Source organism: Triturus cristatus, chromosome 4_2 (assembly GCF_964204655.1).
Source record: "Triturus cristatus chromosome 4_2, aTriCri1.1, whole genome shotgun sequence".
In the NCBI taxonomy this organism is placed as follows: domain Eukaryota; kingdom Metazoa; phylum Chordata; class Amphibia; order Caudata; family Salamandridae; genus Triturus; species Triturus cristatus.
The window spans coordinates 135,971,241-136,115,419 of record NC_140586.1 but is presented as its reverse complement, the minus strand read 5'-3'; the positions used below and the strand labels follow the sequence as shown (position 1 = coordinate 136,115,419).

Genomic DNA, 144,179 nt, shown 5'->3' with positions numbered 1-144,179 from the left:
CCAAATTCCTGCCAAATCAATTTGACAAGAAAGACCAGGAAGTATATTGTTTAACGTTTCAAATAATGCACTATGAGGCCTTGACATACGAAATAATAGATTGAGCAATGTCTCACAACCAAGGGCATAGCTTGGCCAGTAAGAAATGGGGGGTTTCGGGCGTGTGGAGGGAAGAAGGGGAGGAGCTTCAGATTTCCCGACAATCACGCTGTCATATAATGTTAAAATACATTATAGGACAAGCAGGCTGCATGAGATGGGGATATGGGTCAGAGGAAAGGGAGAGGATTGCTGATTGGTATGAGTGCTAAGTGAGAGAAACATAATATTTTGTAAAATCAAAATTTTTTAGGACTTCCAAAACATAGATGAGAGAGAGTGTGTTGTGTTTTTGTCAGTGTGTGCATGAAAAAATCCCAGGTGAAATCCAACAGACACCTCACCGCACCCGACTGAAAGCACTCACCTTAATGCTGCTTACATTCCCTCCGCTCTACGCTGTAATCTCCGGATTTTTTTTAAAGAAGTAAATTGTCTTTCAAAACTAGCGTGCGCGCTCCATAGATAGCAATATTATTCCATGTATGTTAAAGACGAGTCGGTAAAAACACTGTACGGGGAATGCTGTAGATGAAAACGTTCCCCGCGCTTCCCATACGCATGCAACTTTCTGCATTCCTGGAATGGGAAAGAGGTTGGCAGATGTTGGCCTGCAGCAGCTCCAAGAGTTGACACTACGGCCCACATTTGCATAGTTTTGCACGAGCGCCCACAGGGCTTTAAAGCATATAGTCGACGACAGCACCCGTTTGCACTGCTTTTCTTCAAAGAACGCCTACGCAAAACCTTAGTACATTTGGGCCCAGGAGAGAGAGTGTAGTCTTACGGGTGTGTACTGTTTATTTTTTTATATTCATTCTTTATAGGAAGCCGCTACCGAGTAGTAGGATGAGATTAGAGTTCTAGGCAAGGGTGTCCAAAGTGGTTTCAGGAGGGACGTTTCAGCGTGATTTTTCAGAATAACCCATGAACATGTTGATCAAGTCCACTGAGGTTCGTTGTATGCAGATGCGTGTTAAGTTGGGCAGCCTTGATGCAGAGCAGCGGTTACAAGCATCATTTTCATGGAGAGCAGCGAGTGAGCTGGATGGGCCTCCGAGTGGTGGGGCAGCCGTGCCTGGGACGCACTGAGTGCTGAGAAATACCCTTGTCCATGACAGTTCAAAGTTCGCGTGCATGTGATCTACTGTGCGTGTAGTTGGAGACGGCTCATTTGGGTGTAAAGGTGATGCGCTGAGATAGCGAGAGCAGTGGAGGCCACCTTGGTCACTCAACATATCTCAAATGTTCAGGTACCTGGTGTGTCTTATCTAGGGACTGCCCACACTGCTCTTAAGCAACGGTTTACAATGGGAATGGTTGCTTGGTTCATGGACATCTTAAGGGATTTGGCGGCCTTGTGTCAAACATATTTTACTCTTAGAGCTGAGATTTCCATGAGTCTTATAGTCTGAATTCAGCACCTGAGCATACTAGGACAGAATGTATGAAGCTCTGTGGTAATACTGAATAAGCAGCTACCTATGTTATGCCATCTATTAATGTAATAACTGCACTTTCACAATTGCTTTATTAACCTTCCTGCTTTCTCAAATTTGCTTGAAAATGCACGATTTTTCTTCTTTTTTTTCAAAATTTTCTTGGGGGGGGTAATCCCCACAAACCCCCCTGTTAGGGTTCGGGCTCGCTCGCTGCGCTCACTCGCTACGGTGCAGGATGCTAATTCGTTTGCGCCCCACCACTTGAAAATCTCACCCACCGCCCCTGCCTAGGTTTTAGGATGTGCCATGATACTACTAAGTGTGGGTGACATTATACTGTTTGCGAGAAACTGTCATTCATAATCGTTGAATATCACTCATAATTACACTGACATTATGAAAATGTCACACAAAAGCATCTGAATTTTTGCAGCTATGCTTCAGTCAATAATGATACATGAGCCAGTCATTCACTGGTAGAGTCACATCACATGAATCTGGAACTCTGCCTCCCGCCTTCCGCCTAACCAGGGCACAAGTCCTAAAAAAAGAAGTGGGGGGACACTCCAAGTTAGGTGGTGTCACCGGAAGTGACCTCACGGCAGGAAGTGACGTCACGAGATGTAGTCCCCATTAATTAACAAAGGTTAGAAGGCGATGGGGGCAGGTTCAAAGGGCAAAGGAGAATGTTTACGTTGGAATTAGTCACCGTATTGACACTCAAAGGAGCGGGGAAATTAAAGCTGCGCTTGTTCGGTGCGTATTTATTGCCCACAGTAAATTTGCCGGTCTCCGTCTGAAATGCATGAATACATACTGACCTTTTCTAATATACGGCCACGAGCGCCGTCTATCATACTGAACGACTCCATCAACGTAAAACAACTTAAAGAGCTCTGTTCGCCCTTTCTCGACAATAGAAGGTGGGGTTTGGTGAGTGCTGAGCGCGCGCGCAGGTGCAGGCTCGGGTACCGGCTCCATCTTTTGGGCAGGGTGGACGGCGTCCACCCGGTAAAAACCCGGTAAAATAAGTGGGGGGACGCCGTCCACCCACGTGGTACCCCGACTCGAGCCCTGCGCCTAACCAACTGCCTAGCTACCTTAAACAAGCATTGGCATAGCCAATAGGTCTCGCCTTTGGGACCTTATAAGATAAATTAAAGGCATTGTCTTTTTAAATAAATAAAATGAATAAACCTCGATTATCCATTAATCTGAAAAAATGTCCTGCATACTAAGCTTTATGACTTTGCAGTGTGGTAAATGACATCCACGAGCGTGCATACACACGCGCTATCACGCACACATAGTGCGACAGCTGATATAATATACTGTTCCATAAGTGAGCGCGAGGTGGCGTCCTATTGCACTGTCCTCAGATGCACACTCACTTTGACTAATTGTTCCGCGTGGTGAAACAAGGCTTTTTTTGTAATTCCCCCGTCCCTAAAAAATGAGTTCCGTAACCCTGATCTGGTGAAAAGCGCTGTGAAGTTCTAGGGTCATTTTCGTGCTATATAAAACTGCAAAAAAACTACATTAGGTATGTATGTTAGCCGTCTTATAAGGAACAAAACCCGGATTGTTTTTGCTGTAAAACATTATGTTAGTTTGCAGTTTCCACCACTAGATGGTTAAAGTGCATGAGCTGAACATGAACATGCACTAACTTGAGAAGTTAGGATCAGTTTAGAGAACAGTCATGGGTGTCAATAAATGATCCTCTGTGGCAGCCCGCCAATCCTCTTCTGCAGTTTCCAGCATTTTGAAAGTATGCAGTGCAGTCGCCTATGTTTGAGGATTTAAACAAACATATGTATGGAGAGATGAAAGAAAGGTGGGGCCGGCATCGGCCACGCCGAAGGTATGGCGGTCGTGCCGGCCCCCGATGACCATCCGGAGGGCGGGCCTGTCACGCGCATTGATGACGCGGCTGGCCCACCTCACCACTAATTGTTCGTAGTCCGGGCGTGACCCGGAAGTGATTGAAACACTTCCGGGTCAAGCGTTTGGGCTAAGGCCAGGCCAGTTAGAACTGGCCTGGCTGGCATCTTGGCAATAAAAGGCGGTGGAGCGGCGGAGTCTGCCTCTTTACTCGCCGCTCCTTCAGCCTGCCATTAGTTACGCCAGCCTCGCTAGGAGGCTGGTTTTTAATTTCTTTGTTTTTCGCCCCTGCAGGTCTTAGGGATTTCCGATCGGGACAATTGATCGTTACCGTACAGGGTGAAAAAGTGACGGCCACGCGTGGAGGATATTTTCATTTTTCGTTCTTTATTTGCTGCAGGCATGAAAGCGAAAGCAGGCCGGAAAACGGCATCGGTGGAAGGAGCAGCGCAATTGATCGTGGGATCTATTGTTAGGCGGGAGAAGAGTGATCCCAAATGCAGTGTTGCAGTGATCGGCGTTCCCGTGAGAAGCAGGACAACATTATCCGGGAGCAGCTGAGGGACAGGGACGGTTCATCAATGTGGACTGCTTCATTAAAGGTGAGCCTGGGGCCGCTTGTGCCGTGTTTTCTCATCGTGGGAACAAGTTATCTTTATTAAACACTCATGCAAATGGTGCGCGAGAGTAGTACAGGATCGCGGTCAAGTGCAGCTTGAAACTGAGCACAAATAAAGGCCGTTTTTCTTTTCCGCTCCGACTTTTCCCCCTGATAACCAGCGCGAGTGAGTTATCTCTGCCCTGGGAGACGAATCTCTTTCCAAGTTCACAGTGAGATGGAATTCAAATGTGTTTCTGTGTTCGGTGCAGTAAACTAAACAGGGCCTTTGAATATGACATGTCCTGCATTTAATGGGTGGGAAAGTCTATTGGGTGTCCATCGATAATACTGCATGGTAGCGTTCAGTTGCTAGTGTTTCCCATGAAGGCCGGAGTGCATAATCTGTCCTGAGCTGTGCTGGTTCTCATCTGGTTAAAAGCCTGATTTGCTTCAAACTATGTGCATTGTCTCTGCGAGGAGAATTTTTTTGTGTATAATGAACAGAGCACACAGGAAAGTGTTGAAGTTATCCAAAACGCACATTGCGGGGTATCCAGGTGTGCTTAAAAATTCCTAAATTTGGAGGGGGTGGGGGGACAGAATGAAACCGGCACAGAGGAGATAAAGTGATTTGCCCTGTCTGTAGCAAACCATTTTGTTGATTGTGGCAGACGGAATAAGAAAGTAGGTTATACAGCCTCCAAATAAATGACTATCCTGTCCCCATGGTTTTCAATTATGTGTAATTTACATCTGAGAAAATTGTAGTTGTATAGCACTGACTCCCTTTCACGAGGCATCGAAGGGTAATGGCTGAATTTTGGCAGTACATCGACTGTTTGGGACTTCATTCTCTGGTTTGATTGCCAATCAGACATCGGGCCCAGAAGAAGAAAGGGGGTCGGCAGGACGTACGGCTTAAACCACCATGAGAGAGATCTGATGAGGCCTACCATGCTACACGTTCTCCTTTTGTCAGGTCTATGCGAACGTGATTGGGGATCTTGCGCTTTGGTCGGCCATTGCATTTCAATTGTTCGGTTTGGTCCGCAGCGCGGAGCAGTCTGGCATCCTTTAGGGCGCTAGGTTTTACCAAACACAACAGGTCACCATCTCGTTTACTGGGGGGTCGACCAGGTCCGATAACAGGGGATAGCACTGCATCTGCACTACTCTTTAATACTGCTGGGCGGGGTAGTCTGTCCCTTTGGGTGCTTGGCTATTGATTCAGGCATGCTCTGGAACGGGGCTGGCACTGCTCTGCTTATTTGCTATGGTATTTCTGCAGGGACAATTTTCTGGCAGCGAGTGTTCATTATTTTTTCCCCCCCGCTTCCCGAATTAACTTCCTTTGGGAGCTGTCCATCGGGCCATTTCTAGATAGTTGTCTTTGGACTCATAAGTCCGTCTGTGGCATGTGAACACGTTTAGAGCGAATAGACGCTTCATGCATATCATTAGCCTAGAGGAGTTTGTAGGCACGGAAAAAATGGGCCTCTGGAGCAGGGTCACAACTCGACAGGGAGCTCCCTCACAGAACAAACTGTTTGCAAAGATCCCGCTGTCCGTTAATAATTCTTAAAACAGATGATTTAAAGGGCTATGCCGTTTTTTAGCCCCGGTGGGTGCTTCCGACATTTAAAAAAGTTTCTTTTCGGTCAAAAAATCAGAATGTCCTATAAAAGGAATGGGAAGGGTCGCAGAGAGTAATCTTGCAGCAATAGTAATGCTGTCTTCCATATAGAGTGGGGCCTGGTGGCTTTGGGGGAGTATACTGGCCTGTGTGTGTCTTCATTGCCGCAGTCTCGGCTCCCGGTGGGTCCATGCAGCCTTTTTCTCCTTTGAAGATTAAAAAAGGAGTACCTGGAGTTGGGTTGCAATAAACATCTGTTATTCAGCACCAGGAGAACGTGGGCCTGTGCGAATACATGTTAGTTTCTATGGTGGCAAAACTCTCAAAGATAGATATGCAGGATAGTGACCAGTTAGCTCAGTTGGTTAGGGCATGGTGCTAATAATGCCAAGGTCACTGGTTAGGTTTAGTTGAGGACTTAAGTAACATTTCTGCATCAGAGGGCCAGCCAGTGGCAGACTTCCTAAAACATTTTCAACAATGCCAACCAACTACCAGAGGGGGTCAACTGAAACCAGTAGAAGTCATACGTTCACAAGTTTCAATGCAGGAATTACTTAGAAACTCGCCAAGAAGCAATTTCAATAGTAATACTGTGCGTAAAAGGTACATATTACGCAGGTACTATATTGTCCAGCTGTCCACAGATCACAAAGCCAGCTTTGCATGAGGGTCTGTATATGCCTTATATGATCTACAGGGAGTGTGGGGCCAGATGGAGTGTTTGGCCGCCAGAATCATATGGTATGATCAAGTGAGGCAGCCACGACTGAATCTCACGCCGCCTGGTGCTAAAAGCCCACATTTAGCCAGCGGATAACATTTCCTACCTCTACTTCGTCACTGTTAAACTATTTCTGGTCTGAGCCATAAGCGGTATTCCATGGGGATTGCAAACACAGTGAATTCAATGTTTTATCTGATACAACTTATGCTATACGGGACTATCACAAGGAAACGTTTGATTACATTGTAAGTTTTTAAAAAGCCACAAAATATATAGTAAAAATATGACCAGTTACTCGTGGGCACGCTCCATGAACTCTGACAGCCGGACGGGCTCGCTCGAATCCTCACTCCGCATTTGGTGGTATTACTTACCGAGGGAGGTACACATGTTACAGCAATACATTCCAAGGTTTCGAGGTCAGTCCTGCGAGGCATTGGCCTCGGTGAAGTCACTCAAGGGCGTTAATGTGCTCTTGGCTCGGTGTAGTTCTGACGTGAACTTTAGGGCTGATGCGATGGGTTTGATCCTTTGATGTCCATTTAATACGTCCCAGGCCTTGGTGTCACCCCTTCAAGATTACCTCTACACGCTTGTGCGGTTACACATATGGATTAGGGGTCTGTGTCAAAAACATCTAGGCACTCATTGCAAGTACGCATATGCTTCAGAAACAGGTTATGGCACGCAGTGCTTCTACACCGGTCCGTTAGTATATGTAGGCATTCTATGCCCGTGGTTTGTCACATGTTGCAGGTGCACCCTCGTGCTCATACAAGTATGCAAAATAATGTATGGATGCAGATCTCTGCACCCATGTGCCTGAGCGCTCATGCATGAAATGTCTGGGGGGCGACACACGGTACCAGGGCACCCCTGTGCTTGTACAATGCAGCATTATATGCCTACGGTGTGTCACGCGGTATCTTTGCAACCATGTGCCTGAGCGCTCAGGCAGTGTGATGTCCTTGGGCATGTGCAGCTCCGCATTCTACTCCTGTGTTGTGTCACACTGTACCTATCCCCCTTGGGGCTTGTGCACATTTGGTGCATTTGGATGCCTATGTTGTCAGACAGCATCCGGTTGCCGGCACATTATAGGTCCGTGTTGGGTCGCACAGTACCTATGCACCCTAGGCTGGGGACGTGGGTGAAGATAAAGGGGGGATTGTGTCACGGAGTAGGGTTGGCATGTGCACTGTATCTGTTGTTCAATGGCGCAAGCCCTAATCATTTGTGTTTGATTTCCATTTATGTACCGCGGGATCCATGACGGTGATACCTGGGGAAGTGCTCCACACCGCAAAGACTGCAAAAGTGGACAGCCAAGGGGTCCGGAAGATCCGGAACGTGAGTGGCAAGTGACGACATCAAGCGTGATGGACGATCAAGTCAAGGGCTCAAGAGGTGCCAGGATGCACGGGGGAGATGGTGCGGCCCATGCACTGTATTGGTAGAGTATAGGTATGACAATCATATCTTGGGTCAGCTGTGGTAATTTGGCAATACGCTGCTTTACAGGTAATGGGCGGATGCAGCACCTCAACACCCCGGTCTTGGAAATGTATTCTGCTACTACCGAGCTGGTGCTCGCAGGTGCCACTTTAGCGGACATGGCACGGTGTTGGGATGCTCCGCAGTAGGAGAGAAGCCTGTCCAAGAACATAGTGGCCTAGGGTAGGTTAGGTTGTTCCCACATTCCTGACTGTTTAGGGGAGATCTTGAGGCCTCTGGGGCACTCCCTGTGTAGTCTTTCAAAGGTTACAATTTTGGGAGTCAGTCGATCATTCCAATATGGCACCAACTCTCTTGAGATGGGTGCAGTTGCACCAGGAATGAGTATCATCGTCTAGGGCAACGTGCCACTTAGGGACTCGGGATGGTAAGTCAATCTCCGCTTAGTCAGCCAGCCCTTGCATTAGTATGCCACAATTGGGGGGGGGGGGATGACTTTGCACGCCTACGTAGAAGGGGGGGGCGGGTCGAAACACCCATCACTGAAGTAGGGATGGTTGGCACGTCTAGGCCCCGGGGTACACCCTGGTCTAGTAACAGATGGTGCAGAGATTACACTGCTGGGAGGGGAGTTTATGAGTGCATGGACAGCACTCGCTAAAAGATTTATTAACACAATTTTGTGTGACTGTCTAGGGCTCTACATTTGTAGACTATAGCCCGTGGGTGCATCGGGCTTCTTAAGAAGACGACGCCTATTTGTCCAAATGAGCCTAGGGGGTTGTTTTTCCGCGAGGATGAAATCTTCAGAAAGGTTCTTCTGGCCTAGTTAGTAGTGTATAGGGATAGGGCATGACCTTTCAGTGAGTTTTTTTGGGGGGGGCCTGATAGTCGGGCAACTATGCAGGCCTGTGGCGGTAAGGTCATGATTGGTGAGCAGTAAATTTAAGTTCCTTAGAAGGCGGCGCCATTCTTGAATGGGGTCGCCCAAGGGGGAGGGACAAGTGGTCTCTCATTGAACTCCAGGGGCAGTTACAGCCGGTTGGCTGGATGAGGGCGGGGGATTGGGTGTTACGCTTTCCAGTGGGCTGCTTGGCCACCCCGCATGTTCACAATGGCACAAGTAAACGGCGCATAACTGCAAGGGCCCCATTATGGAGATAATCTACAGGGCGTACGGGGGTGACCTCGGGGGGGGGGGGGGGGGAGTACCCTCACGGGGAACGGGCCCTCTGCGCATGCGCACTCCGGTAGGAGGGCGGGCATAAGGGCGTAGGTGGGTGACCTGGGGGAGAAGTACCCTCACGGTGAACGGGCCCCCTGCGCATGCGCACTCCGGTTGGAGGGCGTGCATAATTTGATAAGGATCTGGCGCCATTTATTGACCTTGCCGTAGGCTCAAAATAGGGATACGCAGAAAATGAAATATGAAATGTTATTAGTATGATTATTGATTTTGATATGTTTAGATTCGGACAGGAATACCTTTGTATTAGTGATATGTTAAGGTTAGCCATCTGACATCTGTACTTATCAATCAATGTAATGTAACGGTTTTCTGCGTATTGTGTAAATATTGTATATTAATTTTGTTTTAAATTATTATGTAAATAAATACGGCCGGGGGGTTTACGACCCCCTAATCCAAAAATTCTACAGGGCGTACCCTTCTCATGTTGTTATCTTGATATTGATAAGGGAGGAGGGGGTTTAGGTAGTACCTGGCCATAAAGGAAGGCGGGGCCGGCATCGGCCACGCCGAAGGTATGGCGGTCGTGCCGGCCCCCGATGACCATCCGGAGGGCGGGCCTGTCACGCGCATTGATGACGCGACTGGCCCACCTCACCACTAATTGTTCGTAGTCCGGGCGTGACCCGGAAGTGATTGAAACAGTTCCGGGTCACGCGTTTGGGCTAAGGCCAGGCCAGTTAGAACTGGCCTGGCTGGCATCTTGGCAATAAAAGGCGGTGGAGCGGCGGAGTCTGCCTCTTTATTCGCCGCTCCCTCAGCCTGCCATTAGTTACGCCAGCCTCGCTAGGAGGCTGGTTTTTTAATTTCCCCACCCACCGTCCCCTAAAAGCAGGGTTTTTACAGGGTGTATCATTAGGAATTTAATTTTCAGGTTGACATGGTTATGTTTATCATATGTGTGAGGATTTTTCTTTCCCATTTTACGAGGTTTTCCTTTTCAGGTTGACATGGTTATGTTTATCATATGTGTGATGATTTTTCTTTCCCATTGTTTTAGGAGGTTTGTTCAATGTACAGGTTATGTTTATTGTAGTATTTTAGTGCTATTCCTTGGTCAGGCGGTAAGGTCATGATTGGTGAGCAGTAAATTTAAGGTCCTTAGAGGGTGGCACCATTCTTGAATGGGGTCGCCCAAGGGGGAGGGACAAGTGGTCTCTCATTGAACTCCAGGGGCAGTTACAGCCGGTTGGCTGGATAGGGGCGGGGGATTGGGAGTTACGCTTTCCAGTGGGCTGCTTGGCCACCCCGCATGTGCACAATGGCACAAGTAAACGGCGCATAACTGCAAGGGCCCCATTATGGAGATAATCTATAGGTCGTACGGGGGTGACCTGGGAGGGAAGTACCCTCACGGGGAACGGGCCCTCTGCGTATGCGCACTCCGGTTGGAGGGCGGGCATAAGGGCGTAGGGGGGTGACCTGGGGGGAAGTACCCTCACGGTGAACGGGCCCCTGCGCATGCGCACTCCGGTTGGAGGGCGTGCATAATTTGATAAGGATCTGGTGCCATTTATTGACCTTGCCGTAGGCTCAAAATAGGGATACGCAGAAAATGAAATATGAAATGGTATTAGTATGATTATTGATTTTGATATGTTTAGATTCGGACAGGAATACCTTTGTATTAGTGATATGTTAAGGTTAGCCATCTGACATCTGTACTTATCAATCAATGTAATGTAACAGTTTTCTGCGTATTGTGTAAATATTGTATATTAATTTTGTTTTAAATTATTATGTAAATAAATACGGCCGGGGGGTTTACGACCCCCTAATCCAAAAATTCTACAGGGCGTACCCTTCTCATGTTGTTATCTTGATATTGATAAGGGAGGAGGGGGTTTAGGTAGTACCTGGCCATATAGTATTCACAGGACTACTCATAGTGACTTTCTTTTTCGATTAGCGCATCTTGCTGCAGTTTGCGCTTTCAAACTCTGTCAAAAACGTGCTCAATAAATGTACTTTTAAAATGCATGTTTTTTAACAGAGAAACTTGAATCTATACCTTGAAATTTTGCAGTCGTAATGTATTATGTTTCTGTTGATTAAGAAGTTTAAGCACAATTAACAATTTACCTTCTGATACACAGTGCGAACCGTTCCGGCAACGATGAAGGTGCGTATTGCTCTGGACGGCGAAACGTGGAACCAATATTGTGTTTGTGATAAAAATGTATCATCACAGCGATTCGATATTTTAACACTTGGCACTTATTGATGTCCATTAACTGCTATAAACATACTTGTCAGCAAAGACAGAATAACAACACAATCAAGTATGCAATTGGCAACGTCTCAAAGGAGGCGAATTCGAAAGGTGCCACTGGAACATGAAAAACAAGCAGACGGGGTGCAACAGATATCTTCAAAGAAATGGTGCATTTCTGCTCTCTCCATAGGCTGGCGCCCTTTGGGCTGGTGAGCAGAGTGCAGGCACTCTTGCTACATAATGCAAGGATGCCTTCATTATGGTCAGGATCATTTTATTGGATGAAGGATACCTCCACATCCGATACTCCTATACCAGGTATCCTATACCCCTCGGTGCCCTTACATAAGTTTATAATTGCACCCAGTGTTATGCCCTGGAGTGGATATCCCTCAGTGCCCCTAAATAATTATGTAATGGCACCAAGCGGTATGCACTGCACATTGTGGTGTCTACTCTGCCCCTTGGCGGAATTCATCATAATTTACTCCGCCAATTCCACCCAACCCTAGCTGCCTGACCTGTTGTCCTCACAGCTAGCACACAGTAATATTGAATGTCTGGCCTATGAGATGTGAGATTAGCAACCCACACTTGCTGGAAAATGCACAAGCATTTTGATCTCACACCATGGACAGCAGATATATCGCCACAGCGATATAAACACTTAGACCCTTCATGGGATGCTCTAGTAAAACCATAACTTTTTATCAACCAGGGTAGTAATGAGAGGTGACTAAAAACACAGAAGAAGAACAGGAAGTGCTTCCATTACATCGAGGACATAGAAACAGTTAAATAATTTGCTCTGAACTTGAATACGCATATTATTAATAAAAAAAGTAAAAATATTCATGACACCCATTCAAGTCTAAGGAATACATGGTTGAGTGAGTGGAGTCGGAAGGAGTGACCAGATATGATTTGCAGACTGTGTCGGTGGGTTGACGACCATTTACCAGTATCCCATTCAGTCTATCTTTCCAAAGAAGGTCTGGCCAATACGTTCAAAACTAACAGGCATCTTTTTCCTCAAAGCTTTTTAAAAATACGTTGAGAGCCCTGTTCTGCTTGGGTTTTCGGATCAGATAGAACCCGCTCATTAGAGCCTCTCTAACCCAGCCAGAACGTTACCCTCTCCCTAGGGCTTATTCACAACAAGTAACCACAGATACCACCTAAGGACAGGGAATTCCTACTATATATATATATATATATATATATATATATATATATATATATATATCTAGACCTCTTATAATACAAGTGGCGGCCTCGCGATCCCAGACGGACCCAGGACTTCCTACCCAGACGGCAGCCTTAGCCTCGCGGTCCCAGACGGACCCAGGACTTCCTACCCAGACGGCAGCCTTAGCCTCGCGGTCCCAGACGGACCCAGAACTTCCTACCCAGACGGCAGCCTTAGCCTCGCGGTCCCAGACGGACCCAGGACTTCCTACCCAGGCGGCAGCCTTAGCCTTGCGGTCCCAGACGGACCCAGGACTTCCTACCCAGACGGCAGCCTTAGCCTCGCGGTCCCAGACGGACCCAGGACTTCCTACCCAGACGGCAGCCTTAACCTCGCGGTCCCAGACGGACAGACGGACCCAGGACTTCCTACCCAGACGGCAGCCTTAGCCTCGCGGTCCCAGACGGACCCAGGACTTCCTACCCAGACGGCAGCCTTAGCCTCGCGGTCCCAGACGGACCCAGGACTTCCTACCCAGACGGCAGCCTTAGCCTCGCGGTCCCAGACGGACCCAGGACTTCCTACCCAGACGGCAGCCTCAATACAAGTTCATCCTATGATTACCATAACATACAACAGGGGAATCAGTTTTACTATTTATCAGATCACACAAGAACTGCCAGTTTGAGCACAACCTGTTCTCTGGTTCGAGGGGTTCCTCTCTCCCTTATTCAGTTACCACTTACCTGATCAGGGTTAACATCTGTTCATGTCAAGTCACAGCTGACTAGAAGAATAGGCTACCCTCTTATACAAGAACACGCAGCACATGTTGATTCACGACAAACTGGATACTTTATTATTTATTATATACGCAATCACATAACATTACTGTGTAACACATAACCTGCAAAGAAAAGTAAAAGATTAGGTTGTACACTCTGATAAGAAAGGGGTCGACATCACCTTAGTCGTGTGTAGCCTGCACTCAATGGTCATCTAGGTTCCCTTCTCGTCTGTGTCTCGGCTCGCCTGGAGGTCACACCTCCGTAGTCACAGCTCCCTTCTCCGAGTCACTGGGACCTCTTCCTCATCGGCTACTCTCTCCTCTCTGGCAATTCTGCTAGAAGAGTATCTGTCTCTGGGTTTTTCTCCGCCTTCAAGATTGTCATCTGTCTTCCCTGGAATAAGTAGTAGCTTTACTGCTAACGGCTAGATGCCGCCTACGGACTGAAGTAAGTGCCTCGTAATTGCCTCAGACTTTCACTAATATAGAGGTGCATTTCCTCATGGAAAATTCCGGCCCGTAACCTGCCGCCCACCAAATTCTTGTACCTCCCCGTACCAAGGACACTTTCCCAGCCGGCCGGCCTGATGTAGTGTCTTCGGCATGAAGAAAAATACAATCCTTCGATAAGGGCCGGTCTGAACCGGTTCTCTCCAAGCGAATAACACCTCATAACTAAAACATCCCCTTTAACCTAGAAGCATCTCAAGCTGCCAGAGCAGAAAGAAAGATGGAGTCTCTCCCGTTTGAGGCCTACCAGGCCTGAATTCAGCACGGCTCCATGAAATACCCTCACTACAGGGCAGGTTATCCCTAATACTAACGAATCTATCCCCTAGGATATGTGTGCAAGCCCTAGTCTATGGGGAAGAACACAGGATCATGTCGAAGTGCCTAGTAAATAGACTTCATTCACTACTCTAACCCTTAGGCTTGAATGGTGGGAGACTGAAGTCACCCTAATCACCCATCAACACAATAGGGCCGGGAAAATCGAGCAGTACATTTCACCCTTGACTTCAGTCTATTATACATTCATTAAACAGAACTAACATCTGTGGAAGAATAATATGAAACAAAGCTAACAGATCTATGTCTAGTACCAAATGTGCAAAATTGAAGTAGTGAAGGAATACACTGAATAAAGCAACAGATAGAAATCAAAACAGCGATGGTAATCAGAATACCTCCTAATATTTGACGTAGCAGATACAAATCAGGTAACCAATTAAAGAGCCAGTCAAACCAGCCCTGGTCCATGTGTTTTTTAACTTCCTCCGTCAAGTCATGTAGCCTGTCAATATGAGCGCGAATAGATTGTGTATGATCAGACAAGTTAAAACAACAGAGACCCTCAAAATCGGAACAGTCGTGTCCATGTTTAAGCAAAAGATAATCAATGGCCGCTCGATTTTGCAAGATGGCTCTCCGTTCACCCTGGGCGTCTAACAGCATGTCAGACAGGACTGTAGAAGTATGATTAATGGATTTTACCATCCAGCAGGCCATTTTCTCAATAGATTTAGCATTATAAACCGCCAAAGCAGGAACACCAATAATTGAAATAGCCAGGCTAAGGTATTCAGACTTGGAATATAAATGCAAAGATGAGTCACAATCCTCCTGTAACATCACTGTATCTCGAATCACACGAGAATTGGCATTCGGATGTGACGAGAACATCAGTAAACTGAGTCTCGTAATGGCACAAGGGCCACCAGAAATATTTGCGGGGACATATGGCCAGGAAGTATTACCACATGAGAAAAGCCATCCGGCAGGTAGTAACATCGTGCGATAATGACTAGGGGTAACGACCAAACTCTTGCAAGTCATATTTTTCTGGACCGAAGCACATGTTTTCGGTGTCCTTTGAAGGCACAAAGTTCGCTCATGAAGGGTGAAGGAAGTAGCACCTTTCAATTTTAGACGCAGACATTCAGAAATTGCACTAGGATTACACGTAAGGAAAAAACACATATCTCCTTGTGTGATATTATAGGTAACTATTTGGGACTGGACGGGGGGTATCTGGTCTGGTAGTTCAGTACATAAGGGGCAATACGCATGGGTGGCAAAATCACCCAGAAGAACATTGGGGCGAGCCTTTGAAATGTTGAAAATATTAGTTAACGTTTCCAGCGAAGCAGGGACAGCAACCAGACAGGTCGCTAAGATGTCGTGTACAGATCTCATCGGCGTCAAACAAAAGTGAGGAGCATCGGTCACCCTTTTCGCCAGTAAGGTCCAAAAGTTCGATGACGAATCCCACGCAGCGAGGGAACGCGACACTCGGGTGCGTAGCTCATCCCGGGTCGACGGGATTCCTCCTCTCTCGTCGAACCAACCCGAAAATAGTCCGACGACGACACATCCTGCAGCAACAGTCCAAAGAATGATCTGAAAGAGAATCAAATACAGGCATTAATCATTCTCGTAAGTAACATTTGTCAGCCGGGACCGCTTCCCAGCTATCTTTCCCTGGTCTCATAACTAAAATGGTGTTGTCATGACCGGTGGCGATGACCTCTGCCTGTTCAGGGGGAGTCTTAGGCGACTGCACCCAAACCCTGGCCCCAGGGTTATCAGTGGAGCCAAAACCTTTCTGGCCCCGTACAGTTAGCAAAGTTGGGGCAGTGCCTTTTACCATCCCACCACTGAAGACAGGCATTATGAGTAATTGAGCCACTCGGTCAGTTCGATGGATTAGCAAGTCAGCCTCACTGCTATTCAGCAGGAGCACCTTAATCTCTCCCTGATAATCACTGTCAATGACCCCTCCAAGTACCTGAATGCCTTTTACAGCCAGCCCCGATCTAGGGGCGATTAATCCAAAATTCCCGGGTGGTATATGAACACCAACACCGGTCGCGATGATGACCCGATCTTTACCTTTTATAACGGTGTCATCCATGGCATGCAAGTCTAAACCTGCCGACCCTGGGGTCGCTCTACATGGAGCCAAAGCTCCGGGAGTAATTTCCCAGTACATCACAGTCTCTCTGATTTCATTTGGCTGAGCATTAACATTCGGAGGGAACAAACGCATAAGTGGAGATTCAGCATTTAGAAAAGGACGATTATTTAAAATTAATAGCGCTTGGGGCAAAAAGTCTCGCCAATTCTTATATTTGTCATCTGTCAATTTACGTAGCTGCTCCTTCAGCAGACCATTCAATCTCTCCACAAGACCCGAGGCCTGTGGATAGTATGGGACATGAAATACCCAGTCAATATTGTTTTCCACACAGAATTCCTGTGCCAATCTTCCACGAAAATGGGATGCATTATCAGATTGAATTTGGAATGGCACACCATAATACATCATAATCAATTCCAATGTTTTAATGGTATTCAATTGGGTAGTTTGCTTACAGGGAAGGGCTACCAACAGGCCACTGTATGTATCAACAATAGTGCAAACATATTGACAATTCCTACTCATGGGAAGTGGACCGATGTAATCAATTTGCCAAATTTGAGCGGGCAGTTTCCCACGATGTAAATGACCTTTAACAATTTGGGGCACTTTGCGCTGTCTGATATGCTGACAAATGGGACAATGTAAAATAACATTCTTGATCAAATCTAGGGGAATATAAATTCCCCGATCAGCAGCCCACCTGCTAGTGGCTTTCTCTCCAAAATGTCCTGCCTTCTGGTGGGCCCATTTCGCCAATCCCGCAATATCAGAATCTTGCCTGTCCACCACTGCCTCAGCAATTTTAGATTCCTCATCTGCAATGTTATGAAAAAATTTGTCAAGAGAATCTATCGGGGTGTGAGCATCCACATGGAAGATTGTAACAGTACTCTGTGGGAGCATCTCCCAAATCTCTTGCCATAATTCTTTTCCCCACAATTGTTTTGAATGCAATTCCCAATTATGGGAATGCCAAGTCGGTAACCAAACTGCCAATCCATTGGCAGTAGACCAAGAATCGGTGAAAATATGACATGTGCCAGGTAATTCTTGTTTCAGGACTTGATAAACAGCATAAAGTTCAGCAAATTGACTGCTCTTACCTTCACCAGTTGTGCTCAGCAGTTTTTGTGTGATCGGATTATAGGATACCGCTTTCCAGTGCCGTTTCGTCCCTATGAACCTTGCTGAACCATCCGTAAACCAGACATGGTTCCTGTCCTCTGCGGACAAATCATCAAAAGGTCTACCCCACTTGACAGGAGACTCCTGTACTAAAGGTACGGAACATTCACTCTCAGTCTCAGTCGATGGCGCTCGCGCCACCTGCTCATGTAAAGATGCAACTCCTTTCTGTCCCACACGTGCCCTGTCTTGTATATACCATTTCCATTTAATCACACTCGCCTCTTGAGCATGTCCAATTCGGTGAGTTTTCGGCGAACTCATAACCCACTGCATGATAGGAATTTCAGGTCGCAAAACTATATCATGACCCAAAGTCAGTTGCTCGGTATCCACCAGAGCCCAATAACATGCAAGTAACTGTTTCTCAAAAGGTGTATAACGCTCACCAGCATCAGGTAACTTTTTGGTCCAGAAACCCAGCGGCACTCTACTCCTGCCTTGCTTCTGCCACAAACTCCAATTCGCATAAAGGCCCTGTACAGACACATTCAAATCTACCTCACCATCACGTACGGGCCATAAATCCAAAGCATGTTGAATTGCCTCTTTTGCTAGGTTGAACGCATTTTACTGTGGTTTATCCCAATCAAATGCATTCTTTTTACGAGTGACACGGTACAAGGGGGCCAATATTTGACTCAAATGAGGAATATGCTGACGCCAAAATCCAAACAAACCAATGAAGCTTTGGGCTTCTTTCCTATTCCTTGGAACTGCAAAATCAAGAATTTTCTGTTTAACCTGAGGGATCACTTCACGGTGCCCTTCATGCCAATTAATACCCAAAAATTTTACAGCCTGGGACGGGCCTTGTAATTTATCCGGATTGATTTCCCAACCTTTCTCACGCAGGCACCCAATGACTCTGTCCAATTGGGTCTGAACTTCCTCTTGTGTTTCGCCTTGGATCAAAACATCATCAATATAATGACACATCTGAATTTGTGGAGGAACCGGTACCTCAGCCAAATGCTCTGCCACCAGCCGGTGACATATCGTAGGACTATGCACATAGCCCTGAGGAAGACTTCTAAACGTCATCTGACGCCCATTCCATGTAAAACTGAACTGTTCCTGACACTCAGGGGCAATCGGAATCGAAAAGAAAGCATTAGCAATATCAATGGACGCATACCATGTACCCGGATGTTTTTGGATTCTTTCAAGTAGAGTAATGACATCCGGTACTGCAACGGTCAAAGAGGGTGTGTGTTTGTTCAATTCTCGATAATCAACAGTCATACGCCAAGAATTATCACTCTTACGTACAGGCCAAACAGGATTATTCCAAGCAGAGGTGACTGGGGCTATAACACCTGCATCCACCAACTCCTGAATAGTGGTACTAATCTCCTCATGACCACCTGGAATACGATACTGCTTCTGACAAACCACTGTTGTTGCCTGAGGAACTTTTATGGGGGGCATTCGTAAACGACCAACCCGTATAGGCCTGGACGATATATAATGCGTAGTTCCAAATTGGTAACATCCATCATCTAAATGCAAAGTCATTCCTTTCAAAATATCAATTCCAATTATGAATTCCAAGAGTGGCACCACTAGTACAGAGTATTCTTTTCTAGGGATTCTACCTATTCTCATTTCAAGTAAAGTTTGAACGGCAGGAGTTTCCTTTCCACCTAATCTGGTAATTGTAAAAGGCTGACCTTTAAACTTCTTTGATTTTCCATGAATAAGAGTGGCCTCCGCTCCTGTATCTACCAATGCTCGGGCCCTTTGGATATTACGATGTCTCCAATAAATTTCAATATCTACATAGGGTCTATTATCTCTGTGAGCCCATCTGTGTACTGGAGCTTGACCTATTTCCTAGTCATGCTTACTGCATTCTGTGTACCAGGATAAATCAGGATAAAGACTCTCACGTTTCTTAGGTATCGGTACCTCCTGTTCATATCCATTCCCAGTACGAAAAGGATTCGTGTCTTCTGCAGTACACTGCTGGTTTCGATCGGCTAAACTATGACGATCCTCTCTCCTCCTCAACTCAGGGGATTGATCCCTATCATCTCTACGTCTGCTGTAAACATAATCATTTTTTCCTCTCTCTCTTTCCTCTTCTCTCTCTCTATCTCTCTCTCGACGGGGGGACATATCACGTACATAACGTCGATCATCACGACGAACAGAGCGCCCACGGCGGTCGTCATCACCGCTACCGTCAGAACCACCACGATCACACTCAGTCGTCCGAACACGCCGGGCACCCTCCTTCCGATCCAAGCCACGTTTGCGAAACAACTCCCACAAACGAGCAGTAGTCTCACCGTCAATGTCCTCCCTCCGCACACCATCGGCCAGAAGACCAGAAAAGATATCACGTCTAGTAAGTTTATTGTCACCAGGAGTACGAGTGTCAGGCCGGGACTGACGTTCAGGTTTAAACCACTCACCCAACTCACCGAGTTGGCGTACCGATTCCAGTACCGTAGATAACACGTTACCAGTTTGATTAATCAATAAAGTCATCATGACCTGCTTATAAGCAACAGGGGAAGAACGAATAATACGATTCCGCACAGAAGATGTCAACGAACCATCAAGCAACCTGTCAGCAGTACCCAGAAAAATTGCCGTTTTCATCACCTCCTCTTTGAGACGTTGTGCAGCGTCGCGCAAAGTATACCATGGTTTGTCATTCACAGGCCAATCAGACTCAGTAGGATACTTTATATTACAACCCTCAGTCGCCAATTGAAGTAAAGAAATTTGACCACCACCATTATAGTTACGAAAATGATCCTGTACAGTAGAATCCGAACTCAAGGAACAAAACTTCAAACAATCGCCATTATCCAACATAATGCCAGCAGCGCCCAGTTCATAAAGGCGCACCATCCATGTGAGTAAGGTCTCACCAGCTCGCTGCCGAAATCGCTGCAAAATATCACTAATTTCCTGTTGAGTAAAGTCCTCTAAAGAGTCTAAAGAAACACCCTGCGGAGCAGCGGGAGACTGCTGCAACTTCCGACGAAAAACTGGATGCACCGAGACCGCGGGATGAGCATCACAAGGAGCTCGACCAGTACACGTAGAGGAACAATCAGTGGAAGAAGCATCAACCCCGCTCGAAGGACGAGCGCAATCACGGGGTGCACCATCAGGGGTGCGAGAAGCAGGCTTACAATCATGGCGGGAGCGAGAGGACTCGCGCTTGACAGAGTCCTCACCCGAGGAACAAGAATCACTCGAATTCCAGATATTACCATCCCATTCATCAGGATTCCAATCCAGTCCGGCTTTCGCCACGACCAGACGCACCTTTCGCGTCGAAACCCGACCGCGCCGATTCTTGTATTTATAACGAGCAATTCGCACAGCCGCCCTCTCGGCAATCGTCTGGTAAGTCTCAAGTTTGTCAGCAAGCAACTTATTTTGACACCGCAACAAAGTATGAGAATTCTGAATCTCAACAAAGTGCGCTTCCACATCCTTAAGAGATATCTGTAGCTTTAACAACCTCTCATGCAGAATCCTGTACGCAGACAGAACAATCCAACCTCTGCGCCCCAAAATGGGAATCTCCTCACCCTTAGATACCGGCGCCTTCTGTAAGCAAGTAATCACATTAGCCGGCTCCGCCAGCTCCAAAGAAGAATTCCAATTCTCACTCAAACCAGTAGAATCAGCCCACTCACGGGCTAAGGCTTCATAAGGCGTTGAATCCCATCCGGGAATATCAACGGGCAACTTAAAAGTAGATTTTGACTTTCTAGAAAACATCGTGAAAAAGAAAGAAGAAAAGAAAGAAAAAGAAAGGAAAGAAGAAGAAAAAACTATACACACAAGTATACCACAAATAATATACAAACAAAACCACGCACACGCCGAAAGCAAACACGAGACAACACGACGCACACAGGTTTCGAAAACGGTTCGTGACGCCAAATGTTCTGCTTGGGTTTTCGGATCAGATAGAACCCGCTCATTAGAGCCTCTCTAACCCAGCCAGAACGTTACCCTCTCCCTAGGGCTTATTCACAACAAGTAACCACAGATACCACCTAAGGACAGGGAATTCCTACTATATATATATATATATATATATATATATGTATATATCTAGACCTCTTATAATACAAGTGGCGGCCTCGCGATCCCAGACGGACCCAGGACTTCCTACCCAAACGGCAGCCTTAGCCTCGCGGTCCCAGACGGACCCAGGACTTCCTACCCAGACGGCAGCCTTAGCCTCGCGGTCCCAGACGGACCCAGGACTTCCTACCCAGACGGCAGCCTTAGCCTCGCGGTCCCAGACGGACCCAGGACTTCCTACCCAGGCGGCAGCCTTAGCCTCGCGGTCCCAGACGGACCCAGGACTTCCTACCCAGACGGCAGCCTTAGCCTCGCGGTCCCAGACGGACCCAGGACTTCCTACCCAGACGGCAGCCTTAGCCTCGCGGTCCCAGACGGACCCAGGACTTCCTACCCAGACGGCAGCCTTAGCCTCGCGGTCCCAGACGGACCCAGGACTTCCTACCCAGACGGCAGCCTTAGCCTCGCGGTCCCAGACGGACCCAGGACTACCTACCCAGACGGCAGCCTTAGCCTCGCGGTCCCAGACGGACCCAGGACTTCCTACCCAGACGGCAGCCTCAATACAAGTTCATCCTATGATTACCATAACATACAACAGGGGAATCAGTTTTACTATTTATCAGATCACACAAGAACTGCCAGTTTGAGCACAACCTGTTCTCTGGTTCGAGGGGTTCCTCTCTCCCTTATTCAGTTACCACTTACCTGATCAGGGTTAACATCTGTTCATGTCAAGTCACAGCTGACTAGAAGAATAGGCTACCCTCTTATACAAGAACACGCAGCACATGTTGATTCACTACAAACTGGATACTTTATTATTTATTATATACGCAATCACATAACATTACTGTGTAACACATAACCTGCAAAGAAAAGTAAAAGATTAGGTTGTACACTCTGATAAGAAAGGGGTCGACATCACCTTAGTCGTGTGTAGCCTGCACTCAATGGTCATCTAGGTTCCCTTCTCGTCTGTGTCTCGGCTCGCCTGGAGGTCACACCTCCGTAGTCACAGCTCCCTTCTCCGAGTCACTGGGACCTCTTCCTCATCGGCTACTCTCTCCTCTCTGGCAATTCTGCTAGAAGAGTATCTGTCTCTGGGTTTTTCTCCGCCTTCAAGATTGTCATCTGTCTTCCCTGGAATAAGTAGTAGCTTTACTGCTAACGGCTAGATGCCGCCTACGGACTGAAGTAAGTGCCTCGTAATTGCCTCAGACTTTCACTAATATAGAGGTGCATTTCCTCATGGAAAATTCCGGCCCGTAACCTGCCGCCCACCAAATTCTTGTACCTCCCCGTACCAAGGACACTTTCCCAGCCGGCCGGCCTGATGTAGTGTCTTCGGCATGAAGAAAAATACAATCCTTCGATAAGGGCCGGTCTGAACCGGTTCTCTCCAAGCGAATAACACCTCATAACTAAAACATCCCCTTTAACCTAGAAGCATCTCAAGCTGGCAGAGCAGAAAGAAAGATGGAGTCTCTCCCGTTTGAGGCCTACCAGGCCTGAATTCAGCACGGCTCCATGAAATACCCTCACTACAGGGCAGGTTATCCCTAATACTAACGAATCTATCCCCTAGGATATGTGTGCAAGCCCTAGTCTATGGGGAAGAACACAGGATCATGTCGAAGTGCCTAGTAAATAGACTTCATTCACTACTCTAACCCTTAGGCTTGAATGGTGGGAGACTGAAGTCACCCTAATCACCCATCAACACAATAGGGCCGGGAAAATCGAGCAGTACAAGCCCTCAACTATGTGCCGTTTTTTGCTCTTTTTTTACTTTACCCTAAATTGACCATGTATAGAATCATTGATTTTTTGCCCAAGGAATGCTAAAGTGTCACCACAGATAATAATAACATCTGGTCTAAAAAAAACAACAAATGTATAAAATAAAAATAAATATTTTTTAAAACTGCGAGTGAAAGGAAAAAAAATCACAAGTATTTTATTAAAGTCATGAAAACAATAACAACACCCGATAAGGCCTCATTTTCAGGGGGCGCTCGTGTGTGAGGTATTCCAGTGTATTGTTGCCAGGGGTAGATGGGCTCGCGGCAGCTGCTTTGCTCGGAGCAGGGTTCCGAGCAGGTCTTGTGCAGACAGCTGCCGGGACTCGGGTACCTGAGCCCCGCTAATTAGCTCAGGTTTCATAGTTCACACAAAAGGCCCACTGACCCGCAACCCACAATAAGATTTTTCCCGTGGGCGCCTGGAGCTAGTGAGCACTGCAGTGCCTAAGCCTTTCTACGGCGTGTTAACTTGCCTGTCACTGTCACTTGCCTTGGAAAGGCAGCTTGCCAAACGATACCTTAATTACACCTCAAAAGGAGACAAGGGGCATTTCCAAGCCAGCCTTTGTAGATTATGTCTTAAGGAACGGCAGGCACTCTGGGCGGGCAGGCCAGAGTCTAGGGCTCAGTCATGTGTCAATGCCAACCCATCTGGCCGGGCGGACAGGTGTTTTCAGAGCCGTCTCCTCCTTAATATCCAACATGAAAGACGTGAATGGTCCAGTTGGTTCAATAAATAAAGCGCTCCCAGTTTCCCCTTTGACTATGACAGGGTTTGAAATTCTTAAACGAAGGGGCTATGACAGGCGCTGCTTGGCCTCCTCTGAGGGCAGACTAGAGATCTCGTCAAATGAAATCAGACATTTGAAAGAAATGTCCACCTGCGACGGGACCTGCAATATGGCGACCACTGAGGAAGCAATGCATGCAGAGCTCGTGCTCCCCTACCTAAAAGCATCAGGCCATGTTGAATAAAACACCTCTCTCCCTCCGAGAGCCCAGATCTTCATTTTATTGTGACTGCACGAGTTAGCGCCAGTTTTATTGATTTATAAGCACACTGGAATGTTGGGAGACCCCAGACAAATAGACTAGGGATAATTTTTAATCAAACTGGCAAAACTTTGTGAAATTGGGAAAATTTGTCCAAAAGTTTTGAATCACGCAAGTTTTACGTAATATTTTATTTGTGGTCAACTGATTTGCACTCAGTATGTCCTCGCATTAAAAAAAGAAGAAAAAAATCACACAAGAGGGAAACAAAAAAAAGGAGGAACTGCAGCTGCTCGCTTCCACAGGCAAAACACTGTGGGATGCAAGGAATGCAGCTGCAGCGTCCCGCGAGTGGTGAGCGCGTGCTGTAAGGAAGACAAGCGCGGCCGCGAAAATAAAAGCGAGCTTTGTAATATTAGCAACTACAGATGGCACCCTGCGCGCCGCTGCTGCTCGCTCCCGCAAGGTGGAGGCGGTGGGAGGAAACATTTACTAGGAAAGGTGGGACATGCACCTGCCTTTGGCCAATTGCGTGCTTCCGTTTTTGAAAGCCACACGCAATGGCCAATCACTTCAGCTTTTCAGCAAACTTGTGCGTGTGGCTTTTTTTAGCCACACGCACAAGTTTGCTAAAAAGCTGAAGTGATTCCAACAGGTCATTTTCTGCACTAGGCTCGACCTAAAAAGGACCTCAAGCTCTTCTTATTTCACAGACACCTTGGTTAATCTCCCTGAACATACTTAAGTACTTTCTTCAGCAGGATCAGTATTACCTTTGTTATGTGACCTCCTACCATCCAAATAGATGCGTTAACTGTGTATGAGCTCTGACTGACTGCTGTAATTATATCATGTGGTAACTCCTGCACGCATCTTCCGATGTAAAATTCTGAGTTTCATAACTGAAACTCCATGTATCCCGCTACTGTTGTAAAGCGTTCTGATGCCCTTGGGGGCTATGTCTGCGCTAAACAAAATTGCTGAAATAATAAATAGAAAAGCATAAGCTATCATTCAAACATGTCAGCTGCGAGGGTACTCGTGCGGGTCAGGCCATCCAAGAGCCGAGAGATTATAAACGGCCATCTTTGAATAGAAGCATGACTGTAGTATTCTTCAATGAAGATAATTCATGAATAAGTTAGAAGAAGTACGTTTATTCCAAATAAGAGCACATCTAATTAGATCAGCTGTCAGGAGGAACTGACTGGCTGCAGTGCCTACTACATTCCATTACAACTCCAAAATAGAACATAGAATGAAAACATATTAAAAAGGCTACATTGCATTAAAGAGATACACTTACCAAATATAGCACATACTACACATCTTCCCCTTTATGGAAAGAGAAAAAGAAAAAAAAAACGAATAAAATATAAATTCACTGTACTTTACAGGTCTCTTAACACATCTGCCAAAATAAGATTTGCCACCAGAAGAAACAATGTCAGTGTTTAACATTTCAGTACCACTATTGACATTATCACTATTTACAATACTCGGAAAAGAATCATGAAGCAAATGATCTCCTTCAACATTGTCATAACACCAAAAATGACTACGAGACTTGGAAACTGGAACATTATCTAGATCATTGGACATATGCATATCACTTGAATGTGCTAAAGCTAAACGACTCCTGTGCCATTTTTCTCCATTATCCAATGTCACAGAATTATGATTAATTTTTGCAATCTTTTTTGGGGTACTAATCCTGCTGTGACCCTTAGGTACTTTCTTAGCACTTTTGATACAAACCCACTGACCAACTTTTAAATTTACAGGTTTAGATCCATGTTTAGTATCATAATAAACTTTGTTCTTGATTTGTGAAGTAGCAAGATTTGATCTAATTTCATTCAAATCACAAAAAGACATTTCATTTCTTTTCATCCAACCTGGATTAGTCTTAGATAATGGAATTCTACAGCTCATAAGAGAAAACGGACTTTTTCCTAACAAACAATGTGGCGTTACTCTATAAGCCCACAACATTTTTTTAAGTTCACTTTCCCAAGAAAGTTTTGATTTAACACACAATTGTAAAGTATTTTTAATGATTCTATTAAGCCTTTCCACAGTGCCATTACTGGAAGGATGATAAAGTGGTGTTAATTTATGTTTGATACCATTAGAAGTAAGGAAGGTTAGCATTTCTTTAGATTTAAACTGTACACCGTTGTCTGTTAAGATGGAGGATGGACAACCTTCTTGTAAAAAAAAGCATTCTAAAAAATCACTTACATTCTTTGTGTCTACTTTGTCAACAACTTTCAGTTCAAACCATCTAGAAAATAAATCAACAAGCACTATGATATACTTTCAAGTATTATCAAACCAGTTAATGGGACCCATGATATCTAAAGCTAAATCTTCCCATGGAAGATTTGGAGAAGTAACTACACCTAAAGGTGGATTAAAAGTTTTTTTTGATTTGTCAGACAACTCACAATTAATGCAAGAGCTGACCATTTTCTCAATGTTATTGTCAATTCCAGGCCACCAATATTGATCTCTAACTCTAGATTTAGTGTGAGATATACCTGGATGACCTTCTTGAGATACATGTATAATTTGATCTCTTAAAGAGACATGAGGAACAATTTTGTTTCCTCTAAGAAGTAAATAATCAGAAATTGAAAGTTCATCTCTGACTTCCCAAAAACCTCTTAAATCATCATGAAGATTTTTTTTAATAAAAGTTACTCCAACCGTTTATAACTTTTGATTTAACATCAGATAAAATATTGTCTTGAGAATCAGCTTCTAACCATTGTTCTTGAGAAATACTATTCATGATTTTGTCATTTGAAATTACATTTCCAACTGAAAAATCATTCCAAGAATTACGATCAGATTCTATAATGGGTAAGGAAAACCTGCTGAGAAAATCTGCAATAACATTTTTTGCTCCTGGAACATAATGCATTTCAAATAAGAAATCTTGCGAACGCATGGACAATCTTGCAATTCTGGCAGTAGCTTTGTTGAGACCCTCTGTAGTGAGTAATTTAGTGAGAGGTTTATGATCAGTTCTTATGCAGAACCTTTTACCCCATACAAATTTTCTAAAATGCTCCAATCCCCAAACCACAGATAAAGTACTTTTCTTCTGTTGGAGTCAAAGATCTAGACGCAAAAGCAATGACCACTTCCTGATTGTTGTCCGAAATTTGAGTTAATACTGCTCCAAGACCTTTGGAGCTAGCATCAGTAGTCACTAATGTACGAGCACAAGGATTAAAACCTTGAAGATTGGGAGCATTACAAATGGCTTTTTTATCATGAGAAAAGCTTGCTGACATTCTTCTGACCAAATGAAAGTGACCTCGTTCTTCAATAGATTCCTCATGGGATGGGTTTTTTTCTGAAAAATTACAAACAAACTTTGAATAAAATTCAGCTAAACCCAAAAATGATCTTAAATCATCCATGGATTTTGGAGCAGGAGCATCCAAAATAGCTCTTACCAATTTAGTCTTAGGTCTTATATCTTGTTCACTAATCTTGTGTCCTAAATAAACTACACTATTCTCCAAGAATTTGCATTTTGAAATTTCAGCAGTAAGGTTTATGTCATTAAGAACACTTAAAACCTTCCTTAATCTAGAATCATGTTGATGAGAATTTTTCCCCATATTAAGAATATCATCTTGGAAGAAGATGATCCCTTCCATATCTCCAAAACGTTGTGACATTAGAAGCTGAAAAACTGCAGCCGCAGAAGCCAATCCAAATGGCATGCGGCGAAAACGAAAACAACCAAAAGGAGTGCAAAATGCTGTTAAATCACGGCTGGAATGATGGAGAGAAACTTGATGATACGCTGAAGATAAATCCAACGTTGAGAAATATTTAGCACCACGTGTTAATGACAACATTTCATCGATTCTCGGTAAAGGATATTGATCAACAATAATATTATCATTAAGACTTCTTACATCAACGCATAAACACATTTTTCCATTGGCCCGTCTAGCTACAACCAATGGAGAAATCCATTCTGCAGCTTCTATGGGTTAAATAATGCCATTTTCTTGTAATTTTAATAATTCATTCTTAACTTCATCTTTAATAATGACTGGTACGTTGTGCTCTTTATGTATTTTAGGAATAGCATTACTATTTAACCTTATGCGATGAGAAAAACCTTTCAATTTCCCAATCTTAACAGAAAATACATTGGGAAATTCTTTAAGAACCCTATTTTTGGTGCTCTCACCTTCACACGCAACAAGGACTTGTTCTGGTCTATTGGGGTCAAGAATAATATGTAAAGCTCTTTGATCCTTCCAGCCCAGAACAGAAGGACCATCAGAAGCAACATACAATTTACATACAGCAGTGCAGTCTTTGAACTCAAATACTAAAGAGCGATATCCCAACATATCAATTTTATCACCTGTGAAGCTTTCGGGAAGCACATCGGTAGGTTCTAAATGTGGGCCTAAATCATTAATTATTTCTTTTTCCCAGACACTCTTAGCAATTATAGTGAAAGGCGAACCTGAGTCTGCTGCAACCTGTAAAGGAATACCACCAAATTTTACAATACACAAAGGTTTGCTTCTTTCATTATCATCAATGTTTAAAACTATATTGCATTGTTTGGTTTCTTTGAGATTAGCAGCAGAATTGTGTGAGTCAGAGTCATAATCAGATGAATCTGTATCTGTAATACAAGTAACTTTCGGTCGCTGCATAGGTTTTTTTTTGCAAACTTTAGCAAAATGACCTAAAACTCCACCTTTTGAACATTTAGTAGATCTTGCTGGATATTTTTCAAAACTTGCGTTGTGATTTTTGTCACCACAACGATAACAAGCAAAAGTAGATAGATCAGTTTGGTTAAATTTTGACTTGGCAGAAGATTTATAATTGAAAGTTTTTGATGGAAAATTCTTATTAGTTCCTTTTTTCGAAGACTCTTTGCTTTTCTTGTAATCTGCGATTTTAATAACTGTAGGAGTAGAATCCGTTTGATCAGATAATGCTTTGGAACTTCTGTCTGAAAGTTCAGCTTTTTTAACAAGCGTGATAACATCTTTGAGACTGGATTCACCTTCTATCCAAAGTCTATCCTGAATGCTTTTATTTTTTGTGCAAACAACTACTTGATCCCTAATAAGTTCATCGTGTAACACTCCAAATTTGCAATGTGCAGCTAACAATTTTGATTGAGAGACATATTCTTCGACAGATTTGTGTTGAAGCTGTTTCCTTTTGAAAAAAGCGAGTCTTGTTACCCCTATACATACTGTGGGTGAATAATGTTCAGTTATATCTGAAATAGCTGTTTAAAAAATGTCAAAATCACCCGATCTTTCAGGTTTTTGCATTTGATTATATACTCTTAAACCTTCAGGGCCAAGACTGTGTAAGAGCATTCTTTTCTTTCTTTCTGGGGACAAGGTACCAACATTGTCTTCCAAAGTAGCTATATAACTTAAGAAATATTTCTTCCATTCTGTCTATTTAACGATTGGTTCACCTGGAGCAGTTAGGAATTCTTTAGGAGTGCTTAAATTAATGTTAATACATGAGGATGAATTTGAAATATTTGAAGAAGTAGAAGTTGAAGTATCTGTAGAGGTATTAGTACTCATAGTAATCCAGAAGAAAAATGGATATGAAATATCACATTAAATATTAATTATGACTTACGTAAAGTGAAATAGTAAGTAAACAATTGACATTTGCAGTAGAAGAAGAAATGATGGAAAGAGGGCAAGATGGCGGCAGTTCGTTCGGCCGAGTGAGCTGGCTTTTGTGAGCTCCCCTGGTTAATTTCTCCCAAGGATATTCATAGTAGTGATGGAAATAGGTGAAAGTGATAGAAACCTCTACAACATTAACCAAAGTTGATCGTTATGCTCTTGCATCTGATTTTGCTCCAAAAAGACTTACCTTGCACTACAGCCTGGCTGGGATTTCTGCTACACTGTTTGGGCTTCTCTGGACCGGCTCAGCAACTGCATTGCGCTATGCCCCGAAAGCACGGCCAAAGAGTTTGAAGGCTCGCGCTCCGATTACACAGTCAGTCAGCCCCGGGAAAGGCGCCAGCAAAGGGAAAGAGCTGCAACCTCGCGGAACGGGAGAGATGGAGGCGGGAGCCGAGCTGAATCCGCACCCGATCGCTATTGGTGTGGGCAAAGGGAAGCAGACGCTCCATGCACTCTTCAAGATGCAGACGGCGAAAGTCAAGAAAGTAGAGTCTCCCGCAAGCAGGGGCGGTAGCAAGCAGGAGCCTGTAGTCGCTGGAAAACTCACAGGCAGTGCGGACACAGAGGCAGCAGAATCGAGTGTTGATTCCCCGATTACTGTAAGTTCGTTCAAAGAGAATCAGCAAGTGCTTGCCCAAGACCAAAGTAAGTCCCATCGTATGGTTTGTTCACAGGCTTACAATGGGGGCAATGGAAGTATCTTGGAAGCTGATTTGGAGGGGAAAAGGGAATCCAGCACCATGGTTGCTCTCCCAAGTGGGGAAATTATGGGAACTGTAGTCCCGCACTTGGAGAGCCAGATTAGTGGAACTCAGCAAAACTTACATTTTCCTACTAAAGACTTGGTTCCTACAGGACTGGAAGTTCAAGGTTGCTGGCTCAAAGGAAAGGATCTATATGATGTTAGTGGCTTGGGGAAAGAGCCTGAGGGAGATACATTTTTTTCAATGTCAGAACATACGGGCTCGTCTGAGGATGAAGGTGCAGACAAGGAATGGACGGATGATGATAGCGACCTCACAGAGTGGTGCTTCGGAGAAGGGCAAAAAGGCGAAGTATCATCTTGAGGTGAGGGTACTGTTCGTAAGCCCAAGAAACAAAGTGATCAAGGGGGCCTCATGACAAACAAGGCCGCTGGGGCAATGGGATCAATGACATGGGATTATTCTTTCTCCACACAGCCAGGATCAAGTGGGAGTGCTGCTGTGGATGGGGCTAGTGCTACGGATGCTATTCAGGGACCCCCCGAAGAGATAACATTGTCCACCATTTACCAGATCATCATGGCACACCGAGAAGAAATGCGCCAAGAGAGCTCTTGCACACAGGGTTCGTGTCGGAAGATGCAGAACTCGATCCGGAGAGAGGCCAAAACATGAGGAAGAGAGGGATCGGATGCTCGAAAGTTTGTCATAGAACTTTTTTCGGAAGCATTTCCGGACTTAAAGCAGTGGGACTGGCATGCTGAGGTCCAACGAGCACATCGGTTTCCTTTTAAGTTGAAACAGAAGTCTGGCCCAGTTATGGATAAACCCCTGGCGATATTAATTTGTTTGAATAATTTTCTAGCCTGAGAGGGAGTATATGACTTAGCGAGGTCAGACAGAAAGAGAGTAGGGAAAGATTGTGAATTTTTTGTCAGGCAACAGTCGAGCGGAGATGGCAGCTCCGACAGTTAATCGGGCCATTTCAGGCAAAGGGGGCGCAAGCCTTATTGCTTTATCCATCTAAATTGAAAATAATATTTCAGGGCCTGACAAGATTTTTTTTGTCAGAAATTCAGGCGAAGAAATTTGTGAATTCTATCTAAAAAAATATTAATGCATTCACTGTTTTTCTTTTTCCATCACAGGAATTATTATTGCTTAGGAACTGAGGTGGGGGTTGAGCTAATGAAAAGGTGTTTTTTTTTTTTTTTTTTTACGGGTGTTATGTTTTTAGTAGCAGCTCAGATCCCTTCTCTGGTTAAAAGGGGAGGAAGGATCCAGGGGAGAGCGGGATTAGCCAGTCCATACCATCACAAGGGGCTTCGGCCCTGTTGCCGCATAAGGGGGGTGGAGTGCTGGGGTGGGGTAGGGGGTAAGGGGGGTGGGTAGGTGGGGGTTCAAGGGGGGTGGGGTTTGGGGGGTTTGTTGGGTTCTGGTTTCTAATGATAGTCATGGCAATTGCATTGGAAGAGGTGGTGCAGGAACAGAGACTATGAGCAAGCATAGAGGTGTTAACATAGTATTAATATCTGTTGAGTTGACTCTAGGATTTATGGGTTTTTTAAATGATGCTGGGTAGGCTGCGTATCAGTACTTGGAATATCTGTGGCTTAAATGATGGCAAAAAGCGGGGGCTTCTATCCAAAGTTCTACAAACGATGCAAGTGGACGTCCTATGTCTACAAGAGACACATATTCCATGGGGTAAGCGGGAGTGTCAAAAAGGGTTAGGTCTCGATTTAGTAGCCTGTTCAAGGCAATCATCAATAATCAGAGGTGTGGCCATACTGCTGAGACGGGGAATTGGGATTTGTAATAAGAGTGAAAGAAGATAGAGGGGGTAGATGGGCAGTAGCTGAAATTATGATTAATAATAGGCCTATCTCTATCTGTACGGTCTATGGTTCAAATCTAGATGACCCAGAGGTCATGAAATTCTTAAATGTTGAGCTTGAACTGTGGCCGCATCCACTGATCGTATGTGGGGATCTAAATATACATTTGGCAGGTAATTTTAATTTGTCAAGTAACCAAGAGTATTTGGGGAGGAAACCAAGAGTTTTTAAGGCTCTCCAGACTCTAGTTTGTGAACACAGATTGGTCGATGCTTGGCTCAGGCATAAAAAAGACGATGATGGTTTTACTTATTACTCTGCCCCTCATAGTAAAATGGTCTGTTTGGATTATATTTTTATATCAGATCAGTTGGTAGATGATGTATCTATTGAGTCTTCCCCAAGAATACTTTCTGACCACAATGCGGTGATAGTAGAATGTCTCTGGGGGTATATAGATAGAGTGCCAGGGTCGTGGACATTTGAAAGAAAATTACTGCTGGATCAATCGTATTTGAATCATATCTCCCTATGGATAACTGAATTTTTAAATATTAATAGAAGGACTGCCTCTGATTGCATAGTGTGGGACACATTTAAAGCCGCTGTACGGGGTGAGACTAAGAGCTTTGGGGCGTATCGCTAGAAGATGGTGCAGGAGCAGACTAAGGGGCGTATTGAGCAGCTACGGGTAGCAGAGCTGGAGCTAACTCGGAACATCATTGCTGGTCACAATATTGACCAAAATCAACAATTGGTGGCAATTATTAAATCAAATTTGTTGGAATTCTTTGGGGAAGATTTGGCCGCAAAATACATTCAATATCGTGCTATGATGTATGTATTTGGGGAAAATTCCGGTAGAGTCCTTGCTAAACGGTTACAGCAGAGAAACATAGCCAATAAAATTCTTAGAGTTCAAGATCAGGATGGCAATATTCAGGATATGCAGAAGGGGGTTATGGGGCTATTCGAAAAATTCTACCCACAGTTATATTAGTTATATAAGGAAGAAGGTACTGTGTTATCTAGTAAGTCTTCAGTGATGGGGTTCCTGCAAGATACTGACCTCCCAAAATGACGGCAAATCAGAATGAGGCTCTCTCAGCCCCAATTACATGGGAGGAGGTTGAAACAGCTTGTTCCTGATGCTATCCCGTTCGAATTTTACAGGGCTGTGTCTCAAGTGATCCGACAGGATGTTCTGTTGGTTTTTTGGGAGGCGCAAAGGGGGGTTGTACCCGAATCTTGGAGGAGAACAACCATTGTTCTCTTCAAGAAAAAAGATAAATCTGAGTTAAATCCTGCATCCTACCACCCTATCTCGCTTATAAACACAGACAGCAAGGTTTACTCCAAAATATTAGCGACTAGACTTTCTGAAGTCACCACACCATTAGTTTCCATTAGGCAACACGGGTTCATTCCCGGCAGGGATACTGCCGATCATGTTAGGCGGGTCATTTCTCTGCTGGATTGGGCGCAGGCCACAAGTTCGCCTATGGGAGTGATCCTGTTGGACGCCGAGAAGGCGTGCGACAGGGTTTCCTGGCAGTTTCTGTGGGCAGTGCTCCTCTGGAAAGGGTTCAGCTCTGAATTTATACGTGCATTACAAGCACTATACATTTCTCCAGCTGCAACAATTCGTATTTCAGGGCAGGAATCAGGTGTATTTAACATTAGTCGGGGCACCAGGCAAGTCTGGCCGTGCTCGCCTTTGCTCTTCGCTTTGTACATTGACCCTTTTCTTACTATGATTGAAGGGAATCACAATATCTTGCCGATTAGGGTCAATGGTACAGACTATAAGACATTAGCTTATGCTGACGATATTGTGGTGCTAACTAGGGACGCTGCTCTGGTATTTACAACCTTAAAGTCTCTTGCAGAACAATTTAGTGTAATCTCAGGTTATAAATTGAATATTGAGAAAACGCAGATTCTACACTCAGCCTTTAAGTGCCCTCCTGATGTTCCCGTGGTTACTGAAGCAATATATCTGGGGGTTAAAATCTCTGCTTCAGTGGCTAGTATCCCCGATTTGAATATCTTATCAGTGGTCGAATCTATAAATATCAAACTAGAAAGATTAGATCATTTGCATCTCTCATTGTATGGCCGCTGCAATGTACTGAAAATGTTGGTTCTTCCAAAGTTTATGTATCTTTTCAGAACTATCCCATTAGAGTTTTCTCAAGGATGTTTGGTCAAGGCCGAGAGGATCTGTTATAGATTTTTGTGGGGTTATCCTCAATCACGGAGGGCCGCTAAATGGATGTGTCTCCCTATAGACCGGGGGGGTTGGGCGGTTCCCAACATTTTATTGTATTACTGGTCATCCATGCTACAACATTTTGGAGTACTTTTAGTAGGGGATAGGGCCGAGGTTCCAACAGCTAATCGGCCGACTATTTATGAAATAGGTCTGGGAGAGGTGGCAAAGGGTAGCTTAGCTCGGATACTGGAACCAAGCTATTTTAAGAAAACGAGGTTCAAAGTAATCGGCGCTGCCTACTGTATCAGGCGGAAAATTCGCCGTAAATGGAAAATTCCAAACGTCAATGCGTATACGCCGTTTACGGCTGCCGGAATTCTACCACCGATATTTCAGGACCAGGTTATTTTCAGATGGCAACAGTTGGGGCTGAAGGTCATTTGTGATCTGTGTTTTGAGGGACAATGTGCATCTTTTTCTTTTCTAAGGGAGAAGTTTCATATAAATAACCATGATTTCTTTAAATTTCTCCAGATCAGAAGCTTTCTTCATAAGCTTCGAAATGAGGGTATCTCGGTGTTTGAAAAGATGTCTTTAGTCGAACTAGCTCAAAGGAAAGCAAGAATAGGTACAATATATCAATTTCTTTTATCCGGTTTTCCGGATGATATCGAGGCTCAAAACATCAAGTGGGAGAGAAAATCTGGCAAGCCAGGGGTCAATATTGTTCATACTTTAGAACTTTCTAGTCAGATCTTAGTCTCTGGTAGTTTACGGACTCAATGTTATATGGCGTCATTTGATTTATATTATTCACCTGAGAAGATAGCAAAGTGAGGGGGGGCGGAAGGGCGATAGTTGTGGCAGGTGTGGGCTACAATCAGCCAATGCAATTCACATGTTTTATCTGTGCCCAAGATTGGCTGAATTTTTTCATGAAATTGAGTATTTTATAAATTCCGTATTAAAAATCTCAGTCGTATTCTCAGCAGAGCTGGTTATAATGGGCTATGAGGATATTGGGACGGGCCGCCAGATCTAGATATACTATTGCCTTTTTGTTTGTTGTAATGGCAATGGTTTGGCTGTGTATCACATCACAATGGGTAGGCCCGGAACCCCTACTTTTCTCAACTGGAGATCTAGGATGCTCGCGCTGTATAATTTGGAGTTCTCTGTGTACCTTCTAAGGGGGAAAAGGAGGCGGTAGATGGGTATTAAAATATGGGCTCCCATCAAGGAATGGTCCCAGGGATAGTTGCTATAGATGGGTTTAGCTATCAGTTATATAAATCAAAGAGAGAGAGAGGAAAAAAGGAAGCTGGTTCAATTCCCCTGTAGCCAAATGTAGAAAATCAAAAGGAACTAGCCCCACGGTCGAGGGGGATATGTGTATGGCAAATAAGCGAAGGTGAGAGAGAGACTGAATTAGAAATAAAAGCACTCGATCTACTCACTTTCCGCTTTACACTTGCCGATAGTAGTTTTATGCTGTTGTTTCTAGCTTGAGGAAAACGAAGGTCTCGCTTTGATTATGGAGACAAAAATCCAACTTGACTAAAATCTTGAAATGAATTCCAAAACGAATATAAAAATGAGGAGAAATCCCAAACGTCGCCAATAAAATGTAGTATTCTTCAATGAAGATAATTCATGAATAAGTTGGAAGAAGTAAGTTTATTCCAAATAAGAGCCCGTCTAATTAGATCAGCTTTCAGGAGGAACTGACTGGCTGCAGTGCCTACTACATTCCATTACAACTCCAAAATAGAACATTGAACGAAAACATATTCAAAAGGCTACATTGCATTAAAGAGATACACTTACCAAATATAGCACAATCACATACTACAATGACTCTCTTCATATCTAAGGAAAAGGGACGAAATGGTAATGCTAAATTGTTGTTTTCCGAGGCACGAAGAAGGTATGTCATTTGCTTTCCCATAAAATATATTTATAGTAAAAAAGTATTTTCTAATAGTTGTAATTCCATATTAACACTAAGATAAAATATTTCTGAGCTACTAACATTATTTGGGATTCGTTGGTAGAAATTGTGAATCTCATGGTTAACGTTTTGTATTGAAGGAATCGTGCCAATCTAAAACGGAGCTGACATTACGGATATTCTGCGCCTCAATCTATCGCGTAGCCCAAGCAGTCCCCTTTTCCTTTCTATGGCCACGCCCAAGAGGAGATGATGTCACAGGAGCCGACGGACTTTGGCTTTACCGGAACGGAAGTTGGTTTAGATTTAAAGAGACAGGCTCTGTCGCCCGGTGTGTTTGTCTGTGGTTCTGGTGTCTGGACCTGGGACAGGCGACGCAAGATGGTGTGCGGCGGCTTTACCTGCTCGAAAAACGCCCTGTGCGCGCTGAATGTCGTGTACATGGTGAGTGTATATGGGGAATAGTGCACATAGAGTAGCCTGTGCTGTCTCCTAGCTCTGTGCCGTCGTTACAGCATGTTTCTAAGTCTGTCTTTCAGTTGGACAACCTTTTATGTTTTAGGAGTACTAGTGAAGGGTTACTTCCAGAACTAGTCGGGCTGACCCCTCTCAAAACAATGACTTGTAATAGAAGAGCCCGCGACTGGAAACATGGTGTTGTGACCGGATGGCGCTAAGTGGCAACCTTATTACCATCACCTGAAGAAATCCTATGCCAGGATGTACGGTGATAACGAAAGAAGTACACGTTTGGGGTCACTGTCACTCTGTAGTGTGATCCCAAATGTTATAGGGCTACTGTTAAGGAGAGTCACTAAAATGGAACACATTCTAAATGGAGTCTGGTCACGTCACAAACGTGTTATATAAGAAAGACCAGGCTGAAATATGCCTGGAGGGTCAATGTCTGACAAGTAAGATCATAAGTGCCCGAGCCACGGTAACCGCTGTCAGAAGATCGACTAGAGAAGGGATGCTAACATTGGTCCACGAGACCTGCGTCATACTATTAGGATGGTCATGAAGTAAATATACGTTTAACGACTTTGGAAGGATATCCCTAACCTTGCTTGACAATATGTATCCTAAAAATAGGTCATGGACCACCCTTCCAAGGCTTGCCATACCTGTTACATAGTACGAAATAAAGAGTACTGCGAGGGAAGAAATATTTTTGATGGGTGGGATTTTGGGGGATAGTCACAGTTGAAAGACAGTGACTAGAGGGACAATACATAAAATTAGATTAGGAGCCAGTAGAATTATTTGATGGGAGTTGGCGAGGTCAGTTGGTCAAAGGTGGCGTTACCAAATAAAGGGTGTGCAAAACTACTGGTAGCAACTTTTGGATAATGTTCTGACCAATAAAACTTCAAGGGCCAAGGACATGTGGTGATCTTAAATTTTGTTTGATTCTTTTCTGATTACTGGCCTAGGTTAATATGATAACTTAGGCCAGTGAAGGAATTTGGACCTCCCAGTGACCTCAGTTGAAGAAGGCGGACCATAGGCATTAGTGCCCTCAGAGCTGGACACTGACCTATGCCAGAAGCAAAGCACACACATTACATAAACATCGGAATTAAAGCATTGAATGAACATTGCAGAGACGTTGGTAAGGGAGTAACTTTACTTACACCTCTGTCGAAGCAAGACTGATTACATTCGTGCATTTAGGCTAAATGAGTCCATGAACCTCATGAGACCTTAGACAAAATGATTACACAGATTTTATGGGGCACCAATACACAGGATCTTAATGAAAATTTCACAGATGTAGGATAGAAGGGGAGTGCAGCATTATGGTGTTGTAGGATTGGCAGCACACAGGTGCTTGGATCAAAGGAGTACAACAGAAAATTCAGAAGTATGTTGTGGGAGGAGCCAATGCATGTGGTCATAGGACAGTCTGTCCATGTATATTGTAGTCATCAGGACAGAAAAAGATGGCACCATGAACCAGGATATAAGAAAGGTACCATGGACATTATTGGGATCTATAACAGAAGAGAACTATGGAGATTTCTGGCATGTAGCACATAGGACGAATCGGTGTTCTAAATTGATGTGGGGACAGTATGACCATGGACTTTACTGGCATCAAAGTCCTGGATGACCATAGATATATGAGATTGATCTTGTGTAAAGGAGAGCTTGATGCATTTCAGTAACATAATCAGTCGAAAAGCATTAAAGTTTACTTTAGTCTCGAGCAGGTGAGGATCGTATGCATTACAGATCTGGGACAGAGTAGGGCTATTGATGTTACTTGCTTCTTCGACTGAAAATAACTTGGCCTTTGCGTCTTTCAAATATTGAGGATGAGCCTCACTGGGATCTAGGACAGAGGAAGACTATGGTGAGTGCATGGATTTGGGCCAGAGGAGTGCAATGGAGAGCGTGGGAAATCTAGTGTAGGGATTGCCATGAACCATAATGGGTCCCGGGGCAGATGTCAAAGGATTTAAAGTGAACAGGGGTGGTAGATGCTACAGGGATTTGGAATGTGAGGGTGTGCGCCCTGGACAATATAGGATGTAGAGAACCACAATTATTTCAGGAATGAGTGTAGTGGAAAGCCTTCAACATTATGGGCAGTTAGACAAATAATGATCATGGACTTTACAACGATTTGCATCAGGGTAGTAATATAGCTTTGGTAGAAAGCTCTAGAGCTTAATGCCTTTGGACCCTAAGGCAGAAGAGGACCATATACATTCTGTGGATCTTGGACAGAGGATAGACTTTACTGGCATTTAAGACGGAAGAGTCTGAGCATTACTTTGATCCATATCAGAGGACATCTAAGGATGATATGGGGGTTTAGCATAGAAAGTGGCCATTAGCATTACTGTGATCCAGAACACGATGTCTATGGATAGATAAAAGGGACCTATCTTAGAGAAGGAACACTGACATTAATGCAGTGTAATTTGACCGTTAACCATGGACCTCACATGAACCAGGGAATACGAGGGCCCTGTAAGTGTACGCTATAGATCACAAAGGACGTTACTGAGATCTAGAACTGGCAGACTGTAGACATTAGAGCGCTCTAGCATATGAAGAAGAAACATGAACATTTGTGAGATCTTGTAAGAAGTTAGACGGTGGGTATTGTAGACATTAGAGCGCTCTAGCATATGAAGAAGAAACATGAACATTTGTAAGAAGTTAGACGGTGGGTATTGCAGAGACAAACACTTGAGTGGACCTTAGACACTAAGGGCCAGATTGCGAGTCTGGCGGTCTGAAGATCAACAGACTGTCGTGGCGGTGGCAGATCCATCCACCGGCTGTCTGACTGCCCGATTACTACTCGGCAGTCTACCTCATTAGAACTGCTGACTCTGCCAGGGAACAGCCGTTCCATGGAATAGGAGTGGCGGTCAGAGGCAGCAATATGCTTGGCTGGAATGCCACAGTACTGCCAAACATATTACGGGTTTCCTCTCAGCCAGGCTTTTAATGGCAGTTCCACCACCATGAAAAGTCTGGCTGAGAGGAAACACATGGGGTCCTACAGTGCCTATAGACATATATGGATGCACACGGGGGGCATAACATGTGCCCCCCTGTGTGCATGGACATAGGTTCCTGCATGGCATGGACTTAAGAGTCCATGCCGTGTGGGAACCTTGTGAGGCGCTTCCGTTGCGTGCCCTTTTAAAAAGGCACTGCCTCTATTTAAAGGGCACCGCAGGGGGACCCGCAACGCCACCTGCCCGCAAGACCCCTGTAAAGTAGTAATCTGGCAGGCGGCGGCTACCTTCGGCGTAGCGGTGGCACAGCGGTTTTCACTGCTGCGCCACTGCTCTGCTAGAAGGTCTTTATCTGGCCCTAAGGGTTTTCGTATGAAGGGGTCCATGGACATTATGGGGCTCCACCTGGAGTGGTACAGTGGATAATACTGGGATCAAAGATGCATGTCAGTCAGTGAGTGTGAGAACATGCCAGAGAATGTGGTTAAAGGAGTATTATGGGCCATACTGACAGCTAAACAAGAAGAGTGCTTAAGATTGTACCAGGGATTGGCTGGCTAGAGAGATACTATTGCTGTCATAGGGACCAGGGTCAAGTTGGACGTTATGGTTAAGAGGGCAAAGGAGATCACAGGAATTGAAGGGCATAGCCTCCACACAGTGGATTGATGTTCGTCATTTCCCTGTCCACGCCTGAAAGAAGTTGAAGTCGTAGTAGGTTACATACTGGTTACTAGTAGCACCTCCACATTGTTTCTCCACAGCCATGGCAGATCATTCCCTCTCACCCTTGCCGCCCCACTAAACCGTACTTGATGTCTTCTTGCCTCAGGAGCGTATTCTGTGTACCTCCTCTGTTAACCCGCCCTGTGGTTGTTTCTTTTTAATGTAGCGGCTGAAGACCACTGTATAAAGCTGCGCAATATATGTGGCAGTTCCTAAGGGAACCGGATAATGGTTTTTTTGCGCTTTGTAAGGTTTTTGTCCATAGGTGGAAAACACCTTTGATAACTAACTGAACTGATCATCATTTTCTGCATTTGACTGTCGCAGATGACTAATGTGTGGTTAAGATAAAAAACTGTTTGCTTTCACCTGCAAACCAGGATGTGGTAATTTTTGTTGCGCGCACACAAAGAAAGCAGTTCATTTTCATTGGGCGTTTGATAGTGTCATGGTGTACTATTGATTTTGACAAGAAAAAACACGGTGTTTTTCAGAGTGTTGTTTTTTTTAATGTTGTTGTTTATAAGAAGTTCATAAGTAAACATCCATTGTATTTAAATTATAGGAAAACAAGAGAAAAAGCTAAAACATACATATAGTACAGGTGTTATGAATTTTATTTCTTTATGTTGCTCACATGATCAATAAAAAATATATTTGACATACAATATAAATTTAAAAATAATGAATCAACAATAGTAAAATTGCATCTACAATACAATATAAAATAGGTGGCAGCTAGTAATGAATATTGGCAAACGACGCGCGTTTCGGCGTACACAACGCCTTCATCAGGAGTAGCCACTTAGGTATTTAAAAAATAACAGATCAGTCATTTGAAAGAAATCCTTATTTGGGATGCAGTCTATCCGGTATGAGTATTCGTTTCACAAATCAAGGATAAGAAAGATCATCTTTAGTGCGATCCTATTTTGATGCGATCCTATTTTGATGCGAGAATTAATAGAGAATCTTCTGTGTCCCTTAGGGATCGGAGAGAAAATGATGATCCGAATAAAAGCCTTAGTTTGCGTGATAGCCTAATTTAAATAAAAACGGTTGAAGTAGAGTATCATGGCTAAAATAGCCTTTTAGTTAAACGATATTGGTGTGATACCTCTACAGTTCTAAAAGGATTCCACGAATGGTATTTCTGGAACCTTATAACGTTCTAGTCGGGCAGAAAATGGCCTCCGGCATATCGCGCAGCACAGAAGAAAACGAGATAGGCTATCTTTAGCCATGATACTCTACTTCAACCGTTTTTATTTAAATTAGGCTATCACGCAAACTAAGGCTTTTATTCGGATCATCATTTTCTCTCCGATCCCTAAGGGACACAGAAGATTCTCTATTAATTCTCGCATCAAAATAGGATCGCATCAAAATAGGATCGCACTAAAGATGATCTTTCTTATCCTTGATTTGTGAAACGAATACTCATACCGGATAGACTGCATCCCAAATAAGGATTTCTTTCAAATGACTGATCTGTTATTTTTTAAATACCTAAGTGGCTACTCCTGATGAAGGCGTTGTGTACGCCGAAACGCGGTCGTTTGCCAATATTCATTACTAGCTGCCACCTATTTTATATTGTATTGTAGATGCAATTTTACTATTGTTGATTCATTATTTTTAAATTTATATTGTATGTCAAATATATTTTTTATTGATCATGTGAGCAACATAAAGAAATAAAATTCATAACACCTGTACTATATGTATGTTTTAGCTTTTTCTCTTGTTTTCCTATAATTTAAATACAATGGATGTTTACTTATGAAATTGGAGATTGCCTAGGAATTTATTTTTCTACATGAACATTACCCTGTCCTAGGAATACAACTATTTGCTGTTCAGGGGGTCCTTGTTATTTCCCATTCGTTGTTTATAAGAAGGCAATACACCGAACTTTGATTTCATGTGAAAGCTCTACTCAAATCACAGGGCGCTTCTCCCTGCATAGGAATTCTCGGCAGATTATTGGTAGCCTGGTAAATGAATTAACCATCCAAGGTAAATCACCTTTGGTCATTTATCAGTACTTTTATGACCTCCCCACCCCCTGTATTTTGTTTGCTCTACGTGTTGATCTTGGGTTTATCTGATCTGCAGCCTTTGGCTTGGCAGGCCTGCCAGCTGTGGGAGCCACTCGGTTTATTTTCTGCCTATCTATTTTTTCAGTCCGGAATTAATGAATATATCACTGACGTCAGTAAAACCACCTCTGCTAGGGTGGTGTAAATGTGTTATTAGAGAATTTATGCCTACGGTAGACAGCTGGCCATTTGCATTTGGTGGGGCGAAGCTCTAAACAAGACTTTTTTTAAAAAACAAAAATCCCAAAAAACTGCAGGTTATCCAAGCGCACGTTGAGGTTTGGGATTGCCTGACACAGCATGGCCCATAATTTCTGCCTAAATAATAGAGTTCGGCAACAGATTACTTCAAAGTAATTTGAACAACCTCAATAATGTTCAAGTACAAACGGGCATTAACAAAACCAGCCCTCTTACCCCACACAATTGCTGTCTACAGATGTAGTGTGTACGTTGGTACTGTGCGGAGTAGTGCTGTTGACTGTGAATGGTACAGGCTTAATGTAAATCCCTGTTGACCCAGTTCCAGTGATCACTGCAAGAACATTAAGAAGGCTAATTTACTATTCTAGCTCCAATCCTAGATATTTTGGGAAGGTTGTAAATACCTCAGACATTTATAAAAGCATTGGCAAAGGGGTTATGTCTTGCCTCTGCAACCCATTGGCTTTGCCAGTGCTTTATGATGATGCTATTTAGGATTGGCAAAAAACAAAAATGGTTGTTACCAAGGCTAAACAGCAGTGGCAAAAATGTTTTTGTAAAGCACGATGGCCCATATGCAGTATGTGTCCTAATGTATGCAACTTGTTGCTACTGCCAGTACGTCTAGGTTTAATGTATTCAACACATAGAAAGACGGGCATCCATCTCTAAATCCTGTTTGCATGCATTAGCACATTAAAGATCTGTTGACTATGCAAATGCTTGCACTTTCTGCTACATCAGTTATGTTTCCTACTGCCTTTTGGGGGGGAAACATCCAGACAGCTTGTGATGTTCAATCCATAACCAATGATATTTTCGGCTATTTACCCAAGATAAGAATTAATTTTTTTTTTACAACCACGTTCACGGTGGCAGTGATTAGGGTAAGAATAGTAGAGAGAAAAAAAATGTATCCGAAAAGATCGAGAGACCAAACGGACCTCTTAGCTGCTCTGAAACTGCTGTGGGAACACAAGGTGCTCGTCCAGGAAGCGTGCACGATTGTGCAAAGTCATCTTGTGAAAGGAGTGATTCAAAACAGGAAAAAACTTTACACGCGCCCTGCTAAATATTACAAAACTAGCCCAAATTCCACCACTTTCCCTCTTTCACTATAGCTCCCAAAAGCAGGTAAATCGGGAGCAATGTAAAATCTACCTTCTGGAAAGCAAAGAAGCTAAACATTCTTTTAATAGTTTCTCTGTAGCAATCACCTGAAATAACATGTACAAAAAGATAATAAAAGAAGGGAGTGCACCCCTTCGTTTTATGATGTGCATTTCAAAGTTATATTTGACATCCCAGTGAGAAAATCAACATTTCCGTTTGTGAACACAGAAGAAGAATGTTTCCATTCAGTTTAATGTTTATATGTAACATAATTGGACCTAGGTGGGGATTTTTGTTGCTTTCAGTTTTTTTTAATTTATAGTGATCTGTCTACAAAACCGCTTTGGGCGAGACTGTATACATAGAAGGCACTGAATGCCATCTTAAGGATAAAGGCAGCTTTAATAGAACAGGTCTGGAAGCTGAATCATTACACAAAAACGTAGGCAAAGTGCCTTACAAAACTATTATATATTGCAAGCTTCCTAAGCCCACCCTTCTAAACATTTGGTGCCCCCTCCCTCTAAATTACTCTATTGTCACTACTGCCAAAGAGGTCGATCTACAACCCAAACCACTTAAAATGCCCTCCCATTCCACTCACTACCCTGCCTAACAATGAGGGCCTTGGAGTGCCTTTGGGACATGCCATGCGCCTTAAGAACAGGCCTGGAAACTGAATCCTTACACATTAATAATAATCTCACAAATACATTGTAAACCTCTAATCTAAACCAACCCTTCTAAAACCACATTGCCTCCCTCAACTCCCTCCTTCACATCCAAACCGGTCATATAACTCCTGCACTCACTGATCTCATCAAATATTCACCTGTTACCCTCACCCAATCCATCCCTTTGCTGCTTGACGATATTCCTGAGCCATGTTCACCGCTCCTTCTGAGCCTCCTCCATACAACAATTGTCCTAATGCCACGCCAGCTAGGAAAACCCCTAGGTGTTTTCCTACCCCACCCCACAGCCCGCTCACAAACTTCACGAAAAACATATATACTACCTTAAGTCCATAAGCTCTCTCGTTAAAGCTGCGCAATCTTAAACCTAAGCTCCAGCAAGAAATATTTATTGCCAAATAACAACAAATGTATCCCATCTTGTTTAAACAAAGACTGGTCTTCTTGAACAATCTCCTCATGTTTCAACACTGAAATCCCAATCAATCTGCAAGAACCTCTCAATTGACCTTACTCTTCTGTTTCTGTATAGCACAGGGTTTTCTGGCACCCCCTTGGATAGGTCAAAGGCAACTCACATTTACACTCGCCAAAATTAGTCATTTTTGTCCTTTCTGATGAAAGAGCTGGGGTTGTGGTTTTTGGAGAATGAGGTCATGTGATGCCAGAGGGTTTACTTTTCATTCAAAAAAAATATGGGCATTTCTCTAAATTAGATTTCATTTTGTTGGATAGGAGAGAAGTAGTAACTGTACAGTGTGAAGAGCATCAACACAAACTTATTTCAGATCATGCAGTAGTGTATTGAGATTATCAGCCCAAAACAAGGAAGTAGATGGGACTATGGACCTGAGGGAGCTCCACATGGAAAATTTGATTCAAAGGCTGCAAAGCAGCTCTGACTTTCTTTGCTATGAATATAGGCACAGCAACTATTCATGTAGTGTGGGATGCTTACAAGGCAATCCTGAGAGGTCGGGTTACAAGTGTTACTTATTTTCAGAGGAAGAGGACTTATCTAGCAAGCATGGAGCAGAAGATTGGAGAATTGCAGTGTCTTCGAGGAAGGTAATTTGGATTTTGGGAAAAGACAAGAGTTAGAATCTGCATTGAAGGTCTCGTAGGAGGACCTGAAAACGTATATGGAAGAGCACATGTGCAGAAGTGGGAAGCCAGTAAAATCAGCTGTTTTGAATATGGTGAAAAGTGTGCGAAACTGTTAACGTGGAAAGCCAAGGCTGATTTAACCAGCAACCACATAAAGGAAATGGAGCATAACATGATACATACTTTATAGAGCACACCAAGGATGTAGGTCAAGTATTTTATGTCTTTTTAAATTTATTTTTAAACAAATCTATTGAGAAATGAAATAACCTCGACAGTGCGCGATCGAAGCAGTGGATAAGAGGATGGCAAGTGAGTGCATTGAGCCAGGAAGAGCAGACTAGTTTAACGCAGGAAATAAGTAAAGTTTGAATCAATATAATATTAAAATCTAGTAAGAAAGGGTAGGCCCCAGGGCCAGATGGGATACCAGTAGATTTGGCCATTACTTTGAAAGATGTTGTTGTTCCAATCTGGAAAGTTTTGTTTAATGAGATTATCAGAAGGGATGTCCTATTACTAGCCCCTTGGTATGAAACGACCATTAGCTTGATTTTAAAAGCCCAAAAAGCCTCTGACGAGTGTGAATCTTGTAGACCAATCTTGCTTCTAAATTGCAATTATATGGTCTTTGCTGCAATTATGACAGAGATTGGCTGAAGGGCTTCCTGGCACCCCTCCAAACTCTCCTCTGTATCAACTCTGTCCATATTATTTCTTTATCCTTGTCAATTCCATCTTCATAACCCTCAACACAGGAACTAACCATTTTCTCCAAGATGTAGAGCGAACTAATCCAGGCACTCCCTACCCACAATGCGATTGGATAACATACCTAACACCCCCCCCCCTCCCCCACCTGATTCCACTCCTCCCTCACAAAGAAACCACCACCCTGGCTCCACCAAGTCCTAGTTGTTTGTCCTGTAGCCTGGTCTCTGCTTCTTTTGCCACTCAACGAATGAAGGAAAGTCCCACAATCCGTACTACAGAAGTAGTGCTGCACGGACGACTATACAGCCTATGCAAGACACAATAACCTTTAATGGAATCCTAAAGAACATGCAAATAAAATTAACCTGTACAAATGAATGTAATGCTGATAACTGCTAGACCTCAACCCGCCCAAATATTTTTGCCTCTCATCCGATATTCACAATCGTTTGGCTTCTGTAGCAGCCCCAGTCCTAAAGGAATGTGTCCCATAGACAGAAGAACACAAACTTAATTCATCCAAAACCTTTTTTGTAATACTTTTAGAACTTGGAAGGAGTTTAAATAGGAACTGTCCTCATGGACAAAAACTTGGCCAAGATATACCAGATAAACTTAAAAAATCAAACCAACTGAAAACCGGACAACACGAACAAAGTAAAATTTGTGGCAGAGTTATCTCTTCGCCCCTCCACAGCTGGTCAGTCTTCACCCCTCCACAGCTGGTCAGTCTTACTGTGTGATAGCCAAGCCTCCTTAGATGAAGCTGGCACGTTATTCCTCAACAAAACAACTTTATCTCTCAACCCCACCAATTTTGTAAAATAAAATGCCTCTTGGTATAGCCAAACCAACAAAGCCATTTCCCAAGGGGAACAACAATCCAAAGACCACTTCCCACAATATCTGGAAATTGGCCTATTTCTGTTGCAACAAGCACCCCCTTCTCTAGGCTATCCTTCCAGAATCCTCCTACATACCTCAATTCCATCAGCAAAAACACTTACCCTAAAAAGAAATGCCCTCCAACTTTCCCGACTACAACTGACGTTTCAATGAGTACAAGCACTGTTATGCCTCCAGCTGCCAGAGATCCCACTGTATTCTGGTCTTCACTGACTCTGCTCTCGGCGCTCACCTATGAACCTCTGCATCTCTGAGCGAGACAATGCGTCCACTATATTATCTACACCAGGTACTTATCTTTCCTTAAACAGATTGACCTTTAAGCAGCTTAACAGAAAAACCCTTAGCAACCTAAGGACTCCTATTCGGTTTTTGGGAATTCACCAAAGTAACCAATATTTGATTATCCACATTGAACACCAGTTTTCTGTTAGCCAAAAGTTTTCTCTGCAAAACCATTTCAACAACCAAAGGAAAAAATTCAACCACAGCTGTGCTTCTCTTTTGATCCATTGCGGAGGCCAAGGCTCAACCATCCCAGAAGAAGCCAAAATCATGGGCATCTGCAGCATCAGGACAAAATGTGTACCTGCCACACCCAATAATCATCCAGTGACCATATTGTAGCTCCATTAAATTCTATCAAAAAGATAGCTCAAATTCTAAAATCTTCTCTCAGGCTTGCTTTGATCCGTAATCTGTGATGTTGTGAAATCGCCCCTGCTTTAGAAAAACACAGCCTCCTGCAAAAAAGCTCTGCCTGCTCTCACCATTCTGCAGTGAAATTCAAATGCCCCGGCAGATATTACTTTCCTCAATTACAACTTTCTGGAATGCATTACCTCTTCCAACAACTGAATCAAAATTTGGACCATCTCCTTTGACAAACTATCCTCCCTCCATGTGCAATTAATCAAATTCAATGCCTCCTAAAAAAAAAAGTCAGAGCTGTAAGCAGACCCTCTAGTTATTTTTCCAGAGCCTAGGGCACTCCTAGCTCTTCAATTGCCATTTGAAAATCACGAAATGCTTTCTGGCATTCCCCAAAATTCTATTACCTACCAGAAGCAAATCACCCTAATAGTGGGCGACATGACTAAAACCATATCTAAACTGTAAAAAGCACTACAAGAAAGAACGAAACATCTCCAATATAGACTAGGAAGACTGATCATCCTTTAGGCAACCTAATGTGAATGTAAATACCTCTATCGAATTGCAATTCCAACAAAGAGAAATCGTCAGGATGAGCAGGCAGTAGCCAAAAAGTAGATTTGATATCAGACTTTGCTTTTGGTGCCGTCCCCACATGCTCTCACGTAAGCTGCTGCCTCGTCCATTGATTAATATCGCACCACTGCATCTTCACTAGCTATAAAATCGCTAAGCGTCAGCTCGCGGCCATAACAGCTAATTTATCCATCTGTGCTCACCATGGGGCCCACTCCCAGTGGGGAAATTGTAAGATTCTCCTATGGCCATCCTTTGGAAAGGGCCCACAATTCTACATTCTCACTTCCTTCCTCAATTTATTCCTGACCACCTCTGAGTTAGTAACCGCTGATCTTAAGTTATTCGCCTATCACATCTGTCTCTGTCCCTGGTAACTTCATCGAAAATCTTCTTTAAATCAAACATTTTTTCGTTTCTATTTGCCATAGATAAGATTGAAGCCAATAACAAAATGTCTAAATCAATTGTACTAGGGCCCTTTTCCTGCCACTTGCTGTTTACCTCTACCCCTTTAACTTACCCGATATTGTACCCCTTGCAAACTGAACGGAAAGATCCCCATACATTGGACAGCTGGCTGCCTCTCCCCACAACTGGCGCAATCGTGCGGGAATCTGCATTTGGCTCTTGTGCAACGTCTCCATTAAAAGGTCAATATGATTCTTTCTGTGACAATAGTCCCTTACCGGCTATACCCCCACTAAACTGAGTGGTGCACCACTGAAAGGGCTTAGACTGTGGAGTCAAACCACTGGCCGTGTGCGCCATTGGTATCCGCCTAGCTGGTGTCCTCCACAGGTGTTCAGTAGCCACATCTCCCCATTTCTTCTCTGGATTCGCTGCCAAACTGACCCAAAACTACAAAAATAAACAAGCATTTACAATGCAACGGTCTCGGCATTGTTAAAGTTAGAGCTATTGGCATTGCTCATGACATTATTTTTGTTTGTTTTACTGAACTGTGATCAGCGGGTGTGCCCGGTAGAACTCTGGCTTAGGGTGGGGGCACTCTGCATGCAGGACTGCCTGGAGGGGGCTCCTTGAACTTGGTTAGGGAGGAGCTCTATGAAGGAGCATTTCCTAAACTTCATTGCGAGACCTAAGTGACGGTGAGCGTCTGTACAACTGGGTTAGGACAAGGAACCCATCCCAACAGGGAAAAATTCAAACTAAAGTAAAGAAGGGGCTTTCTGAAAGGGGCCTTCGTTCTGAGCTTGGGGTGGGACCCGCGGGAGGGGGGGGGGGGGGGGGCAGGACAGGTGACGTGAAAAAAAGCTGTGCCTTCTCGACACTCCTATTGTGCATCTCCCGAGATTACAGCTTGTGCGTGGGGCATATTTCACATTATGAACGGAACTGCTCTGTTTTACTGTTGTTTGATCTGTGCACTGAGGGGTTTTAAAATTCCTGAAGGGGTCTTGTGGGGAGGGGGTCCGGTGTTCAACAGTCATACATGTTTTGCTGCCTGCTGTGAGAAATGACTGTTGTGACCAGTGACTTCAGGGAATGTTATTTTGATGAAAATCTCTCCCCACAATGTATGTTTAAAGCCCAGACTTTCGTCATTTAAGACTTTGCATTTAATTTTTATTTGTTTAAGATGCAGCATTAATGACAGTGCATGTAGTATAAACGTGAGTGAGGGAAACCAATGATGAAAGCTAACCATTTCTCCTGCCAATGACCCGCACTCACCGGGGCCGGGATGCCAACTCTTCCTGGTACCGCCGCTCCCGGTGCGGGTCTTTATCCGGTTCCTGCGTGGGAAGCTGGCTCCCCTGGCAACCGCACGCACTGCCTGGATAGCAGCGGCACGGCCGTCACTGGCGAGGCGCCGTTAACACAGAAGAAGGACTCGGGCCGGGGATATGACATCGATCCGGCGGCGGCCATCGATGTGGTAGTGAACTGAGAGCGGTGACTGATTCAATTCCAGTTTAACACTAAACCTACATTTAGAATTGTTTCTAAGCATAGACTGAAAATTGGACAAAATAGTTAAGCGCTAATTTTTATTTTGCAGTTTTATATTGCGCAACTTGTAATTGAATAAGATGAGTAAACAGTAACACGAAACTCAAAACTAACATATAGATTGGAAGATAAATTATGCGCTTCAAACTTGTATTTAACGTGGCAAAACTTCCCTAAAATGTCCACTTTTCTTTATAAATCATACAACAGTTGACGTCGCGCAGCAATGAGAACCAAGGAGTTCTGACGGTGATTCCTGCCTGCCGTGTGGAAAGTGCTTGGTAAGCCACGAAGGGGTACTCTGCTCAGGCCCCCGCCATGGGGGAGAGAAAGAAACACGGGAGAGAGAGACAACTGCCTTTCTCCGAGGTCAAGCAGAAATGCCTCGGAGAAAGGCAGCTTCGGATTCGGGTTTTTCTTTTTCTCTCTTCTTGCCATTGGCAGGAGGAGAGAAAAACATGCCCAGAGAAAAGTATCGAAAAAAAACGCCCCCGAATCCGAAAAGGACGGGGCCTGTTTTGTGAGACACACCTCTTCTCCAATGGCTGGCCAGCATTTAAGAGGCCAGCCAATGGAGAAGAGGAGAGAAGAGGGGCGGGTTCAAGCCCCTCTTCTCCAAGTCATTAAATCTCGCGAGCGAGACTGCGCAAGTGCAGCCTTCGCTAGTCGAGACCTAAAAATGCTGCTGTCCAATTTTCAATCGTAATGGACACCCTATGACGTCTTGCGAACTCCCATTTCTCCTCTTTTCAACCCTCCTTTATTTCTCGATGTAATAGCTTGAAGACATAAACAGATTCCCTCTTCCAAATGTTTTCTTTTGTTGGTTGTCAAACGTGCCCCTAGTTGCATTTCTATACCCATGTATAGCAGTTATTTGTTGTTCTTTCCTCTGAATCGACGTTGCTGTTAACTGTACCTGGTGTCCCCCTCCTCATCAGCGCTCTTTAGATAGCCTGTAATAGTTTTTCTTGTCTTCCTTCGACTTTTATCTCACCACAATACCTTCTTTCCTGTGTGCACCATCATCTTGTTTACCAGTGTCCTCCGCATTGGCAGAAACCTTTGTTGACTCTTACCAACACCAACTGACACCATCTTCAAACCTTGTTGTTCCCTCCCATTCCATTTAAAACCCACACCCTTGATACACGTTGTGCATCTTCTGCCTGCACTAAAACCTTCTGTTTAACCTGAGACTCTTCATCAATCCATTTTCTTCTGTCCATAAGCTGTCAAACACCAAGATTCCTTCCTCCGTTAGAACTCGTCCCTGGTGGCTGTGATCCCGCCAGCAAACTTGCCTTGTATACCCTGATCATCCTCTAAAATATCCCTTCCTTCCAACGATATGCCATCTTCACCATAATCCAACAACTCTCCTGTCCTGTCCATCCATGGTTCATTGCATACATACCCTGCGCAGCACATGTAGTGTAGTAGGCAACTCCCCACTCCACCATCATCCATGCAAGAAGAAATCTGGCATCCCTTGTTGTCAGAAAGGCTGCTCTGGACCCATCCCTCTCTTTGGACCCATGCCCACAATTTGCTCTAGAAGTGTCTGGAGACCTCCACTGAGCTTTGATGTCCGCATTAAGTTGGCTTTTCCACTCAGACCGCACAACCTGGACTGCGTGACACACCCAGCAGTCCATTCAGCAGCTCTAGGCTGTACTTGCATTGTCCCCATTGTTGGAAACCCAAACCTACCTGCCCATTATGAGCAGTAAATAACTTCTGCCCTGCAGGTTTTTTCCATTTTTAAAATGAAGCTGAAAATACCGTAATTATGTATTCCGCCTCCAACTGTGCCTTTTTCGGAACACATATTAATGAATATAAACCATTTCCTCCTTTGTTCTTGCAGGCACTAGGGTCATGATTTGAATGGTGCAGCAGGTGCTGTGGCACAGGGGCCAAAAGCTTTAGGAAACCTACTGAACACAGATTATTGCTATATTTTACACTTAACAAGCAGTTCAGGGGTGCTTTTTTGGTTCTTTTGTAACCCTTGTACTCAAAGTAGCACATAGCCTAAAGCATCTATGTAATTAAAGCTGTAACCTACTGGAATTTTTTGTCTACCTACAACTTGTTACATGCAGCGCATTTATATGGCACATGTTCAGTTTTTGTATTGTCCTAAAATGTTTGTCTGGACACACTATCACCTTGGCATGGGCATTCTCAAATCTATACCGCTAGCACTTCATTAGCTGTTTTAAACACTATATAAATACTTGTAACATCCATACAAAGCATTGGCCAAGCCAATCGGTCCCGCCTATGCGAGATATATTCTTGTTAAAAAAAAAATAATAATATATATTCTATCTATCTACTGGCGGTCGCCACTAGATAGTTCTAATTAGGACCGTGTTTCCATAGGAAATCCGCAACATTCTATTTGGAATAACTTTGGCGCCGATTGACGAATCCTCGCGAAATTTTCAAAATAGGTGGGGCGCTCCGCTCCTTCCCTGAAAGTCTCGGGGGGGATTCGTCAAGCGGGGGCTGAGAAAAAGGGGGGGGGGGTCCCAAAACACGTTTTCCCCATGCATTTTTCCATAGGACCTTTAGTCCAAGCTACAGCCCGAACGGCTGAACAGAATTACTTGAAATTTGGCAGAGAGGTAGTCCTCAGTTCAGGGATGTGCCTTTTGCAGGTCTGGTGTAAATCTGTTAATTAGTTCCTGAGAAAATTGCAGTTAAAAGCATATATATATCTATAAGCGCGTACGGTAAGCATACCGTACGCGCACGGTGACGTGCGCGAGCGCAATTCTGATTGGTTGTTAGATGTCAGTAAACATTCGAATCGGTCGAAATCAGGAAGTGTCGGCCGCCATTTTGTCTCTCGCAGTCTGAGTCAATGAAAAACAAAGGGGGAAAACGTGAGAAGGGGGCAGGATGGACAGGTCCTGACCCCCTAGCCTTTGTCAGGGGGTCACTGAAGGACCCCCAAGGGTCCCCACTGATGACATGTGTGTCTTTCTGAAAAAAAATATTTGTAATATATGTATAGCTAAAAATTAATGGAAGAAGACGTGGGTAAATAAGTGTCTAAATACAGTGATGATCTGACGTCATCAGCAGAGGATTGCGGTCGCGTGAGTTATAGTTGCCTGCACTAACTATAACGGGGGAATTTCAATGGTTTTTCACGAGTGAAATGTCCAGGTAACTATAACATGTGTGAAACCTATGGTTTTTTTAAGTGAATATATATATATATATATATATATAATATATACACATCGGAGCTAGCTTCAATGCAGCGTAACTGATTTTTTTTTTTTGTTTGTTTAAAGTTGCTATAACACGGAGAGCGCTGGCTGTGTCCTACAGCTTTTTATTTTTTCATTTTATTTTTTAACCATTACTTTTAGTCATTTGCAACATAGCTAAAAACTATTAGCAAAGCCAATAACTCACATAGGCAAGACCTATTGGTGTTGCCAATGCTTGTTTAGCTAATTACTATACGGTTGATGTTTAGATTAATGAAAATATCTGAATATACTCTTCATCGGCCAATGCTTGTCCATCTATATGCCTTGGTGCCATGTTGCGCACATGATGGTATCGAGTTTGTCAAACGTGTCAAGTTGGTGTTGCTATCTGTCCCTCTTGGATTTCTCATTGAACTGCATAAAGGTTGACTGGTGTCATAATATTTTGTTAGGCCTGTTGGTGTCCTCGCTTGATGCATGGAGGATTTTCAGGTTTACTGTGTTCCCTTTGGTGGGAGGGTATACAAAGAAAAGCTTGGAGAGAATGCAATGCCAAAACTAGGTCTGTAGATTTTTAGAACTAGCGTCTGTTACCTTGTTAAGTTACAGATCTTGAATAAGTATGGTGCTGCATTACCAACCCTTACTAATTATAATGTTGTTGGGTGTCCCAAGATGGAGTATTCCTGGACTCTATAAGGTATCAGCAAAGATCTCGTCCTAATGTGAGTCTATAGAGAAAAAAAAAATGTTTTATATAGCGCAAACTAAACCCGAAGATATCCGTTATCAGAACTCTTTACATGAGCACCAGTTTCGTTACAGATGGACACATTCATTTTTGTTAGGCACAGGGAGATTAAGTGATATGCCCAGAATCACAGGATGTTGGGTGTTGATGCCGAGACTCCAACCTGGTTCCCCAGCTTCGAGATCGAGCGCTCTAGCCATAAGGCTATATCTCTCCTTATACTGTTTAAGGTGAGCCCATACATTTAAGGGCTGCAACAGGTCGGCTGATTAGCCTTGCTGACCTTCACACCCTCACCTTGAAAGGGAGTTTCCGGAGCCCACAGCGGTCTAGTTGAAGAGTGCAAGGAAAGGGATTATTAATAATCTTTATTGGGTAACAAATTGTTTTAATCTGTGTTGCCTCTTTAGTTCTACTCCAGTTACCAATCCATCTTTCGTACAAAGGCATGGCCAACCTCGGGGGATAATTGTTTAATTGGGTCAACCCAGATGTCTTGTTGGTTGAACTAAATTGGGCTGTAAAGTCCACCCACTTCTAGCATGACTGTAGTAGCAGATCAAATAGCATTGGTACCAGAATAACGTGGGTGTTAGTAAAATAGTTATATTGAAGGGATCACCTATGTTAAATTCGTTGATGACCTACCTATGTTTGAATTAATTAGTGGCCCCTTGAGGTCTGATCTGTTTTGTAATTATGGTGCTTTTGTTAATATGATGCTGATAATCTTTGGGTATGCTTTATACACCTGAAAATAATTTTGGCAACTTAAAACATATCATTTTCTATTAAAATGTGTTCATTTTGATAGAACCTATATGAAAGTAAAAGTGAGTTTGCCTACAGGGCATAAGTTGACCCCAAATCAGTAGTGCACGGTGTTCTGCAATAGCTACAGTGGGACAAATATGCACATACAGTCCATTTATTTTCACTGGTCAGTCACTGCAACCTAGCTTTGCCTTGCTAAAAGTTAGAAAATAGTTTTAAAGTTTGACATGCCAACGCTTTTAAACATCAAAGAAGATGCTCGTTTTAATGGTTTAACTTTTTAGATGAAGGTTTCAGTGTCGGATGTAAGTGTTTAATGTTTTTCCCTATTTGAGTTAATTTAGCAAATGCCCAATGTGACATTATTAACATTTGTATATAGGCAGTTTCTGTTTTAAATTTAGGACAAAAATCCTCAGATGAGAAGTGGGGGTTGTGATGCACGTTTTATTTTTAAGAACTTCCATGGCCTATGTTATTTAAGTGAGAGCATAACTATCCTGTTTACTGTGTACGTTCGCATAAATCCTGCTAATCTTCAAGTTTTTTAAATCTTCCGAGGGAATGTGTAAAAACTTGACTGCATTTCTGAGGATGTTTGCTGTCGTGATGAACTTATCACTGCATCCACCTTGATTGTTGGTGGTACTCTGTTGTTGAACTTTGCACAGAGCAACATCCTTAGTTGCCTGTCATCTGGATTCTAGGTGATGCCTAGACGGACAACCAGCTGTCCCTCAAAAGAGGGATCAGATTGAGCTCAGGATGTTAAAACAATACACCTGTCCTTCTGTTGGTGTCCTTTACAATGGAAGCATTCAGCGATGGTGTAGGAAAGTAGGATCTGCTTTTATGGTTACCTCCACGTTTTGCCTGGTGCTATGCTGTTTCTGACTGGGATCCTGCTGATCAGGACCCAGTCTGTGTGCTTTCTCCCCTAAATTGATTATGGTGAGTACTTTGGTACATCCCAGTTTGGCTACTGGTGTACCATTAAGTCCCTACAGGGCACGAAAAATACACTCGCCCGCTCACAATTGCGAGCCAGATTCAATTTGGGTGAGCTATTTTCAGGTCCTACTCGTGTTTCTGGCGAGTAGGAAGACAAGCTCAATTTTGACCTTTCACTGAAAGCAGAGCAAATGTGACAAGATAGCAAGATTTAAAGGTATTTTATTGCTCACAAAGTGAATGAACAATAAAAATGCCTTTAAATCTTGTTAACTTGTCACATTTGCTCACAGAGTTCAAGTGCATTACAGTTGGGTAGAGTACATTTTTTTTAGTTACTTTTTGATTTTTCAAGCCCTGCCCTAGTATTTGGTACTCAGGTACCCAGGGCATAGGTACACCAGGGGTCTCCCATGGACTGCAGCATGTATTATGCCACCCATGAGAGACCACTCAAATGATGACTACGGGCCTGCCATTGCAGCCTGTGTAAGTTGGTGCTAGCACAACTTACGACGGATATAGGTGTCCCTATATCTGAGGTCACTGCAATTAAAACTCATAAGTCACCCCTAAGGCAGGCCTTTCATTCCTGAAGGCAGGGTCCTTGGTTCGAAGTGTGAGTGTGCCCCTACATGAGCAAGACACCCCTACAACCTTCAGAGTCCATTCTCCTGGGTTGGAAGTGCATCAGCCATTATGATGTATTGAGTGGCCATGTGTCATTATGCGATGGCTAACTCTAAACTGGCTGTAACGAACCGTGTCATGTTTGGTATTAAACATGTTGGAATCATACCCTTACAACGTAGATGGTAAGGGAGGTATTATTCCATGCACTGTAAAGCTCCTCGCGGAGGCCCTCGGTGCTCCCGGTACCAGTCTCTAGCCCCGGACAGCACAACATGGCTGCTGCCCACCAGAGACCCGATTCTGCCCTCCTGCTGCTGAGCAAAGCTTGAGCAGGAGAAAGTAGAACAATGGGTATCCTGTCACAGTGACCACCTCCCAGACAGGCTTTAGCGTATTAGGGCTGGGGTGGGAGCGCTTGCCAGCGCCACTCAGTCTACTTAAGGGGCACATTTGGTGCCGTCCTTGCATAGTCCAGTTCAAACCAGCTCAGATAGCTGTTGGCTCCCGCTCTGGCGCAAAACTGGACAAAGGACATGGGAGTATCCTCTCCACTGTCTTACCCTTCCCCTGGGAGGGGAACGCTGAATCGTCCCAGCCCTTTCCTTAGGGTACTTAAGGACTTGCCTGTAGGTGGGTCCCTATATTCGTCGTGGGACAAGATTACTATGAAGACGCCACTTTTTCTTCGACCGTCTGGGCACTCTGGACTTCGCTGTACCTTGCTCTGGGCTCCGAAACTGCAACTGGGAAAACTCCTGCTGCTCCAGGTCTTGTCGTTCTGCAAGCCTGCTGCAACGTCTGTGCTCTTGCTCCATACAGGAAACTTCCAAGGACTACAGGGCATCCAAGACACATGAAGGAATCTCCCTTGAAGTGAGGGAGTCACTTCCCGGCATCTGCACGCACAGCAACTAAGCTGACTGGTCTGCTGATCCTGGGCTCCCACTGACTGCAAAAGGCTCAGCAACACAGGTGATGGTTCTTCACATCCCTCGAGGCCTTCCCTGTCATTTCACTAAGTTTGAGGCAAGTATCCCTTGTCCAAGCCATAGGAACCGAACCCCTGTGCATTGCGTCGACTTGCCTTTGTAAAGGCTTGGTGGCTTCTTTCCTCCAAGATCTTCGGGCTGCAATTAGCCCCAGCCATCTCCTGTGACCAAGATCTTTGTCCTCATGGCATCACTTGCACCGTGGGCCTGCATCTTTCGTGAGCTGCTCGAGGTCCTCTTGCAACTCCAGCGCCTTTGGCCTGTGGGTCCTCTTGAGGGTGGTCTTTGTATTCCGCGGGCTCCCCTGATTGCTCTGGCCTGCTCTGACTCCCCCTGCTTGTGGCAGGACACCTGAACCTTGCTGGTCCCAACACAGCACCTTTTTTGCTTTCCACGTTGGTTGCAGTTGCCAAGGCTAGTTGGTGCTCTCGACAGACACGACCCCTCAACACTTGACATCCGAAATGGGACCGCTCGTTAACGGCTCCTGGTATTCCACAGCGTCGCCTGGTCCGCACAGCTGCAGCTCCAAGGTCACCGTCTGCTCTCCTGCAACACCAGACATCTGTGGGCCTTCATCTTCCATGCCTCCTGGTCACCTTTCAGTGACCTGGACTCTGTCCCCTCTGCTTTCAGGTACTTATCTTGAATCCTCCCTTGGGTTCCACCAGACACTTTCACCTTCTCTAGCAGCGGCATCTTCCTGAACTCCTCATTGAGTTCTGTGGTTTCCGACCCACTTAACACCTATCCACCCGGCTTCACTGGTGTAGGTATCCTGGTTTCTATGGTATCCACGGGTGGAGTGGCTCTCCACCCTTCTGGCTTCCACTGGGTTTCTTCAGGGTGCACTGGGAAGGGCCCTTCTTTAAAAGTGCAGCCGTGACTTACCCATTGACTTGTATTGAGTCCACAGTTGTGTTCCCACTCTGCACATAGCCTCCGTGGGTCTCCTGGTTACTTCCCTCGGGTGGTTCCTTGGGTGCCCGGTACTTCTACGTCTTCTGGGTATAGTCTTGGCTTGCGTCATGGTTCGCAAACCACTATTGTAGTATATGGTTTGATTTCCCCTGGCGACCACTGTGTATTCGTGCTACTTACCTGTTTATTTGCAGAGTATTGTGTGCATTACATCGTTTTATAAATACACTGTGTGGTTCTTTTTCACTTAATCTATGTCACTAAGATTGTGCCCTGGTAAAACAAGCTACTTTACACTCCATCTGGACTAAGCTTGAAGGCTGCTCTCAACAGCTACCACTTAGAGAGCTTTCTAAGGTTGTCTAAGACCACTAAAATCACCATAAGGGTTGTCTGGACTAGTGCAGGGTGCTACACTTACATAAGTGAGCACCATATACTATGCCAGCTTCTCACAGATGGCTTTTTGCAAATTCTTCTGCAAAATTTTCCTTTATTTTGCTTCAGCTTTGTGGTCGGCATTGTTTGAGTCCCTCCCACTCCTACGCTTCATTTGGCAGCAGTCAATCATAGTTTTTAGGTTGGAGCTCGATGTACTTGAATATACTCCCTAATTCAATAAAGTCTAATTGAATTATCCAGTAGTGTTCAAATAGAAACCCAGATCAACTCCGATTAAACAAGCCATGGTTTTCATAGATCAGAAATTGCTCTAATCTGCACAGGATTTCAATTAAAGGTTTGGCTGTTTCTGGATGCTCAATTTGAAGGGACTCTTTGTGCCCCTGCTATACATATAATGGCTTAGTCCAAGGTGCAGTGGCAAAGGGGCCCAAGGTTGTTCGTTGCTTGCTCGCTGCACCCCAGTTATAGCAGTTTTTAACTACACAACTATTGGCCTCTCTTAGATCTCATCTAAGACAGCGCCTAAGATCTCTTTTGCAAGTCCTTTTTGTTACCTTACAATGATCTTAAATGCTGTCAATGGCATACCATTAGTTGGCTTCCTTTTCCCATCTTATTTGTCAGTTTCTATTGGCTTTTCTTCATCTTCTTTTATTTGTCCCACCCCTGGAGCATGGACTCGTTACTGTGTCCATCCATCGCTCTCATTTTCATGTGCTAATTTTTTCTGCAATAATGTGTTTTCCAGCTGTCTCTCTTGTGCACACATTTCCCCCCCCCCCCTCCCCCCCCCATTATCCTCTCCATTCTATGTGTGCTAGCAGGACCCCCCCCCCACCACCCTCCCTAATCTGAGCTTGCTCCAGCTCTGTCCTCCATTGTCTGTGCGCTTGCCCCACCTTACGTTAATAGAGAAACCGTAAAGGAAATAGGTGTGAAGTGAAGATTGGGAGAGATTAAGACTCCGAAGACCTCTACCTCTTACACAGAACTCAGTAATGTTTAATTCAAACATCAAAATTGAAAAATTTGCATTTCTTCAAATGCTATTACAGTTATCAACTGATTGATAAATGATCATTATATTACAAACGTTCAGTAACTCTAATATTAGACCATTTACAAAGTGCAGCTGCAAACTGGCTTATTAGGAAAGATAGTTTTGCACAAGCCATTCCTTTGATCGCCAAGTTACAAATGGATCTTCGCAGCAGTTACTCAACCAACTGAGCTAACTTGAAAGTGCTGTAAAACCATCTTGGGAAATTACGTAGAACCATAGACTGATCAATAGGCAGGCAAATCGAACCAAGATATGTGGCAGCTGCATTCATTCAACCTTTCTGAACATGGCAGGCTTTGCGACCCGGTGGGATGGCTGCAGTCAGCGTCCAAACCCGTACCCCCACCTCTCCCTCCGACAGCCATGGATGAGGAAATTGTGAGGATAATAAACTCAAGAGCCAGCGGAGCTTAAAAGGGAGATAAGGGGGCTGCGGGAATATGGGACGTTTGGTGCATTGCATTTTGAAAGTCGTTAAATAAACGAGAGAGAAGAAAGAAAAGGAGATGAGTGATAAAGCGAAGGTAAAAGAGTGAGGGAACGGCAAAAAAAAGACGGTGGAAAGCTAAAGGAACAAGAGAGAAATGGAATCTGAAACAAAGACTGGATCGACGTAACAATAGCCTCCGTAGTGCGTTGGGCCCCGAGAGAAAGGGAAAGAGAGAGAGAGAGAGAGGGGGGGAAGAGCGCGAGAGAGAGAGAGAGAGAGAGAGAGAGGGGGAGAGACAGAAAGAGAGAGGAGAGGGAGACTGCAATCTGAGTTTCTGGCGACGGCCATGAAAGAGAATGTGAGCCACACGGGGTAACCTGGAAGGGGGGAGGGCGGTGAGTGCTGAAGCAACACAGGGAAGGGTGAGTTGTTGGATGTGAGAAGCAACATGCAGGCTGGCAAATGGTGTGCACTTTCGCAGCCGCTTTGATGTTCTCAGTGGCCACGCGGCTCACTGAGAACATCAAAGCGGCCGCAAAAGTGATCAGCAGGCTGACAAATGGTGCGTGCGCCCAGCGCACATGCACTGTAGCTGGAGGCCTGAAAAGCCACTAGTCTGCACTTGCAAATCCCGCTTACTAAAGCTCTCACCAGAGCAGCGCTAAAGCGCTGGCTCAGGCGAGACCTAAAAACGGTAACGGCGTCCGTTCTTCACAACATTGTTTCACATGCTTTGGGGTCCACCCAGGGCTTTAATTGCGATGAAAAGGATGGGGGGGGGGGTCTCAAAAGGACGTGGCCAAAGTAATTAAGGGCGTGGCTTAAAAACACGTAGGCTAAAGATATGTGCTTAGCACGTGTGCCGCTCGACTTGTATTTTGCTGTTTCTGTCATTGCATCCAGATATGATACAAGTAACATACCGACTACAAGTCAGGACTATTGGTTTTGTCAATGGTTGTTAACTGCATAAGATAAAGAGGAGGCAACTATTACTTGTATATAATATTGAAAAAGCTTCCACTTAAAGCCCTGGTGACACCCCAACAATGTTGCTGTTCCTGAGTTTCAAAAAGAGAAGGGCAATCAAGAGAGAAAATGACTCTTTAAAGGATTTCCCTTCCCCTACAACGCTCACCTGGCATGAAGTCATGTCATTCCTTCTCCACTAGTGAGAAGTGAGCAGTGTGAGCACGTGCGCATCGGGGTGCCTGCAGTCTGGAAAAAAACGAACCGCATGTGCCAAGGCACAAAACAGAGCCCAATAGACCCGTTTCAAGGCTCCCTTTAAAAAACTGCTGGTTCTCCACACCAGTGAGACCCGGCCACTTAAAGCCCTGGGTTTACCCCTTTCAGCCATTGGCTTGACTGCCAATCACATCCTAGCGCACCATAGAGAAGCACTATTCTTGATCGTACTACTATTAGCTCATCTGATGTATCCTTCTTCCTCCAACTGAATGCGTGCATAAGGGGCTCTTCCACATCTCCCTGTTAGCTTCTTGTTGCTGAAGGCCCGACTTTACAGCACATGTAATACAACCTCGGATACGTTGTATCTTTACTACACATTTGTTGTTGCAAAGGATATGTCTTTTATGGGGGGGGCAAACCCTCTCTTTAATATATTATACATTCACGCATGTATGTGTATAATATTTGTGTGTTTGTATGTATGTATGTGTATATAATAGTCACTGAAAAAACTAATTTCAACGGTTTTTTAAATGCTAATTCCTAACTATATCAGGCCTGAAACCTATGGTTTTTTCAGTGAATTTCAAAGGTTTTTTAAATGCTAATTCCTAACTAGATCAGGCCTGAAACCTATGGTTTTTTCAGTGAATTTCAAAGGTTTTGTAAATGACCATTTTTAATGTATTAATTGTTATACTGATTTTTTTTTATACTGATTTACATTTTTTAAACTATTTATTTTTAGATATTGTATTTTTTTAATTACATTATACATTACAATACAAAATATACTTTCTCAGAATGAATTACTTTAGTTTAAATACTTTGCAAATAGGCAATAGACTTTTAAGTACAGTAGTTACAGTTGTTGCAATGGGCAACACAATTTCAAACACAAAGCAACTTTGAGCTCAATGTGAATTTGTAGTCAAATGCAATTAGTTACTTTATGGATTACTTTTCTAACCACAGGACTGGATCCTAGATTCCGTCCTTGGACATCTCCTGTAAACAGTTGAGTAAAATCGTTTTGGTTACAGTAATGATCTTTAAGGATTATTATTGTATTTTAAAAGTTGACACTTAGAATCACCAATGTTATCCTATGGCAGTAAAGTAGTGTTATTGTTACTTTTTCTTACTCAGTGGTGGATCCTGGATCCAGCACAGGTGAATCTCCTGTAAACAGTTGAAAGAATGTGTAAGTCATACAGACGATTTTTTTAGGAATATTTTTAGTTTGTGAAAATAGACACTTAGAAACTTTTCTGCTTAAAAGCACACAATGTATTCCTATGGAAGGAAATACAAGTTACTGTTAAGTACGCTTAGAATTACTTTTCAGGGTCAGTTCTGGTGTAAAAGATGCAGCCCTGGGTTCTCTCCTGATAACAGGTGAGTAAATCGGAATTCGTAGTTCGGCTGATTTTAGAGGAATATTTGTATAATGGTGAAGGAAGGGGGCGGGGCCTGAGGTGACGTGTGCAAACACGCCCTGTTTTAAGTGGGGGGGATTAAGTCCCCTTGAATCCTGAGGTCCCCTGGCGGCCAACTAGGCCATCGGGTACCTCCAGTAAGCGCCACGGAGCTGCGTTGCAGAGAGGTGTGAAAAGGGGCGTTGCCTCATTACACCTCTCTGCAACGCAGCCCCCTGGCGCATACTGGAGGTTCCTGGTGGGCTAGTTGGCCCCCAGGTACCCCCAGTATTCAAGGGGAATTAGTTCGCCCTCTGCATACACGCCAGGGGGCGCGTTTGCAGAGTGGTGTAAGGATGGGGCGTGGCCTCCGGCCCGATCCCGTTTTTATTCAGTTTTAGAAGGGGGGCTGTGTAGCCCCCGTCTGTTTTTTGTCCTGGGGTCTCCATCCCCCAGGGGACCCCATCCCCTGGGGCCTGGCCTCTCGTTGGGGGGACCCCAATCCCCCCCACGGTCGCAGCCGGCTCCCCGCGTCCTGCGGGAGTCGGCATTGCTTTTCCACATGGGGAGCAGCTAGCATGCTGCCCCCCATGTGGAAAAGCAATCAGCTTTGCTTCATTGAAGCGAGAGCTGCTCTCGCTTCTATGAAGCAAAGCAGTTTGCAATGGCAGGGCGGGAGCCGCGAGGCTCCTGCCCCGCCCTGCCATTGCAAACAGCAGTGTCCCGGGGGTGGGCACCCTGGGACACTGCAGGAGCGGGCCCTGGGGGGGGGGTGGCGGTCCCCAGGGCCTATACAAGGCTCCAGGAGGGGGGCCGCGCCCCCCCCCCCACACAGTTACAAGTTGCCCCGGGGCTGAGAGCCCCCACCCCAAAATATTTCAAGCCCTGGGGGGTGGTGGTGCTGAGAGGCCCCCCCACCCATGCTCAAGAAGCCCTGGGGGGTGGCGGTCCTCGGGGCAGTGTGGAGGGGATTGGGCCCCCCCCCCCCCCCCCCCCACACACACACACACTTTTGTTTTTCTGCCCCCGGGATTTGGCCCCCTGGGGGCAAATTAGCATATGCAGCGCGGTAGTCCGCGCTGAATTTTTTTTATTTAAAAAAAAAAAAAATTCCACCCGAAATTCGCGCTGGGTGCGCGAATCTCGCTTTTTATTTATTTTTTTAAATTTTTTTTTTTTTTTTTTTTTTTTTTTGGGGCCCTGGGGGTCCTTGTGGGACCCCCTGAGCAGGCCTAGGGGGGGTAAGGGTGTTTCTACCCTGCCCCCTTTTTGCGTTTTTCGCGTTTGTTTTTTTGGCTTCTTGTGCCTCGGTTCTACCAAGGCACTAGATGGCTGCCAACACTTCCTGATCTGTTGACAGCCAATTAGAATACAGCTCGTGCACGGCTGGGTGCGCATAGGGTGCGCGGATCCTCCGAGGCCATAGATATATATGTACTTTTACCTCTAATCTTCTCAGGAACTACTGAACGGATTTACACCATTTAAGCAAAAGGCACGAGTCTGAACAGAGGACTACCTCTTTGCCAAATTTGGTGTAATTCCGTTTAGCAGTTCGAGTTGTAGCTGTGTCAAAGGTCCTATGGGAATCTGCACAGTTTACACACCCAGTAATCCCTAAACTCCCTATTCCACCTGCCCGATGCAATATACTAATATAAAAGGGTGGATGTCACTATTTAAATGTCCAGTATTTGTAAAGCGCAGACAATTCATCGAAGGTGTCAAGGAGCTGGGGGCTGTCAGGAAGATTAAGCTAGCTATTGCCCGGAGTCACATGGTGCTGGAAAACTCTCCAGGGTCCCCCCAGCAGATCCTCTCCCCCAACTGTTAGCAAGATGGCATGGAGGGGCAGTGCCACTAGCCCAGGAGAGACTCATCCAATTCCAGGATACCAGTTGGAGTCAAATTTCTTCAGCCCATCTTCTCAGTGGCATCAGGTGGCTTCTCCTAGCCTGGCTTTATTCCGGTGTTGCAGCCAGAGGTTCAGTTCCTTCTCAAGAGTCTCTCCCATGTGCAGGAGTTTTAAAGTTGAGTCCTAAGGTGCCAGAAGCTGCTTACGCTTTGCCAGTCTGCTGATGCCATATCATTCCACCTCTGACCCAACATTCTTCCATGGCATTCTGGCCATTTCAACATGCACCATAAGGAGTGTAGTTATGACAAACTGTGGAGCTACACTCTGGGTGCGCGTTATCCCATGATAGATACCTCACTGGCCCATGTGTAGGCTTAAGTGACATGAAGCTTTTTACTTGGGTGTGGATTTCGCCTATCTTGTAATTCAGTTAAGCACCACAGACTCGGTAAGCACTTCAGACCTACTCTATGAATGCCCCCTCACATCATAAGTGGTACCTCCGGTCAGCACCAGCCGTTGAAGGGTCCCTTCTGCAACAAGCTACTTGTGCATCTTATAAGGCGAACACTGACAGTTGGCACACTCGATCCATTTCCTCAGAATTTACTGCAAGTGAGACTCTGATGGTGAAACTCGCAGGCAAAGTGCAAAACCAGATATTGAAGTAGTCAAAAGCAAAACATCGAGCGGATTAAATGGCTTAGAACCTGCTTTGCTAGACTTGCCCTTCCCTGAACCCTAAAACCCTTACCCATCCCTGAACCCCTAAATATACATTACTGCTTTTTTCCCTTACTCACTGCAAAACCCTTAAAATTACTTACACCCCTTTATTCTCATTATAAATTGAAACGCTTGCCTGCGTTAAGTACTATGTCTATGTTCATGTTAGGGGTATTTATAAAGCGCAGCTGCTAATCCAAGGAGTGTCCTGGTGCTGCACTGTAAAATATTGAAAAGGTTCCCTTACCTGCGATGTAAAGACTTGCTTTGTAGCGTCCGTCGTGGTAAAAACGGTGCTATAAACATTACATACCCTTGTCGCCAGTGCATGTAAATCTGCATATTTGTACATTAGTGACTGCATACGTTAGCATATTACATCTAGACCATTTGTACTTGTAATGGTGGGGTGAAAGCATTTCAGACTCAACACATCCAAGAGCAATCTTCTTTGCTTTGATGTCAGTTTACATAACCATGTTTAATACAATCAAACATTTTGGGCAAACTCCATGTAGTGACATTCATGTGTACCACACTCTCCCCAATATTAGATGGTGCTGTGGCAACCTCACTGCCCCTGAATCAGGTAGTGGAATCCATATTAGCAATAGCATCCCATAGTAGTGGGGTGCTCTGTACCATGACATGAAAGCTCTCTGTAGGATAGTGGTGGAGCACCATGTGCTTGTCCAGAACAGCAGTGTTTGTGTACCAGAGCAGGTTTTTCTAAGGACCCTGGTGGAGCACTGCATGTATATATCATAGCTGCCCTCAGTAGGGCAGGGGTCAAATATTGTTTGTATGACAACAGTTGTCAATAGGATGATTGTAAATTGATTTGTATAGTGCTTTAAAATCTTTGCGAGATGTCAAAGCGAATTATCAGACGGTAGAAAGCCTCACCATGAAGCAGTACTTGGTTGGAAGGGCATTGAATTGTCGCCTGTGTAAGAAGCAGTTTGGTGTTGTGTGTGAATAGTCCTAGTTGAGCCTCGACCCATGTTTCCCCTCATTTCTGTAGAAGTTTTTTGTGACACTCAGTTTCATAATGACAGATGTGTACATTTTGCTTCTCATTAATGCAGGTGGTGCTTCCCCCAGGCAAATAAGACGTGTGAAAGGAGTATGTGCATGAGTTAGAGCTGCCAGTAAGCATCTGATTCCTGTTCTCTGACACTGCAGTCTGTGTGTAAATTAGTCATAATATGATGGTGCGCTAAAATGAAGCTGCTTCCGTGGCAGCAAGAGGAAGTAAAATTTGTCCGCTGTGATGTCTGCACAGATAAAAGTACATTGTGGTCTCCCTTTTAGGGATTCCAGCATGTTCTCTTCCAAATAAAATGCATGCCTTTTTCTCCTGGTTCTAACTCATTAAAAAAATTTAAGTGAGACTCTGGCTGAGACTGCTCAGCAGCGTTTTCACTCCTATGTCTGACTGGAGTGATGCAAATATCGGGACTGCACTGAAATAGGCCCACACAAAGTACTGAAATTAAGCTTCTCCCTACTTTCTAGGTCATCTGATCCCAGAGGAGGGATAGGTTATCGTTTACAGACAGAAAATATAAACCAGAAGTATTAAACGATAAAATGTTAAAAGATGAGACGAGACACCGCAGAAATGCAGAAACAAATGTTATCAGGAAAGCCAATGAGAAGCAAGGAATAATTAGTCTTGGGAGCGGAGTAACCGGGACGGTGAGGGCCAAAAAGGCAAGTTGGATTGAGAGGTATAGGAGTTTAGTTAGTATCCGTTAGATGTTTCTTCAGTTTAGATTTGAACAGTGTGAAGGAGGTTGCAGTGCATAGTCAAAGGGCGGCATTTTAGGGTTTAGGCAAAGTACTGCTGTAGCCATTTTCATGGTGGATGGTTTTTAGGTCTCGCCTAGGCAGTGCATGCGCTGTCCCAAAGAAACATGCTGTATCTAGGATATGGGCTTCAAAAATACACATCTTTTTCATTGGTTCCTCTTGCTGTCCCTTGGAAATACTGGTGGTTCATTGGTGAATTCACTTAGTAGTCCCTCCTGTTGGAGCTTTGTATCCTCCCATTCGGACTCCAACACCCACCCCCACCCCTCCCCTGTTACATGTGTTCTTACCGTTCAGGTTATTTATACTCTGAGAAATTTTTTTTTTTTTGGGTTGACCTGCTACTTAGCTCGTTAAGTGTTCTGTTTACTTGTGCACTGTGAAGTGAAACTTTGGTCCTTTTCATTTGCTTGCTTTCCCTTAATCTCCCTGTGCCTCTTCCTCACCCCTCCCACAACACTGCTCGCAATCCCCCACCAATGCCACTGCTCGTTTTGCTAATATCTCTCCCCACCCCGTTTGGTTAAGTTTTCTCATGATTCACAGTGCTCTCATTTAGTCTCCTCCCCCTGTCCCTTGCTCGCAGAAAACTGCTTGCCTTCCCCCATCTCCGAGATCGCTGCATTTATTTCGTATCCTTATTTTAGATTAGTAGCTTTCATTTATGTTGAGCCGACACTAGACCTCAACACGGGCTCCCCAGTTGGCAACACTTACCGCTACACCATTTTCCTTTCTCTCATTACTACAGTGTGCAGTACTTTGTGACCAAACGAAGTCCCTAGTGACAGTCTGTGGTACTGCACCCTCGCAGCATTGCTTGCTCGCTCCCACCTCTGAGATCGCTGCATTAATTTAGTTAAAATCGGTTTTATAGGTTTCTGAAACTTATTTTTCTTCCTCAATGAAATAAATTGCATAGAACCGATTTACCATGTGGCTGTGCTCTGGGTACTGCTGATGCTGATGGGGTGGTGAACATAAGAATCTGAAATCGCTAGTTTGCAGTTTTTCTCATTTTTTGAATTGTGATAGTTTGTGCTGTTTACACCAGTGACCAGCTGGCTAAGTTGATTGGCACATATTTATTCCTGGGTTGGTGGTACCTTGTGGAAGAGGTGTGGTATCAATGGACTATTTATGTCTCTGCCTACCTTGACATGGGACTAATGATCATGGAGAAAAACTGGGGTTGGGGGGGGGGTCATCAGGCATAGCAGCTTCTAGTCATTTAATTCTTTAACCATGCCCTGAAGGGACTGACAAAAGCAGAAAGAAAACGAACCTCAAAGAGCCATGTTTACTTTCTCTCTTGATTCCACTCTAGGTACTTCCCGCAGTACCTCGGCAGCAAATAGGAGACAGTTGCACGGCAAGGCAGGGACACGGGAGACCATGGGTGCGTGACGTCACTTCACTACCCTGGAAATTGGTGATCCGGCCGACGGAAAGAGTTTCTCCTTCTCTGGAAAAGAGATTCAGTTCATTTTGCACTTTATTGCGTGTATGTGTGTTAATGACATGCAAGAAAACAGTGCATCTAGTTTTTTAGACAGCCCTGTATAGTGGAAGCTGTTATGTAAAATTCCTTGCTTGAAGGGTGCTCTTGCATGTCAAGGCCCGACCGGCGCTGCCTTTCTTCACATGCAAGGATAATTCACTCTTCATTATCAATTGAACACTAGCACTTTTCGCTGTGACTGGCAGTCTCTAGCCATGTTGAAGGGTGTAGTACCTTATGTGGACAAAATAGGTCCCAAGAGACACCTAGAGACAGCCTGTGGTACTGCATCCTTTCACTCCTTCGTGCACAGTACAACACTAAATGTTGCTGTACCCACAATAATGTGCTTCATAGCTAAAAACTTATAAGGCCCCAATGGTACTGGTGTGTTTAAAATTTCAATAACGTCTAGAGGCTTCACTGATGAGATGGCGTTTAGGGTAACACCCAGTGCCCCTGGTATTTCAAGATGTATTGTGACAATCTGCCGTTAGATTTTGTGAAGAGATTGAGGAATCCCTGTTTCTATTCATCGTTTTTCATGTGATACATCCAATTTTATATGTCCTTTAGGCCAGTGCATCGCCAAGCAAAGTTTCTTGATTTGATCCGATAATGATATTAGTTTCCATTACATTTCAGAATTGCAGAAAAAAATGCTTTATCTTTGCTTTCCTAACTGCTGAATGTGTCCATTTACAGCTATTTACATTTTGTTGTGTGAGCAAAAATTGCATCCTACAGCCTGATCTTTTTACTCCTTGTACCCCAGCAAAATTGTCACACAATTCCCTTTACTTTTCTTTCCCTGACTGAAAAGTTAGAGGGGTTTGTAAACGCCAAACCCCATGTTAAAATAAATAATAAAAAAGACCATAGCAGCAAATCACCAGAGGATCTAGCTTGACATTTGAACTGGTCTCTGAAGTCAGCAAATGTGACCAGATTAATACAGAATTTAAAGGCATCTTTGATTATTGCTTGGACTTTGTGACCCACTGTTTGAGAAATACTGCTCTAGGCATTATATTAAGGTCTGCAACATCAAGAGGCATTCATTCTTTAGGTAGAGCTGTGTGATGTCCCCATATTAGGGTGAGACCACCACGCTATCTGCAGCATTTCTATTGGATTGTCACATAGATGAAAGAGAATTAGAACTTGGACTGATCATTGGGGTATAATGAAGAGTAATTGAAGGGGGCAGGACCAGATTTTGCAACCCTTATACCTTGTAAGCAGAGGTATAAACAAGTGAAACAGAGAGGCAGGATTTGCAATTTTCAAGAGTCTGGGGAAGGTCCTCCACAATTCTAAGGCTGGTTTCTGTGCAGTTAGGCTCTGAATCTGGACTCCAAAGTGTCCAAGAGGCTATTTTATCGATCTAATTGTTTAGCTGTAACAAACATAATTTAGTGTTTTGGTGAGAAATGGGAGTCTAGTGAATGGGCCTGCATTTGTCTTTTGTGAGGAGTTGAGCATGGCCACTTTTAAGGAGCTCTACTGTTCCTGCTTAGGGGCTGCGATTTAAGATGCAGGCTGAACCTGCTCTGACCATCAGTCTGAGCCCTTCAGACCGCATCGTAATCGGCTGGTCAGATTCATTTCCGACCAACCCATTTTGATGGGGTTGGTCAAAGGGAATCTTAATCAGATTTCCAAATGGCCTCCAACGGGCTTGGAGAGCCCGTCCATCATTCGGAAAGCCTTCAGCAATTCCTCAGCCGGCTCTTTCCGGCCGAGGGATTACGATGGCAGATTCCCACAGCCTTTCTGTGCTGGCCTTTCCGACACAGAAATACTTTGGGAATCTGTCTTTGGGGGGCTCCAGCAGGGCCCCCATGGTTGCAAGGCAGCCAAATAGCAGCCTAGGGAGCATCTATGGTGCCCCCCTGTTGATCCCTGTGGCAGGGGAAAAACTGCACCTTTGCTCTTTACAGTGAGCATGAATTCTGTTCGGAATGCATGCTCCCATTGTAAAGTATAGGATTGCGACCGAACAGGGTTCGGTCGCATCCTACTTGCTGGGCTGGTACAGATGACAGGTCGTTTGGTTCCAGTTCCCAAATGATGTTGGACTGACTCCGGTCCGTCTGACATCGTAATCTGGCCCTTAGAGGGAAGCAGTTGTCTTTGGATGCTGGAATGAAATCGTCAGAATAGGAACGTTTGGTATCAAACAACTTTTATTAGGCCCCAATGTTGATGGTTTAAAACTGTTCCATTCACAGTGTAGATTTCTGGAGGTGAAAGTAGGGTGCTGAGATGATTTCCTGTGCCAGTGAAGTCTGTTTCATTTGTCAGTCCATTAGTCTTTTTGAAGCAGTATTTGGCTAATTCCTCGCATTTGGACTTTGGTACGCTGGAGTAGAGATTGTGTGTGGGGTTTTTTTTTTTTCTAAATGCGCAACAGTTTCTAAAAGACTACTGGTGGAGCCAAATCCTACATTTTACAGTGGTTTCTCTTAGCTTTTTCCAGCTTCTTTTTGTAGGGAAGTCTAATAGAGCCAGCATAACCGTGAGGCCTGGAAGAAATATTGCATGGGTATTTCCTCCACTTACACTCTGCTGCTCTTCCCACATGGCTTTGCCCATTGAATTAACTGGATTACCCATGGAAGGGTTTCCTTGAAGGTTTACGCACTCTGGATGTGAGGTCTGTTAATGTGTGGGGAGAATTATGCATTGAAGTGCCTGATGCTATTGGCATCTCTTGGAAGGCAGTGTTGACAAAAATGTTTATTCTCTTGCCATTAAAAATGCTTTGTTCTTGGGAGAAACCATCTGAAGTGTGAGGCAGTGAAGGAAATAAGGTAGCAAGTGGCCTGACCAGTCCACAGAAAGGGAGTCCAGTACTTGCACAAATTTGTTCTTGGTGAAAATGAGGTCAATGATCGAGCCATCATTAGTGCAGAGTGTGGAATGTAGGGAGAGCATATTGGGACAATTTTCAATTGGCTTGTAGCTCTTTTATAGGTCTCGCCTGACCCAGCGCTTGCGCTGGTCTGGCGAGACTTTAAGTAAGGGCTTCAAAAAATGCTACCGCCGGCTACAGCGTGCAAGTGCGTGGGCGCACGCTTGAGTAGAGGCTCCATATGGCATTCCTCATGCTCATTAAGCGCATCGCTCGCTGCATGCTTGATCGCTTTCACTTTTGTGTCACGCGACGGCCGCGCGCGCACCACTTGAGACTACCACTCCGTGGCATTAAATAGCAACAGCATCTCCTGTATTTAAAGGCTTGCAGGTACCGGTTGTGTAATTCAATGATATTATGCAATTATAAACATTGATATTATGCAATAATAAACATTTTACAATAACTATGTGCAGATCACATTCTTCTCAGAAACCAATCCCTTTGTCAAGCCATGACAACCCCCAATGTGCTAAACAGTTTAATATTACTAAAGTTAAGATTGTAATTAACTAGTGTGCATATTTACATCTCGTAATTAAATCATGCGTAACAAGACAGCTTCATAAAAGTTCAATACATCAAGCCAGTACAGGAATCCAAGTCTAATAACCTATGATACAGAGCCACCCGATTCATCTAATCAAAACCAACGTAGACCTTCATCCGATTCGGAACCTCCGTGCTTCAATGTGTGCATTGTATTAATTGTGTTTGTAATTAGCAGAGTTAACACCCAGTCTAATGTTCTGGGATGCCAGGGTGCTCTACACACGCCTACAAACCTTGAGTTGGAGTCATATTCATGTTTTCCACGAAACGCATGCCTACAGGGGTTCGAGGGTTGCTGTGGGATCCCCAACATGCTCTGCCATGCAGCATCAACTCTCTCTCTTTCACGCACACAAGCGCTCTCTCTCTCCCTCTCACACATGTATGCACGCTCTGTCTCGCACTCTCTCTTCCCCCCCCCCCTCTCTCTCTCTCTCTCTCTCACACACACACACACACACACACACACACACACACACAGGCACGCACACATGCACGCTCTTTCTCACACACACACAGGCACACATGCACACTCTCTCGCACTCACACAGGCACACATGCACACTCTCTCGCACTCACACAAGCATACTCACACATGCAGGCTCTTTCTCTCTTCCCCCTCTCTCTCACACATGCACGCTCTCGCGCTCTCTCTCTCTCTCTCTCTCTCTCACACACGCACACTCTCTTTCTCTAACACCCACGGACACATGCGTGCTCTCGCTCGCGCATGCACACTCTCTCTCCCTCACCCTCTCACACACCCACACACTCTTTCGCCCTCTCTCTCTCGCACGCGCACACACAGGCACACATGCATTCTCTCTCTTTCTTTGGTGTGTAGTGCCGAAGCACCATTGATTCCTGCTACGCACTGTAAGTCATTCATTGGTGCTTTTATTATGATACAAAGACCCCTTGCTCCCTGCCAGGCCTCCAGCACTGGTGGCATGGTGGTGGCAGTGTGCAGTGACGAAGCACTTTTGACTTGTGCTATGCACAGTAAGACATTCATTAGTGCTCACTGCTTTCAATAGGGCCATGGCTTGACAGCAAGCAGGCCTCTGCTTCCTGTCAAGTCTCCAGCAGTGGTGGTGCATCATTCATTCCAGCTGCTCAGGGCTGGTGCCTGTTAATGATTCTCCTGCAGCTGCGGAGTCAGCAGTGGGTTTGGTTGTGAAAGGCTAGGGTGGTGTGTGTGCGCGTTCCCTCACACCTTTTCCTGCTCTGCTCCACGCTTGTCCCTCGTGTGTATTACAGAGGTCTGAAAAACACAGCATTTGAAATACCTAAAACCACGAAAAGATTGCATGAGAACCGGTGCTGCGGGACCCCTTTCCTCTCATTGATTGGATATACCCGCTCTCCCTACAACTCTTTCACACACACAAGCTCTCTCTCCCTCTCTCACACACGCATGCATGCACACATGCACGCTCGCTCTCTCCCTCTCTCTCACACACACACATGCACGCTCGCTCTCTTTCTCGCACACATGCACGCTCTCTCGCACGCACACATACACACGCATACTCCATCCTCTGTAATCTTTCCTGCACCAGTACTCTCCGTGTTGCTTCTAAGCCCTGCTTTCGTTCTTTCCCTCCACCCGCCTTAAAAAAACAAAACTAAAAAAAAAAACACTTTGGCACTGCTTTATTTTTCTTTATTTACCAGTACAACTTGGATCAGTAAATAAAAAAACTTTGCACGCTGTAGGTGCCTTCATGTGTTGTGCTTTTACCTACAAAATGACACAGCTGCTGTGACTGCATAATCGCATCTTCTTTTTTTTTTAATGGGGGTTCCTCTTTATCCATGCTGCACAACATCGCTAAACAAGCAATGGCATAGCCAATAGGTCTCGCCTTTGGGACCTTATAAGTGTTTAGTTATCCAGCACAATATCCTTGGTGCAACAACATCAACTGTTGCATGGCTAAACACTTGTACGGTACAAGGTTTAGCCATGCAAAAGCTGATGTTGTTGCACCAAGGATATTGTGCTGCAAAAGTAAATACTTATAACGTCCCAAAAGCGAGATCTATTGGCTATGCCAATGCTTGTTTTGCCTAAGTTATAAGGATGGTTGAAGTTGCCAATTATTAGGTAGTCTTGTGGTTGAGGCCTATCCAATGCTAATTTGTAAAACAATAAGTGCCAGGGACCTCGTCGTGGGGCTACCGCAGCTCACACTACCCATCTTCCCTGCTAGTTCTACCAGTGACCGTACCAACACAACTACCAACAATAACACTCCTATAAGTATGACAGTTCAGACTCTTCCAGGCCCCAAAGCTATAAGAATAGCTTGGACGCAAGGTATTAATCATTTGTAATGTATTTTGAATTAAAACACAACTGTTGTGCTCCTCTCTAAATCAGACAAACGGCGCCACCATGTGGCAGACAGCCATAAGTGCCGGTGTTTGCCTTTAAGTGCCGTTGCCGAGCACCAGAAATCACCGGCACAAATTAAGAACTGCGTTGATCACTTATAAATCCCAAATAGATGATAAATGAGGCTGATGGTACAAGGAAAACCCTTGTTCGAGGGGAGGTTAATGGTGAGGCATTCAAATGTTGGTGGATACGTGAGCTTGCAGTTTAGATGTTCTTTGAAGAGGAGTGCAACTCCACCGCTGTCCGTGTTCGTCTTTGTGAAGGATAATGTAGCTTGGAGGCAGAAGAGTGTCAAAGACAGGTTGAGAATTTGGATTGAACCGGGTTACAGTGATAGCTAAACTAATCCGATCTTTTTGATGAGGAATGAAAAATAAGGCAACAAAGTTGACTGTTGCAAATCTACAATTTATTAGGCTCGGTTTAGTGATTTCAGTGGTGATGTATTGTGTTTAGCAAAGAAGGTGCTTACAGTGGTAAGGTTGTTCAGATGTTCCAATCTACTAGTTAAGTATGTGTTGTCTATTCCAAAGTGGGTAAGATTTGTTGAGCGGATGAGTGGGGAGAAATGTGTTGAGGTAGGTAACTATCAGAGATAAAGAGGAGGTTGGTAGTGGCATCTGAGACGTAAGTATTTACAGAGTTTTGAGGAGATATGGTAGAGGGGTGGTCATGAAAATGGTTAAGTGAGCAATTTGTTGTTCTTGTATGTAGTTTTTGTTGAGTAGAGTATTTACTCACACAGCACAGCATACACAGGCACGCATTGATGCCATTTTCGTATTTAATTGTGATTTTACAAATTCGCCCAGCTGAAGATTCAAGCCAAGTTCGGAATTATTTGGAAGGGAGGCAGAGTTGTGAGGGAGATAAGTGAGCAAGCGTAAGGCATGTGGTAAGCAAATGAAGGTGCCAATGCTGTAAATGTTAAGACTTCAGATGTATCAAGATGCAAAGGGAGAAAGATTTTTCATGGGGATGGGAATAATTGCTGAGGTCCCTGGTAAAGGTGGTAGTTGCCCTGGGTATGTCTGCTGGACTGTCGTCCTCCCTTTCCCCCTCATATTGTCTGTTCGAATAAGTCGAGGCATTTGAAAACCATATTCCCAGGGATTTAATGTACTTTGGGTTCCAATGTAGGCATGTGTTTTTAAATACGTAAAGGAAGGCACCACTACTAAAGCCTACTGGACCCCGACTAACTTGCTAAACTTAAACTAATTGATTCCAGTGTGTTGGAAATGCATGGAAAACCGAGGCGACGCAAAACACGTTTTCTCAGCTACAAGCTACTCAGGCCATATTTGGATAAGACCTCAAACCGCCTGAAAATCCTCTTTAAAACTTGCATTGAATTTGGCTTCCTGGGGCCCTTACGGGAATCTTTTAAACCTATTATTGTCTACATTTCTCTTAATTGAATGGAAATCGGTCAACCAAATCTCATTCCACACATGCTAGGCATAGATCGCGTACATTTGTGGCGCACACAATACCCCTATCAAACCGAAAATCCTCAAACTGTAGATCGCAACAGATTTATACAACAAATACATTCCCTGTAGTTTTTCGGTTTCTTTTCCCATCTGAACCATAAGACAGCTACCTACTTTTATATTTTTTTTATTTGCCTCGTTCATAACTTTCAGTCAACATTCCACCCTGGTGTATCCAAAGCCTCATTTGCTAGAGAAAGGAACAAGAAGAGGATTCACCTTTAACACCCTTGGATAGTGATATCCCTCTCCTTTAATTCCATTACACACTCGGTCTCCCTGTGCCTCATTGCCCAGTGAAGGTGCCAGCCGAGGTGGAAAGAGACTTAATCATAGGATTTCAAGTTGTTACTCATTGCTCGCACCAGCGCAGAAAAGGCATTCAAAATTCATGTCTCTTTTTCACTTTATCTGAGATATCCAACTTGGCCACACTTTTAATAGAAAATAACCAGTCTTAGCGACTTGGGGGAACCGAAAACACCCACCGTTTGCAAATCTCTGCGCGCCAGGATAATAACATAAAAAAAACAACTTGGCATTATTTTTATTTACTATAATTTGCGGTCCCAAAGCACCAAAAATAACTAAAAAGGCGCTTACCTTAATTTGCAGGTTCAACAAATTGGGCAAAACTATACCCACGGCCTCCCAAAAAGGTTGAATCATTGGCCATTCCACAAACATGTGCAAATTGTCCTCCTTCATGGTACCACATTTTGGGCAGGCCACATCACCTCCGGCCCCAAACTTGGACAGTCTTTGGGGGGTTCAATAAGCCCTATGAATGGTAAATAGATGGTTCCTCTTCAGGTATGCAGGTTTAACTTTTTTATACAACATAGACAGACATAGATACTTGCCAGTGGTCTTCCAAGCTGGGCTCCGACAAGCGTCTTCCCCAGAAATCCTCTGGCAAGGTTAAAACCCCATCTTCTGGGAGGGCGTGGCTAACCGAGCCCAGATGGTGGACGCACTCTAAGAGTGCTCCGGGACCCCTCCACCCGCTCGTAATCTTAGCCCACAATGAACCATCGGAGCCGGTTTCTCCCCTCCTTACCTGGCATTGTGATCTGACGGAGGGTCCGGGAGTGTGGAGACCTACAGCGGGCCCTCTGCAGCTGGGAGCCGGCCCGCCGATTGTCAAGGACAAAATGGCATAGTCTGTAACTACGTGCTCCTTCACTTGATGCAGCGCCTGGCCCCGGGAGTGGTGGGGCTCCTGGACGCTGACCCCTCCTCGGGTCCGCTGTGGCCATGGGCTCGACCTGCTGAGTGAATTCGCAGCGCGTCTCCCCTGTTGCTTCCGTGCGGCCGCTTCACTGCCTGTGGTGCCAGGCGGTCCCGGGAGGGAAAGCTGAACTGTGCCGCCTTCCGGGCCCATCGCCGCGATCCCTGGGGGCCCAGAGCTGCGCTGCGGTGCCGGGGTGGTGCCTGAAGCTACCGAGCCCGCCCGCACATTGGCATCAGCCTGCGGTGTGTCAGCTGGAGCGGCCGCCTTATTGGGCTGCGGGCCTGTGGCGTGGGTGGCCTCCTGTCTTCCTCTTGTCTCCCCCCTGCTGGTTTGCTCACAGCTTCTGGTGCCCGGCCCTCCGGCGGCGCAGGAAGACCCCGGGAGGGGAAAAGGGCGTTGCTGCCTTTGGGGGCGCTCCGGCGTGCTCTCAGGGGGTCCGAAGATATGGTGTGATGGACAGCGGCGGGGGTGATGCCTGGAGCCCTCTGGCCTGCCTGTGCTTGTACCCACTTGTGTCCTGACTGAGGGTGCTGCCGCCATATCTGGCTTCAGTGATCGTTTGCGGGCCTTGGGGCATGGAGAGGAGCTGCTGGCGCCTGAAGAGCTGGGTGAGTCCCGCACTGAAACAGTTGGGTCCTGGCGGCGGTGGGGTCATGGGACGGTTGAAGTGGGGTCTTCCCGCGTGCGCAGGCTGCAACCGTTGGTGGGGGGGGGGGAGGTGGCCCTGGGTGGTCCCCCTCGTTGCCCGGCTTGACTGACTCTCCCGCCCAGAGGGTACGCTGCTGGACTTTGAGTTGGCGGGACCCTGACTTCGCACCCGTGGGTGCGGGCGGACCCGGGACCCCTTATCGGCCGCAGAACCGAGCGGCAGGTGCCTGAGGTGGATCCTCTGCCGTCCTGGTGCATACGGCTGGGCTGTTCTTGTCCTCGAGCCTGTGTTGGCGTGGGCATTATTGGGGGGGTCTTCCCTGGCCCACTGCTGCGCCCTGATTTCTTTCTCTTCCCTTCAGCCCCCCCAGGACACATTATCACCCTGTTGGGGTTATCAGCTGCTTGCCCCGGGTGGTGCCTGTCCAACTGTCTGGGAAAGGCTTGTTGGTTCACAATTGCAGCGCTGAATGGAGAGGGTCTCCTCCCCCCCCCCCCCCCCCCTAAGCGCAGTCCCACGTGCGGAGATCTGGACCTGATGGTGCGTCTGCACTGATTGTTCCACCTGCTTGTCTTCGGGCCACCCACAGAGGTGCGTGGGTTGCCCACTGTGGGACTTACCTGCAGGGGGCCCGGTGCTCGGGCTCTCAGAGATGCTATCATGGGCAGAACGGACAGGTCATCGAAGGCTCATGCCACCCAAACCAAAATGGACCGTTTCACCACCTTGGAGGCGGGCGCTACTGGGGGGGCAGCGGAGCAGGAGCCTCCGCCCTCAGCTGAGTTATCTACCACCCTGCAAGCCATTCATGCTTCGCAAAACTCAGTGGGGAAGATCGCGGCGGTGCGTGTGGACGTGACTCTTATCGGCAAGACCTTCGCAACACCAACGCCTGGATCAAGGAAACCGAATCCCGTATCTCCACTGTTGAAGATGACATCCAGTAACTCAAGGGGCAGGTTGCCCGTCTTCAATCTCACGCTCAGGAGCTGCACCGCCGGGCAGAAGACGCAGATAATAGGTCCCGGCGCAACAACCGTCGCCTGGTGGGTTTCCCTGAGGGGGCGGAGCAGGGCCGCATGGCGGACTTCCTGGAGAAATGGCTCAGATCATGGGTCCCTGAGGGTTCGCTCTCCACCTGGTTCGTGATTGAGTGTGCCCATTGGTCCCTGTCTCCGAAGCCTCCCATGGGTGGCCCCCCCCCCCCAACCTATCATAATGCGGGTCCTTAACTTCAATGACCGGGACGTCATCCTGTCGGAAGCCGGCAAACAGCAAAGGCTCTTGTACGAAAATCGCACCATCATGATTTTCCCGGATTATACCCGCGAGGTTCAGGGCCAGCGCTGTTTCTTTGATGTGAAACAAAAGCTGAGGGCACTCAATATTCAATATAGTCTTCTCTTCCCGGCTCGCCTGCGAGTGGTGTTTGCCAATAAGACCTTGTTCTTCGATAGTCCAGCTGAGGCCTGGCCGACGAAGGAATGCCGTTGCACACTGATGATCGAGCCCTGCGACAGGAGGGGGCCGGGGGTGGTCTGGCTCACCTCCTGCTCTTCAGCCCCAACGAAACCGCTCCCGCAGGCGCCGTGGACGGAGACGGACGCTTTCAGACTCCCCACCCAGCCACCCCCTTCAACCGACACTACTCTCTGATGCACCATCACCTGGGAGACGCTCTGGGTCATCTGACCATTTGGCTCCTGGGGGCGCTTCGCCCCGTCCTTCCTTGCAGGTTTCCCCAGACACAGACCTCTCATGTAGCCCAATGCTTCTGAAAGACCCTGTTTGAACTAGTCTTTACCTGCTGGGCCTGGCTCCGCAGCTGGAGGGCATATCTAGTCTAATCTTATTCCTTTCTTTCTGATGGTTCGTTAAAGCACATCCTGAAACTAGGAGGGGTCCTCCACGCTTTCCCATTACTAAGCGTTTTAGTTTGGGCGTTCACTCTTAGATTTGTTGTTGGGGCGTCAGATGCTTCTGTTCCTGTTCCTGGGGTGGGGGTGGGTGTGGGAGGGGCGGGACTCACCAGCATTCATGCAGCACCTTGACATACACCCGACGCGACAGACAGACTGGATCTCCCCCTTCCGGCTTGTAGTTCCATTGGCAACACAAGTACCATGTTTGACACGCCATTAATAAATGCCCCCCTGCGTATCATGTCTTGGAATGTTAATGGGCTCCTGGATCGCCTTAAACGTATGGCTGTCAAGTACGCGCAGCGCTCAGGGGTGGACATTTTACTTCTACAAGAAACCCACCTGCTGGGTAATCGCTGCCCCTTCCTAACGCGCTACGGCTATGACAGAGTGTGGCACTCTGAGTTTACCAGGGGTTCCCGGGGGGTGGCAATCCTAGTAAAATGCTCCCTCCCTCTGGTGACTGTTCAAACGACCCTTGACGCTCGGGGCACCTTCGTGGCCATTAGTGGCACAATCAATGGCAACCCGCTCAACCTGGTGTCCCTTTATTCTCCCCCCTCGATGCTGACTATGACTTTAGCTAAATCTATTGAGCTCTTGGCGTCACTGCCCCCCGGCCCGACATTCCTTGGGGGCGACTTTAACGCGGTCTCGTCACTGGACCTCGACACGACAGGCCCGCCATCCCCAGGTAGAATTGCACAGGCCAAGCAGCTGCGGTTTTGGTCTGCCTCACTAGGTTTGTGCGATGCCTAGCGACTGTGGCATCCCCACGCTAGACAATTTACACACACCTCAGCGGCACAGCATACACAGGCACGCATTGATGCCATTTTCGTTCCATCTACGGACTGTCTTCTGATTCAGGACGTCTCGCTTCTTCTGCAAGGTATCTCTGACCTCTCGCCAGTGCTGATTCGTGCAGGGCCCCCTCCCGCCTCTGTCCGACAAACATGGAAGTTAAATTCCTGGTTTCTTCATGACAAAGTATTTAGGAAGGTGGTGGGGGTGGAGCTCAAACAGTATTTTCTCTCCAATGAGGGCTCTGTGCCCTCTCCGGGCCCTCTGTGAGAGGCGGGCAAGGCCACGATTAGGGGGGTCGCTAAGGGCCACCTCAAGCTCCAGCGACAAGCCCAGCTGGAACAGATTACCTCGCGAGAGGTGCAGGCCCTGCGCCTCGAACGTACCTCGGCCCAGTCCCCAGATGCTTCCGACACGAGACTTCTGACCCGGCTCCGGCTGGAGATCAAACAGCTGTCGCTGGATGCGACTAAACTCCTTTGGCGCTCCTCCGTGGCCAGGGTATATGGCTGGGGCGACAAGAATGGCGCACTCCTTCACCGCCTGGCAACGTATCCAAGAGCAAACCGTATAATCCCTGAGATAGTGACACCGGATGGGTCACAGTGCCGTGCTTCATTGGAAATGGCGCAGACCTTTGCTGCCTACTACCGCAGGCTATATGAGGCCCGGGCTCCGACCCTCTCCCTTACGGATCTGACGGACGGAGAGGGTGGCCGCCTCCCGAAGATAGATGCCGCCGTCCAAGCCGACCTGGACCGTCCCATTTCCCATGAGGAAATTGGAGATCTTATCGCTCTCGTTTCTTCTGGCAAAGCTCCGGGCCCTGACGGCCTTCCTCAGGAATATTACACCCACTATCAAGATGTTCTCATCCCTCATCTAGAAGTGTTGTTTCGCGAAGCCGTGGAGAAGGGTTCCTTTCCTCAAGAAACTGATATAGCCACCATTGTGGTCCTTCTGAAATCCCAGCCCCCTTCGCCGCAGTGTGCGGACTACCGCCCCATCTCCCTCATCAACACTGAGGTCAAACTGTTCACCACCCTCCTTGCCCAGCGACTCGAGCCCATCTGTCTGCGTTGGTTCACCCTGACCAATGTGGGTTTATGCCCTCCCGCGGCACCCGACACTGTCTCCGTAGACTGCACTCCTCCTTGGCCCATCGACACCACCTCACTCGTTACCTCGCGCTTCTCCTGGTGGACTTCGAGAAGGCCTTCGACTCGGTGGACTGGGGCTTCCTTCAAGATGTTCTCGACATGATGGGACTTGGCCCACGCTTTCGGGCCATGGTCAAGGTTCTGTATGCCCTCCCGAGCGCTCTCGTCCTCGTCAACGGGGTCCTGTCGGAGCCCTTCTCGGTCTGCAGGGGAACGAGGCAGGGTTGTCCCCTTTTCCCCCCCCACCCCCCCCACCCCCTGCTTTTTGCTTTAGTGATGGAGCCTTTGGCGTCCTTGATGCGGTCTTGCGACCGGATGCGGGGATAGGAATGGCCCAGCGTTGAGCCGGATAAAATCGCCCTTTACGCGGATGATGATATCATCTACTTGGCAGATCCTGCCCGGTCGGGTGCCCATTGTCTTCGTATCTTGCAGTCCTTCGAGCAGGCCTCCGTCCTATGTTTGAATTCCAGTAAATAGGTCCTGGTTCCCTTGCACCCCTCTCAGGAATGCTTTGACTGGTAGTCCGACATACCTTTGCGCCGCCAATCATTCAAATATTTGGGGATCTGGGTGACCCTGCTGCCTGTACTCAGCTGGGCCCTCAATTTCACTCCTCTGGTGAAGCGAGCCAAGGCGGATCTCCAGCGGTGGCAGTCGTTGCCCCTCAATCCCATGGGGAGGGTGGCTCTTTTCAAAATGATGGTGCTCCCCCGCTTCCTTTATATGCTTCAGAATACCCCTATGTGTTTTCCTAGGGCCTGGTTCCGTACACTTGATGGCTTAACCAGCAAGTTCCTATGGGGGAAAGGTAGGTCCAGATTAGCGCTCAGTACCTGCAGGATCCCCTCGTTTGACGGGGTTTGGGGATGACTCACCTCTACCTCTATTTGGCCACGCGACTCCTCTCCATACACGACTGGTTCAATGGGGGGTGGTCTGACCTGGCCTACAGGCTTGAGCTGGGGGAGCTGGGCCTCGACAGAATACATTCCTTTCTCTACGGGACCCCGTTTCCATCCCGTCTTCTGGAGGTGACGCGCTCTGTGTTACTGACCTGGCGGGCTGCATTGTGACCTGCTGTATGCCCCTGTGGTGCGGGACCTGGCTCAGGCAGGTGTCCGGGCTTCGGGGCCTCGAGTCCTGGGACCTCATAGGCATCACACAGCTTGGGGACGTTTGGGTGGGGGACCATATGCGCTCCTTTGAAGATCTCCAAGCCAGGTACTCGCTGCATCACTCAATTCTTTCGCTACCTCCAGCTGTGGCATGCCATCCACTCACACCTAGCGACAGGCACACGATTGCCTGACCCTAGCCCACCTGAAGCACAGATTATGTTCGGGGACCTGGGGAAGGGTGGCATTTCTCGTATTTACCGCACACTGATTAACAACACCCCGACTTCCTTGGACCGACTGCGGACACAATGGGAGGACTGGGTGGGCCCCCTTGAAGAGGACTGGGGAGATGCCCTTATGGCCCCTAGAACGGTCACCGCCTCTGCTAGGCTGTGCTTAGTGCAACTCTACTATCTACATGCTGCATATCTCACCCCCTGTACGTCTTCATCGCGCGGGGCTTAGTCCGTCCTCAGCCTGTACCAGGTGTGGCCGTGATCCCTCTGACTTCCTACACATGGTGTGGGCCTGTCCCCTCCTGGCGGGATTCTGGAGGGGCATCGAGGATGAGCTCTCTGAGGTTCTTGGGCGGGGGGGTTCCACATGACCCTAAGCACACGATCTTGGGCGTCGCTGATGGGTTGGATGGGTCGCGAAATGAAAAACTGTTTTTCAATACAGCCATGGTGGTAGCTAAAAGGGACATTGCAGCCTCATGGAAGTGTCCTGATCCCCCTACCGTGGGGCATTTGCGGAGTGGGGTGGACTGGTGTGCCACACAGGAGAAAGTTATGTATGCAGCACGTGGTTGCCCCAAGAGATACCGTAGAGTTTGGGGGAAGTGGTTCGGGGGAGAGGTCTAATCATGAGGGGCTTTTTTGGTTCCATCGTATCTTTGCTTCGTTAATGTCTGTATGCTGGGTGGTGGGATTCTGTGACTGTAACTCTCGATCATTGAAATATGGTGTGATTTGGCTGGGGCATTCCTTCTGTAAAATGAATAAAAATGTGTTTATCTAAAAAAAAAAAAATCTGCCATCTCTATCCTCAGCCTATACCATAGCAAGATTAGTATGATCCCCCGACATCGGCTTCTCCTCAAACTCATTTGATTCTCCTATTTTTATGTCTGGGTCTTGATACCAACTCTGAACCTGGAGAAACTTAAATCTTGAGAGCCTTACCTTTTTTAAGAAGGAGTGGTTTCTCAAAATGCAAAGTCTGATTTAGCTCTTTTATATGGGCATCTAAAGGCCCAAGAATAGTTTGGAAGAAATTAAGAAGGAGGTTGGCGAAAGGATGGCTTGCGCTACCAGATCTGCTATTTTATTCATGGGCATTTCTATTAAAAAATGTTAGAATGCTGTTGGACAGACCCACAAATTCTGATATTGGAAAAATATTTGAGGCAATGCTGCAGAAAGAGAATGGGGCAGACTTTGGTTTTATGTATAAGTTTGCAGATCCAAAATACTTTAAAAAGGTTAGGTTGAAGACTTTAAGGGGCATGGCCGAGGCTTGGTACAAAATCAGGAAGACTGTAAAACTGGAATATTTTAGTCAGCTCCCCCCCCCCCCATTCCATCTGGGAGGCGACAGGTTCTCCAGAAAGGACTAAGGATGTGACGACAATTCCAGTAAAAGGTTGGAATATTAAGGTGGGAACAATTATTCAATGAAGGTCATCTAATTACTTGGGATCGGTGTATGCAGGTAGTGGGGCACAGCCCAAGGTTCTTGTATAAATGTACACTTCCTTATTATTCTTTTGTTTTATTGCCATGGTGTATTATAGCTAACTATGCTCTAAGATGCTATGTATCTATTTTCTAACGATGATACTTACCACTGTGCTATTGTACCTTGTCTTTCTCCTCTACATGCCTATCTTTACATACGGTTTTAAAAATATTCTTCATTTAAAAACGTATTGGGAAAAAAATGTATCTACTCGAATGTGTGCAACATGCACGTTAAAGTCTTGCATCCCGGTGCGGTTTACTTATCCTTTAAGCCTTCCATAGATTTGGATGCACAATTTATTGAAAGCAACCTGTAAAAAAGTTATTTACTGTCTATTGGCATTTTCTATAGTGTTTTACTACTATTAAGCCATTGTATCACTAGACTGCTATGTAACACTCAATATAAACAGCAAATCACGTCTAAGGGCAAACTGCGTGAAATTCAGAAAGTTTTTAAAATCTGTCGTGCTCCTCCTGTTAAGCTGGGTGGTCCACATGCATGAAAGTTATTTTCTTTATGCTCGAAACTTTAACTCACTCTGATGTGAGGTCAGGCTGTCTACGTGCCTCACAGTATCGCCTTGCAAGAGTTTGAAGTTTCAGTTTTTATTTGATTATTCAAATTACAAGGCGACTAAAGGTCAGGCCAGGACTGGACAAAGATGGTCCTCGATTGAGGCCTTTTAGGAACTTGGTCTAGTGGCTGTCGCAAGTACACGCCTTCCTAACTTCTATCCTTTTTTGCCATTTGCAGCTGGTGGGCCTCTTGCTGATCGGAGTGGCGGCCTGGGGCAAGGGCTTCGGCATAGTCTCAAGCATCACCATAATCGGCGGTGTCATCGCTATTGGTGTCTTCTTGCTCCTCATCGCCATTGTGGGGCTCATCGGAGCCGCCAACCACCACCAAGTCATGCTTTTCATGGTATCCTTTACAGTTTAACCGTAGTGCTCTGAATCTCTTGTTGGGTGACATGCCTGGAATTAAAACAGAGTTGATGGGTACAGGCTTTCAATAGCTGAATTTGTAAGAAACTGTTTTCTTTGTCATAGGATAGCTCAGTGGTTAAAGTTCCTGCTGCAGAAATGGTCGAATAACACATTTTTGTTAGTCACAGGTTCCAGTCCATGCATGGTTGACTGCTTTTCGTTTTTAATGAGATTCTATTTGGTAATACCACCATTCATTAATTAGGCGTTGGATAGCAGTGTGCACTTCATTAATTACCTGTATTATTTACAATTGATGAAGTTTAATTTGACTGCCAACATTGCAGGAAAATGTAGCTCCTAAAGGGATGCATACCATTTTCTTTACCTTTGACCCACAAGCACGAAGACAAGATGTGTACATTCATGCGAATTCAGGTGCCAAGCTGATCTACTAAATACATTTAAGGTGGGGCGGGGGGGGTATATATATATTTTTTTATTAAACTAAATGAGTAAAGTGGCTCTGTGTGATAACAAACCTATAAGGTGCAATCCACAGGTCATAGTTTAGACTGCTGACCGGTCAACATTTCATAGTTCAACGCTTGATTAGATGATTCTTATAAAGTTGGGTAATAACTCTCATTCTTAAACTCTACGAGGTTGCACGATCAGTGACACTCCATACTTGGGGTATCTTTGTCTAATCCTCTTAAAGCAGCTGGACCGTGTGACTGAGCAGGGGAAATTGGTTGTTCCCCAGAAAGGCAACCACATTGAAAGGACGTGCTTAGCCCATGGTGCCTTGTCTATGCGTCCTGTAGTGTGAGGTTGAAAGATGAGGCCTTCAAGAATTTACTGCAGTCTTGTGTCCGGATCACAAGCCCAAAGAGGACATCTGGAACAGGGCTTGGCACGCAGAGCAGAGACCAGCCAATACTAAACATAGCACACTTTCTAATTCCGGTGTTGTGGCTCATATAGGAGGCATTATAAGGCTATTGGAGATCTTGTTAAACTATCTGTTAATAGAACATACATGTAGGTGCAGGTAGAATAGTAGTGTACAAAGAGTGTTGCACATTCACATTGCAAACTAGAGCATGAAAATCAAAGATTTTTTAATCTGCCTTATTGCAGTATGAATAGCCAGGTACTTTTATCAACTCTTTGTGTAGTTTGCAAAAATGCAATACGTTGCACTATTCCATGTAGTTGGAAGTTAAGTGACAGATATGATCATCCTCCACGAAAAACCGGTGTAGGCTATGTTTGGCTGCACAATTGTCGATTCTATTGGATTCCAAAGCATGGGCGCACACCGTTCTGCCTGTCAGTCTTGTGCTGATTTAAGATAATTTTGCGATGTGCACTGGGATGTGTCCTGCCAGTCATCTGTCACAGTGCATCTCTTGTTAAATATAGCAAGGCTGGTACTAAGAGGTGTTTGAGATTAGAGGCAGAGAAGCCAAGAATGAAATGCGTCTGTAGACAGCCAGCTATGGTAGTAACTTGTCTCAGCTCGTTTGGAACAAAGAAAGCCCATCTGACTACCTCAAGCGGTTATTCATCAATAGAGTCCTTCAGCTGTACCCTCAACATGTTGCGATGGCCCACAAATGGATGTCCCCTGCTTCCTATTCTCAGTGCACTGTTGCATTTTCACTTTCTGTGCACTTCTCCCTCATTGCAGCACTCCCACGCCCTTAGCAGCAGTTGGACTTCTAAAACTCGACTTTTTCTAGAAAATTATTTGAAAGTCTGAACTTTCATGATCCTCCTTTTTGTGAATTTTGTCATGTCTATTCAGTAGTGTGTGGAATACGCCTGCGTTGGAGTCTACAGTAGACAGAAAGACACTTCATTGAGTTTGTACCTCAATTTTAATGTATTTGTACATGTGTTTTTAACTGTATAGCATTATTGTACCGTAATAACCCGTTACTCTTCGTATGTATGTGTGTGTGTGTATATATATATATATATTCACTGAAAAAACCATAGGTTTCACACATGTTATAGTTAGCGGAAATTTTACAGATAAAAAACCAATGAAATTCCCCCGTTATAGTTAGTGCAGGCAACTATAACTCACGCGACCGCAATCCTCTGCTGATGCTAATACTGTATTTAGACACTTATTTGCCCATGTCTTCTTCCATACATTTTTAGCTATACATATATTACAAATATTTTTTTTTCATAAAGACACATATGTCATCAGCAGAAGATTGCGGTCGCGTGAGTTATAGTTGCCTGCACTAACTATAACGGGGGAATTTCATTGGTTTTTTATCTGTAAAATTTCCGCTAACTATAACATGTGTGAAACCTATGGTTTTTTCAGTGAATTTGCAAGGTTTTTTAAATGCTAATTCCTAACTATAACGTGTGTGAAACCTATGGTTTTTACAGTGAATTTGTACGGTTTTTTAAATGCTAAGTTACTTTACGCCATTCGTGGCGTGCGCGCCCACTTAACGCAGTTCGTTCCGTGCGCGCACAGTGAGCACGCGGTGCGCGATAACGTGTGTGAAACCTATGGTTTTTTCAGTGAATTTGTACGGTTTTTTAAATGCTAAGTTACTTTACGCCATTCGTGGCGTGCGCGCCCAGTTAACGCAGTTCGTTCCGTGCGCGCACGGTGCGCTTCGCGCACCGCGCGCCCACTTTACGCAGTTACTGCCGTGCACGCACGGTGGTCACGTGGTGCGCTGCGCGCACCGCGTGCCCACGTTATGCGGGATGGGCCATGTACGCACATGGGGGACATATGATGCGCATCTTTGTGAAATGTATTCTTTGTTAATTTCATAGCTGTTATATGCAATGCACAAATGGTGCCCTTCGGGCACCATTTGCACACGGGGTGTGGAGAATGTGGTTATTTATTTATTTTTTTAATTTTTAACGTACGCGTACGGTAAGCGTAATCGGCTATTTTTCGAAAAAAAAAAATTTTTTTTTTTGGGCTTGGGGGTTGTTTGGGGACCCCTATATCGATGCTGGGTGGTTAAGATCTCAAGAAACTGCCTCTTTAGACATTTTTTGGCTTCGTTTTTGCTGCCCAACTCAGAGAGCGAGAGAGAAAATGGCGGCCGCCGCTTCCTGGTTTCGACCGATTCGAATGTTTACTAAGATCTAAGAGCCAATCAAAATCGCGCTCGCGCACGCGTACGGTAAGCGCACCGTAAGCTGCCACAGATATATATATTGATTTAAAGGCTATTTTCTCAGAATCTACTGAACAGATTTACACCAAACCTACAAAAGGCACTTCCTTGACCTGAGGACTACCTCTCTGCCAAATTTCAAGTAATTCTGTTCAGCCGTTCGGGCTGTAGCTGTGTCTAAAGGTCCTATGGAAAAATGCATGGGAAAAACGCGTTTTGGGACCCCCCTTTTATCTCAGCCCCCGCTTGACGAATCCCCCCGAGACTTTCAGGGTAGGAGCGGAGCGTAGCGCCCCACCTATTTTGAAAAATTTGCGGGGATTCGTCGACCGGCGCCAAAGTTATTCAAAATAGAATGTTGCGGATTTCCTATGGAAACAGGGTCCTAACTATAACTACCTACTGGCAACCGCCAGTAGGTAATATATATATATATATATATATATATATATATATATATATATATATATATATATATATATATATATATATATATATCTATTTTTTTTTTTTTAACGTTACCGTGCGTTTTGATGATTTTTTTTATTTTTGGGTTTTTATTTTCCTTCAGGTTTCTCAACAATAAAACAAATAATCATTCATGCTACTTAACCTAGAAATATATGTATCCAACATCCACTCTAGGCTCTGTGATATAAATAAATGATTGCAGGACCATTTAACCCCTTCGGTGCTCATGACGGAACGGTTCCGTCATGAGCCACGGTTGAGCTGTGCTCATGACGGAACCGTTCCGTCATGACCACGCCCGCGCAGGAAAAGATCAGCACAGCAGGGGAATCCGTCCAGCATGGAAGGGGTTAAGATCTGTGTAAGTTTGTGTTTTGTGTAGAAGGTACAGATTAGAAATATAGTGGTCTTTATAAACAGATGACAGATGTTGAAATTGGAGAAGAAATTCTTGGGGAATTAGGCAGGAAGAAAACCAAGCAAAATACACGATTCACAGTGGTAACTTTAATCTCTGCCACTGTTGGTGATCGTGTTGTTGGCAGCTGTTTAAACTTCCTATACACTGTACAGTTGGCACGTCATTCTATTTAAAAACTAGGCAGTTATCGCCCTGTTTTAATTTATTTTCATGGCAGTCTTCCAAGGAAAACTTGCTGCTGAGATATCTACCTAATCTTCAGAACGCTTTCAGAAGTGCAAATGTATGCCCAAGATCCCAAAATCATGCAGGCAAGCCATGATGTTAAGTCTTGAATGTACAGCTCATATAAGTTGTATGTGGTTAGTGTTTAAGTAGTCTCTTTTGGCATGCTGAGGCAATTTGTTACTTCTGGTGCTTTCCTTAACTTGCTGTTTTTCTCCACAGTATATGGTGGTTTTGTTCCTAGTCTTTATTTTCCAGTTTGGTGTCTCATGCTCTTGCTTGGCACTAAATCAAAGTCAGCAGGTAAGTCTGTTTTAACTGACAAACTTCAACTACATAGCTGAAATTCTGGTGCGGGGCAGAATTCCAAACCTTTTTGTCCAAAGTTGTTGGATCAACGCTTTCTACGCTCTCTTATGATTGCTGTTGCATGGCATTTCAAAACAAAGTTGCTGGTGTTACATGTGTGGTCATTGCCATGATCTGGCCCATGTTTTCTTTTCCTTATTGCTTTAATTTTTGCTAACCCAGTGGACTATTTATTCAATAATTTATACAGAGCTTAATACCCCTAACAGGGTAACAAATCCACTCCTATTTCCATTGGACCAACTCCTTTGGGCTGAAGGTGGGCAGGGGAAATGTGGTGCATTCACCACTCTCAATACCTCAGTTTTAGAAGTGAGGACTGAAGATCGAAAGTGTTTCCAAATTTGTATGCAATTTGGGTGCCATCCTCATAATGGTGGACCTTGAAGAATGTATTGAGCTCCTATAAAAAGGGACATGTACATGGTACAGGGGATTTGAGTCCATTGTAGCCTTGCAGAACTCCAGATTTCACTGAAAGAGGTGAAGCAAAAAAAGGCGTTGGTAAGATAAAGGATCTGCTTGTGTCGCTGGAGGCCAACTACTACAAGATATCCCTGTTGAGCCAACCCTTTAGAGCAGGGGTCTCCAACCTGTTCTGTAGTGAGATCTACTTTTGCTCAAGGAAAGTCTTCCCGAGCCACTAGCAAATTATATAACCGTAAAATAATGACCACCCTAAGCAGGGTTATCAGTGAACAACTAAGTATTCCAGGTGCGGTTACCAACGTTAATGCCGGGAAAAAGTTAATCAATACTAAATAGCCCCCCCCTGATTTGTGAAGTAGCATTCAAATAGTCAGATGCCCTGTGGCACCAAGGATATAACCACAACAGTAGGTCTCCCCAGCTCTGCTTGAATTATCATTCATCAGTACACATGTTTATGTCCAATGCCACGTTCTGTGGGCAAACAAATTCAGTTTTCCAGAAGAAACCCAATTTATTTAAAAACAAACTCCCTTTAAAATATCAGTTTTCATTTTTAGGAAATGCACAGTCCCAAAACATCAGCGTGTCATTGTCATCAAGTCTTCCCATGCCACATATAGACAGACTACTTTGAATGCCCAGGTATTAGTCATATGCCAAGACGAAGCGGTTTGAGTACTGATGTATGGGCCCGATGTTCAAGCTGCTCCAGAGATACCTTGGAGCAGCAAAGGTCTTTGGGTGTTGAGGAGTAGTACTATTTTGATTGAAGCGCTGTGTTCTAAGTGGACTGCTGGATCCACGTCAAACCTGCAACATACAATCGCATAATTTCCAAATGCACACTGACACATTTTATATGTGGAAGAAACCAATTGGTATTTTGTTGGGAAAAAGGAGATGGTATCTTCCTTGGGCTTGAGGCCACCCCTTCCCAAGACTCTGTTCTTTTAAGGCACTGTCATGTTTTTCGATACATTTAATTGCAGGTGTCCTCGGCAAGCCCCTACCCTTCCTTAAATTGTGGACTGCTTGTTTCTACATCACCAGGTGTTTTTAAAGCACTATCCTGCTGTCTTCTAACCTTAATATGAACCCACATATCAAGAGTTCTGTGAGGCTACCAGTGTGATTAGTAGAATGTTAACCTCCATAGTGAAATAAAAAAATCTTATGTTCCTTCTTAAAATGCAGTCTCATGGTGGGCAGAGTTGCTGGGACGAAATGCTTGACTAGTTTTCATGCCCTTTTACTCAGCTAGGAACACTAGAAAAATTCGGAAGGAATCTATGCCAAAATCTATCCCAGGGCTGTTAGACAGGCCAAGTTGATAATTGTTTTGCACTGACATTTTATTTGTGTTTTGGTCGTCTTGAGTCCACCGTTTGGTGAACCTGATTTTTATGATACTTAAGTTGTAGACTCCATCCTGCAATGCTGTCTAATTTAGAGAGTAGATGCTTACAGTTGTGAGACGTCAGCCAAGTAGGCCCACAACATGTTCACAGCACTAAGGATTAAAATTCAAAATACATTTCACACAATATTTTTGTGTTGGTTATCCTCTTTTAAGGAGAACTGTATTAGTCATGTGTTCGGGGCATGCGTGCTGTAGATGCGTATTAGCTATGTTTTGAAACATGTTGCTGGGCCAGTAGACTCTACAGAAAATTCTGACACAAATTACCTATATATATATATATATATATATATATATATATATATATATATACAACTCCTTGGACTACCTTCTCATTGCATGTGTTCATGGGAAAGGGACAGTTTGTTATTTATGGTATTTTTATTATTTTATTCAAAACAGGAACAGCTCCTCAATGCAACGTGGGCAAAGATGAGTAACAATACCAAAATTGAACTGGAGAATACACTAAACTGCTGTGGTCTGGTGAACGACTCAAACCATACAGAGCAGTTCCAGAAGGATTTTGTTTCCTGCACTGCGGTGAGTAAAACGAAATGCATGGCATAGTGTAGATCTCTTGTAGATGATAGGGAGGAGGTGACCAGGACTGGCTTCCTTTAAGAATATCAAGGTTCTGAGCTATGGCGATTAGGTAGTAGGCGGTGACTTTAGCAATGTATTTGAAATGGAGAGAGAAATGTGTACATAACCATTTAAATGCCAAAGCACAGATATGTCTGGGGTTTCCATGTTTCCTGGCTCTCTGTATAACCTTCTTGCCTCTAGTCATGACAGGAACTTACAGGACTCGTTGTTCATTATTTCCTGCTCTAGTCTTGCCTGTGGAATGGCCTTACAAAAAGGACTTTGCCTACAAAATGGAATATGGTAGTCTGGTAGCCGTATTACTTTGTGATCGTGGCATTTCTCTTCTTGCACAGGCTCTAGTTTTGTGTGGAGTGCTCTTCCTTTTCAGATTTGCTAGTAAAGTAGAACTTTCCTCATGAGCAAGCAGATGCTTCAGTCTGCCATGGATATCTGCAAGACTAGTGTTAGAAATGGGGTCTCTAGTTAGAAGTATGCACCCTGTCCAAGTAGTGACCCACACTCTAGTCAGGGTAAGAGTATTACACACCAAAGTTTACCTGTGCTCACGCACTTGTGGCTTGGCACAGAGCAATCCGGCTAAATTAAAGAGGCAATGAGTAAAGTATTTGTTTTCATTAACACAGTGAAAATACCACAAAAGTACTTCACATCAGTTTCGAAAAATAGCCACTATTTATCAGAGGTAAACAAGACTAAAATGAAAAATCCAACATGCACAAGTCTAGATATATTTTTAAAGATTAAATCGAGAAATGCAGTGCTTAGAAGTCTATAGTTCCAACTGGGCTTATCTGGTCACGCTTCAAAAACCTTCAACATGTCGCCTCAAACCAAGAGGTGGCATCGGGGCTGCAGGTGATGCGTCGGTTCCTTAAGGGGGTGCATGATTGTTGAAAATGTTGCTGCTCCAGGGCGATGCATTACACAGAGGAGGTGATGCTTGGGTTACGGATGCGAGACCTCTGTTCCTGAAGGCGATATGGCGCATTCCTCATATTCGGAGTCCAACAATTGGGCCCAAGGCGCTGCATCGATCGTGAGTCGCACCTGGTTGAGGCGCAGTCTGGACGGGGCACCACGGATGTCAGTGGTGCGTTGTCTAGACTCACGCTGCCATGATTATTTAGAGATGCTGTGGCAATGCCGGGCTGCTTTAAAGTCCAGGTCGTAGAATCACACACCCTGCAAACTGTTTCCACGGCTTCGATGCAGGCAGCGGCGATTCATTAATTTTGGTGAAATTTGCTGGTTCCGTCTGATGCTCAGCGTCTATTTAATTGGTTTGAGGCACCAAATTCACCTCAAAAGACCCAGGACTGAGTTTGCCACCACATGGCAGGTCAGGACTCACTGCGGAGGTGCCCAGGTGCTGGTTGCAAGATGCAGGTGAAGCCTTTGTTGTCCCTGAGACTTAAGCAACAGGAGGCAAGCTCAGTCAAGCCATTGGAGAACCTTTAGAAGGCAGGATGCAGAGAGTAAAGTCCAGTCCTCTCACTCCCAGGCAAGGAGCAGCAGGCCAACAAAGCAAACAGCAAAGTGGCAGTCCCTCCTGGCAACTCATCAGTTCTTCCTGGCAGAATGTCCTCAGTCCAGAAGTGTTCTGAGTGTACGGTGTCAGAGGTGCAGTACTTGTACCTATTTTAGGCTTTGAAGTAAAGAGACTTCAAAGAAACCTCTTTGTAGAGCACAACACCCTGCCCTTTCTGGCCATTTGCTTTAGGCACACTACAGGGGGGGTATGCTGCTCTTTGTGGGGGACAGGCACGGTGCTATTCAGGTGTCGACTCATTCTACCACTCTAGCTCAGGAAGACTCATAGGCCTGGTAACGGGCCATCATGATATGCAGGGCACACCGCTGCACCCTTTGTGTGTGACTGGCTAGAGTGAAATCACAAAGCCCAACTGTCATTCAACCCAGACAGGCAGAGGCACAGAATGGGTGAAGTAAGAAAATGCCAACTTTTTCTAAGTGGCATTTTCAGACCTGCAATTTAAAACTAACATAACATAACTAAAATGTTTTTTGTTTTTTTTAAATTGTGGTTCCAGAGACACTAAACTACAATTTTAGATCTCCTCCCAATTGGAAGATACACTTGTAAAATGTTAAAGCAGCTCCAGTGCTAACCTATGGGAGAGATAGGCCATGCTGTGGTGAAAATGAATTTAGCAGTTTTTCACTACCAGCACATGTAACTCTCAAAAGTACATATCCTGCCTTCTGATATACATTGCACCCTGCCCATGGGGTGACCTCGGGCCTACCTAAGGGGTGCCTTACATGTAGAAAAAGGAAAGGTTTGGGCCTGGCAAGTAGGTGAACTTGCCAGGTCGACATGGCAGTTTAAAACTTCACACACTAACTCTGCAGTGGCAGGCTTGAGACATGTTTGGAGGGCTACTCATGTCAGTGGCACAATTAGTGCCGCAGGCCCACTAGTAGCATTTGATTTACAGTCCCTAGGGACATGTAGTGCACTGTACTGGAGATGTATCAGTATATCAAATATGCAAGTCATGTAGAAATGCCAACATATTTTAGACACAGAGCAGATGCAATTTTGGTACTGAACGATTGCTGACCAATGCTAGAGTCCTAACACCAGCAAAAACAAAGGAGGAAGAAGCCAAAAAGTCTAGGGATCACCCTGCAAAAAGGGCCATTTCCAACCACTAACAAACATAGCTAGATTCCTGAGCACTCACCTCAATTTGCAAGTGTTTTGCAGCGTGAATCTTTCTGGATTCACTATGCTGTGCATTATTCCGCAATCTGGTGGTTGGGTCCGGATTCGTAGTCTTTCTTTTGTTTTTTTTTTTTTTGTTTGTAGCCCAGGTGGGTGTCGACGTCCCACCATTTGGTGCACCGCTCGGGACGTCGTCGTGCTTCCTGCGGAAGTCCCACCTTTGGGGCGCCATCTTCAGATTCTTTTTTCCGCCGTTTGGTCTGGATCGTCATCGAGAAGCTCCAGAGTTTTAGACGAAGGAAGAAGGAAAATACGCGAGTTTCATCGAAGGAGAACCTTTAGAAGACTACAGAGAGAAAGGTATTACAGCCGGGACGAGGGGATCCTCAATTCTTTGACGCACATAGGAAAATGCGCACTCAGGGCAGAACTTAAATGGTGTCTTTTCCATTGCGCTCAGAGCCTCTAACTGCCACCACAAGTACGCGCAGAAGGACCAACATCCGGTCTGCAACCTTTGCCTGCCGTTCGACCACGAGAGCAAGGACTACAACGCCTGTTCCTCCTTTGTGCCGAAGACTCTCCGGGTGAGAGGACGTCAGAGGAGAGTCAACTTCAGCATGGAAGGCAAGGGTAAGGCCCTGTCACTGTACGATCTGGGCCTCTCCACCGACGATGAAGACAACATCGCCGAGTGACCTGATGTCTTCACGGTCGTAGAGACCGATAAGAAAACACCTGACGAGGTAAGAGACATGTCGAGTACAAAACCACCGAAAGGGCCCGAAAATCGGATGGTGACTCTCGAAAAAATGAGTCAAAGTCCTTGAAGGAAACGCCGGCGCCAACAATTTCAACGTCCGCCAGTGGTTCAAAGGACAAAAGGCCGAGCGGATCCTTCGAGAAGGACTCCCAGGTGCCGAAGAACGCCGAGAGGCAGAGTTCGTCGAAACAGACCCACGAGGTGGGACGTTCGGCGACGAAAGACAAGGCCGCGTCGACGCAAGCTCCGTCGAAGAGACCTGCGGTCGACGCCGAGCACATCTCAAGCATGGAAAAGAAAAAGAGAAGGCTCGAGGCGGAGATGGAGAGCATCCTTCAGAGGAAGAAGGAGTTCAACGAAAAAATGAAACAATTCAAAATCCCAACGGTCCCGTCGACAATGTCGTTGAGATCGAGGAAGAAGGGGATTTCGACGCCAAAGAGCAGTCGAGAGGTCCTGAAGAGGAGGAAGAAGGCACCTACTATGAGGGAGAAGGTGATGAAGAGGATCAGCAGTCGTTCTACGGCTTGGCGCCGTCGACGAGTCAAACTGGAATGGCAGGACATCGACACCGAAGAGCCCGTGGACTCGTATCCTTCGAGGCCTTCGCCGCCTGACGACATCGGGGCGTACAACATGGTCGTCAAGAGTGCTGCAGCAGCCTTTGGGGTGAAATTGGACGAGGAGAAGCCCAAAGCAGACTTTCTACTCGCAACTCTGCTCCCCATCCAGACGAGGAGCCAGTTCCTCCCCATGCTCCAAAGCGTGATGAACCAAGGGAAGGAGAAGTTTTAAGGAACCGGGAACATGCCGGTCCATCACACCCAGAACAGAAAAGAAGTACAAGCACTCCTCGCAGGATCCTCCTTACATCAAGGGATCGGTCACTGCAGATTCCATCATTGCTTCCACGGCCAGGAAAGAGACCTCGGGGCCACCTCCTGATAAGGAGAGCAGAAGGATGGACCTCACTGGAAGGAAGGTAGAAAGAAATGCCACAATGCACTGGCGCATGGCAAACTTAAACGCGCTACTGAACAGACACCAATACCAGCACTGGGATGAGATGGGGGAACTAGTCAAGCATCTCCCAGAAGAGTACCGTCAAAGAGCTTCCCATCTAGTGGAGGAAGGGAAGAATATCGCCAACTCATGCATCAAGACTGCATTGGACGGGGCGGAAACTTCGAGCAGACTGATGGCCATAGGGATCACTGAAAGGAGACAGGCTTGGCTCAGAATTTCTGGATTCAAGCAGGAAGTCCAGAAATAACATACTGATCACCCCTTTCAACGGTGAAACGCTATTCGGGGAAACTGTGGACGAGAAGCTTACCCAACTGAAAAAGGAAAATGAGACCGCAAGATCCATGGGGGCCCTGCAATTCAGAGTAATGCGAAGAGGCACCCCAAATCGGAGACCCTACGGAAGGGGAGGAAGCCAGCAGGGTACGTCGCACCAGACATTCCAGCACGGGCAGCAGGGTGACAGTCACAGCCAGCAGGGGCAGCAGAAGCAGAACTGGCAGTACCAGCCTCGAGGCCAGTCCTTTCGAGGGAGAGGAAATGGACGGGGCCAAAGGAGGAGAGGGGGAGACCAACCCTCATCTAAGTGACTACACACACAAAAGGACGCTCACCCACAGCATACCCCGAAGGGTGAAGTGCAATGTAAGAACACCAAGGGGGTTACACAAATCAAGCGCCTACGAACATGCAACACCGGTGGGCGGAAGACTGGGCCTCTACCTACAACAATGGCAACAAATAACCTCAGACAAATGGGTTCTCAACGTCATACAGCACGGATACTGCATAGAGTTAGAGAAAAGGCCTCCAAACAAGAAACCAAAGAGAAGACCGCGCTCGGGTCAAGAGCTCGCTCAACTCAGGGAGGAGACATTTCAACTACTGAAAAAGAGGGCCATAGAACCAGTGCCATGCAGAGAAAGGAACAAGGGAGTGTACTCAAACTACTTCCTTGTACCAAAGGTGGACGAATCACTAAGACCCATCCTGGACCTAAGGTTCCTAAACAAATTCATAAAGACGCATAAATTCAAAATGACATCACTACAAGAAGTGCTACCCCAAATACGAGGCGGAGACTTCATGTCCACGTGGACCTCAAGGACGCCTCCCTGCGCATCCCAATGAACAGGCGACACAAAAACCTGTTAAGGTTCAGCATCAACCAGGATCCTTATCAGTTTACAACCCTGGCATTCAGCCTAAAGTCAGCCCCAAGGGTTTTCACAAAATGCCTTGCAGTAGTAGCAGCGTACCTACGAAGGGAAGGGATTCATGTGTATCCTTACCTAGACGATTGGCTGGTCAAAGCAAGCACTCTCGACAAGTGCGAGGAGCACGCAGAACGGGTGACAAGAACACTAACAAACCTGGGGTTCTCAATACACTGGGGGAAGTCATCAATAGAACCAGAACAGGTGAAGATCTTCCTGGGGGCGAAGATCAACACCATAGACGGAACGGTGATGCCCAGCGACAGAAGAACAATAGCCCTGCTGAACGAGACGCGTCTCTACCAGAAGGGGCGAGTTCTGACCGTGAGAACAGTGAGCAAGATCATGGGGATGATGGCGTCATGCATCCACCTAGTCCCCAATGTCCGGCTTCACATGAGACCATTCCAAGAATGGCTGCAACAGCAATGGTCACAAGCAAGCGGGAGTTGGGAGGATCTAGTGGTTGTTACGCACGCAGTGCAGGAGGAGATAACATGGTGGAACAGGGAGAACTTAACTACAGGAAAGACCTTGAAACCACCAAACCCAACGGTGACCATTACCACGGATGCATCACAAATAGGATGGGGAGCACACATGAACAAACTCAGGGTGAGGGGTCTGTGGACTCCGGCAGATGCGGTCAGACACATCAATTACCTGGAATTGAAGACTGTCCTGCTAGCCCTGAAGGCCTTCCAGAAACAAATATACAACCAGAAAGTGTTGATACAGACGGACAATACGACTACCATGTTCTATATCAACAAGCAGGGAGGGACACAATCGTTCCCCCTTTCCTCTCTGGCACAGGAGATTTGGAAATGGGCCATCCCACTCAAGATAGACCTGCTGGCCATACACCTACCAGGGAAGGACAATGTGGAGGCAGACTGGCTCAGCAGACAGACATCGGCATCCCACGAGTGGGAGCTCAATGGACAGGAAACGCAGAGGCTGTTCCAAAGGTGGGGAACACCGACAATAGACCTGTTTGCAACACGCCTGAATGCAAAATGCCAAAACTTCGCATCCAGACAACCAGAACAGCAATCACAAGGGAATGCCCTATGGATAAGTTGGTCAAAGACATTTGCCTACGCTTTTCCACCGATACCGCTGTTACACAGGGTGCTCGACAAGTGCAGGACCAGCAACATGACACTGATCCTAGTAGCACCGCAGTGGGCAAGGCAGACCTGGTTCTCTCAAATAGTGGAAATGGCACAAGGCACTCCTCACAGATTCACAAGAAGAAAGGACCTGCTCTCCATGCAGAACGGAGAGGTCCTGCACCCAGAACCAGAGAGCCTCAGCCTGGCGGCATGGCTCCTGAAGACTTAGAGTTTGCGCACCTGAACCTACCTCCAAGCACTATGCAAGTGCTGCGGGAGGCAAGGAGACCTACAACACGAAAATGCTATGGGGAGAAATGGAAAAGGTTCACAATATGGTGCAGCAGAAATAAACTACTGAATAAAATGACAACGGAGTCAACGGTGCTTAGATATCTCACAAACCTACTAAAAAGTAATCTATGCTCATCCTCCCTAAGGGTACACCTAGCGGCAATCGTAGCTTACACACGAGGGGAGAGAGGAGGAAGTCTCTTTACGTCACCGGTAGTAAAGAGGTTCCTGGAGGGGGCGAAAAGAATTGCGCCACCAAAGAGGATGCCGCCGCCGACATGGAACCTCAACGTGGTCCTAACCGAGCTTATGAAGGCGCCGTTTGAACCCATCCACCAGGCCACGCTGCAAATGCTGACCATGAAAACAGCCTTCCTGGTAGCGATAACCTCGCTGTGCAGAGTGAGTGAGCGAGCTGCAAGCACTGACACTGCAAGAGCCCTACATCCAGATACACAAGGATAGGGTGGTTCTAAGAATGGACCCACACTTCATGCCTAAGGTGGTGTCGGCATACCATATGAACCAGACAATTCAGATTCCGAGTTTCTTTCAAAACCCCACGACAAGCGCAGAAAGGGCACTGCACACTCTGGATGCTAGAAGGGCAGTGATGCACTACATTGAGAGGACCACTCCGGATCCCCCACAGACCCATGCCCTCACCACATCTTCAACAAAGCAGACTCCGTCATTGCACCGCACCTCCGAGACATCATCAACTGCTCCTTCAACTCCGCTACCTTCCCAGAAGACTGGAAACACGCTGAACTCACCGCCCTCCTGAAAAAACCAACAGCGGACCCCACCGAACTCAAAAATTACAGCCCCATCTCGCTTCTTCCATTCCCGGCCAAAGTCATCGAGAAAGCCGTCAACAACCAGCTCGCCGCCTTCCTCGAAGCCAACAAATCCCTCGACCCCTCACAATCTGGCTTCCGAGCAAAACACAGCACTGAGACCGCCCTCATCGCAGCAACAGACGACATTCGAACTCTACTGGACAATGGAGACAGTCGCCCTCATCCTCCTCGACCTCTCTGCTGCATTCGACACAGTCTGCCACAGCACCCTTCTACAACGCCTCAATAACATCGGAATCCAAGGAAAAGCTCTTGAATGGATCACCTCGTTCCTCACCGGAAGAACCCAGAGAGTCCGCCTTCCTCCATTCAAGTCCGAGGCCTCTGAAGTCATCTGCGGCGTACCTCAAGGATCCTCACTCAGTCCCACCCTCTTCAACGTATACATGAGCCCCCTCGCGGCCATCGCCCGCCAACACAACCTCAACATCATCTCTTACGCGGATGACACTCAAATGATCCTTTCTCTCACCAAGGACCCCAGCACCGCCAAAACTAACCTACACGAAGGAATGAAAGAAGTCGCCGAATGGATGAAACAAAGCCGTCTGAAACTGAACTCAGACAAAACAGAAGTCCTCATCTTAGGTACATCCCCCTCTGCTTGGGACGACTCCTGGTGGCCGGAAGCCCTCGGAAAAGCACCCATCCCGACAGACCACGCACGGAACCTTGGCGTCATCCTGGACTCTTCACTCTCAATGAACAGACAAGTCAGCGCCGTATCCTCTTCCTGCTTCAACATTCTTCGCATGCTCAGAAAAACATTTCGCTGGATCCCCTCCGAAACAAGGAAAACAGTCACCCACGCTCTGGTCACGAGCCGACTGGACTACGGAAACACCCTCTACGCAGGTACCACCGCTAAACTCCAGAAGAAACTCCAACGAATCCAAAACGCCTCAGCCAGGCTCATACTAGACATCCCACGCAACGAACACATCTCTGGTCACCTTAAAGACCTCCACTGGCTACCCGTCAATAAGAGGATCACTTTCCGACTGCTTACCCACGCACACAAATCACTCTACGACATCGGACCAGATTGCCTCAACTCTCGACTGTCCTTCTACACCCCCTCCCGCCAACTACGTTCTTCCAGCCAAGCCTTCGCCACTGTACCTCGCATCAACAAGACCACCATGGGAGGCAGATCCTTTTCATACCTGGCTGCTAAAACATGGAACTTACTCCCCGCTTACCTTCGCCTCACCCAGAACCACCTAGCGTTCAGAAAGCAGCTTAAAACGTGGATATTTGACAAATAACCCTCCTCCCCTTCCTAAGCGCCTTGAAACCCTCTGGGTATGTAGTGCGCTATACAAATTTTATGACTTGACTTGACAGGAAGACCAAGCAGCTCTTTGTCTCCTTTGCAACTAGTTTCCTGGGTAGACCCGTGACAAAGGCCACCATTGCATGATGGATTGCACTGACAATACAATTCTGCCACAAACAAGCAGGGCAGGAACTATCGGATGGGCCACGAGCCCACTCCACAAGGAAGAAGGGAGCAACTATTGCCTTTCTGGCAAATACGCCCATTCAAGACATATGCCTGGCGGCAACATGGGCTTCAGTGCACACGTTCACTAAGCACTATTGCGTGGACATTCAGATGAACAAGGAAGCACAAGTAGGACAGAAGGTGCTTCAACACATATTCAACGGCCAACACTCATCTACCACCCAGCCGCCACAAAGATAACAAACCGCTACAAAGTCTATGCACAGCATAGTGAATCCAGAAAGATTCACACTGCAAAACGAATAGCTTCTTACCTGTCGGTGTAGTTTTGCAGCTTGAAGATCTTTCTGGATTCACTAGCGAACCCACCCACCTCCGCCAGGAAGATGAGGATGGAGATAGAGGTGGAATGGACAAGGAAGAAAAGAATAATTGAAAGACTAAATAAAACGCCTAGGGTTTAAAAAAAAAAAAGGGAAAAAAGAACCCGAAGATGGCGCCCCAAAGGTGGGACTTCCGCAGGAAGCACGACGTCGTCACGAGAGGTGCACCAAATGGTGGGACGTCGACGCCCACCTGGGCTACAAAAAAAAAAAAAAAGCGACTACGAATCCGGACCCAACCACCAGATCGCGGAATAATGCACAGCATAGTGAATCCAGAAACCTCTTCAAGCTGCAAAACTACACCGACAGGTAAACTATTCGTTATCCAGTATTAGGGTATCACATGCCTGAATCGTACCCAGTCGTGGGGATGGGAGTCCCCGGTATATAACAAAAGTAATGTCTCACTAGACCTAGAGAGATAGGCCTAAGGCCTCACATTAGTAACATATCCAGGTCCTTTTGTAATGAGGACCAAACTCGAGAAAACAACCAATAAGCTATCACCACCCTCCTAGTCCCTCAGAGTTTCTACCGCACGTCGTGCTAAGGGAGTCTCCACTGAGCTCTGCTCAGTTTTTCCTTGCTTATGGAATTCAAGTGGATTTTTCTTCACAATTACTTCTTCTGCGTGAAGTCTACTCTGTCTTCATGTCAGACACTCCTAAGAAAGGCCTTTTTAGGCCCTGTGCTTCCTGCAATAAGAAGAGACTGCATGTCGACGACCAGCATAAAGACTGCCTCTACTGTCTCTACCTGGACCATTCCTCCAAAGACTGGAAGGTATGTCGTACCTTTTCATCTAAGAGTCTTAAAGACCGTGAGGGACGGCTGTTGATTTGGCTGCAGAGGCTTAAGGACAAAGAATGCTCCTTGTCCTCTGAGGAGAGTGAGGGTTCAACAAAGTCTTCAAGAACCTCACAGAAAAAGTCCAGAGATGCTTCTCCAGGTCCTTCTTCGTAGCCCCCTCAAAAGAAGACGCAGAAAAAGTCCTCTGAGGCACCACTTAAGGCTTTGCCACACAAGGATCCTTCGCTGAGGATTGTAAACACTTTTTAAAAGCCTGCTTCAGCCCCGGCAACGACCGCCTCGTTGAAGTTGGCCTCGACGACGAGAATCTCCTTCTAAAGCTGTGGGAGTGACCTCAACGATGACAAACTCTACACTCTTGGCGTTGTCAGCATCGCACTCGTCGACTACGTCCTCGTCGGCGGCTGTTGTTCCATTGTCGTCGACTATCAAAATTAAAAAATCGTCGCCGTCCAAGACAGTGTCGACGCCGCGCTCGTCGCCGAACGCATCGACGACTAGTACGTCGACGTCTCTTCCATCGTCGACGATGGTGACTTTGTCGACGACGACTCCGTCGACGGGGACTTCGTCGACGCTACCTTCGTCGACGCGATCATCGGTTGTGTCCATTGGTGTTTCCGGCTACACCGACTGCCTCGTCGACGACACCAAAATCAACGGTGGACAGTGCTTATGTTCACCTCAAGGTTACTAAAAGACAGCTGACGCCTTCCCTTACATCACCAAGCAGGGTGCAGCCGTTACATCTGTCTCACCTTTTGGACGAGGAGGAGGATTCAGATGAGGGCAGCATGTTCAGGGCTGCAACAAGTCCCTCTGAACTTCATGTAAAGTACCAGGAGGACTCTGACTATGACGAGCAAGACGCAGATGATCCGGCATATTATCCGGATGACAGCCATCTTCGCCAACAACCCATGGTTTGGCTCCCTGCGTCTTTGGTTTCTGACCTCCAATTCTTGATTTCTGACTACAAACAGAGGTTCCCTACTTCTGCTCAGTCTTCTGCTCAGTCTTCTACTCCAGTTCTCTCTCCGCCTCCACGGTTACAGGTTCCACCGCCACCTCCACTGGCTATACCCGTTAGGTTACCACCTCCCCCTTCCACGGATGATGAGGAGGATGACCAACGAGGCGGGAGAGGTTCATGATTCCCAATCAACTCATGATGAGTGGAACGACTACATCATCCTTTTTCCGGCATCTCCAGTGCCTCCTCAAGCATTTCGCCTCCTGAAGATATTGGGGGGGGGTTCACAACGTTTTGTAAAGGGCTGCACAGCGTTTCCAAATCCCTATGCCTTCTTACCAGCAGGACTGTTTCTTGTAAGACTTCAAGGAACCTTTTAAAAAATCGGTGAGATCTGTGCCGATCATAGACTACATCTGGGATCAAGGCATTTAAAATCATGCAAAATCCTTCTACGGTTCTCCCAGTGTTGCCTCATCTGGATAAAAAGTACAGAGCTCCAGACACCGCTCCAGCCTGCCTTACCGGATATCCCAAGCTTGATTCCGTCATCACTCAGGCAGCTCAGTGGAGATCTAAAAACCCTTCTGCTCCGCTTTCAGCCCCTCCACATAAGGAGGGCAGACGCCTGGACAACATTGGGAAGCGCTTTTCTCCCATGTCTGCATTGACCGTGCGTGTGTCTAATTCCTTAGAGTTGGGGCGCTACAATTGTGAGTTTATTTATTGTATATTGTTTGCCATAGAAATACCCTTCGGAATGGGCTTTTTACAGGGAAGCAAGTGGAAAGGGGTATTTTTGTCATGGTTGCTAGAGTCTCCATTATCCAGTATTGGGGTATCTTTCATAGATTCACATGCTTGAATCATTCCCCGTCGCCGAGGCGGGAGTCCCATGGTAAAATACAAAAGCAGTGCCTAAGTAATACTAGTAGGCTAAAAGAAAGCCAGAGGCCTAAAACTTAGTAGCCGATTACATCATTATACGAAAATAACTAAAAAATAGTTCTAGCCAATCAGCTACTAGCATCCTCTAGAACCCTCACAGCAGAGGCAGTTCTCCTCAGATTTTCACCGCACGTCGTGTGGAAGGGGGAGTCTCCCTGAGTGCCTACTCAGTTTCTTCACCTTTTCTTCAGAATGTCTGATAAGAAAGCTCTTTTTAGACCCTGCAGGACCTGTGAAAAGAAAAGGGTCCATGTGGACGACAAACATGAAGTTTGTATATACTGCCTACATCCTAAGCATGTTAAGGATTGTAGGATTTGCCGGGCCTTCCCTGCTAAGCCTTGAAGGGACAGGGAGGCAAGGCTGCTTTTATGGTTAAAATCCAACTCTGCTGAGGAGGATGATAGGGCCTCGACGTCTAGCAAAAGGGCTATATCGCTTGACAGCTCTTCAAGTGAAGGAAGAAAGCATCACAAGGCCTCTCATGAAGTTTCTGACCATTCACAGAGGTCACAAAAATTATCCTCTGGGTCAGCGCTGTCTTCGCCCTCTGAGGTATCCAAAAGACCTTCAGCCTCTAAAACCGTGAGTAAAACCCAGGTGGAGACTCTAACTCTGGTTTCCTCTCATACGATTTCTGTGACTTCTGCTGCCCCTCTGTCGATGGCTGCAGTCTCCATTACGGCTATTTCTTCACCTAATGTGTCTTCTAGGATATCTACTATGTCTAAAAAGCCTGTTTTGAAAGATTTGTCGACAAAGTTCATCTTTTAAGTCTGTCACCGACCACGTCTACGTCGAGCTCGTCGACTAAGGTCCCATCGACAACCATCCCGTCGACTAGTTTATCGAAGGCGATTCCACCAGTTTCTCAGATTACGCCTATTTTTTTATACTCATTTTCAACTAAAGACTTTCCAAAGACAGGATTACAGCAAGATATCTCCTCTTCTGCCATCTCATATTCTAGAGACTTATGTAGTGGATGACGACTTTGATGAGGGACCGTTCGGCATAGCTCGGCACCCCTCGGAACTTCATATAAAATGCCAAGATGAAGAAGAGGATTACCAGGAACACTTTTACCAGGAAGGCCTCTCTACACCACATTACAGACATCCCAGAAGGGATTGGGATCATAGGGAAACAAGTAATCTCCCTCCTACGCTCATACAGGATCTTCAGGCCATGCTGGCTGATTACTGCCAACGGTTTCCCCCACAACAGGCTGTCCCGGACGTACCACTTTTACCTGCTGAAGAACCAGACTCGCTACCGCGGACGGAAATACCAAGTTCGCCGCCTCATCCTTCTGGCTCGGGGCCACAATCGCACTATGATACTGCTTCCTCTTGATGAAGAAGAGATCGAAGAGGGTGAAGTGCCTGATAAAGACACTAGTCTGGATCCTTGGGATGACCATATCATACCAATGCCTTCTCCACCCATTCCTCACCATTCTCCTCCTGAGGATATTGGCGGCTTTCACAACCTAATGCAATGTGCCGCAACCAGATTTCAATTGCCAGTCACAGTGGAACACACGGATTGTTTCTTTCATGACTTTAAAGAAGAGTACAGGAAAATCACAAGAGTGATTCCCATCGCTGATTATATCTGGGATGAAGGGATAAAAATTATGGAAACACCTGCCTCCATTCCGGCTGTCCTCCCTCGCATTGACAAAAAATACCGTGCTCCTCCGGAAACTCCATCTTGTCTGATTGGTCCTCCCCGGCCAGATTCCGTTATATCACAAGCCTCCCAACAAAGATCGAAAAATCCAGCTACGCCAATATCCACGCCGCTGGATAAGGAAGGACGGAGATTGGACCTTATTGGTAAAAAGTTCTCCACTATGGCGGCAACCTCCATTAAAGCAGCAAGTTCTTTGGCCATACTCGGCCATTATGACCGCCATATGTGGTCAGCGGAATTTATGGACTTCATCCCTGAGGACTGTAAACAAGATGCAAGGAAGATACTTTTGGAGGGAGAACGAGCCGCATCGGAGATCATAGACTGCGCTCTGGACATCGCTAACACCAACTTTAGGCAACTTGCTGGTGCTGCAGTACTTAGACGCCAAGGATGGCTTAAAGCAACATCTTTTAGGCCAGAGGTAGAAGCAAAAATTATAGACATGGCCTATGATGGCGAGTCCTTATTCGGAAAACATATAGATGAGGCCCTCCTTGCTATTAAGACAGATACGGCTAAATCGTTGGCGGCTCTCCAATATAGGTGTGGATGTTTCCGAGGTGCAAGAGGTCGTGGCTTTGCATCACAAGGGAGGGTATAAAAATCAACAAAAGACAATATAAAACACAGTATAGACAGCCTTGCGGGCGATTCATCTTACAGACAATCTTCCTCAAGTAGTTTCTCTCGCCAGGGCGGATAAAAGCGATCGAACAATCTGGGTCGCGATGCCAACAGAAAACAATGAGTTACGCAGGACGCCAGTCATCCCTCCCACACTCCCTCCCTCCCCGTGGGCGCAAAAATTTCAGCTTTTGTACACAAGTGGGAACAAATCACTTCGAATCGATGGGTTCTCGACCTAGTCGGCAACGGCCACACCCTGGAATTCACGACCACCTACTACCCCGCTCAGGGGTCCCCCTTCCCCTCGTCTTCACTTACTGTTCAAAGAAGCCTTAAAAATGCTCTACTAGAATGCAATAGAGACGGTTCCATCCTCTCAAAAGGGAACCGGGTTCTATTCTCACTTTTTCCTCATCAAGAAAGTCAGGAGAGTGGCGCCCGATTCTGGACCTCCCAACTCAACAAATTTCGGAAGAAACAAAGTTTCCGGATGGTTACGCTGGCCGAAGTTTTGAGCTGCATAAACAAAGGGGATTTTATGGCTTCTCTGAATCTAGAGGACGCGTACTTTCACATCCCTATACATCGCAAATACCTTCGATTCACAGTGGCTGGCATCCACTATCAGTTCAAGGTGCTTCCGTTCGGACTGAAATCTGCACCAAGGATCTTCACGAAATGTCTCGCACCAGTGGCAGCGACTCTAAGATCTCAAGGAATACAAGTGTTTCCTTATCTAGACGATTGGTTGCTCAAGGGTCCTTCGAAGCAGGCAGCTGAAGAGGCTATCTCAGCATGTCTTTGTCTCTTTTCAACCCTAGGCCTCACTCTCAACGAAAACGAGTCTCAACAGCGTCCTCTTCAACTGATTCCTTTTCTGGGAGCAATGCTAGACACCATACAGTGCAAAGCATTCTTGTCAAAAGACTGTCAGCTCCGTCTGCAAAAATTGGCAATATCAATCCCAAAAAGAAAGTCCGTTTCTGTCCGGATATTCGCTTCTCTTCTGGGGATGTGCTGATCTGCAATAAGCCTTGTACTGTTGGCACGACTCAGAATGAGACCTCTGCAGGAGGAATTACATCTGCAATGGCAGCAAGCCGTAGGGTCGTTCGACTCAATCATGGTAACACTGCGCATGATACTCTCTGCATTGGTGGTCTCAGACGGCAAACTTGGCTCCAGGTCTCTTTTTTTCTACCAACTCCTCCAGAATTCGTTCTAACAGACGCTTCCATGGAGGGATGGGGAGGCCATCTCCAAGACTTGCAGATTCAAGGAAGATGGTCCCAAGAATACCGTCAACAGCATATCAACCGATTGGCGCTTTGCGCCATCTTTCTCACTCTGCAAGCATTTCTCCAGAGGATTGCGGGCTCTTCAGTGCTGGTCCGGACCGACAATACGACTAGCATGTATTACATCAACAAACAGGGGGGAACGAGGTCGCTGTCTCTTTCGCAGGAGGCTCAGGAGCTGTGGGAGTGGGTTACAGCACACAAGATAACCCTAAGAGCAGAGCACGTCAAAGGGCTTCACAACACTTTGGCCGACAACCTGAGCAGGTCTCTCTCGGGCTGTTACGAATGGGAATTAGAGCAGAAGTAGGTGAATAGGATCTTCCAAGTTTGGGGCAAACCAGCACTGGATTTGTTTGCAACGAGAGAACAGGAAATGCCAATATTACGCCAGCAGGTTCCCTCAACATGGATCAAGAGGGAATGCCCTGTCCATGAGATGGTCAGGGCTTTGTGCATACGCTTTTCCCCCCCGATACCTTTGATTCCAAAAGTGCTCCGCAAAATGAAGATGGAGGGTTGCCGTCTCATCCTGATTGCACCCCGTTGGCCAAGACAATATTGGTTCCAGGAACTGCTTCTTCTATCTCAGGACAATGTTATCCGTCTAGTACCAACACTCACGATGTTGACAAGGGAGAGGGGTCAAATACTTCATCCAGATCCACAGTCGCTGTGCTTGCACGCATGGCTCCTGATTTCTTAGAATTCAAAGATCTAAACATTTCTCAGGACTGTCGTGAAATTCTAGCCAAATCACGCTCCCAGAGTACATTAAAACCTTATCGCTTAAAGTGGAAGCGATTTTGTCATTGGTGTGAGGTGAATGATGGCCACCCTATACAAGCTCCTGTGGAACAAATTCTTCCTTATTTATTATCCTTGGCCACAGCTGGGCTTGTGTTTTCATCAATTAAAGTTCATCTTGCTGCTCTTTCAAGATTCAGGAAGCGTTCTAATAAACCTTCGCTCTGTTCCTCTTCGCTAGTCAAACAATTTATGAAAGGACTCTTTCGAGTTTTTCCTCCGATACGTGCACCTCCTCCAGAGTGGGATTTAAACAGTGTTAGCTCATTTAATGAGAAGACCATTTGAACCTATCCACAAAGCTGATCTTAAATTTCTCAGGTTGCTATTTTACTAGCTCTTACATCAGCTCGAAGGGTTAGCGAAATCCAAGCTTTCACTATCTCAGAACCCTTTTTGCATTTCGCTAAGGATTATGTAACTCTCCAAATTCATCCCTAAAGTACCGTCTCAATTTCACTTAAATGAGCCCATAAAGCTTAAAGTTTTCTTTCCAGATCCAGCCACTTCAGCGGAGCAAGCATTACACTCACTCAATGTTAAACGTTGTTTAAAGTTCTATTTACAAAAGACTAAGGACATCAGGTGATCCAATCAATTGTTCGTAGCCTATGGTCAAGCTACACTTGGGACTGCTGTATCTAAGGCAACAATAGCCAGATGGCTGGCTTCTACAATTAATTTCTGTCATGACCAAGCCAACAAACCTTTACAAAGAAAGGTCAAGGCGCATTCTACCAGAACTATGGCAGCTTCTACTGCGCTATTTGCCGGAGTAACTTTGGAAAACATCTGTCGTGCTGCGACATGGAAGAATGTCCACACGTTCACGAAACACTACTGTCTGCAATCTGCTATGCAGGAGGATGCAGCTGTAGGACAAGCCGTACTTCAACATCTTTTTAACTAAGGTTAGATTTACGTTTTTATTTATACTGCACTGTTTCATGTGTTATGTGTGTGTGTGTGTGTGTGTATATTTTTATGGTTTTGACTTTATGCTTTTATTTATATATATATTACCTACTGGCGGTCGCCAGTAGGTAGTTATAGTTAGGACCACGTTTCCATAGGAAATCCGCAACATTCTATTTTGAATAACTTTGGCGCCGGTTGACGAATCCTCGTGAATTTTTCAAAATAGGTGGGGCGCTACGCTCCGCTCCTACCCTGAAAGTCTCGGGGGGATTCGTCAAGTGGGGGCTGAGATAAAAGGGGGGGGGGTCCCAAAACGCGTTTTTCCCATGCATTTTTCCATAGGACCTTTAGACACAGCTACAGCCCGAACGGCTGAACAGAATTACTAGAAATTTGGCAGAGAGGTAGTCCTCAGGTCAAGGAAGTGCCTTTTGTAGGATTGGTGTAAATCTGTTCAGTAGATTCTGAGAAAATAACCCTTAAATCAATATATATATCTGAGCCAGCTTACGGTGCGCTTACCGTACGCGTACGGTGACGTGCGCGATTCTGATTGGCTGTTAGATCTTAGTAAACATTCGAATCGGTCGAAACCAGGAAGCGGCGGCCGCCATTTTCTCTCTCGCACTCAGAGTGTGGATTACAAAACAAAGGGCAAAAACATGTAAAGGAGCTGTTTAGCCAGCTCCAAAGCACCTAGCCATGTAGAGGGAGTCCCCAAAGATCCACCAAGGCCAAAAACGCAATTTTAATTTTTTCGTTAATTTCGCCGATTACGCTTACCGTACGCGTACGGTAAAAAATTATTGAAAAAAAAAATTATCCACACCCTCCCCACCCCGTGTGCAAATGGTGCCCGAAGGGCACCATTAGTGCATGGCTTATCAACAGTTAAAAAAAATAAAATTTAACCTTTAACAACGAAGAGCATCATATGTCCTCCATGTGCGCACGGTGCGCGAAGCTCATCGTGCGTACATGGCCCATCTAGCGTAACGTGGGCACACGCGCACCGCGTGCCCACCGTGCGTGCACGGCACTAACTGCGTAAAGTGGGCGCGCGGTGCGCGAAGCGCACCGCGTGCTCACTGTGCGCGCACGGTGCGCGAAGCGCACCGTGCGCGCACGGAACGAACTGCGTTAAGTGGGCGCGCACGCCACGAATGGCGTAAAGTAACTTAGCATTTAAAAAACCGTACAAATTCACTGAAAAAACCATAGGTTTCACACACGTTATAGTTAGGAATTAGCATTTAAAAAACCTCGCAAATTCACTGAAAAAACCATAGGTTTCACACATGTTATAGTTAGCGGAAATTTTACTGATAAAAAACCAATGAAATTCCCCCGTTATAGTTAGTGCAGGAAACTATAACTCGCGCGACAGCAATCTTCTGCTGATGACATATGTCTTTATGAAAAAAAAATATTTGTAATATATGTATAGCTAAAAATTTATGGAAGAAGACATGGGCAAATAAGTGTCTAAATACAGTATTAGCATCAGCAGAGGATTGCGGTCGCGTGAGTTATAGTTTCCTGCACTAACTATAACGGGGGAATTTCATTGGTTTTTTATCAGTAAAATTTCCTATAACTATAACATGTGTGAAACCTATGGTTTTTTCAGTGAACAAGGTCTGAGAAGACTGAAACGCGTTGGGTTAACCTGCTTGATGTGCCATGCCTTGTTATGAAATTGATTAAAATGAATGGATAATCACACCAGGGAGTGCGTGTGGATTTTTCCTGTCAAAGGAACTGGTTCGATATATATATATATATATATATATATATATATATATATATATATATATATATTTTATATATTTGCTTTTCATAGATACGGTTTCTTAAACTGCATTCTGTTTGTTTGACAGCATAATTAGCTTGTGAATATTCGAACCTTTCTGGATGCGTTTTGGGAATTTATGAATCCTGTCTCCCACCATCCGCAAACAGCACTGTTTTGGCTTACTGCTTGCTATTCTGATTCAGGCATGTGAATCTATAAAAGATACCCCAATACTGGATAAGAAAACAAACCAGTTACTTACCTGTAACTACAGTTATCCAGTATTGGTATCTTTCATAGATTCACATGCATCCACCCTCCTACCCGGCGAGACAGTACTTTTATTGGGATCCCTATGTCCCACTTGTGCTAAGAAAATCTGAGGAGAACTGCCTCTGCTGTGAGGGTTCTAGAGGGTGCTAGTAGCTGATTGGCTAGAACTATTTTTTTAGTTCTATTTGTATAATGATGTAGATAGGCTTCTAAGTTTTAGGCCTCTGGCTTTCTTTTAGCCTACTACTATTACTTACTTAGGCAGTGCTTTTGTATTTTACCGTGGGACTCCCGCCTCGGCGACGCGGAATGATTCAGGCATGTGAATCTATGAAAGATACCCCAATACTGGATAACTGTAGTTACAGGTAAGTAACTTGTGTTCTTATGCCTGATTATTTCTCACACCACACTTCAAGCCGCCAAGTGTAACCAACCTGGATTGAACTACAGAAGCTTGCAACAAAATTAACTCTATTCATATGAAATATTATGAGGCCGATCACTGGAAATCATATCCAAATTAGAAATCATCCCTATCCCAAAGAAAGAACTCTGCGAGGCAGAATTCAAGATTTAATTTTTCCCACCTACCCAGGTGGTACCGGTGTTGTCCTACCCCCTCTTGGTTCAGGTTTGTGAGCTTGGTTTAACAGTCTTGGTCCCAATATGTAAATCTGACATACATGTGTCATTTTTCGCCCAGTCATTGCCAGAGCTCTCCATATGTGTCTGGTTCTCGCAGTAGGGTTTCCTCTAGTTTTGAGCACCAGAGGCATAAGGAAGTGCGAGTTTCTGTACTTGGCTATCAGCTGCCACTCCAGAACGGTGATCAGGAAAAAAGACAAATGGCTGGCCTCCCCTAAAAGATCCTGCTCACCCTGAATAGCAGAAACTGCAATTTCACCCATCGCTCCCACTGCTACCAAAGGGCAGTGCTTGAGGAAGACTCATCTGTAGCTCCTTGCAGCAAAAGAGCCGAATTGAATGTTCGAGGCATATGAGCTGCAGATTGTACACTTAGCATAGATCGCCATCTGGTGTTGGGCCCGGATGTTTGCAGTTTGTTTTTGTTCTTTGGACAGTCTTTGGAAGTCACGAGTTCGGTGACTCCTCCTTCGGTCCGTACTGCGCATGGGCTTCGGCTCCATCCTCAGATTGTTTTTTTCTGCCATCGGGCTCGGATGTGATACTTCGTGCTCCGGCTTCGAACTTCTACGGTTCCAGCCTCGACGGAAAATCCTCGTTTCTTCGAGTTTTCTTCATCATCATCTTCATCCCTCGAAGTGGCACTTTTCTCCATCCCGTACATCGGCACCGGTCTTCGGGCCCTCCTCGACTCCGGTCCCAGCCGATGGAAAGGACTCCGTTCAAAAAGTGCCCAAAATGTGGGTCTAAATTTCCCCACACCGACCTCCATCAGGTGTGTAACCTTTGCCTCTCTCCAGAACACGAGGCTAGAGACTGCCCTGCCTGTAAGTCTTTTCGATCAAAAAAGACCATCCGGGATCGAAGAGCTCGACGCACCATGGCGCACTCATCGTCCGCAGCTCCACCGGACATCTTCGGAGACGACGCCGAAGCTTCGGGGCAACTACACACCGAGCAGGAGGACGACGTCGTCAGCGCTTCCGAGGCCGACGACTCCGACGTGGAGGACATCACACTGGCGCAGCGGGTCGTGAGTACTGTACCCCCTCCCACCCCCGCGCCCAAAACCAAAGAGACTCCGGTTACACCCTCGCCTGCAGGCCTGGGCAAAACCAAGCACACAGCTTCTATCACCCCACCTTCGGGCCCGGTGTCGAAGCCTCAAAAGTCTCACGGCAGCTCGGGCTCGAGCCAGCCGACGCCTGGTGCCGAAAAACACCATCCGGCACCGAAGAAAGTGATACCCAGCTCGACTCCGAAGCCACCGGTGCCGAAGCCTGGACTCTCGGTGCTGACCAAACACAAATCTGTCGGCACCGACGCTCCGGCGCCGAAAACTCCTTCGACGCTGAAAAAACCGGAGGCTCCCAAAAAGCATGGCGCACAGAAACCATCGAAGCCCTCGGCTCCGAAACCATCGGCGCCAGCGGACGATTCGGCGCCACTGGACCTCTTTACACCAGACCCTTTGCAAAAGACTCTATCTAAAGATCCAAAGACTGGGCTATTGACTTTAATTGTCAAAAAAAGACGTCTTGACACACCGGCTCCTCCTCCACCACCCAAGCGGAAGGACTCTGCTACTTCTCCTCTCAGAGTACCCTCCCCATTACCTCCTCCTCCACCCCCTCCCAGGTCTCCGCCACCCTTACCTTATCACTCCCCGACCCCGTCCCCAGATCCGGATTTTGGGGATCCACATTATGACCCAGCGGACGCCCCAATGGACCCCACTCCACCGGGGACCCCAGACCCATGGGAAGACTACCATAACCCTGACATACCTGATATGCCTCAGGACGACCTATACCCATCCAGGCCGTCTCCTCCAGAGGACTCCTTAGGTTTTCACCACTTACTGCAGAGAGCAGCACACTACCATGGGGTGCAAATGCATAGTGAACCAGTGGAAGACGACTTCCTACTGGACACATTTGACGTTCAGGACAAGTCCACGTCTATCTTGCCCATGCTTAAAGGTGTCACCAAGCATGCTGCAGAGGTGTTCAAAGACCCTGTCAGGGCCAGGGTATTGAACCCTAGAATAGAAAAAAAGTACAAGGCGGCACCCACAGACCTTGCATACATCAAGGGCCCTGCTCCCTTAGATTCCCTAGTTGTGTCCACAGCTAGAAAGAGGGCTAACTCCCAGTCCTCAGGAGAAGCCCCACCGCCAGATAAAGAATCCAAACTTCTAGACGCGTCTGGCAAACGCACCGCCTCCCAAGCTGCAAACATGTGGCGCATTGCAAATGCACAAGCGCTACTTGCGCGCTATGACAGAGCACACTACGACGAGCTTGAGGCTCTTATGCAGCACCTCCCCGAAAAACACAAACGCAAGGCTCATGACCTAATACAGGAGGGTAAACTAATTACTAACACCTCTATTAAGTGTGCCCTCGATGCAGCTGACACTGCTTCTAGAGCCATAAACACTAGTGTCCTGCTTCGTCGTCATGCCTGGCTCAGGATCTCAGGTTTCAAGCCTGAAGTCCAGGCGTCCATACTAAATCACCCCTTTGACCAACAAAAACTCTGTGGGCCAAAGGTGGACGAAGCATTAGAGAAGATGAAAAAGGACACAGACAAGTCTATGGGGGCATTACAATCACAAGCCCCCAAGCGCTCCTTTCGACGCTCATCCTTTCGTAGCACAGGCAGAGGCTACTCCACCGATAGCGCCTCTACCTCCTACAAGTCCCCTCCTCAAAATACCTTTTCAAAGGGCAACCAAAGGGGTGGTTACAGAGGCAACAACAATAAGGGCAGGGGTAAAACTAACACCACCCGTTCTGCTACCCCACCCGCACAATGACTTCCCTTCGCTCCCCCCAGACCATTCCACTCCAGTCGGGGGCAGACTACAAAACTTTATACACGCATGGGAGTCCATAACATCGGACAAATGGGTGACCCAAATTATTCGGTCAGGGTACTGTCTCGAGCTAACATCTACCCCACCCAATATCCCACCAAGACACCGTCCAATGTCTCAAGAACATTCCACACTACTCAAACAGGAGGTGCTCTCCCTCCTCCAAAAACACGCTTGGATCTGAAAGACGCATACTTTCACATTCCAATACACCCTTCTCACAGGAAGTACCTCAGGTTCGTGGTGGATGGTCAGCATTACCAATTCACGGTTCTCCCCTTCGGGGTCACCACCGCACCAAGGGTGTTTACCAAATGCCTAGCGGTAGTAGCAGCACACCTCAGACGTCAACAAATTCACGTCTTCCCCTACTTAGACGACTGGCTGATAAAAGCCGCGTCCTACCACCAATGCGTGCAACATACAAACAGCACCATCCAACTGCTCCACCAGCTAGGCTTCACGTTGAACTACCAAAAGTCCCACCTCATACCATCTCACACAAAGCAATATCTCGGGGCCACTATAGACGCCTCCAAAGGTATTGCCTATCCAAACTCAGCCAGAATCGCAAGCATACAAGCCTTGCGCAAAACATTCCTTCCTCAACACTCTCTTCCAGCAAGAGTGTTTATGAAGCTCATAGGAATGATGGCGTCTTGCATTTTCATAGTGCCCCATGCAAGACTTCACATGCGTCCACTTCAAGAGTGCCTAGCACAACAGTGGAACCAGGCCCAGGGTCAGCTGACGGATCTGGTGTTGGTGGACGGCCGCACCCATCACTCTCTGCAGTGGTGGAACACCACAAACCTTTCCAAAGGACGGCCGTTCCTGAACCCGGTTCCTCAGGTGATTCTAACAGCGGACGCATCGCTCTCCGGCTGGGCAGCACACCTCTTACACCTCACCATGCAAGGTCTATGGACGCCACAGCAAAAGTCGCTCCACATCAACCATCTGGAGCTCTTGGCGATCTTTCTAGCCCTAAAATCTTTTCAAAAACAGATTTCGGGCAAAGCAGTCCTCATTCGCACAGACAACATGACTGCAATGTATTATATCCAAAAACAGGGGGGGACACACTCTCCCCAGCTCTCCCGCTTAGCCCAGAGCATATGGAGATGGGCAATTCCCCAAAACATCTTTCTCCTGGCACAGCACGTTCCAGGCGTACAAAACACCATGGCAGATCTGCTCAGCAGACAAACGCAACAACTACACGAATGGGAACTGCATCCACAAGTTCTTCACCCATTCTTCCAACATTGGGGGCGTCCTCAGATAGACCTCTTCGCCACCCACGAAAACAAAAAATGCCCAAGCTTCGCCGCCAGATACCCACACCCATTGTCCAAGGGCAATGCGATATGGATGAACTGGTCAGGCAAATTTGCATACGCCTTTCCACCGCTCCCACTAATTCCGTTAGTGGTAAGGAAGCTACAACAGCACTCCCTCACACTCATTCTGGTAGCCCCAACATGGGCCAGGCAGCCGTGGTACACCACTCTACTACAGCTATCGGTGGTGCCACATCAAAAACTGCACCTGTCCCCATGCCTCCTAACCCAGAACCATGGAGAAATCAGGCACCCGGACCCAGCTCAGCTCAACCTGGCGATCTGGCTCCTGAAATCTTAGAATTTGGATACCTTAACCTTCCCCCTGATTGCATGAACATCATCATGGAAGCCAGACGTCCTACCACTAGGGCATGCTATGCCGCAAAGTAGAAAAGATTTGTAATTTACTGCCGTAACAATACAATCAACCCTGTAGATGCATCCATACAGCATATCATATGCTATCTGCTCCATCTTCACAGGTGTAACCTAGCATATTCATCCATACGTCTACACCTAGCAGAGATTGCTGCTTATCTACAAAACAGACAGCATTTATCACTGTTCAGAGTACCTGCTATTAAAGCTTTATTGAAGGCCTTAAACGAGTAATTCCTCCCAGGGCACCACCTTCCCCTGTGTGTAATCTAAATGTAGTTCTTACACGGCTAATGGGTCCACCCTTCGAACCAATGCATAAATGTGAGCTACAGTTCCTCACCTGGAAAACAGCTTTTCTCGTAGCTATCACTTCCCTTAGAAGGGTTGGTGAAATACAAGCGTTCACTATACAGGAACCCTTCCTACAAATACATCACAGCAAGGTCATACTTCGTACAAATCCGAAGTTTCTGCCCAAGGTCTTTTCCCCCTTCCATCTCAATCAATCGGTGGAATTACCTGTCTTTTTCTCTCAACCTCAATCTGTTGCAGAAAGGGCCTTACACACACTTGATGTTAAAAGGGCTTTGCTGTACTACATACAGAGAACGCAACCTTTCAGAAAGACTAAACAATTGTTTGTCTCCTTCTCTCCACCACATAAAGGCAACCCCATCTCTAAATCAGGGATAGCTAGGTGGATTGTAAAGTGCATACAAATTTGCTATCAAAAGGCAAAAAGAACATTATCTGTTCCACCTAAAGCCCACTCTACTAGAAAGTTAGGGGCTTCTATGGCTTTTCTAGGGAACATACCCTTAGATGACATCTGCAAGGCAGCCACATGGTCAACACCGCACACCTTCACAAAACATTACTGTGTAGATGTGCATTCCAAGCAGCAAGCTAGTGTGGGCCAGGCTGTACTAAAGACACTTTTTCAAACCACTGCAACGGATACTGGTGGTCGCCGCTAAGGTTGGGTACTGCTATATAATCTATGCTAAGTGTACAATCTATAGCTCATATGCCTCGAACGGAATATGCTTCTTACCAGTATGCATCTGTTCTTGGCATGTAGAGCTGCAGAGTTGTACACGCCCACCCGCCTCCCCGGCTACCTGTATCCGTTCCAGTCCATCTTATTTAGATACAACACACATGGGTTTCTCACTGTTATTACTACGCTCCATCATTTCCCTGTTGGCGAAAAACAATCTGAGGATGGAGCCGAAGCCCATGCGCAGTACTGACCGAAGGAGGAGTCACCGAACTCGTGACTTCCAAAGACTGTCCAAAGAACAAAAACAAACTGCAAACATCCCGGCCCAACACCAGATGGCGATCTATGCTAAGTGTACAACTCTGCAGCTCTACATGCCAAGAACAGATGCATACTGGTAAGTAGCATATTCCTTCTAAATGGGCCCATTATCTGCCTACTTTATTGTCTAGGGTGCCTTTCTCCAGCTTTAGGAATGTCAGCAATATACTTCCACTGTCTTGGAAAACAACCTCACATCTATCTTGTTCAACCAAACAGGCCTGGGGCTTCAAAAACTGAACCCACAGTCCTCAATTTCTTTAGTTCACTCATACACACAATGTCTGCACCATGCAGGTCACACATACATGCAACATGCACTGGGGTTGTTGGACCTAGGACCTCTGGGGGCCAGTAGGCCTCCACTTTGTGGCACAGATAAAGTCTGTATGCAGCTACTGATTTACAAAACACAATACGCTACCACCACTCTTTGTGCTGTACCCAACAGATGTGGTAGACCATTGTCAAATAAATGATGGCATACGTTGTGCGCCCGGTCAGGTCCAGAATCTGTCTCCAGAGACAAGCCTAGACCATTGTACACCGACTAGGTGTACAATGGTTTCCGTCTATAGCCTCTGAGGAAGGAGGGATTAACCTTTGAAACGCATCAGGCGAAATACGACGGAATCTCTGTCAATAGGTATTTGCAGACGGGACACTGTGGGGACCTGAATAAAAGCTCACAGCCTTAATGCTGGTGTTTGAGTGTGGTTCTTGCTTTGGGCAACTTGGGAGCTGATAGATAGATAGATAGATATAGATATTTATATATATTCGACAGCATGTCGTTCCATTCTTTTAGGCACCTGCAATACCAACAACATTTTTTCTGTCTTGCACGTCTCGGGCTGCCGAAGCCCTTGTTCACAGGCTCCTCTTGTGGCATCCATACAATTAGCACGAACCAACAATTCATTTTCAAAATTGCTCTTCATTGCCTCTAGTGGAATGCTCATTAGTATCCATGCATGCTGGGATAGATAGTTCATAGTACTTTTCCCCCTAGTGGGTATTTTATTTCTCCTTCTTTGCATGCTGAGATTTGTAGTTCATGTTCCTTTTTCCCTGGTGGGTGTAAAGATGCTAAGAGTCAATTAATATTATTTTCAACCCTCAGTGGGCTTGCTGATGTACATTGCATAGTTCATTAAAAAATACTTGCTGTTCCGTTTGTGACATGGACAGTCCAAATCACGGACCTGCTCTTCTTTTTAGCACGGTGGTGCAAGCTTCACGTCTGGACAGCCGTTCGTTTAGATGAAACCCAAAATGTCCTCACACAAAGCTGCACTCGACAGCATGCCGTACCATTCTTTTGGGCAACCTGCAATACCAACAACAATATTTTTTCCTGTCTTGCGTGTTTCGGGCTGCCAAAGCCCTTGTTCACAGGCTCCTCTCATGGCATCCATACAATTAGCACGCTCTGGTTGAGTCTTTACTAATGATGGCTCTCCATGTTACATGTATAACCAAACATTCATTTCTGCTTGTCTTTGCATCTCAATATTAATTTTGCTGTCCTGGCTGCCTTGTTATATTGTGACTGTAGATGCACATGGCTTGCACATGGCTTGCATTCTCTTTTATCTAGTGTTGAGAGCAGACATTAGCAAGTTGCTTTTCTTTGAAACTGTTTCAAAGTCGCAAGGCCTGTTGTAACTCCACCCAAAGCCCACAATTCACTAGGAAAAATCTACTTTCATTTTTTTTTTTTTCTCACCGAGTTTGAAAATGTGAGTGCCAGTTCCAGAACCAACGTTGCTGCTAGGCTGGTTCTTTTAGTACCAGTTGTAGAGACTTTGGTCCCAACGACTGGCAAAGTTCTGTAACTAATTCAAGTGCCAGCCGTCAAGGCCTGGTATTCCAGCAGCGTGACATCTTGCTGGACATCACTAAGGGAACTCGCCATGTAGCAGTGCCAATGTGCTCCCTTAAGGATTACTTTTAAAGATTTACTGAGTGTTAGGAAGAGAACACCTGTTCAGCTTTGCACCAAGTGCAATGCAACCTATTGTGTGCAACCTGTGCTTGTCTTCTGAGCACTAGTAAGCCTGCTTGGCGTTAAAAGATTTCTGGTGCAAGAAGACTATCCTGCACTATTCCAAGTGCCTTTGAACACACCATAAAAGTGTATTTGCAGGAGTGGCTCAAGGCACCGGATCTGTTTGGGCCAGAGGAACCTTTTGCACTGTAGGGGTGAGGCAGGCCCATTTTCCCTACAGTCGGCGCAAGAAGAGCACACCCCGGAGGTGCTATTTTCAGACTCGTCGAAAGCCGAGCTCAAGGAATAAGTGCCCCAGGCATGCCTGCGCACATGCTCCAGGGAAAAGACCACATCGTTGAGGGTCCACCCCATGGGGTTTGAGAACGAAAGCACTCGTAGATTAAGGCTGAGAACTGCTCCAGAGAGAGTCTGGCATCAAACCCAGACCCTAGCCTGAAATGCCACTGACTTTCGTGTCTGCCTCATATGGAAGGCACCTCTCCCCCAGAGAGGTCATTTCAGCTCTGAGCAGTCTCACAGACTGGAGTATCTCGCTGTGCTACCCATCCATGCCATGTTGGTTCATAGGGCCCAAAAAAAAACATCGTAGTCTAAGTAGACACCAAGACCGATCACACAGATTAGCTCCGAAAGAGGCCTGTTGTTTGAAGTCTGACTCCACCGAGGTCTGGAGCATCTTGAAGCTTCCTGAGGTGCTTGATGTCGTACTGTCAAAAGTTTTCATACATCACTCCGTGAAGACAATCCTTACCACTTCTCCCTTGCAGGAATAACCACATACTCCAGCCAATTCCCTAAAAATAGAAGGCTCACGTTTGAGGAGTAGCTTCCTTAGGTGACACAGAACTTTGCACCTGCTAAGACGTTTAGTCCCCCACCACAACATATGTCCAATACCGTACTGTGCTCTGCACCATGCTTAAGACAACAGGACACCACTTTAAAGTTCAGGTCAAGGCTAGAGATGTCACCACCCAACACACTGCCCCATCCCCCCCCCAACACAGTTCAAAAGGATCAATAAAGTGGTCCACACTACTCAGAACAGCGCCTCGGGAGACTGCCAGTGCTCCTCCTTAGAAAAGGAGAGTTAGAGGATCTATTTGTGTGGCTGTGGTGTAGCCACACCATGGAGTATCGCGAGCTCAGTCTGACAGCGCTCCAGATATGACCACCATCACTAGGAGGAGATGAAGCAGCTAGTTTGATACCTCCCACAGGCCCTTTTAAAAGAGTACACAAACTGGTGGTGGAAGGAAAATGGCAACAGGTGTGTGTTGGACTCTTATCGATTCCGCCTCATGGGAGATGAACACCAGCATCCTTCTATGGCAACACGCCTAGTTCAGGGTCTCCGTCTTCAAGCCAGAGGTGCAACAGCACCTCCTCAATGTGCCCTCCAGGGATGGACATTTGTTCAGCCCCAGGCCGTTTTTAATGCTGGAGAACACTGAAATTGCCAAAGTGGTTGGCATATATAGACCCCCAACACCAGGTGTCTTCTGAAGCAGGCGAGAAGAGGGTCTAAAACACTGTTATGGCAATTGCTTTCCACAGCCAAGCAAAGGTGATGGCATTTAAAAAGGTGCTGCTTGTTTTTCAGACACCACATCCTCTCACGTGAGGTTGGTAATTAGACACTTGGGGTAATGGCTTCATGCACTGCAATAAAACTGCATCCATGGCTGCACATTACCCTCTTTTCAGTAGTGTCTAGCAAGGCAATCGTCCTAAGTGGTGGGGTGACAGGGAGCATCTAGGACTAATACAGCCCAGGACTCAGCACATCCTCCTACAGTGAGACAATGAGAATTTGTTGCTGGGCAGGCCTTTTCTCTATCCACTTCAGCTGGTGACTAGTACCACGGGCACCTCACTCACCGGGTGGGGAGTTCACCGCAATCACATAACTGGACAGGGTATTTGGATGCCACAACACTTACCATATCCATTACCTTGAACCTATGGCAATCAGGTTAGCTCTCTGTGCTTTCACTTCACTAAGGAGAATCATGGAGTTCAGGCTTCGACCATAGAAGAACCATTCAATCATATTAATGGTGATGGAGCTTTCTTTAGGACTAACTGGAAATTTCTACCCATTGTTTCCCCATTTCATGTCAACAAGTTTATTAATTTCCTATGTTTTTTTCTGCATCTAAATTCTGTGGCACAAAGAGTATTACACGTTTTAGAGGCCAAAAGGGGACTCGTGTATTGTACTGGCATACCCAAATCCATCCGTACACCAAAGCGCTGGTTTGTGGCTTTTGTAAAACCTCAAAGGGAAAACCCCATTTCCAAGGACGACATTGCCAGATGGATTGTTAAATGTGTTACAAACATGCTATGGCTAAGCATATACTACACATTCTAGGGCACAAACCATTTGTAAAAAAGAGTCACTAGCTTTCTGGGGGAACCTTTCTTTATTAGAAGTTTGTAAGGCTGCTGCATAGTCAACACCACACACAGTAACTCATCACTTCTGTGGGGACATTCATACCAATCAAGATTTAGTTGGCCAACCAGTGCTGAGAACATAGTTTCAGATATCTGTATCATCTGCTTGTAGGCAGGGCAGGAACTATTTTACAGTCTATGCAGTGCCTATATATTTAGCACTCTATAACAGTCTGTAGTATATAATGCTGTAGGTTCCAATTCACCCCTACTCCTCCCAGGAATCTGGTGATGATCACAGGGCTTGACCATTGTTCTATTCCACAGTGCATATCTTTTCTGTCTTCTACACTACACTTGCATGACGCACCTGCTGAGTGGAAAATGTTCTGAGGTCGAGCCTTCAATCTGGTACATTGTGTACTATTGTGAGCAAAGAGTGTAGTCATGACATGTTTTGTGACTTGAATACTACTTTGAAGCAAAATAAATTGCAAAGAGCGTATGAATGTGTACACTATGAACAGATGGTTACAAGGCAGGTAACATTTTCTTTGCCCACTTTAAAAATCCAGTATTTCAATTCAGTAGGAACTACAACCTATTGTGATATCAGATTCCGAGCCTGCTTAATCTAGACCAAGGCTGTGTCCAGATCTATGTGGCGCAACCAGTGCTAAATCCATCTGACTCTCACGACTCCACTGCTGGGCACGGGCACTACATCAGCTTTCTGGTTTGGGACTCTAACCAGAGGCAGTCGTATGGAGACGACAGCGGTGGGGTTGTTGGAAGAGTTTGCCTAAACCAATAAAGAAAATAATTTCTTTGTGGACTTGCAGGATGTCAGTCGGCCAGACACCTCACCCTATACTGTCTTGGTTTCACCTCCTGGACCAGGAACAGAACAAGATACTTCTTTTGCCACTGTGTTTAGGAATGCTGCTGAGATCATTGGCCTTCATCTCCTTGCAATGGAGGTAAATACAAATGTGTTTAGAGGTCCAGAGCCTGTATCACTTGGGCTAAATCATGCTCTGGCGGGGGGGGGGGAATCTTGACGATGCTCACCCTGGCCCATGTTGTATTTGCTCTGTACCCCAAAAAGCTAAGGGAAGCATTTGACCTGCTGAACTGTTATTTTCACATCCCTTTCCTGCAGGCCCACAGGTGCTACCTGCAGTTCACTGTGGGCCTCAAGCACTTTCAGATTGCCATACTTTGTTTCAGTCTCACCGGTGCTTCTCAGGTGTTCACAAAAATGATGGAGGTAGTAACTGCCCATCTGCGGAGCTTCAGAGTACCAGTCTTCACCTGCCTTAATGACTGGTTGTTGGAGATGGGCTCACCACAGTCAGTTGTGTGTCATCTTCAGGTGACCGCAAATATCTTGAAATCATTGGGTTTCTTGATCAGCTTTTTGCAATCGGACCCGACTCCTTGGCTGAGGCTCCCCTTAATCGGAGCCATCCTGGATGCTGTGTGCTTTTGACCCTTTCCTCCGGACTAATACGCCGAGGACATTTGGGCTTTGACCCCATTGTTTTAACCTCTGTCCCGAGTCTCAGTGAGGATAGCTCTAGTCATCTTTGCCTATTAGCATCCAGCTCACCTATCTCACCAGATGGCGCATGCAAGCTTTACAATGGGACTTGAAGTCTCAGTGGACCCAGCACCAGGAGAAGCTATCGGATTCCATCCAGGTGTTGAAGGAGATTGCAAAAAATCCACAATGGTGGCTTCTCGGCTGCAATTGGACCAGCAGCAGACCCCTATCCCTACCCCATCCATAGTTGACGGGCTCACCATGACTGTGTTGGGAAGGCTGTTTGGAGTGGTGTAGATCCGAGGACTCTGGTGGAGACACCTTTACATCTGTTTGATGGTTGGCAGGAACGCATTCAACGCCAAGCAATCACCTGCTAATTCAGCAAAGGGATGTTCCCACAGACCACGCCAATGCAATGTGAGACCGCAACAAGCTTGGCAGTGTGGAGTTCTTTGCTCTGTTTCTGTCTCTCGAAACAAGATGGGCGATTCTATCGATTGGACCCCCAAAAGAGCATAGTTTTTAGGTCTCGCCTAGGCAGTGCTTGAGCTGTCTCTTCTACACCTCCTGTATTCAGGGTACGAGGATGAAGCTTCACGCATCGTTTTAATTGGGTCCTGTCTCTTGTAAATGATGGATTTTCGTTGGTCGATAGGCTTAGTAGTCCCTCCTTAGTACGTCTTTTCACTTCTTGTAACTGTAACCTCCCATGAGGACACCCCCTGTTACATGTTACTCGGTATGTTTTAATAAACAACCTTGGAGCACTATTTTCTGAAATGGCTTTCTCAGGAGGCTCTCTCTCGCAGCATTTTTATTATTGTTTATTTAACCAGCGCAGCACACCTCAGCTGGAATAATGCCGTCTGTGCTTTTCTTTTGTTCGTTGCAATCAGCGAACGCGGCTGCACGCAGCTGCATGCCTTTTTTCCTGTTTCTTTATTATTCTTACAATGGCGGCACACATCTTAAGCAAAAACGCGGGTGCTGTGCTTGCTTCAAAAGTACAAAAATAGAAAAAAATTTATTCCCCCACGCCTTTTTTTTTTTCTTCCCTATTTTCTTAATTTTGAAGCAATCATGGCACCTGCGCTTTAGCTTAAGAGGTTTAAAGTTAAAACACGGGTGCCACCACTGTAACAAAAGTAAATAAATAGTACAAAAAAAAGCATGCAGCTGCCCTTTTTTCCCTATTTGTTTACCTTAGTTACAATTGTGGCACCTGCGCTTTAGCTCTAAACCTCTTAAGCTAAAGCGCGGGTGCCGCGATTGCTTCAAAAGTAAAGAAATAGGAAAAATTGTTTTTACTATTGGTGTTGCATTACTATTAGCAAAGCCAATAGCTCAAACTTTCAGTAATACGAAAACTATTGTATTGAAATGCTTGTTACATTGGTCGTACCGAGAAATATTGAATGGACTATCAGCTCTTTGTGAGTTCTCTGGTACAAAAATGGGTACGGCAGTATGGGAACACACCAGCTCACTATCGATTGTCCACTGTATTAAGATCTGCAATGCACTGGCTAAGAAGCATACTCCAGAATGTCTCATTCCACCAAGGCTGTTACTACTGTGTTGGCTGGCGGAGTGCCTATCCTGGAAATCTGTCAAGCGGCATTGTGGACACTTTTGCTTCGGTTTTTACTAAGCATTACTTCCTTCAGTCTGGTCTGCCAGGATGACCTTTTGCCTGAAAGACTTTCTAGTCTGAGCCCTCCCACAGACACCTCACCGGGGGAGACACTACTTTTAGTATCTATTCACAAGATGTTGAGTCTGCAATTGGAAGTAGCCATTACAAAGGGGTGTGGTTTGGAGCATGAGCAAGTTGGCAGCCTGAGCAGGCAGCTCTTACCCAGGGAGACCGTTAATCTGAAATAACCGTCACCCTCGTTTAGAGGCTCGGTGTGGAGACAGATATGACTTCGGGACAATGTTGTGATTAAAGTGGCATCGTTAAAGGCATGTAATTTTTCCATCTGAGACCACGCTCTCGGCCCATGCAGGCCGCTTGATCCCACACCACTTCCCACGAGGTCGGGATTCGGGAAACATCGGCATGCACTACGCTGCTAACAACTCAGAGCCACCCAGCGCACACAGCAAACAAAGAAGTCAGTTGATTTACCCTGCGGGTGCTAGCTGATGCGATCTGCCCCAAAAAATTAACAAATGCGGACAAGCACTACAGTGCTCGCTTGACCTCAAGATGGTGGCATATTACCCAATGCACAACTAACGCTGTCGTAGGCTCATTCCTGATAGGCTTCTTAGTTCGGTCTAATACAAGGTACCACACTGCGCTTTATCCACAATAATACAGGCTCAAATGTACAATCATCAGACCAACTATCATACTCGCGCAGCGGTGAGCCTTATTCAGTGACCGCTTCATCTGCCCCTTTGATATACTCTTGCAAGTGCTACCCTCGCTGTGCAAGTCGGCTCCCAGCCCCAAGTGGTTATGCCTGTGCACTAATATCAGCCAATCCCTCAACTCTGGGTTACTCACCAAAACACAGCTTAATAACCCCAAGGATAAACCTAAGCTGTGCTTTTGTGTGAGTAAACTCTGTGCGCTGTTCACCTGGGTGCTCATAAATTGTTCATAACGGTGCTCATAATTGCAGCGTAATCAGACTATCTGATATCGCCCGTTACTGCCCTGATATCACTCGTCACAGTAACGCGGCCCTCATAGTAAGCAAACACTAAGGTTTTTATACCACCGATATCTGGGCTGATGCACTAGTATGCCGACATACCCTAAATATGACGTGGTCCATATACGCATGCGGTGGAGGCCCCTAGCCTTAACTCAATTAATGGTGCCCAATTTTAAAATAGCCTGAAAGTGCATCTGCGTTCCCCAGGGCAAACGCGGGAACGTTCATATGACCAAGAGGGCCGTCTGTACACACCAAGCAGTCTAATGTAACTCAAACACTGAGGAAAAGGGAGGCACTACTCAGTAGGGTCACCGGGCTCCTGATGGCAAACTATTATTTCCAAGAACAGCCTATCTCTTGTTGAAAGACTAACTGCAAAATCAGTGAGTCCCTATGTTGCGATGTGCTCCAATAATCAAATACAACTGTAAAATTCCCAATAACCACATAGCCATCTAGACAAACTGGAACAGCTGAATTTTTAGTTGAATGAGAAACTGCAGAGTATGCCAACTCACTATTGAAACACACGGCAGAGTATGCCAACACTAGTGAAATATACTGCAGAGTATACCAACACACTACTGCCGTTTTCAAGCATACTGCTGAAACTCACTTAAGCTCCATGGTGAGACCGCTTATTTTGAGTGGGTGGTGTTCAGCGTTCCACTTAAACAGCCAGCAGTGTGCAAAAAACCCGACCTTGATTGGTGTCTGTGCACCTACAAAAAAGCAATATATCTCAATAAATGCAGATGAGTAAATAAATAAAGCGACTGTGATGTACAAAAACTGGGAAGAAAAGAGAAAGGACTAATGACTGGTTCGCAAGTCCAAAGCAATCAATAGCAGCATGTAATCAAAGCATCATATCAGAAACTTACAAATCTCACAACAATGGGGGATAAGGAGAATAAAGCAAACCTGAAAAGAGTCAAAGCAGACCCACCAAACCCGGATTTACCAGTCTAAAATGAACATGGTACTATGGAGATGATTCGTAAAACTTACAGATGTCCATAACCTAGCCAAATCCAACCGAAGAGAACACTGACATAATGCAAAGCAAGATCTGCGCCATCCGTCAGGACATTGGAGAACTAACACCAGAATTGCAGAGGCCAAAAGCAGAATTAGCAGCCTGGAGGAATCGGAAACCAAAATGAGGAAAGCCATTTAGCTTTTTATCAGTACCACCGGTTCACTTTCTAAAGACTTCACCAAGCTGGAAGACCTAAATAGACTGGGAAATTTACTTACCGTTTAAATTCCGCAACGGGAGGAGGATTCTGCAGGATCCTGTATCCTCGTCTTTGAGATGGTTCACGCAAGCTGCAGCCTTAATATTTGATAAAGGCTTGGAGTTTGACAGCGCTCAGAGTTCCATCGAGGATGATTCCTACCTAAAGATAACCATGGGCAATTTTTGTAAGCCCTTGCGCTTTTAACATGTCAAACTTATTCTCTCCTTCATGAGGAAACACAATGATATAAAATAGAAAGATAAAAAGATCTTCATTTCGCAAGACTACTCTAAAGCGACAGTTGAATCGAGAAAAGGGTTTCAGGCTCTTCGGCCTAGAGTGAAGGCGATGATCTATCAGTTCTCCTTCACTGTCCCTGCAAAGTATTGTGTGATAATGCAAGGTACTCCACACATCTTCACGGACCACATGGATCTCAACAAGTACCTTGATGACAGAGGAAGCGGCCATGGACCCCCTTGTCTATTAAAGACCATGACTCAAAACCTAGACATCTACCCTTGACTTGAAATTGCTGCTCCAGTTGCAAAGGCATGTTCGAAGTTGAGTGTTGCATACCAGCAACTCAGACTTCCAATTGAGTCCTAGAAATGATGTCTAGTTAGTAAGCTTCCAAGTTCTTTGTTTTAACCGCTAATCAGACTATGACTGGATGACCTTACTAATACGAATAAGGTATGAGACTACTATGTTTAGGCTGCTAGTTAAGTCTGAAAAATTAGTTTGCGCTACGTGAAAAAATCTAAGTTGTCTCCAATACGTGAGGTTTAAGACATAGAAGTTAAACCTACCTAATAACTAGTGATCCCTCAAGTTGCATAGTTACAGATTTTGTGTGTCACCCTGTTTCGCATCAAACACTGACCTCGAAATAGACAAAACAGAAGTGTATGAGACCTTCTCCTTGTTTTGTACTCCATGCTAAGACTGAAAAGCTGTTTTTTATAAAGATGTAACGTTGTTCTCAGGATGTGAGGTTTGAAATATTAATGCGAGCAGTGTAAGCTACATTGCACTGAGTTGGCAATCTCACTAGTTAGTTGAGTTTCTAGGTCAGAACATATGTCGGGTGTTTAATAGCCTATTGTTCTGTATAACCGATTTTCGGCTACACTTTGGTTTAAAAATACCTTAATGATTCCTACCCTCGCTGAGAAAAGGTACACTGCTACATATTCATTGACTCGCTGTTCTGTTTCCCTGGAGGAGCGTTTCTTCTTCCTATAGTCATTCCTGTAGGATGCAACATGCATATAAGACGGTTCTCCCATACTAGTGTATGTATAGGGCTCGTAAAATCTTAAGAACCAAATGTGGTTCATGTATACCTTCAAGGTCTCTGGTAGGGATGATATGTGTCACACCACACTTATTCACTATCCAGGCTCAACAAAGAAGCCTGACTCACAGAACCCTTACAAGAACAGCGGTGGATAATGCAGAAGTGGGTCTGTATGTACAAAAATATTTGTATGACATACCCGCCACACAACCTTAAGATATTCTCCTTGAGTGGCAAAGGTAACGACGACGTGATTAAATAAAAAAAAAAAAGGAAAATCTTTGACTATACAGACAGAAAGGAGATATCATCCTTCAAGAAACCAAGGTTGATTCCATACAGGTCACTTCACTCAGACAACCAATTCTCAAACGTAGCATGCACCCCGATTGGTAAAAAAATGGGGTTTTAACACTGATCATTAAGAAATCAAAAATAGAAATGGTTTCAAATCTCAGACACGCAGGGAGGTGGATTATTTCCAAACTATCATAAAATCATGCTGAATTTTTCGTGATCAACGCATACGCTCCCACAAAAGATGATCCATCTTTTTTGGGATGAGCTCGTCATTCAAATCAAGATGGTACCAGACTGCGCTACGCTAATATTGGCAGAGGACTTCAACCTACCCTTGGATTACACACTAGATGGGTACTCCCAGGGTACTTTCTGCCTAAATAAATCTCATAAGGCACTCAAAAACTGCTGTAATATGCATAACCTGATTGCTGTATGGAGAACACAGAACCCTATGGATAGATATTCTACCTTCTACCTGGCACCAATTGGTTTTCTGATGAAATGGGATATCAAACAGTTTGGGTAGCAGTGGAAAAATCACTCATAAAAGATATGCCCCTTACTGCACTCCTGAAAATGCATGCCCTTAAATCACTCCAAATCATACAGAATTCTAAAAAAGCACTCCTGAGAATAGCCTACCTTTCAAAGATCAAAATGCTCCAACATAGCATCCATATGGCTTACCCCCAAATTAAAAATAGACGGCCAGCTAGTATATTGACTTAATTGGTCAAAAAAAGGAATCCACATAATCGGGGACTTCTCGAGGGTTATCTACAGCAGCCCTACTCCACTCTACAAGCACAATTCGGTCTAGATAACATGGTCTTGGGGACAAAACACCCACTACAAACTGATAACCCCTCACTACCCACACTAATCAGACTCTTACTCAAATCTGGACATTGTGCCCAAACTACGTAAACTCTTCCGACCAAACCCCTGTAAGGCCCACACTCGTAACGAACAAAGGTGGGAAGAAGAACCGAATAGCAACAATATAAAACTTGCCTGGAAACGCATACCTAGGTCCTGATTTACAAATAGATTCCACCTTCACTATCCCAAACCAAATTCATGATTACTAATAGAACCTACTAGACCCCAGTTAAATTCCACAAACTTAACCTTATTCAGGGCCCTAAATGTTGGAACTGCCGCTTACATGATGGTGATATGGCCCACATGCTACTTTACTGCCCTATTCTACAAGCTTACTGGGATTAAATCTTTGAATGCGTAAAGCACACCTTCAACATTAACCTCTCCAAGGAATTCTCATACGTAATGCTAGGCTACTTCGATATTCAACTAAAAAATTAAAATAACCGATGTTTGCTGGAATTAATGCTCCCTCTTTACTGCAAATTGTTTCTTAACTGGAAATACTTCAACATCTCTTTCCAGATGTGGCAACAATGACTCCCCTTTCTTAGAGGGGCAGACAACTCCTCACTACAACTCTCTCCATGGCGCCCACCATAGAGGCCTCTGCGGAACTCACTTGACGCCATTTTCTTTAACTTGATTCCCCCTTGAGCTCATAGACCTGTGCTATAGGTGAAACGTCTTAGTCCACATCACACTATCTCGAGTCACTTTATGTACACACTTTCCCTCTTGGGCCCTCCAGAGATTTGAACAACCCTAGTACAACCCTGTGGTGCTCGCTTCTTTATCATCTCGTTCCCTATCCATACCATTGTGCTGGCAGTTGTTTTACTTGTGCACTCATAACCGTGAGAATATTCTGTTACACCTCATTAATATAGCACTCAATGTACAGGTTATGTTTTACAATGATATGTTAAATACGGGAATGATGTGACCAAACCAACAGGTGACCGATCAGGATTTTGTTGTACAATTATGCACGTTTTGACCCCACCCCTTTTTAGGTCTCGCCTGAGACAGCGCTTTAGCGCTGCTCTGGCGTGACTTGTAGTAAGCGAGTTTTGGAAGTGCAAACGAGTGCTTTCAGGCCTCCAAATACAGTGCATGTGCCCCGGGCGCGCGCACCATTTGGCAGCCTGAAAGCACTCGTTTTCTTTCACTTTCGCGGCCCCTTTGAAGTCCCGCACCACTGTGCCCGCCCCCACTCCCCCTCCCACTCCCTCCTCGTCAACTTCAGTGCGCGCTTGTTTTTTTTTGTCTCCGCCCACTGCGTGCCATGCCATTTCCTGTTACTAGAGGAAGGCTTACACAAGAACCAGCCGTCTTTTGTTAATTTGCATTCCCATTATGGTTGAAGCTATGTGTCTGGAAACGCAGCGTGGCCGCTGCACTCCCGTCACCAGACACCAGCCTGAAACCAGAGTTCCCCTGGTCGCCCACTTTCAAGAGGATTGTGTGATACTGGGCAAATCGCAGCGCCTCCCCAGCTCTCAGATGCGGTATCTGTCCCAAACTGGAGTGTCACTACGCGTGCACTTCATAAAAGCCTAATGGGGGTTGTTAGTCGGAGAGTCTTCACGGTGCTGTGCATCCTGCACTCCCGTCCGCGGAAGAGCTGCAGGGGCTGTGGGCAATGAGATGACAACACCCCCCAGCTGTGTCTACTCTCCCTCTCCGGGGAAGCCCTGCCCGACACGGGCAGCTGTGTGCCCTCACACAACCTCACTGCACCAGCATCATGTGCACAGAATCACATTAGCGGCTATTGCTCGTCGCAGAAAAGCCCAAGGAGCTGCTGCGCCAAAACGATCCCGAGATTATCTTGTAACATCTCTTGGCACACAGTCTGAAAGCAACACCATGGGCTGCCTCAAAAAAACACCACTCAAAGTTTTTTAGATAAAATCGGATTGTAGTGCATCTTGTGTTTCGTCGTTTCTTTGGTATTTAAAAGCCGGGTACCCAACGCTGTGTTTCTCTCCCAGTTGCTTCTCTTCTGTGTCCTTTTGGATGGCCGTAAGCTGCCCAGCGAGAACGATCCCGCGGTGGTGCGCATTTGTAGCTCCTTACAATATGCGAGTTGCGCAAAATCCGCCTTTGCACGCAGTTGGGCGATGTTCGGGTCGGAGCCTTCAAGCTGTGGATGATCAGAACCCTGGGTCCGGCCGCTGCGACTGTTAGCCTGGAAGTTTATTGAAGGCACTGGTTAGAACTCGCTCCCTCCCCTGCTCCATCTTAGGGGTTTTGGGCAGTTGCAACACAAATGAAGGCTGGGCGCAAAATTTCACTGCCCCTCCTCGCAGGGCAAGCTGCAGCCAAGAAGGGCAGAGCCTAGGTGGAAAAGCTGTGTTTCTTCCTCGACTCCTGGTCCAGTTGGCACCACGGAAGGTTGGATGAAAAGAAGCCCCTAGAACACCAGGTTTCCGTTGTTCCTACTCCACTCAGTGCCAACCAAGGCTTTCTTGCCTGCTGCAGATGAGCGTGCTGCCCCCACAGCTTGCTCCCGCAGGAGGCTCCAGTCACTCCAGCAGGTGAATATAAAGTTAATTAAAGGCTCACGTGTCCCAGCACCTCCATAATTCAGCACCTGCGGGGAGATAGCTGTCCACCTGCTGCCCTGCTGTGGTCATCTGAGCTGCGCCCTCCCTGCTGCTGCCAAGGCGCTCACTCGTACCCTCCCACTTTGTGGATCTGTCTTACACTCCCATCGAACTCTCGCCCTCACTCTCCACAACTCTAGCCTCTTGTGGTGCCTCCCTCTTTCTCCTAACTAACTTAGGTGCCCACCGCACCGACGCACGGACGTACTCCTTAACTCTGTTACTGCTACATCTCCTCTCTTCCTCTTTTTCTCCCTCTGTGGTTGCCCCCCAACTCCCTCCACCTGTTCTTTATCTCCCCATTCCTCTGTATTTTCTCTTTCCCCCTCCTCCCGCCGTTCTACCCTCTCTGTCCCTCTACCCCCTCTCTCACCCCCTCCACTCTTACATGTTCCCTTCGGCCTCCAGCCCACCCCCACACTTCTTGTTTTTTCTATCTCCATCTCTCTTTCCTCCTCCATTCCCCTCTCCCCCCTCCCGTTCCCCCCGCTCACCCGCCTTCTCTGCTTCATCACTTAATGCCTCAGAACGAATGTGTGCTTTCAGCTGGACTCGTATCAAGAGGCTGCGTTCTCTCTACCTTGTACTGAAATAAAACACACGTCTCTCTCTTTCCTGACCCCACCCACAGGGAGAGCTCAGGCGCAACCTCCCCTACCCTCTCTCTTTGTGGCTGTACATTTGTTCTTAATTAGTAGACGCCATATCACCTTCATCTGTGGCATGTTGCATTTACTGCCCGCCTTTATCCCAACAGCTATATATATATACTTTTGAACTTTCATCCCCAAACCCTATTTTTTCGCTCTTGCCTGTCTTTCTCTTAAACCTACAGGCTGTGCAATTTGTTTAATAAAGTTCTGAAGTTTTTTTTTTTATGTCAACCCTCAGGTCTTTCTCCATACCAGCCCTGTCCTCGTATGGTGTCAGTGCCAACCACTGGCCCACTGCGCCTAAAGTGGGATGAACCCCAAATGTTTCAATGCAGCCCTCACCCCCAATTTCACCAACACCACTGCACTTAGGGGTGTCATGACCAGATAAGAGATATCTTGTAATTATGCCTAGTAGTAGGCAAACATTTTATGTCCGGTGCGAAATGGATCGTGGAAGTGGATTTAACCCTCTACACCACAGCACAAACGGCAACCCAAGCTAATACATAGTCCCTTGTTAGCATGCAGTAATGTAAGCTGTGCGGCCAAACTACAGTCCAGTGCTGTTCTAATTCCCGGATAGCCTGCTCTATTATTGCATATAGGTCGATTATTAATGGGTACCTTTGTGTGCGAGAAGTCTATTTATTGTTGCAAATAAAAATGCAAAAGTAAAAAGCATAGTCATTTTCAATGCCAACAGCTCTAACTTTAACAAATGCGAGACCTATTGCATTGCAAATGCTTGTTCTCTATTTCTTATATATACATGCTAAATTGTGCAAGCTTTCAATATAGCATTCTTTCTAATGTTGAAGACACACTTTTGATAAATTAATTTTTGCCACTGTCTTTTGTTTTTTTTTAAATTGAACCAAAAAAAGAAGTAGCCATTACAAGAAGTTACTTACATTTGGTAACGCTCTTACTGGTGGGCACTCTATGTAACTGCAGACTCCTCACTGCCCTCCCACCTCCCCGTTCTGCATAATGGTCTCTTCCCACCTGAATCGTTCCCAGTTTTAGGAATCTGTGCACTGCTCGCTGTTGGGCTCTGCATCTGAAGGCGTGTGCATGGGTAGAGCTTCCATGATGCTCAGCTTGTCACTTCTGGAGCGGAATGTAGTTAACAGTGTTACACGACCTCACCTACCAGCATGCAAGCAAGCACTGCTTTTTGAGTTTTCGACGTCCAGTCTGGGGATATTGACAAGGCACGGACTCTGCGTTTAAAGGGAGTATTCACCAGACCGAGCATTATCAAAGTAGGTAACTTCTTCATAGCTAACCGTGTGCGCTTACACATGTAAATGCACACTGCTGCTGCTTGTTCTGTACCTGTAATGTGCATTTGATAAATGTGCATTGCTGTTGCCTGTCTTGTACCTCTTCTTTGTGTTGTGGAAACGCTCACTGCTTTTGCCCCTGCTACACATGTACCACATATGATAGTGAGTCTTGGTAAAATATTTTAACAGTACAAAAGTCAAAGCAGTTGGCTTTGATTTTGTTGATGTCATGTTTAATGTATAGTTTGAAGAAGGGGCCTAATTTTGTGCTCCTTGTTTCAAGTAATCTTTAAACTGCTTTTCGTCATCTAAAAACACTGGTTTCTACAGTAGGCCTTCTCTGCATCCTCTCGACTGGACCTTGCTTTTGTGCTGGATTTTTAATCCTACCAGCTAGTTTTCCCATCCTCTCCCCCGTCCTATGATTACGTAGCTTGTATTTTATTAACTGGCGCCCTTAACTAAAGCAAGGGGGAAAGCATCTGCAGAGATCGGATCTAGCAGACCTTGTTCTATACCCATCTGCATGTTGGCGTTTTGTTTACCCCTTAAGTCCTCAGTTCAAACGGACCACTGTGTTCTACTCCCTGCAGAAATGCAAATCGCAGCATTGCCAGACCTGTGGTTGGAAGATGTTGCAGCATGCGGGTGAAGCCTTGAAGATTCTCGGCGGAGTTGGGCTGTTCTTCAGCTTTACAGAGGTAATGTTTGCTGTGCTAAGGCACTTGTGTAGTTTGTGGGATGTTCAACCAGCTGGAGTATCCTTGGAGGAGCTGCGATTTGGTGTAGGCAAATCAAGACTGTATTGTTTCCAAATAACAACAATGTTGCCATGATATTGCACATAGAAGGTTATTGTATTTAAAAGTACAAATTGTCGTATCTTAATGTGACCACCTCACGCCAGGTCAATAGGGACCCTACTTCCAGTCTTGAACATTTCACCTACAAAACATTGTTTTCAGATGTGTTTGTCTAATGCACTCTGGAAGTTGTAGTCTTATTTCGACTCTATTGAACTAATTAGGCTATCAAGAAAGTGTAACCTAGAAGGAGATGGTCACCCTGGTTAGAAGGAGATGGTCACCCTGGTCTATTAGGTTATTTTGATACCAGGTTATAAGAGTTCCTGTGGCTGTGGGTCCCACCAATAACTCATTGAGCCCAAGGCGTAGGATAGAATCTCACATTATTTCCCTTGAATTGCAAGCCATTTCTTACTTGTGTAACTCTTGAGCCCATGCATAATGTCATTCAATGCAAAAAAGGGTTTTGTGATTGCAACTGCGCTTTTTAAATTCATCAAGGAAGTTTATCTTCCGCTCCCACGCCCCCTTCTTTCAAAATGTCATTTACCCCTTTACGGTTTGGAAAATGCTTTGTATGGATTTCACAAATAAAACAACATGGTCCCAAACCTGTTGCCTCATGTAATTTAATTAAAAAAATTACAATGGTAATCATATTTTTATAGGCATGCATAATATATATTGCAAAGCCTTTACCTCAAAGGATGGATGATCAGGTTGTGACAGCCACGTTACTGATGACATTATATTGTTGCACATTGTCTGTCATTCCCCACCTGTTTTATTTTTTTTTTGGGGGGGGGGGTTGACTTGGTCCTTCTTTCATGATTCAAGGTACGGCAGTTTAGGTGTCCAGTGTTGGTTGGCTGGCGCTATACAAAATAAATAAATACCTTTTTTGCTGGTGCTGGAGCCCTTCAGTCATTCTCTTGTCTTTTGGAAACACTAGTACGGGCATCTCAAATAGCCCACACACTACAAGTAAAATACTGGGTCTACCCATTAGGCTTTGTGTGCACTCACATTTATTATGGTTTCTGTTTACGACTGCCAGGCTGTGGGCCAGAAGTGCCAGGATGACGCTCCATTGTATCAATTTGGTTACAGTATGCTGCTGTAGCTTCTCATCCACTCTGGGTGCAGAATTAGACTTCTTGGTGGATTGTCATCTAAAAAAAAAATCACTAAAACGCACTGGTCAAAATGACCAGGATTCCCATACAATGTTGAGTGTAAGGAGAACCTGTCACCTAGTCTCAAGGAATGGTTATTTTATCTCTCTATGGTCCTAAAGTAGGTATCCTGAATGAGAGACGGTTCAAGGGAAAACTACTTAAAGTAGTATCTGGTCCGGAGTTAAAGGTCAACAGAGGGAAGTTATTTGGGCCAGAGGTGGCTGGTGTATAAAGTGTGGCCCCATGGGCACCAACATTCAAGAGCCAATGTTTTGTAACTTGCCAACATGTTTTCCTTTGCAGGCACACTGAAGGGTCCATAGAGGCAGTATGAATTGGTTTCTTTATAGTGGCATTGAGCAGATGTTTTACAGGCTCCTAGGCTGCTCTCCCATGACATACTTGTCCTGAAGGACCAGTGAGAAGTGAGGTGTGCCTTAACAACCCACAGGTGTGGTTTTGCTTAACTGCCGCGTTGGAGTGTGAGGGGTTGGAAAAGAGTACTTGCTGATGACCCAGGTCAGCACAGTTCCCTTGTTGACCGGTGATTGAGTGTGTGAAGGTGGGTCCTCCTCACCAACTATTTGGGGCACCTTTACAGCCCGAGATGCAGGGTTGCTAGGGTGCTAGTTGCCAGATTTTTTAATGTATTTATTTTTTAGCTAGCACCTTATGTAGTGTGGATACTACTTTTTTCCCACCAAGAATAATTCCTGCTTCCTGCTAAGAAGTTGCTTTATCTTGGAGGACTTTTGGGTTGAGCGCCGACACCTTGAGTATTTTATGCTCTTAGTTCAGAAATTCTAGAATGCACCTTCAGTGTTTGAGGCAGCGCGGACTTGGTTAAGCTATATGTGTGGGTTTTCTTGGAATTACATAATGCCATTTCATGCCAGGGTTAAGCCGCTGGAAAATTCCATCAATTGTGCCATTTCCTAGAATACTTTAATCTTCGTTTTGACTCTGTGGTGACAGTTTAATAATACAAAGTATCTTTCTTCTTTCCCTTACAGATTCTTGGTGTTTGGCTGGCCGTTCGCTACAGGAACCAGAAAGACCCCAGAGCTAATCCTAGTGCTTTCTTATAAGACTTTATTTCCCTTCAGCTGCGTTTTTATTCCCTCCTCCAAGTTTCCATCTTCTTCTTTTGTAGCTGCTCGTGTGATATCCCGGGGATATTAATCATCTGACTCGTATGCTGATATCAGGGTGGAACCACACGGTCAGGTGCATATGGATTAGTGCTTCTCATGTACTGCTTGATGGCGAGCTGCTGTGTTGCCGAAACGCTGATTGGATGAAGTCAACGGCCACTGTACAACCGCTCATCATTGATATGAAGTTTTTGGCATATGGCGGCTCCAGAAGGAACTGAACGCCTGTTGCAGGCACCAGAAGTACACATCTCAAACAAAATCTTGGTTGACGTTTGTTGCATCTGCTGCTATAAGGGCTGGGAGATTGAGGAGGAGGGGCTTAAATGTGTCTTGGCGGAGGAATGAGTAAGGTGATGTGGTCTTGCACAATTTAAGACCTGCTGAGAGACTCAGGAAAAAGTGTTTTTCTGTTTTCAGTAATGTGAAATAAGTGAAGGCATGGTCCAACATTTTCACAAGATATAGGGAAGTCAAAAATGATGTATTAGTTTTCCGCAAGTGGATTTGTGCATCTGCATCCAGTCTACCTTCCCAGAGGCTCGGCATAGCTAGCCAGACAAGCATGGCCTTAAAAAGAACTAGCAGTATACTGTGCTTAATTTAGCAGATATTGCGTTAATAATTCAATATGTGCTGGTGAGCACAAGCTTCGATGTGAATTTTTGTTACTCTGCTTTGTGCCTGTGGGTGGTGGGTAGTAGCGCGGTACAGGATGTAGTGCAAGACTGGACACTTGTGAAAATGTTGCCTTTGCTCTAGCATAGCATGCTACCATGTGGTATTCCGTTTTTGGAGCAATTATTTGCAGACTTTGGGTTTGCATTTTAGTTGGCGGCAGTTATCTTTCGCCTCTTTCTTTGATGACCCAGCGGCTAGTCAATGAAATATTTTTCGTGGGGTGGAACAGCAGAGGAAGATGGTAAAATTTGGGGCAGGGCGGGGTTGTTGTTGCCAGCTAAAGTACATTTCAGTTATTTCAGGGTAAGCTGTATGATATTACAATTCACAAATGCTTGAAATGAAAACATCGCTGCTAGCGAATTGGATACGTCATCAAGTGGGACCGTATTGTGAGTCACTCAAGATTTTTTTTTTTAAATAGTTTTTCTGATTGAAAAGCCTTTTAAAGTGTGCCACAGTAACCAATCCCAAACCTTCAGTTATATCCAACACTTTGAAAATATTTCCCCCATCACCATCATCATATGATGGTGTTCTGTGGACATTCTGGGTGTATATCCTAGGTCTTTGCCAACTCTTAAGCCCTTAATTTCCCAGCATAACGCACGCTTTTTTCAAAGGGAAAGCCGATTTAGCCATCTGAGAAGACTATTGATTCCCAGTAGAGTGGTGAGTAAAGTGGAGGCTGATAATATGAGCGGTGCACACCAATTATTCCCAACACCTCTAGAAAAAAGTTGTATTAAGGAAGGAAATATAGTATATGAAAACACAAATGGGGGACCAAAACCCAAAAAGGGAAAGGTAAGAATTAACGAATGGTGGCAAATTATGTAAACATTCCACTCTCGGTTGTTGTGGGGTTTTTTTTTTCCGCCTCTCCTATTTTCAATCCACTGTAACCATAATGTTAAAGATTTTGTCCGTTTGGGGAGATTGTGATCAGTTACCAGTGAAAAGTATCATAATATAATCCCTACTTTCAGCATGGAACTGCATGTTCATCAAGGAGGCCCTAAGTGAATTATTTGGTTAGAAGCATTTCTTTCAGTTTTCTAAAGCCATTTAGAGGATTATGAATATGTTCATATTGTATATTTTGTAAGTTTTTTTTTTTTGGTGGTTTTTTTGTTTTTGTTTAATTTAGCTTATTTATTCCTTACTCTGCCCACAAGAGGTTGAGGTGCTGTTCTGTGGCTTAATAGTCTGAAATGCCATCAACTAAACTGGTTGCACGGATTGTGGCCCAGAGGTCCAAGTTGTGTAGGTTTCTGAAAGGGCATCCGGCTTCTGCATGACCAGCATTAAAGTCTGTCTACAGGGCAAGGCAACAGGCTCCCAAGACGAGACTGTTGCAAGCATCACCAACCTTAATTATTAGGAATGATAAGGTAAAATTATCTGCAGTGACCTAGGGAGGTTTCCAAGTGCAATCATGTTCCTGAGTAAATGGCACCAACGTTATAAAAAAAAAAAAGTTTGAACAGAATAGGAAGGTACCTGACATAACCAACCAAGATGTGCGTGGAACTAGTTCATGCATTGTTTGTAGACATTCGCAGTGAGGTATGCACTTAGGACTGGACCATAAAGTGAGCAATTGTAGATTAATTGTACTGCAAAGCCATCCTGTCTTTCCGCCGTCTTAAAATGCTGTAGGAATTTGATATGCACTGTGAGGGTGGAACATGGATTGGTGGCCCACCTTTGTTCAGGAGGACAGTTTGAGATGGATTAGTGGGCTGGCACATGGCGCGAGTTGGTCTGTGTGTTTTATTATTGAAGTGATTCCAAGAGCGTATCCAATCAAATGATACTGCTTAAAGTGGCACCTTCTTGATTGGTTTAATGTTTTGATTAGAAGTTTCCTTAATGAAGCATGACTAGTAAAAGTGCTCCTCATCTTGCTGAGTTATGCGATGGGTTATCATGTTTTCGTGGTGGTGTACTCCAGCACTCTATTTGAGTGTGAAATTAAGAGGAAAGCATGGAGTGAAAATAAAAATGAAACCTGATGTAGTTGTTAAAATATCTTTGGCGGGTGGATGGACGTCAGGATAAGTTTGCTTGTCTTTTTTTATATGGTCGCCAGCTAGCAACTCTGAACTTCTTAGCATGACTCAATTTTAATGGGTTTTTGGGGGGGGGGGGGGGGGGGGAAATGTTAAACACGGCATTGCAAGTTGAGCTCCTTGGCGAACTGCTGTTATGATCGGTGCTGAATCCTCCATGATTCAGTAGTCATTCCTAGAATTGGTTGCAGTTCAGAAAGTAATTAGCTACCATATCCTTCATGCGAAGCCTTGTATGAGCATGCTTTTTTATTTTATTTTAAAGCCGACATGCTGAGTGAACATCAGAGGCCAAATAATCAAGATTGCCTAATGAGTGAGGTAGAAGAAACCGGGTTTAAAGAAGGGAGTTAATGTGTAGCACAGCCAACATTTGTGCCCTAGTTCTAAGAAGAAAATGCAAAGGCTGTGTATCTACCTCCTGGCAAAGCCGAAGGTGACATATGGCATTGATGCAATGGGTTTTACTGGCGGTTGTAACTACAGAGGCAAATATAAAAGGTGGAGGAAAAAGCAAATTGTTAAAGTAAAGGAAGGACATTGGAAGAACGTTTGAAGTGGTGTTTATAAGCATTTTTCGACTGACCCACTGTGGATTCTGATCTCTTGGTCTGTGGTGCTAGAAAAGTGCTTTACTAATCACTTCTTGTTGTAAAAAAACTAATTTGAGATGGAAGCTTCTAAGCACCAATTCCTTATCTTGCTAACTTCCCCAGGTGCCATACTGGATCTATAAAACTCTAAAGCAGTGCTCTTGTGTGCCAATAGATGACACCAGGTGATTCTGTGTTTTTCCCCCACCCCCCCCCCTTCCCAGAAGTAGCAAACATAGCTCTATAGAAGTCCCATCCAATCCATGTACGGTGATGTCCGTTCCTTTCTTTCTGAGCCTTCATTTGCAGATCTGGAGTTCCACTCCATCTTACCTCACTCTGTGAAGAGATTTTCTTCTTACTTTTCCAGTGTACAATGGACCTGGCACCCACTAAAACGGCAGGGTTAAATCCTTGTGCACTGTTGCGAACAGATGTCTATGACTGATCCCCATGTGGTGTGCTTCTGATGTTTAGGTTCGAAACATGACACAGAGACCTGTGATGAAGCCACCCAGAGGGGTCCAAAAGCCATCCGAGAACACAA

At 45.6% G+C, this 144,179-nt stretch overlaps 1 protein-coding gene across 1 annotated transcript; it reads left to right on the top strand.

Moving 5' to 3' along the window:
• The first annotated feature begins 36,947 nt into the window (after positions 1-36,947).
• TSPAN31 (tetraspanin 31) lies at positions 36,948-142,982 on the top strand. The gene is made up of 6 exons (XM_085600810.1): positions 36,948-37,124; positions 86,363-86,530; positions 91,051-91,131; positions 93,452-93,592; positions 137,739-137,846; positions 140,143-142,982. The coding sequence occupies exons 1-6, from the start codon at positions 37,062-37,064 to the stop codon at positions 140,215-140,217; spliced, it is 636 nt and encodes a 211-aa protein (XP_085456936.1). The 5' UTR covers positions 36,948-37,061; the 3' UTR covers positions 140,218-142,982.
• Positions 142,983-144,179: the final 1,197 nt, after the last annotated feature.

What these genes read in the sequence shown, in the direction of transcription:
- TSPAN31 (XM_085600810.1), top strand. Translation starts at nt 37,062, where the DNA reads ATGGTGTGCGGCGGCTTTACCTGCTCGAAAAACGCCCTGTGCGCGCTG. An exon ending in CGCTGAATGTCGTGTACATG is followed by an intron (nt 37,125 to 86,362) that starts GTGAGTGTATAT and finishes TGCCATTTGCAG; the next exon opens with CTGGTGGGCCTCTTGCTGAT. An exon ending in CACTAAATCAAAGTCAGCAG is followed by an intron (nt 91,132 to 93,451) that starts GTAAGTCTGTTT and finishes TATTCAAAACAG; the next exon opens with GAACAGCTCCTCAATGCAAC.